This window comes from Rhinoderma darwinii, chromosome 2 (assembly GCF_050947455.1).
Source record: "Rhinoderma darwinii isolate aRhiDar2 chromosome 2, aRhiDar2.hap1, whole genome shotgun sequence".
NCBI lineage: Eukaryota > Metazoa > Chordata > Amphibia > Anura > Rhinodermatidae > Rhinoderma > Rhinoderma darwinii.
This window is the reverse complement of record NC_134688.1, coordinates 353,098,254-353,203,891: the sequence shown is the minus strand read 5'-3', so window position 1 is coordinate 353,203,891 and position 105,638 is coordinate 353,098,254. Positions and strand designations below refer to the sequence as shown.

The 105,638-nt window shown below is 42.0% G+C and overlaps 2 protein-coding genes across 3 annotated transcripts; one reads left to right on the top strand and one right to left on the bottom strand.

The window, feature by feature from the left end:
- Positions 1-21,991: 21,991 nt before the first annotated feature.
- Positions 21,992-22,958, top strand: TMEM81 (transmembrane protein 81). Its single transcript, XM_075850705.1, has one exon. The coding sequence runs from the start codon at positions 22,059-22,061 to the stop codon at positions 22,833-22,835; it is 777 nt and encodes a 258-aa protein (XP_075706820.1). The 5' UTR covers positions 21,992-22,058; the 3' UTR covers positions 22,836-22,958.
- A 10,987-nt stretch (positions 22,959-33,945) lies between these two features.
- CNTN2 (contactin 2) lies at positions 33,946-101,720 on the bottom strand. 2 transcript variants are annotated; one of them, XM_075853776.1, is made up of 23 exons: positions 101,533-101,720; positions 75,600-75,688; positions 74,203-74,344; positions 73,870-74,045; positions 73,654-73,749; positions 68,729-68,938; positions 67,149-67,251; positions 66,294-66,469; positions 65,667-65,803; positions 59,311-59,440; positions 57,504-57,654; positions 57,257-57,384; positions 56,741-56,916; positions 52,612-52,732; positions 49,533-49,691; positions 48,534-48,683; positions 43,984-44,054; positions 40,730-40,964; positions 40,381-40,490; positions 39,970-40,156; positions 39,774-39,886; positions 39,489-39,657; positions 33,946-34,369 (listed from the first exon to the last, which is right to left on the bottom strand). In XM_075853776.1, exons 2-23 carry the CDS (start codon positions 75,652-75,654, stop codon positions 34,278-34,280), a joined length of 3,087 nt encoding a protein of 1,028 aa, XP_075709891.1. In that variant the 5' UTR covers positions 75,655-75,688; positions 101,533-101,720; the 3' UTR covers positions 33,946-34,277. The 2 variants fall into 2 exon arrangements, with proteins under 2 accessions (XP_075709891.1, XP_075709892.1); XM_075853777.1 differs by having other exon boundaries at positions 75,600-75,661.
- Between the last annotated feature and the right edge of the window lie 3,918 nt (positions 101,721-105,638).

The following is a 105,638-nucleotide window of genomic DNA, read 5'->3' as shown; positions in this document are numbered from 1 at the left end:
CTGCTGCAATAGCAGATAGGGGTTGCAAAATCTGGTGACAGAGCCTCTTTAAGTGCGTTCGTTCTGGCAGTACATCATGAACTTTGGTTCCAGTTTTAAATGTATTTAGGCACCATTTTTTTCCCCCTCATATGGAGTCCATTTTCTGCTGCTGACACCAAGATCCATGATGAGTAGTAATGAGATGGTCGTCCGTGCAGTCTTGCTGATCCTACACAAACCTCAATCCTGGTAATATCTCAGGATCGCCACTTCCCCCTTTCTAAAAAATATATATATATATATATTACACTGCACACAAGAAAATGGCAACAGCACTCTGCGAACACTAATGTCACTAAATATAAATATGCATTACTGCTAAATCTACTTACAATAGGGAGGTTCTTAGCAGAGATTTTGATCAAATTGTGTGAGCCCACCTGCCTCGACATGGCGACCTCTATGTTGGGGGAACGTATGCTGCACATAACTGGGACTAAATCTACATATACTTGGAAATGGTAGGAACCAGCATTAAACTAATTAAAATCACCCAGGGCAGAATGGGAGGAGTGAGAGAACAAAAATGGAGGCAGTCACTAACCCCACATATATGAATCACATAAACAACACAAAAATTTAAACCACAGCTTCCCACAAAATGAAACAAAACGTGTATACAGGTGCAAGAACGTCTGTGACTGCAAATTTATACAGCACACAAGAAAATGGTGACAGTGAACACTAATGCCACCTGTATACACATTTTGGAATGGGCTGTTCAAATGTGTGTGTGTGTGTGTGTGTGTGTGTGTGTGTGTGTGTGTGTGTGTGTGTATATATATATATATGTGTGTACTCTAGTCCTCAATTAATTAGAATATCATCAAAAGGTTAATTTATTTCAGTAATTCAATACAAAAAAATGAAACTCATATATTCTATAGATTCATTACACACAGAGTGATCTATTTCCAGCATTTTTTTCTTTTAATGTTGATGATTATGGCGAACAGTTAATGAAAACTCAAAATTTAGTGTCTCAGAAAATTAGAATATTATATAAGCCCAATTTCAAAAAAGATTTTTTATACCGAGATTTTGGCCTACTGAAAAGTATGTACAGTATATGCACTCCATACTTGGTCGGGGGCTCATTTTGCGTGAATTACTGCATAAATGCTGCGTGGCATGGAGGCGACCAGCCTGTGCCACTGCTGAGGTGTTCTGGAAGCCCAGGTTGCTTTGATAGCGGCCTTCAGCTTGTCTGCATTATTGGGTCTGGTGTCTCTCATGTTCCTCTTGACAATACCCTATAGATTCTCTATGGGGTTAGGTCAGGTGAGTTTGCTGGCCAATCAAGCACAGTGATACTGTGGTTATTAAACCAGGTATTGGTACTTTTGGCAGTGTGGGCAGGTGCCAAGTCCTGCTGGAAAATGTAATCAGCATCTCCATAAAAGCAGCATTGTAAGAAACTAGACATGGACCGCACAATCCACAATATCTAAGTTTTATCTGAGCCGCTAGGCATAATTTAAAAGCATGAACATGAGGTTCTTTGTTAACATTTTGATCAAAGTGTATAAGCCCACTTGTCACTTCACGGCGACCTCTTTAAAGTGAGTCCCTACTCTATCGGTTGCACCACCGCATGGCGGCCACTGCCACCGCAGCACCGCTCTTGCAGAGGGCGCAACCCAGGGGTCCAAAAGCACCCATGCTATCAGACTGTGCCAAGCCTCCTTGGCTCTGGGCCACGTCCCCCCACAAGTGCAGCTCTACAGCAACAGACGCAACCCCACAGCACCACAACATGTGAACAGATGGAATGAGCTCACCTTACCATGCGCTGCCAGTGGCCAACTGAGAGCACAATCAAGAGCAGAAACATCGTGAGGTCTGCCGATGAGCTAGAAACCCCTGAATGCGGTGATTGCAATTGATCACCGCAATCAAGGGGTTATTTGCCAAAATCAGCGCAAAAAAGCCGCTGGTCGGCATACAGTGGAGTGGGTTCCCGGTGCACACGGTCGCCGACAGTGTGCACCGGGAACCACGCAGTAACTATACGTACCTGTGCCTTAAGACACTGGCCACATGGACGTACAGTTGCGTCCTGGTGCGCCTAGGGGTTAATAACCAGCCAGATACAACAACACAGCAGCAGCAGCCCGGCACCCTGGTGGGAAGGGCCACTGGTTTTGTCCATTCCTAGGCTAATAACACCAACCTGCGGCCGCCCCAGTGAAGCACCATCACTGGATTGTACCAGGCTCTTCCCGATAACCGTAGTGGAGGTTGATACTGGGGTAATGGCTGTTTACTGCTAGCCTAATGGACGTTGTCAAACAAACTGTCATTATGCATGCGCTAATAAAGTATAAAAAAACATAAGATATTCCCCAAAAAATGTATTTAAATAAATAATCCACCACAGAATCCTCGTTAACCATTTTATTTAAACATACATCGTAGATCATCGCAGTAGTCCACCGAATATACTACTTAGTACAATAGGTCCAGCGTAACCTGATTTAAAATATATAAATTAGGCCTGAAGCATTCTTTTGTGAAATGATTCCTTGTGCTGTCCCTTTTTCTTACTTTTTTTTTTCAGAATACAGCAAAACTTTAAAACTATTTGTATCAAATCTCAGTTTTTTTAAAAATAATTATTTTTGAATACTACACTTTCCCTTTAGAAAAAAAAATAGCCTTACTAAAGTAGTCCTCTAATCCAGCTTAGTCAAGCAACCAAAATGTTCTAAAAACACAAACACACACACACACACACAAATAGAAAATGTATAACACATGGGGTAGGCTTACATACAGGGTACATGGGTGACACTGTCTGTTATATCAAGTATCTAAGCCAACAAAAAGTCAGGCTTAGATACAGGTGCACAGCAGACACAAATCTTATACTATATAAGATTACTGTCTGCTGTCCCCCATTACATAAGGCTACTATGGGGTATGTATGCCCCCCATACAATATAATGTCCAACATAGCTGCCCCATTTTTTTACAGGTTCGGTTGTTGGACTACGTTGGATTCGAGGACTACTTAGATGACGGCACTTTCTTCTTGTGTTGGGGGTGCTTTATTTCAATAAAATTTTGTATCTATATCTGTGTATTTTCCTTGAGTTTTATTCCTACCACTTTAGTAATTGACAACGTCCATTACTAAGGCGGTACTTAGTGTTAGCTGGTGCAGAGGCTAAGACTAACCACCATTATTATCCCGGTACCCACCGCCAACAGTGTTGTTGGGAAGAGATGAGTACGATCCAGTACCCAACCATCTGTAGCGATGGTCGGGAACTGGGACGGCCGCAGGCTGGTATCCTTAGACTGGGAAAAGAAAAAAACAGTGGCACTTCCCACCCTTGTAATGCTAGGTTGCTGCTGCTGTGTTGTATGTGGCTGGTTATGATAAATTGGGTGGAACCCCACGTCTTTTTAAAAAAATATTTCCAAAAAATGTAATAAATAATTTAAAAAAAATGACGTGGGGCCCCCCCATTTTTCATAACCAGCCAGATACCACACAGCAGCAGCCTAGCATTACAATGGTGGGAAGGGCCACTGTTTTTGGCCCTTTCCAGCCTCATAATACCAGCCTGTGGCTGCCCCAGTGCCCGACCATCACAACAGATGGTCGGGTACTGGATCGTACCTGGCTTATCCCGGCACCCCTGGTGGTGGTGGGTACCGGGGTAATAATGGGGGTTAGTGTTAGCCTCTGCACCGGCTAACACTAAGCCCCGCCTTAGTAATGGACGTTGCCAAGCAGACAGCGGCCATTACTAAAGCGGTAGTAATAAAAGTTTAAAAGAAAAGATATAGATAAAATATTTGATTGAAATAAAGCACCCCTAACACAGCCCTCATTAACCATTTTATCGTAGAAAAAAAAAGCCGTCATCAAAGTAGTCCTCGAAACCGACGTAGTTCAACGACCAAACAAAAACAAAAAAAAGTGAATAAAACATGTCGTAGGCTTAGGGTATGTTCACACGGCCTATTTTCAGACGTAATTCGGGCGTTTTACGCCTCGAATTACGCCTGAAAAGACGGCTCCATTACACCTGCAAACATCTGCCCTTTGCTTGCATCACGCAGCCACACACCATTCACTGATGACACAGACGTGTCAGGATTCTGAATACACATCCCGTCCTGGCTGGAGGTAATGTATGTTCATTATCAGGACACTGCAGTAACATTAGTCTTTGTGTATGTAGCTGCACATAACGATATAACTATATCGCTAGTGCAGTGTAAATTAATGGAGAGAAGTGTATGATGGTGATTGGTCAGCGTCATACACTCCTCTGTACAACGCCCACTTGGTCTAAAGTAAAAACACGCCCACTTGGGCATTAACAAACTAATTAGCATAAAGCTAAAAATCGCTCAGAAAGTGGTAAAAATATATATTTTTTCTAAATAAAAACCACTGCTGTCACCTACATTATAGCGCCAATCTCTTTATGTAGGAGATAGGGCACTTATAATGTGGTGACAGAGCCTCTTTAACTCTTACGATTTCTTACTCTTATGTTCAGAAATCTGCTTTAAGCCGAGAAATCATGTCTTGGACTTATGACTTCTCGTATCCCAGCTGTCAAATGTGCTCAGCCCCATTTCGGAGTTCTGCAAGCTTTTCTTCTGTGAAGTTGGGAAAAACAAGTAGGAGTCCTTAAACAACAGAAGGACAATTCTTCTTTTAGTAAAGAAATCCCTCTTTTGGAAGAGAGAACTCTTCTCAGAGGGGTTCTATGGTCAACCACATCGCCGGTAGTTATTACCATAGAAGCTAGCCTTTACGACTCGCTCAGAGAGAAACATTGTTCAAGGCACTTGTTCAACTCCCAGAGTTTGACCTCATCAAACATCAGGGAGCTAAACACAGTAGGGGAAACTATCAGAGCTCTGGAGTCAGATATTCAAGGAAGAAAGTATCTCGGACCACAGTACCCAAGTGAATAAGGGGCACGAGAAGCAGGGAACCTCAGCGCAAAAGCTGCTCAGATCTAATGTTGGGCAGAGAAAAAAAATATGTTCTCATTTAGATGTTTACCTCAGGGGCATGGAGAATTACGGTAAGTGGCAGATTTCCTAAGCCGACTTACTCTTCTACCTAAATAATTGTGCCTAAACGACAAAATTTTCCTTCCGATTTTTGGCAACAAAAGCAACAGGAAATTTTTAATTATTTTCCTTCAAAGAAAATCCAGTGGGAGACGATGCTCTCTTCCACCTTTTGGAGGGGCATTCTACTTTATGTCTTGCCTCCATTCCTTTTTGATTACAAGGGTGCTGAAAAAGTTACGGGAAGAAGGATTCGGAGTGGTTATGATAACTACTTATTGGCCAAAGAGATCTTGGTTTCTTCTACTTCTCCAGATGACTGACAGCTCCTTGGCAACTTCCACAGATAAAATACATTTTGTTCCAAGGCCGAGTACTACACCCAAAAGTGAAAAAGCTGCGGCTAGCAACCTGGATGCTGAAAGGAAGATGCTGAAGAGAAAAGGACTCTGACAAGTTTATTGATTCCTTACTAAAAAGCTGAAAATAAATAACTTTTAAAATATACCACAAAGTCTGGGATGCCTGTCTTACCTTCCTAAGCTCAAAAGGTTTCTTCTGGCTTATCTTAGTGTTCTCCAATAAATCCATAGCCACTATCCTTATGGGCTGGTCTCGATCAAGGATTTAATACTGTATTTGAAGATTCTCTAAAGCAGGGGTCTCAAGAACGCGGGCCGCATGCGGCCCCTGGGGCTGTCATATGCGGCCCGCCGGACACAGAGCCGCTAGTATCGGCTCTGCTCCGAGACTCTGGAATTCCCTGACATCGCTGTCCACATATGAACAGCGATGTCTGGGGCTTCCCCAGAGCCGGAGTCCCGTGCAGAGCGCTAGCATAGACTCTACTACGGGACTCTGTGGAATTCCCTGACATTTCTGTCCATATATGGACAGTGTGTCAGGGTCTTCCCCAGAGCGGAGTCCCGGGCAGAGCGCTAGTATAGGCTCTGCTCCGGAACTCTGTGGAATTCCCTGACATCACTGTCCATATGTGGACAGTGTGTCAGGGTCTACCCCAGAGCGGAGACCCGGACAGCGCTAGTATCGGCTCTGCTCCAGGACCCTGTTGAATCCATGTTTGGACACACGATGTCTGGGGCTTCCCCAGAGCCGGAGTCCCGGGCAGAGCGCTGGTATAGGCTCTGCTCTGGGACTCTGGGGAAGCCTCTGACATCGCTGTCCATACATCGACAATGATGTCAGGGGCTTCCCCAGAGCAGGAGTCCCAGTGATGTCAGGAGCACACCTGGAGTCCCAGGAAGAGCCTACTAGCGCTCTGCCCAGGACTCCAGCTCTGGGGTTGCCCCTGACATCTCTGTCCATATATGGACAGTGATGTCAGGAGCAGAGCTGGAATCCCAGGCAGAGTGCTAGTAGCGGCTCTGCTCCGGGACTCCATCTCTGGGCAAGCCCCTGACATCACTGTGGCAGCATCTGCGTAGGGCACTGTGGCAGCATCTACGGAGGGCACTGTGGCAGCATCTACAGAGGGCACTGTGGCAGCATCTACGGAGGGCACTGTGGCAGCATCCACGGAGAGCACGGTGGCAGCATCCACAGAGGGCACTGTGGCAGCATCTACGGAGGGCACTGTGGCATTATCTAGGGGTGTGTTGCATTATCTACAGAGGGCACTGTGGCATTATCTACAGAGGGCACTGTGGCATTATCTAGGGGTGTGTTGCATTATCTACAGAGGGCACTGTGGCATTATCTACAGAGGGCACTGTGGCATTATCTACAGAGGGCACTGTGGCATTATCTACAGAGGGCACTGGCAGCATCTACAGAGGACTCTGTGGCAGCATCTACAGAGGGCACTGTGGCAGCATCTACAGAGGGCACTGTGGCAGCATCCACAGAGGGCACGGTGGCAGCATCCGCGGAGGGCACGGTGGCAGCATCCGCGGAGGGCACGGTGGCAGCATCCGCGGAGGGAACTGTGGCAGCATCTACGGAGGGCACTGTGGCAGCATCCGCGGAGGGCACTGTTGCAGCATCCACGGAGGGCACTGTGGCAGCATCCACAGAGGACACGGTGGCAGCATGTACAAAGGACACTGTGGCATTATCTAGGGGTGTGTTGCATTATCTACAGAGGGCACTGTGGCATTATCTAGGGGTGTGTTGCATTATCTACAGAGGGCACTGTGGCATTATCTACAGAGGGCACTGTGGCATTATCTACAGAGGGCACTGCGGCAGCATCTACAGAGGACTCTGTGGCAGCATCTACAGACGGCACTGTGGCAGCATCTACAGAGGGCACTGTGGCAGCATCCACAGAGGGCACTGCGGCAGCATCCACAGAGGGCACTGCGGCAGCATCCACTGAGGGCACTGTGGCACTATCTAAAAAGGGGCTGCCCATCTTGACGTGTGTCTGCCAAACGCTGCCAACTGAGCCGCGGGACTGCATTTAGCGACACTTAAACTGGAAAACTGGATTGTTGAAATAAGCATGTGGAGAAATATCTCAAATTTTAAACCTAGCGGTATTCTTATAGTAATGTAGTATTATTATTATAGTAATATAGTGTTATAGTAGTTCAAATAACTAATTGATTAACAATAATTTTGTATTGTATCAAATTTGAAAGTAATGCGGCCCGACCACTTCACATTTTTTTTATATGCGGCCAACTTACCCGGCCGAGTTTGAGACCCCTGCCCTAGAGCATATGCTCGCTTGTCAGCTCTGGTCCATTCAAGAGTGCCTCCTCGGAACCTAAATTTAGTGCTCAAAGGTCTTATTATACATATGACAGACACCCAAATGTTTGACGCTGGATGCATCTGCTATTTACCCCTGCATCCTCAGCATATTGAGAGTGCCGTGATTGTCCTATACTACCAAAGGTGTTATTAAGTATCCTTTTGAGTCACTGGACGAAGCTTTCCAAAGTTAACTTTAACCCCTTCCCGACATACGCCGTATATATACGGCGCTGTCGGGAGGTGGTTCCCGCAAAGCGCCGTATATATACGGCGCAGTGATTGTGCGGGCTCAGAAGCAGAGCCGGCACTATCACTGCGGGGGGACAGCTGTATTATACAGCTGGCACCCTCCTGTAACTGCCAGGACCGGAGCTACTCTCCGATCCAGCAGATTAACCCCTCAGATGCTGCGCTCAATAGAGCGCAGCATCTGATAGGTTTTCACCCGATCGGCAACCCAGTGATGCAATCGCTGGGTTGCTGTGGCAATCGGCGCCGGAAAATGGCGTCCGAGTCTGCCTTGTACGGGAGCCGATGAGGACCCGCCTGCGGCGAGTCCTCATAGGCTTGCTGTCAGTGAATAACTGACAGCGCTAATACACTGCACTTCGTATGTAGTGCAGTGTATTAGAGTAGCGATCGGGGCATCAGGCCCTCATGTCCCCTAGTGGGACAAGTAAAAAAAGTAAAAAAAAGTAAATAAAAATGTGGTAAAACAATAAAAACACACACATTTCAAATAAAAATAAAGCTAAACTGACTTTTTTCCCATAGTAAGTATTTTATTATGGGAAAAACCGTAAAAATAAAAAAAACTATACATAATTGGTATCGCCGCGTCCGTAACGACCCAAACTACAAAACTATTATGTAATTTATCCCGCACGGTGAACGCGGTAAAAAAAAACCATGAAAAACAGCGCCAGAATCTTTGTTTTTAGGTCACATCTCCTTCCAAAAAATGCTATAAAAAGTGATCAAAAAGTCACATTTACTCCAAAATAGCACTAATAAAAAACGCCAATCCGTGCCGCAAAAAATAATCCCTGACACCGCTTTGTGCACGCAAAAATAATAAAGTTATGGGTCTTAGAATATGTCGACAGAGAAAACAAATGATTTTATAAAAAAAGTGATTTTATTGTGCAAAAGCCGCAATACATAAAAAAAACTATATAAATTTGGTATCGCCGTAATCGTATCGACCCGCAGAATAAAGCTAACATGTAATTTAGGGCGCACTGTGGATGCAGAGAAAAAAAAACAATAAAAAACTATTCCAGAATTGCTTGTTTTTGGTAATTTCCTTTACCAAAAAATGAAATAAAAAGTGATCAAAAAGTCGTATGTGTTCTAAAATGGTACCAATAAAATCTACAGCCCGTCTCGCAAAAAACAAGCCCGCACACCGCTCAATCAACTGAAAAATAAAAAAGTTACGGCACTAGTAATGCGGTGATGAAAAAACATCTCAATGCGCAGGCCGGAGGGGAACATTCCTTCAGTTTCAGGGCCCTAGTATTTAGGAACTAGGAAAGGGCAGGGACATAGCACATCCGCTGGAAGCGAGGGTGCCCGTATTATATCAGCGCAAAACTTTCCCAGTAATATTTCCCAAACTACGAAGGAGAAAAAGTCCCCAAAAGGTGCAGAGCGTTACAAAGGAGGGATAAGAAAGAAAACCGTTTATCAGTGTGACGCCGGCCTGCGCATAACGGATCGCTTCACAGCGTAACACACATCTATGGATAATTGTATTATTTACCCCATGATTATACCCTTCTATTATGCCCTGATATACTCCGCACAGATTACATATGCCACCACATTATAAGCTGAAATACCAGCAAAACCCCAAACAGAACTATTACCAAGCAAAATCCATGCTCAAAATGGCGGTCTTTCCCTTCTTAGCCCTACAGTGTGCCCAAACAGCAATTTATGGCCACAAGTAAGGCATTACCATGCCCGGGAGAACCCGCTTAACAATTTATGGGGTAAGATTCTCTAGGGGCACAACATCTTGTGCGGTGAATGGGCAGATCAGTGGAGAAATTGCAATTTTCACTTTGCACCATCCACTGCGTATTCATTTCTGAAAAACACCTGTGGAGTCTAAATTGTCACTACATCCCTTGATAAATGCCTTTAGGGGTGTAGTTTCTAAAACGGGGTCACTTTTGTTTGGTACATCAGGGGTTTTGCAAATGCAACATGGCATCCGCAACCCATTCCAGCAAAATCTACGCTCCAAAAGATAAATACCGCTCCTTTACTTCTGAATGCTCCCATATATGTAAACAGTCGATTATAACCACATATGGGGTGTTACCGTACTCGGGAGAAATTACTTTACAAATGTTGGGGTGCTTTTTCTTCTCTATTCCTTGTAAAAATGAAAAATGTGTATCTAAAACTACATCTTGTTGGAAAAAAAAAATATTTTTCATTTTCATGGCTTAATTCTAATTAATTCAGCAAAAAACCTTTGGGATCAAAATTTTCACTATACCCCTAGATGATTCCTCAGGGGGTGCAGTTTACCAAATGGTGTCACTTTTGGGGTGTTTCCACTGTACTAGTACTACAGGGGCTCAGCAAATATGACATGACACCCAGAAACCATTCCAAAATCCAAATGGTGCTCCTTCCATTCTGAGCCCTACAGTGTGTCCAAACAGATGTTTGTGACCACATGTGGGGTATTATTTTACTCGGGAGAAGTTGCTTTACAAATGTTGTGGTGCTTTTTCTCCTTCAGTCCTTGTGGAAATGAAAAAAAAATACCTAAACCTACATTTTCTTTGAAAAAATGTAGATTTTCATTTTTACGGCCTAGTTACAATAAGTTCTGTAAAAAACCTGTGGGGTAAAACTGCTCACTCTACCCCTAGATAATTCCCTCATGGGGTGTAGTTTCCAAAATGGGGTCACTTGTTGGGGGTTTCCACTGTTTTGTCCCCTCAGGAGCTTTGCAAATGTGACATGGCCTCCGCAAACCATTCCTGCTAAATTTGAGTTCCAAAAGCCAAATGGCGCACTTTCCCTTCTCAGCCTCGCCGTGTGTCCAAACAGCCGTTTATTACCACATGTGGGGTATTGTTTTACTCGGGAGAAATTTCTTTACAAATTTTATGGTGCTTTTTCTCCTTTAGTCCTTGTGGAAATGAAAAAAAATTAGCTAAACCTACATTTTATTTGAAAAAATGTAGATTTTCATTTTCACAGCCTACTTGCAAAAATTTCTGCAAAAAACCTGTGGGGTCAAAATGCTCACTATACCCTAGATAATTTCCTCAAAGGGTATAGTTTCCAAAATGGGGTCACTTGTTGGGGGTTTCCACTGTTTTTTCACCTCTGGGGCTTTGCAAATGCGACATGGCCTCCGCAAACCATTCCTGCTAAATTTGAGCTCCAAGAGCCAAATGGCGCTCTTTCCCTTCTAAGCCCTGCCGTGTGTCCAAACAACTGTTTATTACCACATGTGGGGTATTGTTTTACTCGGGAGAAATTGCTCTAGAAATGTTGTGGTGCTTTTTCTACTTTAGTTCTCTTGGAAATGAAAAAAAATTAGCTAAACCTACATTTTATTTGAAAAAATGTAGATTATCATTTTCATGACCTAATTCCAAAAATTTTTGCAAAAAAACTGGCCGGTCAAAATTCTTGCTACACCCCTAGATAAATTCCTCGAGGGGTATAGTTTCCAAAATGGGGTCACTTGTTGGGGGTTTCCACTGTTTTGTCACCTCAGGGGCTTTGCAAATGTGACATGGCCTCCGCAAACCATTTCTGCTAAATTTGAGCTCCAAGAGCCAAATGGCGCACTTTCCATTCTAAGCCCTGCCGTGTGTCCAAACAACCGTTTATTACCATATGTGGGGTACTGTTTTACTCGGGAGAAATTGCTCTACAAATGCTGTGGTGCTTTTTCTACTTTAGTTCTTTTGGAAATGAAAAAAAATTGGCTAAACCTACAATTTATTTGAAAAAATGTAGATTTTCATTTTCATGGCCTAGTTCCAAAAATTTTTGCAAAAAAACTGGCCGGTCAAAATGCTTGCTACACCCCTAGATAAATTCTTCGAGCGGTGTAGTTTCCCAAATGGGGTCACTTTTGGGGGGTTTCCACTGTTTTAGTTCCACTAGACCTGTTCAAAGCTGACATGGTGCCTAAAATATATTCTAATAAAAAGGAGGCCCAAAATCCACTAGGTGCTCCTTTGCTTCTGAGGCCGGTGCTTCAGTCCAGTAGCACGCTACGGCCACATGTGGGATATTTCCTAAAACTGCAGAACCTGGGCAATAAATATTGAGTTGCATTTCTTGGGTAAAACCTTCTGTGGTACAAAAAAAATGGATTCAAAATGAATTTCTGGAAAAAAATAATGAACTTTGTAAATTTCACCTCTACTTTGCCTTAATTCCTGCGCAATGTCTAAAGGGTTAAGAAACTTTCTAAATGCTGTTTTGAATACTTTGAGGGGTGCAGTTTTTAAAATGGGGTGACTTATTGGCGGTTTCTAATATCTAAGGACCTCAAAGCCACTTCACAACTGAACTGGCCCCTGTAAAAATAGCATTTTGAAATTTTATTGAAAATGTGAGAAATTGCTGCTAAAGTTGTAAGCCTTGTAACGTCCTAGAAAAATAAAATGATGATCAAAAAACGATGCCAATCTAAAGTAGACATATGGGGGATGTTAGTTAGCAACATTTTTGTGTGGTATAACTGCCTGTCTTACAAGCAGATGCATTTAAATTGAGAAAAATGTTAATTTTTGCAATTTTTCGCTAAATTTTGGTGTTTTTCACAATAAATACTGAATGTATCGGGCAAATTTTGCCAGTAACATAAAGTCCAATGTGTCACGAGAAAACAATCTCAGAATCGCTTGGATAGGTAAAAGCATTCCGGAGTTATTACCACATAAATTGAAACATGTCAGATTTGAAAAATGAGGCTCTGTCAGGAAGGTCAAAAGTGGCCAAAGAGGGAAGGGGTTAAAAACGACTTTTCTTTTGGCCCTTACTTTGGCTCGGAGGATAGGGGAGATACAATCCTTTTAATCTAATCCTTTATACTTGAACATTCTGGAGGACAAAATCATCCTTAGACCCCATCCTTCTTTCCTCCCTAAAGTGGTAACTACGTTTCAAGCTGTGGTCCAACCCTGAAAATGAATCTGTTAATACTCCTGGCGGTGCTGTTATGGAGTTTATTACACAAATGATGATTATTTACAGGGGCGTAGATAAAGGCTCATGGGCCCTGATGCAAAAGTTCTTATTGCCCCCCCCCCCCGCAAACTTCTCATGGCCGACAGCCCGCAACTTTCAGTTGCATCACTGGGTCTCCTAAGTGACCCAACAATGTAGCACTAGCAGCCAGGGGCGTCACTAAGGTCTTAAAATGTCAGGGGAAATAGCCCTAATACATATGTCCCCCGTCCCCCCCCCAAGAAAATGTGTGTGTGTGTATAGGAGACAGCATATCTAGAGCACTACGACCCTATAAACTATGGATAGGATTAGATACAGTGGTTCAGCAGACAGTACCACACATGATTGGATTAGATATAGGGCCCAGCTCGCTGACAGTGCGGCACCAGCGCTGGACCCAGGAAAGGTAAGTATAAGAATTGTTTTGCTTCTTTATGTGTTACAAATTATTTTTGTGTGTTTGTGTTATTTTACAGGTTCGGTCATTGGACTACGTCAGATTCGAGGACTACTTCAATGACAGCGTTTTTTTTTATTCTCAATAAAATGGTTAATGTGGGTTGTGTGTTTTTTTTTTTATTTCAATAAAATATTTTTTCTATGTCCTTGTATTTTTTGAAACTTTATTATTACCACCTTAGTAATAGCTGCTGATTGATTGACAGCGTCCATTACTAAGGCGGGGCTTAATGTTATGCTGGTGCAGAGGCTAACACTAACCCCCATTATTACCCCAGTACCCACCGCCACCAGGGGTACTGGGAAGAGCGGGTACGAACCAGTACCCGACCATCTGTAGTGATGGTCGGGCACTGGGGCGGCCTTAGGCTGGGGAAGGCCAAAAACAGTGGCCCTTCCCACCTTGGTAATTCTAGGCTGCTGCTGTTGTTGTGTTATATCTGGCTGGTTATGAAAATTGGGGGGGGGGGGCCCACATCGTTCTTTCCAATTATTATTATTTTGTTAAATGACGTGGGTTTTTCATAACCAGCCAGATACAATAAAGCAACAGCAGGCTAGCATTACCAGGAGGGGGGGACGCTGTTTTTGGCCTCTCCCAGTCTGATAATTTCAGCATGCGGCCGGCACAGTATCAGACCATCGCTACAGATTGTCAAGTACTGGATCGTACCTGGCTCTTCCCAGCACCCCTGGCTGTGGTTACCAGGATAATAATGTGGGTTAGTGTTAGGGTATGTTCACACAGCCTATTTTCAGACGTAATACGGGCGTTTTACGCCTCAAATTATGCCTGAAAAGACGGCTCCATTACGTCTGCAAACATCTGCCCATTGCTTGCAATGGGTTTTACGATGTTCTGTTTAGACGAGGTGTCATTTTAAACGTTGCTGTTAAAAGACGGCGCGTAAAAATACGCCCTCATCAAAGAAGTGCATGTCACTTCTTGGGACATTTTTGGAGCCGTTTTTCATTGACTCCATTGACAAACAGCTCCAATAACGTCTGTAAAAGACGCAGCGGAAAACAGCGAGTACTTGCAAAAACGTCTGAAATTCAGGAGGTGTTTTCGCCTGAACACAGTTCTTTAATTTCAGACGTATTTTGCTACTGCGTGTGAACATACCCTTACCCTCTGCAGCGGCTAACACTAAGCCCCGCCATAGTGGATTGTGTAAATCAGCCGGCGGCCATTACTAAGGCGGTAGTAATAAAGCTTAAAAAAAATAGACATAGAAAAAATATTTTATTGAAATAAAAAAAAACACACAACCCTCAACCATTTTATTGATAATAAAAAAAATCTGTCATCGAAGTAGTACTCGAATCCGACGTAGTCCAACGAACAAACCTGTAAAACAACACCAAAAAAAACAGATTAGTAACACATGTGGTAGGCTTAGATACAGGGCCCATGTGTGATACTGTCTGTTGGACCCTGTATCTAAGCCTACCACAAGGTAGGCTTAGATACAGGGTCCAGCAGACAGTAATCTTATACAGTATAAGATTACTCTCTGCTGTAGCCTTGTATCTAAGCCTACCATGTGGTAGGCTTAGATACAGGGTCCAACAGACAGTAATCTTATACAGTATAAGATTACTCTCTGCTGCAGCCTTGTCAACAGACAGTATCACATATGGGCCCTGTATCTAAGCTTACCATATGGTTATGTAAGATGCTTAGATACAGGGCCCCAGCAGACAGTAATCTTATACAGTATAAGGTTACTGTCTGCTTGGGCCCTGTATATAAGCCTACCGTGTGGTAGGCTTATATACAGGGTCCATCAGACAGGATCACACATGGGCCCTGTATCTAAGCCTACCATGTGATTGGCTTAGGTACAGGGCCCAGCAGACCGCATTACACAATCTGTGATTCTGTCTCATGGGCCCTCTAAGCTTGCTACATCGTAGGCTTAAAGGGGTTGTCCAGTCCCTAAACATTGATGGCCTATCCTCAGGATAGGCCATCAATAGCTGATGGGTCGGGGTCCGACTCCTGGGACCCCTGCCAATCAGCTGTTTTGAAGGGTCCGCAGTACTTGTACGAGAGCTGCTTCCCCTTTATTTCCCTTACTTGCTCACACTGTGAGTTGCCGACACGGATTCATAGTATGAGCAAGTGACCGGAATGAAGGGGAAGCAGCTCTCATATGAACGCTGCGGCCCCTTCAAAACAGCTGATTGGCGGGGTCCCGGGAGTCGGACCCCTGACCTATCAGATTCAGCAGACAGGGATATTAATCTTACCCTCCTCTTCAGCCGCAGCGAAGCTCCTGACTCTATCCAGGGTCCCGATGTGTGCGGTGCATAGTGTTGTGACGTCAGGCTCTCCGCTGCGCTCCAGAACCAGGCAGGTAAGTACTGTGCGATACTATAGTGATGTGGGGCCCGGTCGCTATTGCGACCGCTGCGACCGCTGCGACCCCTATAGCTACGCCACTGATTACTTACCGCTAATTCGATTTTTATGTAGCCTTCATGACAGCACAGGTTTTCTTTTCTCCTTCCTTGTATGTAGTTCTTTACTTTAATAAATGTTTGTTTGACACGCATATTTATTTTCTTGTCTATGTTACCAACTGGTGAAGTTAACTGCTTTCCCTTTGTTTTTTTGTACCTTGAAAGGCGGGGAAATCCTCCTAGTGGTGCTGTCATAGAAGCTACTTTGAAAATCTGATTACCGATAAGTAATTCTTTTTATTTTTTTCTGATAGGTCCACTTTAGAGGCTATGTATAATCAGAAAATTACATATTTAAATCAGGTTTTTGATTCTAAACAAATTTTTAAACCTTTTTGGTGGTGTTTTTTTTATGTGATCATCCATAAAACAAAGTTACTGAAATATTCCAGTTTTCACATTAGCTACTAGAGCAGACGTGATGGGAAGACATGTTTTATGCAGCTCACTTTTCAACTTTTCTATGTTAGCTGGGACAGAGTGAACAGTCATCTCATTATCATAAGGGTATGTTCACACGGCAGCGTCCGTAACGGCCGAAATTACGGGGCTGTTTCCAGGAGAAAACAGCCCCGTCATTTCAGCCGTAACGGCATGTGCAGGCGCTTGAACGTCGCGTCCATTACGGACGTAATTGGAGCTGGTTTTCCATGGAGTCCATGGAAAACGTCTCCATTTACATCTGAAGAAGTGACATGACACTTCTTTGGCGCGAGCGTCTATTTACGCGCCGTCTTTTGACAGCGGCGCGTAAATATACGCCTCGTGTGAACAGACAAACGTCAGCCCATTGCTTTCAATGGGCAGATATTTGCCAACGCTATCGAGGCGCATTTTCGGACGTAATTCGAGGCGTAAAACGCCCGAATTACATCCGTAAATAAGCCGTGTGAACATACCCTAACAGGGCGGGAGATTTATAGGAGTTGTACAAAATTTTTAAAATACATGGTTGCTTTCTACAAAAGACAATGCTACACTTGTCCACAGGTTGTGTGTGGTATTGCAGCTCAGTACCATTCACTTCAATGGAGCCAAACTGACATACCAGACAAAATGTCATGTTTTTCTAATTATGTACAACCACTTTAATAACAGATTACAGAGCTCTATATTACTGCAGGAGTTCATGTAAGGCAAGACAGCAATGCCATACACGGTTAGAGGGGTTGGATAGTGTTTATATAGCTCATACATGGGCAACTGGGGTAAAGCATGATGAGATTTACAGATTTATGTGCCATAACAGTACAGTTTAGGGCCTTTTAGGAAATATATTTAGGTCTCTGTATGCATCTCCACTTACTTGTCTGGGGGAAGGGGCTGTACTCTTTCTGGGACTGCAAGGACCCATTGTCCACCTTACCTGCCCAGGACCTTATACCATCCTTCATTAAATAACACACCAACACCTTCTTTATGGAAATGTGGAAGTGGCCACAGCTTTATTATATTTACACCATCGTCATGAAGACATATATATATATTTCTTTCTCTCCTTCTCCTGAAATGCCGATGCTCCATGTCTCCATCAGGCATGTAGGGTGCTAACTCTGTCTTCTTCTGCCGTACTTTCCTCCAGCTGTGACATCTACGAAAAAAACAGAAAAACGCCAGAACAAGAATATAACCGTAGAAACATTTTTCAAAAAACAAAACCAACACCACCAGGGGAGGGAGGGCGGGTGTTTCTTTCACTGCAGCTTGAAGGTAAGAGGGCTTTCTGCCCCAAACCCCTGCCTTATATCTTCTTAACCACGCCCCTCTCACCCCTTGTTCACCAATCCTGGTCCTGGGCATTATTGAAACGTTCCATCCTTCTTAACCCCTTGCAGTCCCTGACACTCTCCCTAGGCGCTTCAGTGTCTGCAAAGATTGTATTAGTCTATTGACACTTTTCTGACCATCAATGGGGTTGTCCAGTTTCAGCAAATTAATGTTGTTGTTTTTTGTATAATTAAAAGTTATACCGTTTTCCAAAATACTTTCTGTATTCTTCACGGTTTTCAAGATCTCTACTTGTTGTCATTCAATATCAACATTTATTGTTTACTTCAAGTGGATAAAATTCTGGCCCATGTGATGGACACACAGGTGCTGTGATCGTTAGAAGACACATACTATAACGAGCTGTTAACCTGTGTGTCCATCACATGACCATGGACAGAATTTTATCCACTGGAAGTAAATAATAAATGTTCCTACTGAATGAAAACAAATAGAGATCTTGAAAACCGTGAGGAATTCATACAGATAGTGTATCGGAAAATTGCATAACTTTTAATTAAATAACATTAATTTGTTGAAAGTAGACAACCCCTTTAACTGCTATTCATAAAACACACCACAGTCTATGCACTGTCAATACAGGAAGGAAGTATGTGTCTTCAATATGGCCTCTACCAGGTAAGATTTTGATAAAAAAAATAAAATGCAGCAACAATGTTAATAAAGCACATTTCTCTTCAACATACTTATATTTATTATATTTAATAAATGAAACTATGATTAAACACATAATACATACCCTTCCATCTTATATTGTATTTCCCAATGGAATCCTTTACTTGAGCACTTTGCCTTATGTACAGAAATAGAAAGATTTATCCTTGGTATTTTTATACACTAGTACTAACCAAGCTAAACAATAAAATAGGCAGTTTTGCTTTTAAAGGAATTTATGAGATTAAATCAGAAACAGCACCACTTGTGTCCATGGGCTTTGTGCAGTACTGCAGTACTGCAGCACAGCCCCATTCACTAGAACGGTGCTAATCTGTAAAGTTGATGAAAACGTTTTGGTGCCATTTATTTTTATTTGTATGTATTTTGTGAAAATAAGTACTTCTCTGATATACTTTCATTAAAACGTTTCCTTTTGTTTCTGTTCTGCAGCTTCTATATATAGTGGATACATAGAAGCTGCAGAACAGAAACAAATGAAACGCAGCGATTCGGTATGCAGCGGCATTCTGCTGCTTCTATATACAGTGGGTACATAGAATCTGCAGAATGCCGCTTCATGCCGAATCAGTCACTGAGCTGGACTGCCGCCTCTGCTGACAGTGGTTTCTGTATGCCTCTGACACCTATTCTAACTCTAAGGCTGGGTTCACACGAGCACATTAACGTCCGTAATGGACGGACGTATTTCGGCCGGAAGTCCCGGACCGAACTCAGTGCAGGGAGCCGGGCTCCTAGCATCATAGTTATGTACGATGCTAGGAGTCCCTGCCTCTCTGCAGGACAACTGTCCCGTACTGTAATCATGTTTTCAGTACGGGACAGTAGTTCCACGGAGAGGCAGGGACTCCTAGCATCGTACATAACTATGATGCTAGGAGCCCGGCTCCCTGCACTGTGTTCGGTCCGGGACTTGCGGCCGAAATACGTCCGTCAATTACGGACGTAATGCCCTCGTGTGAACATACCCTAAGGGTATGTTCACACGCAGTGGTTTCAGACGTAATTCGAGTGTTTTACGCCTCGAATTACGCCTGAAAAACTTCCCTAATACGCCTACAAACATCTGCCCATTGCTTTCAATGGGAATTACGATGTTCTGTTCCCACGAGCCTTTATTTTACGCGTCGCTGTCAAAATACGGCGCGTAAAATTACGGCTCGTCAAAAGAAGTGCAGGACACTTCTTGGGACGTTTATGGAGGCGTTTTTCATTGACTTCATTGAAAAACAGCTCCAAAAACGGCCGTAAAAAACACGAGTAGTTAAAAAAACGTCTGAAAATCAGGAGCTGTTTTCGCCTGAAAACAGCTCCGTATTTTCAGACGTTTTTGCTCACTGCGTGTGAACATACCCTAATACTCAAAAAAATCTAAGTTGATTAACTCACTGTCGGACTGTCCTGCCCACTGACGGATTAGCCTGGCTGCGGCAAATCCGTATTATATAAAAATGCTTATTTTGAATTTAGAAAAATAAATAATAGACAATCCCTTCGATACGCTAGTGGGAGAAGATTCACATAGGAAGTCTCTATCGGAATTGTACCGGGCAATGAAAGTTATGTATGTACGACTAGAAAATAAAAATCAATTCCCATATTGGAGACGTATTCTCAAAACACCAGATATAAATGAGCAACTACTGGAGGGATGGCAGAAAGTGAGAAAGCATGTGATTAATGAAGTGTGGAGGGAGACACAATTTAGACTGATGCATGCGGCCATTTATGCTTTTAACATACCGCCCACAGATGGGAATCCAAATAGGATACATGCCTGCCCAAAGTGTGCTCAGCCGCACACAGACTTATATCATGGTATCTGGTTGTGTTCGGCCACTCAGGGATACTGGACGGAAGTATTGGCATATATCAGGAAGCTATGGGGTAAAACTATTCCATTGAACCCGACGCTGCTATTATTCCACTCAATAGCGTTACTAGATACTGAAGAAGAGGGAATATTGCAACACATACCGCCGTTAGCACACATAATAATACTCATAGCCAAAAGGTGCATTCTGAAAAATTGGCTGGAAACTAACACCCCGAATTTGGAACAATTAGTCCAGCAACTACATAAGTATCTACATTCGGATAGAACTGAGGCATTGAGGCACAAGGAACGGGGGACGGCGACATTTTTAAAAAAATGGAAGCCATTCTTAGTACAAATGCCAGATTTGGATATAGCAAAAACGATGGAGGGCTTCAGGCAAACTAAATGGTATCTCATCGAGGATATCAAAGGGACATTAGGGAAATTAAAAGTGACAAAATCAAACGATCAGAGAGGAACACATTGAGAGCAAGACATAAATGGAAACAGGAGAAGAGACAAATGAGAAAATATTAGAAAATATATATTAGTTAGGCTACCATAGTTACCGTGTTAATTGTTTCTAGGTTTTTCAGTATAACCTGTCATCAAAGCTGCAATAGATCTACAATCTAAAAAAGTTTGGACTTATCAATGAAGAAAAGAATATGTATCATAGATATACCTGTTTCAGGGTATGAACATTGCAATGTATTGTCTATTTTTTATTGTTTTTCTTTTTTCTGTTGATATGTTCTATATGTATGTTAAATTTATATGGAAAATTTAATAAAAAAGTTTAACAAAAAAAAAAAAAAAAATGCTTATTTTCACAAATGCATACATTAGATAAAAAAAAGCTGAGTGGTATCCATAAACTCTAGTTTCTATAGATAAATGTCTCACAGGAGAGAGTAAGTGGTTAGGTACGACCAACACATTAGTTCAAAGCACCCCCAAAATATCAAAAGATAGCGGACTATATCATAGCATGAAATTGAGAGGAAAGTTATATATGGATCACTCCAAAATTACATATAACCACAGGGATGATATGAATATTACACCATAGCAAAAGGACATGTATATAATAGACAAGGGGTGTTAATCTCTTCACGTGGATCACGGGCTCACCTTTATTTCCATGGGTAAGTTTTTGTTCACTGGCTCCCTCTGGTAATTTCCAGATTGGTAGCATTTTACACCATAGGATGTCTATCTAGACCGGTAGTTTTTTACACCATAGGATGTCTTTACGGTATATTCCTTGGATGCACGATACCGTGTTTTTGAGTATTTTTCTCTAGAGTATCATGTGATACTTATTGGATATGTGTGATACTTATAGGATATGTATAGATACGATAATGTGACATTTCAACATGATAGATAGTAGATTCTTCTGATAACGTATTACTGCAACTTACTCGTTGATTTAATACTTTTTGTATATCATCCTTGTCTATTATATACATGTCCTTTTGCTATGGTGTAATATTCATATCATCCCTGTGGTTATATGTAATTTTGGAGTGATCCATATATAACTTTCCTTTTTAGAAACCTCGCTATGTTTTTATCATTATGTTATATGTTTATATATTATATGTAATAAAATTTATCTCTTTTACATGATGGCCTTGTGACTCTTGGTTCTCAATTTCATGCTAAACTCTAGTTTCTGTATCTTTGCATTTTATTGATTATGATGTCAGAATATAGAATTGTGTAACAGCTGTTGAGAGACTTGACAGTCCATGTCCCTATAGTAGTTAACCTAGCAGTCACCAAACTGGAATATTTCCGAAAACAAGACATGCTTCCGCTGTGCTCCTTGTTTCTAATCCTCTTTGAGATCACCGGTTCCTTTACCCAAGATATGGAAGAGTTTATTGCCGTCACAATACCACGTCAGATGGAAAGTGTTTCTATCGGGGCAATCGTAGAAGCCACAGAATGTAGTGTGACATGTGGAATAGGCAGCAAGATAGAAAAACGTTGCCTTGTGGACAGATCTGGCATTCAAAAGGACTGTGAGGTTGTAATGGTGGAATGTCTCAGTAACTGGCTGTGTGGTACACAAGTCAACACTGTGAAGGTTGGTGATCATTTAGTTATGGACTGTCAGATTCCACCCACTGGAACTGCTGGTGGCCGCAAACTTTACTACTGGAAAATAGCTCATGGGATTGTGAGCAATAATGATCTCTATTTCCGACCACTGAAAGTCAGGAATTCCACCATTGTATTTGTATCCATAGAGGAAAAAGATGCTGGAACTTACCGCTGCGACGTGCAAAGAGAAGATGACTTGAAATTAGTCAAGCGCAGTTACTTTGGAGTTAGGATTATTACCCCAGGAATTATCGATATCAACTATGATAAGTACCTTATCAGCAAACAGAAGTTGGCTGCTTCGGCAGAAGGACTTCTTGCACAGACCGTGGAGCAAAAAGTTGAATCAAAAGGAGGAATATACTACGTTGGAATTGGTAGCGGTGTAGGAATACTGACAGGCATGGTTGTTTTATTGTTGATCCGATGTACAATTAGATCCAAAAAGGAGGACTTTGACATTAGTAGTAAATTGTAACATCTTCATCAAACATGCATGATGTGCGCGGTGAATATCTGTAACCTATCCCATTCACTAATTTACGCCAATTCAAGAACAGTAGAAAATCATTCTAGATACTAGAGGTACAACTTTTTCATGGACAGAAAAATACATCAATAAAGATGCAGCTGTAAAAATGAGTAGCCTCGTAACTAATCAGTTTGTGTTGCATAATATGATGTGGCCTAGAAGCCCATTATTACACTCCCTGGTGTATTTAGTGTTGATATCAATCATCTGTATGCTTTTGGTAATGATCTTTGGATCTTGTAAATTTTATTATCCAGAAATTTTCAGTTTGGAATTAGTACTATAGACCATGGATAATCCTCAAATTATACATTTATTCATTGATCTCATATTTCACTTTTTATGTCAGTGTGGGCACATTAAATTAAACTTGTGTGTAAATGTGTGCAATGGTGTACAATCTCAAATCACTATGTTGATGGAAGCCCATGTCTGGACTACGAGAAGCTGAGCATTTCTAAGGGTGACTTTACGCAATTTGATAATTCATATAAAAGAAACATTTAGACTAATTCCGATGGACAATTATGATAGTTTCAATGCATAGACTAAAATCATGATCGCAAACATTCAGGAGTGCTAATAATTTCGATGGCCTTGCAAGAGTCTATTAGCATTCAAAATCATATTAGACTTCATCACAATATCGAATGGTCTCCACGTGTAAAAATACATTGTATACTTCACGTCATGATAGCGATGCACGATGCATCGAAACTTCAATACTGTTTCGATACTCTGCATCCCCAAACGGTTTGATACAGTTATTTCATGTATTTCGATACTAAGCTGTGCGGCTGCACAGCTTAACATTGTAACACATGAATGTATGAGAGCAGGGCTGCGGCTGTGTAATACAGCCATTGCCCCGCTCCTGTGTCCTGACAATTGCGCACCGTCAGGATGATGCGATGCGGCCAGCGCTGCACTAATGACCGGCGGCACTGAAGACAGAACATGGCGGGCGCACTGCAATACACCCCCATGTTCTGTGTTCAGTGCCTGAAGCGCCGCTCATTAGTGCAGCGCCGGCCGCATCACCTCATTCTGACCGAGCGCACACTTGTCAGGAGCAGGGCAATGACTGTATTACACAGCCGCAGCCCCGCTCTATAAGGGTATGTTCACACGGCCTATTTACGGACGTAATTCGGGCGTTTTTGCCCCGAATTACGTCTGAAAAAAGTGCCTCAATAGCGTTGACAAACATCTGCCCATTGAAAGCAATGGGCAGACGTTTGTCTGTTCACACGAGGCGTAATTTACGCACCGCTGTCAAATGACGGCGCGTAAATAGACGCCCGCGTCAAAGAAGTGACCTGTCACTTCTTTGGCCGTAATTGGAGCCGTTATTCATTGACTCCAATGAATAGCAGCGCCAATTACGTCCGTAATGGACGCGGCGTTCAAGCGCCTGCACATGCCGTTACGGCTGAAATTACGGGGATGTTTTCAGGCTGAAACATCCCCGTAATTTCATCCGTTACAGACGCCCTCGTGTGAACATACCCTAATGGCGGAGATCAGAGAAACCTCTCCTCTCCGCCGCTATTCTCCTGAATGCTGCAGTCAAAGCTGAATGCAGCATTCAAGAGGAAAATGAGAAGGGGGGTGTCCCTTGGATCGCGTCACAGGAATCCCTGTGATGCGATTGAGGGACATACCATATATGGGCAGATAGCCCAGGGTCCATTGAAGGACCCCAGGGCTGTCTTACCATATTTCCTGTTAGGGCATACTAAGGTATGTCCTAACAACTGCCTGTGTACTATCCATACACAGGCTTATGTACTGGCATATAGATATATGCCAGTACATTAAAGTTTAAAAATAAAGTAATATTAAATTTTAAAAAAATGCACATACACCTTTTTTACAATAAACATTAAAATAAGTCTCAATACATAAAACACACATATTCGATATTGGCGCGGCCGTAATAACCTGCACAACAAATATTTTTGTGTAATTATCATGTGTACGCTGTAAAAAAATAAAATAACTGCTTTCTTTCACTAATTGTGAGGCACGAGGTGTTATGAATTTAACCTCCATGTGCCTCACATTAATAGTAATTAACCTTCATCATGTACCTTACACATTAACCCATTATGACTGAGAAACATGATGGGGTTAATTACTATTAATGTGAGGCACATGGAGGTTAAATTCATCACACCATGTACCTCACATCAGAAAATGGAAGAACTTTTTTTTTTATTACTGTTGGCAAAGTATCATTTTGGTATCGAGATCGCAATACTACACAAAGTATCGGTATCGAAGTCCAAATTCTGGTATTGTGACAACCCTACGTCATGATTAGGTGTTATAGTCAAGCATGTGGTTGAAATTTTGAATTGTTCCTGTTACCGACGCGTGTAAAGCACCCTAAGGTCGGATTCAGACAAGTTATTTGTTGCAGATTTTACTTCCCAAATATAATGGTGGTTTCTCTTGGCTCAAATACCCACAAAATCTCTCTCAGACCGGAGCAGGCAAAACTAAATTGGGTATGATCCAACAAATACCCTAAATAGCATATATAAAGTACAGTGAAGTTTACCGCTCAGACGGCACTGGTAACAGTCCAATATCATTCAGTATAGACACTCTCTCCCAGAAAAATGCAGTGGACAGTCCGCAATCCAATGAGGGTGTGGATGGTAATTCTTATCCTTGTAGTTCCACCAAGCTCCTTATCGTCTCCCTCCACATTCAAAGAACTCCTGGTAGGAAAAGGATCTTATGTCTCTAATAGATGGAAAAAGGAAGACACATAGTGCAACACCCTCTGAAAAAGATTGCTCCACGCCAAGTTTAATCCATACTCACAGAAGTAACAAGAAATAAAAGCATCAAGGTAAGTAAAAATCTTTAAAATTTCTAGGCGGCACGCCAAACACTCTCGCCCGACCCTGGGTTTCGCCCTTCCGGCTTCCTCTGGGATGCCCCAGAGGAAGCCGGAAGGGCGAAACCCAGGGTCGGGCGAGAGTGTTTGGCGTGCCGCCTAGAAATTTTAAAGATTTTTACTTACCTTGATGCTTTTATTTCTTGTTACTTCTGTGAGTATGGATTAAACTTGGCGTGGAGCAATCTTTTTCAGAGGGTGTTGCACTATGTGTCTTCCTTTTTCCATCTATTAGAGACATAAGATCCTTTTCCTACCAGGAGTTCTTTGAATGTGGAGGGAGACGATAAGGAGCTTGGTGGAACTACAAGGATAAGAATTACCATCCACACCCTCATTGGATTGCGGACTGTCCACTGCATTTTTCTGGGAGAGAGTGTCTATACTGAATGATATTGGACTGTTACCAGTGCCGTCTGAGCGGTAAACTTCACTGTACTTTAGATTTTACTTCCCTACTGAATTCGTGGGCGAAAACTTGTAACAAAAAACTGCGATTACACAAATACAATTGACATGCTGCCGATTAAAAAAATGCACCGCAGGTAAATTTCTGAGAGTTTTTTCTGCTCATCATTTACGCAGCACGTGGATGATATTTGTTCAAATCTCATCCCCTCTGCTGCTACTGTATTACGCTGCGGATTTAGTTATCTATGATGCTAGGAGTCCCTGCCTCGCTGCGGGAAAAACTGTCCCGTACTGCAATCATGTTTTCAGTACGGGACAGTTTACCGCAGCGAGGCAGGGACTCCTAGCATCATAGATAACTATGACGATAGGAGCCCGGCTCCTGCAGTGTGTTCAGTCCAGGAAATACTGCCGGCATACGGTCTGTATATCCCGGACCGAACACGCTCGTGTAAAACCGTCCTAAGGGTAAGTTCACACGTAGTGTAAATACTGCGGATTTTCGGCTACAGATTTAGTTGCGGATAATCTGCAGCGTAATACAGTAGCAGCAGAGGGGATGAGATTTGAACAAATCTCATCCATGCACTGCGTAAATGATGAGCAAAAAAAAAAGCTCAGAAATTGACCTGCGGTGCGTTTTTTTAATTGGCAGCATGTCAATTGTATTTGTGTAATCACAGTTTTTTTGTTACGCGTTTTCCCCCATTGAATTCAATGGGAAGTAAAACCCGCAACAAATATCAAATGTTGCCATTTTTGCAGCAGAAAACCTGTGATTCTGCCGCAAAAATCGCAACTGAGAAAAAGCTTATACTTACCCAGAATTCTGTTCTTCGCTCAGGCCAGCCTCCTGGGATGCCGTTTCATCCCATGTGACTGCTGCAGCCAATCACAGGCTTCAGCGGTCACATGGCATGAAACATCATCCCAGAAGGCCAGCCTGCAGGACGTCAGATTGACACGTCACCATGGCTACTTAAGTTGGTGCGGTTTTTCAGCTGGAATGCCCTGCGGCGCCCAGTGCGGATACGCTGTGTGCTTTTACGCAGGGTATCCGCTCTGTGTGAACATATCCTAAGAAATTAGGTATTCTCGGGCACGCTATTCTCAGTCATAGTTTACAATTGTGGCCTGTGCAAGACTTCATTTATCTGCTTGGTTTATGGTGCCTGTATTCTTTGAATGGATATCTGCAGTGATATATTGATAGAATTACCATCCTTATTCTGTTGATGGTGCCAGGGCAGGCAGAGAATTTCACCATTGAAACACGTATTGAACTGTTACGTTAAATCTGCGGTCAGGAGGAGCTGAAGAGTTTTGTGGGAAAAGGTTCAGGATAGCCTGTAATTTATTGATTTAAATTGCTGCTCACTGTGGGCTAAATCAGGGGCGTAGCTGGGGGGGGGGCAGACGGGGCATGTGCCCCGGGCGCAACTTAGAGGGGGGGGCGCCAGCACCGCACCGTCCATGATGCAGCAGTCTGCCTGGAGAGAGGGAGCAGACACACCGGAGCAGAGCACTGCAGAGGACAAGAAAACCCAGGACAGTGGTGAGTACACAGTGTAAACAATTTACTGCCTGGGAACACTAGCGTTTCTAAAATCATAAAATAAATGACATTATTTTATGATTTTAGAAACTCTTGTGTCTCCAGGCACATTCTTTTTGTGGCTCCCGCCTCACCCCACCTCACGGGACTGCTGTGACTTTTAGTAATAGTAATAGGGGTAATAAAAAAACACATTTCACCATTAAACATATCTATCTATCTATCTATCTATCTATCTATCTATCTATCTCATATCTATCTATCTATCTATCTATCTATCTATCTATCTATCTATCTATCTATCTATCTATCTATCTATCTATCTATCTATCTATCTATCTATCTATCTATCTATCTCATATCTATCTCATACCTCCCAACCGTCCTGGATTCAGCCGGACAGTCCCAGATTCCGGACGGTGTCCCGCTGTCCCGGGCAGTCGAGGGTATGTCCCGCTGATTGACAGGGAAAGTCATTCTGCCCTGCCAATCAGCGTCTTTCATAGAGGCAAGCAGCGCGATCACGTCATCGCGCTTCTTGCGTCGTTCAACCCCAGGAGACCTGCGCAGAAAAGAGCAGGTCTCCATTACTGTCGGATGGCGCTGGAACGGGATTAAGGAGAGTTTGTTTAGTTTGTTTTTTTAACCCTTTAAAAAAGTGTGTGGCATTATCTATGAGGGGGGGGGGATTTATGTACAGGGGTGGCTTTATCTACAGGGGGGCCTTATCTACAAGGGGGGGCTTTATCTATGGGGGGTGGCTTTATCTACAGGGGGGCTTTAGCTACGGGGGGGGGGGCTCTATCTACAGGGGGGCTCTATACAGGGGTGGGCTACATGTGGAGCACTATATACAGGGGTGGGCTACATGTGGAGCACTATATACAGGGGTGGGTTATATCTACAGGGGGGCTATATACAGGGGTGGGCTATCTGTGGAGCACTATATACAGGGGTGGGATATATGTGGAGCACTATATACAGGGGTGGGCTATATCTACAGGGGGGCTATATACAGGGGTGGGCTATTTGTGGAGCACTATAGTGGGAGCTATATGTGGGACACTATATACAGGGGTGGGCTATATGGGGGCACTATCTATAGGGGGCTCTATGGGGGGCAATATCTACAGAGGGCTTTATGGCAGGCACTATCTACAGGGGGCATGGTGTGTGTGGGACACAGTGTATGGTGCTATTATAATTAGAGGTGCAGTGTATGGCACTATTATATTTAGGGGCGTAGTGTGAGGTATAATGAGAACTTTATTTTTGTTTATAGGTGTAGAAATGTTGGAAAAGTGAGATGCTGAAGACATCTGAGCGGCAAACTGCAGAAATGGCCTGTGGCTGCGAGAAGTCATCATAGAGGTCTGGACCGGATGGAGAAAAATAACTAGAATCTGAGATGTCACTGGTGAGTCACTTAAGTTAAACTTCAATTTCACTTAAATTTTTATTCTGCCTCTAATCAATACTGTAGTCACTGTATAATCTGCAGCGAGATGATGGGTGGTGTGATTATGATATGATTTTTTTTTTTTTTTGAAACAGCAACTTCCAGCATATCCTTACCATTGTTTGGGCCATGCTGGGAGCTGGAAACAATTTAGTGCAAACTTATACGGCAGGGGTTGCACTAAATTGAGCTGTATCATACCTCCCAACTTTTGAATTCAGAAAAGAGGGGCATTTTTAAGCCACGCCCCCTAACCACGCCCAATATGCCGCATAAACACATCAAATCACAGCCAGATCCTTCTGCAAATAACGCGCGCGCATTCTCACTGCGGATCTCTAGACTATCTGGATATCACAGATATTATATTTCAGGTTATGTCGTCTTTATGTTACTTTTCCTAACTTGGGTATAACATTTGCTCATCACGGCAGCAGCTGCAGGACAAACCAAAAGGCTGAGAACAATGAAAGTCAAGAGGGAGACCCTGTGGTGGATGACTATTCAATTGACAGGTAGCAGAGTTACATGATAGGGATTTTTTTTCCAGTTGTGCAACTCTGCTACCGGTCAATGGAAAAATCATCCATCAGAGCCCCCCTGTAGATTGCTCCACACACAGCCCCCCTGTACATAGTGCCAGACACAGCCCCCCTGTAGATAGCTCCACACACAGCCCCCCTGTAGATAGCTCCACACACAGCTCCCCTGTACATAGCGCCACACACAGCCCCCTGTAGATAGCTCCACACACAGCCCCCTTGTAGATAGTGCCACAGCCCCCCTGTAGATAGCTCCAGATACCAGATACAGCCCCCTGTAGCTAGCTCCAGATACAGCCCCCCTGTAGATAGCTCCACACACAGTCCCCTGTAGATAGCTCCAGATACAGCCCCCTGTAGATAGCGCCACACACAGCCCCCCCTGTACATAGCTACACACAGCCCCCCTGTACATAGCTCCACACACAGCCCCCCTGTACATAGCAGCAGATACAGCCCCCTGTAGGTGGTGCCACACACAGCCCCCCCTGTAGATAGCTCCACACACAGCCCCCCTGTAGATAGTGCCAGACACAGGCCCCCTGTAGATGGCGCCAGATACAGTCCCCCTGTACATAGCGCTAGATACAGCCCCCCTGTAGATAGTGCCACACACAGCCCCCTGTAGATAGCGCCACACACAGCACCCCTGTAGATAGCGCCACACACAGCCCCCCAGTAGATAGCTCCACACACAGTCCCCCTGTAGGTGCCACATTGCCGCCAGAGCGGAGAGCGGTAGAGGTAGGCTTTATCCACACGACAGGGTCCGAGTGTCGGCCGATAAAAACTGCCATTTTGGGCCGTTTTTCCCGGCCATTTTGCATCCGTTCCGATTCTGTTCCGGGCCGTGTTGCCGTTTTTAACGGCCGATTTTCACCCGTTTTGCATCCGTTTTTTTCCCTGTCCGTTTTAAAATCGGATGAATTTCATTTAAATTTGTTGCCACACACAGCCCTCTGTAGATAATGCCACAGCCCCCCTGGTAGGTAATGCCACCCAGCCCCTTGTAGGTAATGCCACCTAGCCCCCTGTAGGTAATGCCACCTAGCCCCCTGCAGGTAATGCCACACAGCCCCCTGTAGGTAATGCCACACAGCCCGTTGTAGGTTGCACCCATCCCCCCCTTCCAGGAGAAGTCACTGACTTCAATGTCCATATATGAACTCTGCACTGTGAGGAGGAGGAGGAGAGAGAGTGCAAGTGACAGAAACACAGCCGTCACTCGGGACACATCTGGTGATGGCCGTGTATTACCCGGCCCCATAGACTTCTATGGGAGCCGGGCGGCCGGCTAAACGGCTGAAAAAAGGGCATGTCCGATTTTTTGACGGCCAGGTTTCCCGGGCCGTCAAAAAATCGGTCCTGTGAATAGCACCATCACTCACCATCAGAAGAAGGCAGGAGTCTTGCAGCGGCGTTCTCACTGGTGTCGATGCCGGCCCGGGATTGTACCAGTCCAGTCACCTGACCGGTGAGGTCAGATGACAGGTGAGGTGACAGGTCAGGTGACTGGACTGGTCAACTCATGGGCCGGCATCGATCCCAGTGAGAACACCGCCGCAAGACTCCTGCCTTCTTCTGATCGCTGCTGCAGTCAGCAGCGATCAGCTGTTCTGATGCAGCGCCCAGCGGGACATTTACAGACTGCCCGGGATGGCGGGACAGCCGTGAGAAACTGGGACTGTCCCTCCGGATCCGGGACGATTGGGAGGTATGCTGTATTTGTGCTGGTGTTGTATATATGTAATGAGCTGTGTTCTGGTGCTGTATATATGTACTGAGCTTCGTTCTCGGGCTGTATATATGCACTGAGCTTGGTTCTGGAGCTGTATTTATGTACTGAGCTATGTTCTGGTGCTGTATATATGTAATGATCTTGCTTCTGGAGCTGTATTTATGTACTGAGCTTTGTTCTGTTACTGTATATATGTAATGAGCTTTGTTCTGGTGCTGTGTATATGTACTGAGTTTGGTTCTGGGGATGTATATATGTATTGAGCTTTGTTCTGATGCTGTATTTATGTACTGAGCTTTGTTCTGGTGCTGTATATATGTAATGAGCTTTGTTCTGGTGCTGTATATATGTAATGAGCTGGGTTCTGGTGCTGTATATATGTAATGAGCTTTGTTCTGGTACTGTATATATGTAATGAGCTTTGTTCTGGTGCTGTATATATGTACTGAGTTTGGTTCTGGGGATGTATATATGTATTGAGCTTGGTTCTGATGCTGTATTTATGTACTGAGCTTTGTTCTGGTGCTGTATATATGTAATGAGCTTAGCTCTGGTGCTGTATATATGTAATTAGCTTTGTTCTGGTACTGTATATATGTAATGAGCTGTGTTCTGGTGCTGTATATATGTAATGATCTTTGCTCTGGTGCTGTATATATGTAATGAGCTTGGTTCTGGTGTTGTGTATAGAACTATATTGCGTGTAATATGTACAAATGTTTTTATGCTTGAGTTACATAAAAAATGTGGAAAAGAAATGGCACGTCATTGATTGGTAGGGAAAACAAACTTGGCGAGGGAGAAGGAGATGTCGGGAAAGAGGTTGGGGGGGGGGCGCCAAAATGAATATTTGCCCCGGGTGCTGGAGAACCTACCTACGCCTCTGGGCTAAATAGTCCAGTGGGCAGAGCTACTCAGTGATTGGCAGCTATTTCTATATGCACACTATCGCAGGGAAGGCTGTTACTCAATGGTTGAGACTGCCCACTAGACTCAGTGAGCCCACAGTGAGCTTGGATTTGAATTAATAAATTGCAGGTTATCCTGAATATTTTCCCACAAAACAATATTTCAATCTGCTTAGCTTCTTCCGCTCTATAATATAATTCCTGCAGACCGGATAGCATGCTCGACAGGTTCCCTTTAAAAGAATTATCCACCTTGATTGATTCTAATAATCAATTTATCTTAGCAGTGAATTTTTTTCTAAGGCCTGATTGACATCCCCCTGGCCGGTGTACATCATTACCAGCATCCGCCAACTCTCACAAATGTACCGTTGCCTTGTGTGACGCTGAACCATGCATGTCGGCGCAGTACACCTTGTTGCACTGCGCTCGCCCTAGGAGTACATGGCAACGACGAATGAACGAGCGTTGAAGGAAGCCATTTAGTGACGTAGAACTTTGTGACAGATAGCGAATGCTGCAGAGTAAAACCCCATTTAGCCACATTGTACTGGGTTTTTCTTTTGCAGAATCCATAATGGTTTATAAGCCGTAATACATTATACAGCACCATATTTGGTGTCTGCCTTATTTCTATGATATTACATTGAAAGGACCACTAACTGAAACATAAATTTTCATTACTGAATCTTCATATTATAATGCCAGTTGCACACGACCGATGTGCCACTCGGGCTGTTTTTAACGACATCTGAGTGGCACTGTATAGTCTTCACGGACCCATTCACTTTAGAGGGTGAATCAGGTACATGAAAACTGACTCGATTCGCTGATCTGAGGAAAGATAGGATGTGTCCTATCTTTCCACGGATTACTGACGGGGCTCGGCCGGCGCACACGGTGGTGTGCATGAGGCATTAGTTTTCATCCCTGTACACAAGTTTGATACAATACACATTGTATTCATAAACCTGACAGCAAACTGATGTTCCACATTATTTGCTGTCTAAAACCATGAAATCAGGGCTATTCAAAGAGATTATGGAACTGAAGATCTGGTCGAAATATCTCTACAGAAGTGACGGCCGAAAAATCGGAAGCAGAACGCCTCCAAACATCTGTCCATTGATTTCAATGAGAAAAACTGCATTCTGTTGATTCTTTTGAAAAACGGGCGCGTAAAAAAACGCCCACGAAAAATAAGTCACTTCCTGAGCCATTTTTGGAGCAGTTTTTCATTGACACTATAGAAAAATGCGAGTTGCTAAAAAAACGGCTGAAAATCAGGAGTGGTTTTCCTTTGAAAACAGATCCGTATTTTTGGAAGTTTTTTAGTAAGCGTGTAAACATACCCTCAGAGATGATTTTGTAAAAATTTTACTTGGAGCCATTTGATATCGTTTTTATCATTTAGTGCTTTCTAACAATACCAGAGGATCTTGTATCACAAACCAAATATAGCTTATCCTGGAGCCTATTGGCCTTTCCATATTTACAGCAAGACAGAAATAAAACAAAACAGTCAATTGTAGAAAAAAAATGCTATTTATAAAGCATGTACACATGGCTTCATAAGACAAAATCCCCAAATGTGTCCCATCAAAAAAGTGCTTGCACCCACCCTCCCTACCTTCTAAAAGTAAATCCCACCTCATTTTTAGGAAAACGCATCGGCACTAAGCCCTTTTGCTTCTAGAGGGAATTTACACTCTGCCAGCAAAAAGTGTTTTGTTTTTTCCCCTTAAATTGTTCTCTACAGAAAGATGCTGTGTTTTGCTGTTAGGATGGTTGTCTTTCATCTTCTGGGAGGTGAGGCGGTGTTAACGGCTAAATCTTCCATTTTCAGGGTAATAGTTGTGGTGCTTCAAACTGCAAGATACCTCATCAGGACCAAGGCCGCAACTGTCTTAGTCATGCAAGTTTGAGAAGCAGAGTTTTCTACCATCATGCTGGTTCCTGTGGAAAAAATGAATATAATAATGCACCAAAAATAAAAAGTAATAAGCATATTACATTGGATTCTATATGAAGTGATGTCACAAAATACTGTTATGAAAAAAATGTGAAGTTATACTAAAAGGGAACCTGTCACCAGCATTTCACCTATTAAACCAGCAATACCTGGTGAAAGTGGGTGAAAAATAATTTTTATGTAACCCATAATTATCTTCTAAGTAGCTTTGTACCTTTTAGTATTACATTTTTTCGTGTTCCTGCACTCTATGCTAATGAGCATAAAAGAGTCATATCTTAGTTCCAAAAGGCATATCTCCACTCCTCAAGACTTTCCGAGTTAACCCCGCCTCCTTACTTTTGAGTGACAGCTTACTTTTGATTGACAGCATTCAGGGGGGGCCAGTCTTCGACGGTGGGCGGACATAAGGCGAATGAATGAGGCTGCCGGATTATTACCATAAAAGGCGCAAAATATTTGCAGACAGTTATTTTTCGGTCAGAGGAGGCGTTTAGGAGAGGGGATGACGCCAATGAACTTTTGACAGCAGCGGCCGGCGAGAGGTGGGTAGAGTTCAATAGGTGAAATGCTGGTGACAGGTTCCCTTTAATAATAACACGCTTTAGTACTTTCATTAACACAATTTGTATAGGAAAGTTTAACATGTTCCTTTGCTGAAGTCCATGATTCATGTTGCACTAGAAAAGTGACAGTATCCTCAGTGCCGTTGTCAGCACCCACCCATTAGCAAAGAAGGGGGGTTCTCCAAGTCGAGAAGAATCTTTCACACTATGAGATCTGTGATTGCTAGAAACCAGGAGGGTCTTGAAGGTCAGGACCATGAGAAATAGGCAAGTTTATTTTTCATTAATAATTTCCTTTAAGGTTTTATTTACACCTGAATGCCTATAGAGTGGAGGTTTTCTTTAAGACCTGGATACCATGTTCTTTTAGGGCGGGTTCACACATGGCGGAATTTCACTTAAATTCCGCTGCGGACACTCCGCAGCGTTAATCCGCAGCGGAGCCGTTTCTCCATTGACTTTCACTTTAATTTAGCAGTGTTCGTTTACACGATGCGTACAATTCCGCTGCGGAGCATAGGCTGCGGAGCGGAATTTGGTGTCCGCAGCATGCTCTGTCTGTTGCGGAGCAGTGGCGGACTGGTTGCGGACTCATGGCGGAATTTCTCCATTGACTTCAATGGAGAGTCAAAATTCCGCAATGAAGTCCGCAGATCTTATGTGTGGAGCGTATTGTTTTTACTACCATGACATTTCTTCATTCTGGCTGGACCTATGTATTTCTAGGTCTACAGCCAGACTGAGGAAGTCAATGGGGCTCCCGTAATGACGGGAGCGTTGCTAGGAGACGTCTGTAAATAGTCACTGTCCAGGGTGCTGAAAGAGTTACGCGATCGGCAGTAACTGTTTCTGCACCCGGGACAGTGACTACCGATCTCAATATACATGTATCTGTAAAAAAAAATATAAGTTCATACTTACCGAGAACTCCCTGCGTCTGTCTCCAGTCCGGCCTCCCAGGATGACGTTTCAGTGTAAGTGACGGCTGCAGCCAATCACAGGCCAAGCACAGGCTGCAGCGGTCACATGGACTGGAGCGTCATCCAGGGAGGTCGGGCCGGATGCCGAAAGAGGGACGCGTCACCAAGACAACGGGCGGTAAGTATGAATTTCTTTGACTTTCACTAGGGAAAGTGCTGTCCCTTCTCTCTATCCTGCACTGAATAGGGAGAAGAGAAGCACTTTTCCTGCAGTCCGCAGCGGCCAGTCCGCATCAATTTTCTGCACATTTTGTGCAGATCCGCTGCAGAATCTGCAACGCAGATTCTGTGCGGCATTGATGCGGACAGTTGCGGAGGAATTCCGCCATGTGTGGTCATGCCCTTAATTCACTTAAAGGGAATGTGTCGCAAATGAAACCTTTTTTTTTTTAAGTGTCGTTACTTATTTCTATTATATTTTTTAAGTTTTTTGCTGTATTTTATTTTTTTTTCCATATGGTGGAAAGTATAAAAAATTAAATAATAATTTGACATGTTTTCCAATGTTGGCCACCAGGGGGAGCACTTCCCAGAATTACAGCAAGGTGAATAAGGCAAAGCAACCTGACTCACAGCTGCTGTAAATGTGGGAGGGAACCTCACCCCCCCTCTCACAAGCCAGGTAAAGGTGTCTTCAAATTGCTAAGCAGTGTCTGGCAGCCATATTCGGTGTGATTCTGCAGCTGGAAGAAGTTCTAGGACACACCAAAAGGCTAAGTGTATGTTCACACGCTTACTAAACAAAGGGAAAACCGATCCTGATTTTCAGCCATTTTTTAATCAAACTCGCGTTTTTTAACGGCCGTTTTTGGAGCTGTTTTTCTATAAAGTCAATGAAAAACGGCTCCAAAAACGTCCCAAGAAGTGATGTGCACTTCATTTTGGTCGGGCGTCTTTTTACGTGCCGTTTTTGGAAAACTACCACGTAAAAAACGCCCTGTCGGAACAGAACGCCGTATTTCCCATTGAAACCAATGGGCAGATTCTTGTAGGCGTTCTGCTTCCGATTTTTCAGCTGAAAACATTGTGTGTGAACATACCCCAAGGGTATGTGCACACGCTAACTGCATTTACGTCTGAAATGACGGAGCTGTTTTCAGGAGAAAACTGCTCCGTCATTTCAGATGTAATTGCTCGTACTCGCGTTTTGCGAGGCGTCAATTACGGCCGTAATTTGGAGCTGTTCTTCATTGAATTCAATGAAAAACGGCTCAAATTACGTCCCAAGAAGTGACCTGCACTTCTTTGCCGAGGCTGTTATTTTACGTGCCGTCTTTTGACAGCGACGCGTAAAATTACAGGTCGTCGGCAAACCCATTCAAATGAATGGGCAGATGTTTGCCGACGTATTGGAGCCGTCTTTTCAGGCGTAAATCGAGGCGTAAAACGCCTCGTTTACGCCTGAAAATAGGTCGTGTGAACCCAGCCTTAGAATGATGAAAGTGAAGTGAATGACTTTTCAGTTGACCGGTTCACACGGCGTGTATTTGACATGTTTTTTTTTTTTGCACATTTTAGGTGCAAAAAAAAAAACACATAAAAAACGCTTGATTACACTTGATTTTGTGTGTTTGGGGGATATGTGTGTGTGTGTGTGTGTGTGTGTGTTCTCGCCGCTGATTCTTCAAAACAGCTGATAAGCGGCTATGAAGTATCAGCGGCGCCCGTGCACACTCCACTCTGACACACACACGGGAAAAGTCTTAAAGGGGTCGTCCAGGAAAACATGGCGCCGCACCTGTCCTCAGGTCGTGTGTGGTATTACAGCTCTGTCCTATTCACTTCAATGGAGGTGAACTGCAATACCAGACACAACCTGAGGACAGGTGCGGCGCTGTGTCTCCAATCCGGACACCCCTTCTGTCCTGAGATGACGCGACGGGGGAGGCGGGTGTCAGAGCCACCCACCGCCATCACCGCAGACAGAACCACACAACTATGGCATGAGGACAACTATGGCATCCCTTCTTCATCTTATTCACCACTTTTCAAACCTTAAAACATAAGTTTCAGGGGGGGGCATCGGGGGGGGGGGCCGTCGGGGGAGGGGGGGGGTCTGTGAGGTAGAGAGTGGGACATGCAGAGACACACATCTTACCTGCAGTGCAGCTGGTCTTCAAGATGGCGCCTGCTCTCTCCCTGCAAACAGCTGCTCTGCTCTGTCTGACTCTGACCTGCGTCTGCGCAGGACAGAGCCATAGTGCAAAGTCAATGGGACGGGTCCCGTTCATTGACTCCTATGGACTGGAGCTGCCGTATTCCATGTCTGTATGTGTCGTTAATCGACACATACAGAAATGGAAAAAAAAAAATGGCAGCCCCCATAGGGAAGAAAAAGTGTAAAAATAAAAAAAAGTAACACACAAACACACAAATTAATACAAAGTTTTTAATAAAACACTAACATCAAACTGATATTAAAATTTTTTTTTTGGTGACACTGTTCCTTTAAGTGTCTGGCCCACCTAAGATTTTTGCGACATCAGCATTTAGAAAATTAACCTTAACACTGCATTTATCAATGCATTCATATTTTTATGAGGCTATGTTGGGTTTAGAATGTCAGATCCATCGATAATTCAGCCAATATGACCCAAATTTGTGTTATGTGGAAATCTCTATTTTTCAAAAAATTACCAGGTTTGGATGACTTTTCTCATCACATGTCTATGGTCTGCCTTATTATATTCATCCATCTTTTTATTTATGACCCTACTATAAATAAGACTACGGAGAACATGTATAAGCCTGTAATTGCTGGTATGGTACATTGAATTTAGCTTTATAAGGATGAATAGCATAAAATAAAAAAAATAGATCATTTATATATTAGTACATACATTCATATATGGGTAAATTATTTATAACCTGCAATACTATTTCTCATTATATAAGTATGTAGCTCTTTTTTTAATGCTGTCATAGTATCTGCCATTACTACCTCTTGGGGTAGGACATTCCATTACTTGAGTGCTCCTCTAACTGTAAAAAACCCTTTCCTATATTGATGTATATTTCCTCTACATGTAATGAATTGTCCCTGGTCCTTTGTTGTACAGTTTAATTGCTTTTGCTTTATTCAAGTGGGGACCACTCAAATATCACCCTTCTTTGTCCACACACAATCTCTGAAGTAACTATGACCTTCTCCCTACCACTGTTATCACTTTCCCATACTCTCGAATCCAGGACTGCCTTGTCTGTCCTCTACTATGGAAATCCCTTCTTCATCTTATCCACCACTTTTCAAACCTTAAAACATAAGCCTAAAAACTCTTTAGACAAGTTTATAACCTGGCCTGAGGTTTCTACCACAACTGCTGTACCAATAGAATACAGTTTCTATTTGGCAGTACTGTAATCTGGTTCTATTTTTGTTGTCAAAACTACAAACACCAATGGGGTGCATTGGGTACTGGTGGTATCCGTTGTGCGACGGATCCAGAACAGCGTTGTGGCTTTCGTTATAAGTGGAGGCCACAAGGCAAAAATAAACAAAGCCTTACAATAGGGCTGCACTCCAAGTCACAAACACAACAATGTATAAATAACAGTACCTGAATTTGTGGGAATATGCACCTCTGCTGGCTCCCCATCGCCTCCCAAGCCAGTGGCACGTAGCTGGATGGTCACATGATTGGCACCCTCAGGGAGTGGAAGCTCTGCTTGTGTCTTACTTGTTACATATAGGGTAGGAGTTGAATGGGAATCCACCCTATAAAGTATCTACACAAATAGTGGAATTAGTTATAACTAAGGGAAGAAAACAAGGAGAACCTTTAACCACCCTTTTTCACGTGTACTTTTAAGAAATATGAGCGCACACACTTTTTAATAATTACCTTGTATTCAGTTACAGAGGATTCATTTTTCATAGATATCACTGGGTCCCACTTGATTCTGACACTGGAACGGGAAAGTGTCCAGGAAATATTACTCGGCGGTCTATTTGGAGCTGAAGAGTGACAACAATCATGACATTAGCAACACTAATATGATTATTTGGATGACTTTTTTTTGTGTATGTGTTATACATACGTGATTTGGTAGTAGTAAGATTGGCGATAGGGCTAGGTGGCCCAGTGCCGGCTCTGTTGTAAGCAAGAACTGTCACGTGGTATAAAGTATTTGGCTTTAGACCGCTCACTCTGGCAACTGTGTCCAGGCTCTCCGATCTCACCCTATCAGCAGCGCCCTCTTTATCACCTGCTTTCCAGTATCTGATCTGTATGAGGTTAAAAGGAGGTCTTGATCAAGGACCCTCTCTATCAGCCACAAATACACTTTTAGAGCATTTAAAAAAAGGCATAGACTCTGCCCCCTTAAATACTGACATTGAAATGCCCAATCTGCCCTTATACCTTATACCAATCCCAACGAACTATTTAAACAAAAAAAAAAAAAGGGTACACAATAGCAGTTGGGTGCTGATTACTGTGGCTACCTTACCTCATAGCCCAATAAAACTCCCTTGATAGTTGCCACAGACTTCCATTCCACCTTAATCTCAGAAGATGATAGAGTTGTTGCCTTCACTTCAGATGGTGAGACGCTTGGCTCTAGGGTCCAGAGAATGACATAATTTGAAATCATGGGAAAAGCTCATAGGAATAAAAATATAATATAAAATATATAATGATATATTGCATATATGTATGTTTTAAAATTCATCAACAATACTTTTTACGCAAAAACTTCACTTTTGGAGATCTAACAGACAAACGTACATAAAGAAATGCAAGCATACATAGATGGTACCCAGAAAACGATACTGTTCCAGTACAAAATATCATCATACCCTCCTCTGCAGAGTATACAATGGTTTCCAGGCTGTAAGGACCTTCTCCTTTCTGATTAAATGCCTTGATCATAACATTGAAGGGGGTATACGCTGCTATGCTCTCATTTCTGTAGACAAAGTGTTGAGACTGCACCCCTAATACTTTAATAGTCTGCCAGGACTTCTCAGTCGTTCTCTTGAAAGCAATGATATATCCAAAAGCGTCTCCATGTTGGTACTTCCTCTCCAAGGGCTGTTATACCAAGAACAAGAAAACAATAATCATTCATGTATTAGTAACTTATAGCCATACTTTCTTTAAAGTAATGCAAGGCTTTCATTTTTCCAGAGCAGTTGAAGAAACTAAAGCAGAGCTCTGATTGGTTGTTGTGGGCAACCAGACCATTTTTTTCTATTAAACAGTTTTGATGAATGAGGCCCTATGGGGGGAATTTATCTAATGATGTTAACCATTTTTCTGGCGTAGAAAAATCTCATTTTGCGCAAAAAAAATTGCTAATAGCTGGTAATGAATTCACTTTGTGGTGCAAGGAGAGCACAAGATGCAAAAAATTGTTTAGAGGCACGTGCCTCTTAATAAATCTTATTTTGCGTGCTTCAGACTAAAACTGGCGTATAAAATGCGAGTCATAAATCTGCCATGATATGTTTTTTCAACTTCTGGAAAAAGGAAGACAAATAGACTTTATGGACAAATGTACTGGGACACACCTCTTAATCACTAAATTCAGGTGTTTAGGAACCACAACAAATCAGCCATGAAGTGGCAGACTACGGAAAGTTACATCACCAATCGCAATGCCAAGTGTCGGATGGAGTGGTGCAAATGATGCCACCATTGGACTCTGGAGCAATGGAAACGTTTTCTGTGGAGTGACAAATTACGCTTCTATATCAGGCATAACACCTACTAAGATAGTTGGGCTAATACATGCATATAGCAACTCAAATGAACCGTGTGATATACGAATATGAACACATATAAGAAATCACACATGGACCATTATTAGCGAAAAATAGACAATATTTTATTGAAAGACAAAATCATTGAAAATAAGTACATTGGCAGTAACATTACCCATAGAAAAAGGATCCCCACATAGGTCGGGTCCCACAGCCTCTATAGTAAAGTGCAAATAGTGCATGCAAAGACTGGTACATAAGTAATACGATGAATATGGATAGGAACCATCCAAAGCAAAGTAATATAAAAAAACAGACAGCAGAAAGGTACAATTAAGGAGGCATACAGACCAGAACTATGAGGGGATCAACCCCCCGGAAGAAGCTACATGCGAAATATGTGTTGGGGTTGATCGCCCCATAGTTCTCGTCCGTATGCCTCCTTAACTGGTTCCCGACCGCTGGCTGTGTTTTTACGCTCAGCGGTCAGGGTCCTTAAAACCAAAGCCATAGACTTTTTACGGCTCGGGTTTTAACTTGTCAGTGACTGCCAGGGACCCTGAGGAGAGGATAGAAGCAGCTTTCGCTTGCTTCTGTCTTCTCAGATCTCTTTTACACAGCGCTCAATGAACGCTGTGTATAGGAATAGAGGCAGCGGCCGCGCCGCTGTCTCTATTGCTCCCGGTGTTCATGTGACTGGTCACAAGATCGCCGGGTGCCGTTACTGACAGACTGCTGCTGGGTCTTACTAGACCTAGCACAGCCCTATTAGTGACAATTGTCACTATGAGAGGGCTGATTTCCCCTGTAACTGGGGCTGCTGTGCAGCTCCAGTTACAGTGGAAAAACATGGTGTAAAAGAAAGAAAAAAAATATATATAGTTCCCCAAAGGTCTTTTTTGACCTTTGGGGGACAGACCATAGTAATAAAAAAATAAAAGTAAGGTAAAGTGCAAAAAAATTTTATAATAAATACACATAAAATACCCACCCCAAAAAAAAACGTTCCCCCCCGCCAATCATTTTTGTAACGCTAGCGCTGACCCAATTACCCTAATATAGACATATAATATATTAACATTTACGGTAGACAATGACGATCACAAATAAAAGGTCTATTTTAGGGTAAAACTATGTTATTACCCAAAAAAATAGCTGAAACGTAAAAAAGCTTCTTTTTTTACTATTATTTTCAAACTTTAAGAATAAAAATTCTAAAATAGCAAAAAGGATGTGTATAAAAACGATAAAAAAAGAAACATGCATTGTCTACGGAAAAAACATCGCAAAAATCACGTCGTTAGCCCAACAAATAAAAAAGTTATAGCCATTTAACTAACACGTGCTAAAAAGGGCTAAATGGTGTCTGGTCCTGAAGGCGCAAAATAGCCCGGTCCTGAACTAGTTAATTGTACCTTTCTGCTGTCTGGTTTTTTATATTACTTTGCTTTGGATGGTTCCTATCCATATTCATCGTATTACTTATGTACCAGTCTTTGCATGCACTATTTACACTTTACTACAGAGGCTGTGGGAACCGACCTATGTGGGGATCCTTTTTCTATGGGTAATGTTACTGCCAATGTACTTATTTTTAATGATTTTGTCTTTCAATAAAATATGGTCTATTTTTCGCTAATTAATGGTTCATGTGTGATTTCTTATATAGGTGTTCTATATCTGCCAGTCTGATGGACTAGTCTGGGTTTGGTGAATACCAGGAGAACGTTACCTGCCTGATTACATTGTGCCAACTGTAAAGTTTGCTGGAGGAGGGATAATGCTATATGGTTGTTTTTCATGGGTCGGCCTAGGCCCTTAGTTTCATTGAAGGGAAAGCTTAATGTCTCAGCCTACCAAGTTATTTTAGACAATTGTAGGATTCCAACTTTGTGGGAACAGTTTGTGGAAGGCCTTTCTCTATTCCAGTATGACTGTGCCCCAGTGTACAAAGCAAGGTCCATAAAGTCATGGTTGGGTGAGTTTTGTGTGGAAGAGCATGACTGGCCCGCACAGAGCCCTGACCCCAAACCCCATCCAACACCTTTAGGGTGAACTAGAACAAAGATTGCGAGCCAGGCCCTCTCATCCAACATCAGTGTCTGACCTCACAAATGCTCTTCTGGATGAATGGGCAAAAATGACCATGGACACACTCTAAAATCTTGTAGAAAGCCTTCCCAGAAAAGTGGAAGCTGTTTTAGCTGCTATGGGGGGACCGACTCCATATTAATGCTTATGGATTTAGAATGGGATGTCATAAAAGCTCCTGTAGGTCTTAAGTGTAGTTGTGCCAATACTTTTGTCCATATAGTGTATGTCATGTGTATCATAAAACATTTACTTACATTCCAATTAATTGTAAGCTCATTTGGTGCCCCTCCTCCACCATTAAGTGCTGATGGGGCCACAATTGGTGCTGCAGGGGAATATTAAAGAGATGTTAAGTACTACAATTCTCACAAATTTTATTTACTAGAATTATTATTTTAGATAAAATACAAATCTTTATTTGTTTGTTTTGGAACAAAGGGAGTGCAGAAGGTACTGTGTTTTTGGCTTGCTTCTTGATTATATTCATGGGCATAACTATAGGGGGTTAATAGGTTGCTGTTGCACCTTGGCCCTAGGGCCTCAGGGGCCCAAAGGCCTCTTTGCCACATAAGGGAACAGCAGTGTTTATTTTCGTACCGAGACATAACCAAAGTATTATCTTTGCGCTTTATCACCATGTTTATTACCCCTGTGCTGTGACATCACCACATCAATTATTCCTGTACTTTGTCATCACTGTATATTCCCATTATAACCGTTTTCTATAACTTCACAGTGTGTATTATCCATGTACTGTGACATCACTGTGTTTTGTCATGCCACAAAACACGAGTAACAATGTGCAATATTCCTGTCTGGTTAGACGGCCCTGTAATAGATTTGGTATCAGGGCCTAGTAATTTCAAGTTATGCTTATAATTACATTTATTGCTGCACCTTACATTCAATAAAGAAACATGGATCTTTGAATTCATGTTTCTATCAATGACATTATCACTTAAAGTGCAACTAAACTTTCCTAAAAATTTTGACAAGTCAAAGTGACATGTCAGAAATTTTGATCAGCAGGGGTCCGAGCGCTGAGACCCCCCGCCCACTCATCGGTTCTGCTTGGCTTTCCTTGAAAAGCCGAGCGAGCATTGTATGGACTCTGTATTGAGCCTGTACACCATTTTCTCGGCTTTCCGATTAGAGCCAAGCAAAGCCAATCGGAACCGAAGCGGCACAGCGCTCACCTGAGAGCTTTTGCTGCTTCGTTTTATCAGTCGGGGCCTCAGTGCTCTGACCCCCAATGATCAAAACTTCTGACATATCAATATGACATGTCAAAAGTTTTATGAAAGTTTAGTTACACTTTAAATGTGTCTAGAAAACATATAAATACTAGTTATTTCTAAATAGACTATGGAGGAGATTTATTAATACCTTTGCACCATACTAATGGTGTGGTGATCCCTCACCCAGTGCAGCGTGCAACAAATTCATCATTTATCAACACGTGCACGTCCTGTTGATAAATCTGCTGATGTCTTCTGCCACTGTTTTCTGACACTTTTCTAGTTAGAAAAGGATTAGAAATGTTTCATAGACGATATGAAAAAGTGGCGTAGTTGCTTCATAACTCAGTATTTGCCTGAACACTGGTTAATTCTACAGTGTGTTCAATATTTAAACACACATTTGAGGAGGTTCACTGTATTTTCAGGCTAGAATTGCAGAAATGTCATGTTCTGCTGCTGTTTTTTGTTCAAATATATATAACTGACCAGTTTTTAAAAAATGGTATATTATATAATGAGAAATCACAACAAAAAAAGTAGCCTTGAACTTCACTAAATTGACATCTAGGTGTAGTAGAAATCCTATCCAATAGTAAAAGGATATTTTCGCATGGGTCGAATTTACTGTGGACGATTCCGCAACAAATCTGACCCATAAACTGCAGGGAAATCCGCCAGAATATCAGAAAACCAAATAGTGCTTATCTTGGTGCAATTTTCTGTCAGATTTACCACTGCAGCAGTCAGCCGACAGAAAAACGAAAAAAGACTACTCACTTCCCCATGCGTTCCCATAGCAATGTACCCCTGCTCCCCCTGGCCTGTTATTGGCTGCAGCGGTCACATGATGAAACGTCATCATAGGAGGCCGCCTGTACACACACCAGCCGGGGGAGTAGGGACACATTGACTATTGGAACAGAAAAGGTCAGGAAAGTCTAAACTTTTAGGGTAAGTTCAGGGGGGTAGCTAAAGGCTCATGGGCCCCCCCTTTCTTCTCATGGCCAACGGTCCGCAGCTTTCAGCTACATCGCTGGGTCTCCTAAGTGACCCAACGATGCAACACCAGCAGCCAGGGGTGTCACTAAGGTCTTAAAGCGTCTGGGGAAATAGCCCCAATATATATATATATATACCCCCGCCCCCCAAGAAAATGTGTGTGCTTGTATGTACATGTGTATATAGGAGACAGAATATCTATAGCAGACAGTAATCACACATGATAAGATTAGATACAGTGGCTCAGCAGGCAGTATCACACATGAAAGGATTAGATACAGTGGGTCTGCAGACAGTATCACACATGATAGGATTAGATACAGTTGCTCAGCAGACAGTATCACACATGATAAGATTAGATACAGTGGCTCAGCAGGCAGTATCACACATGAAAGGATTAGATACAGTGGCTCTGCAGACAGTATCACAAATGATAGGATTAGCTATAGGGCCCAGCTCGCTGACATTGCGGCTCCAGCGCTGGACCCAGGAAAGGTAAGAATAAGAATTTTTTGCTTTTTTGTGTCACAAACTTTTTTGTGTTTTTTTACAGGTTCGGTTTTTGGACTTTCAGATTCGAGGACTACTTTGATTACGGCTTTTTTTTTTTCTCAATAAAATAGTTAATGAGGGATGTGTGGTGGATTTTTATTTCATTAAAATATTTTTTTTATGTCCTTGTATTTTTTTAAACTTTATTACTAACGCCTTAAAGTAAGGCCACACGGTGCAGTCACTGTGTGTTTATGTTGCGTTTTTAAACTGCAGCAAGTAATTTTTCAATAGAAGTCAATGGTGAAATTTGTGTTATGGACAGACTGCTGCTATTATATTACAATGTGTTTTTTGTGCAGTTAACTGCATCTTTATAATGACCGACTGCATGCAGTTAATGACCAAGCTGCCAAAGTTGTTGCTGAACTGCTTGCGTTTTTGCTAACAGTTCTGCAATGCCTTGTAATGAACTATATACAGGAAGCACCTAACAAACTTCAACACCAATGAAAACTATGTCCATCAATTGTTTCCTTTAAAAATGCAACAGAACTGCAGCATTACAGAGACAAAAAACGCATGCAGTTGACCGCATGCGGTTTTCAAACACAACAAAACAGCGTCGACGACGCACCGTGTGGCCTGACCCCCTAGTAATAGCTGCTGGCTGATTGACAGCGTCTATTACTAAGGCGAGGCTTAATGTTAGCAGGTCCAGAGGTTAACACTAACTTAGCAGTCGCTTTACCGCCCGGGCGCTTCTTCACTTAGTGGCATTGCTACCGCTGTAGCAGCCATAGCGGCTGCTAGCGGCAACACCGGGCATGAGGGCGCCCGTTGGGACGAGCCCCCCCATGTCCGGCGCACCGCTAACAGCTGCTGCAGCTGCTACAGCGGTAGCGACGCCACTATAGCAGAGCAGGGAGGTATCTCCTTGTTCTGCTATCTACTAGTGCCACTGTAGCTCCCTGAAGGAGCGGAATCCCTGTGTGGCCGGGGATTCCGCTCCTGGATGGAACGTGTGATGTTTCTGTCCATGTATAAGATTTGTGGAAGCTTGCCCACTTTACTTCTACTGTATAATACTGTGCCTAATTTCCGCAAAGAAAATCCAGTCTAAAATTCTGCAGTGTTTACGCTAAATGTAAAGTTACCCTAAAACTTTTTTTATTTTTTATTACAGATTATGCTGCGGATAAGCAGCTTATCTGCAGAAAAATCCGCAACAAATGGCATTTGTTACAGGTTTTGAACTTCACAACAAATCCTGCAGTGATTCCGCAACATAAATTCACATGCTGCAGATTTTAAATTTGCGTCACTGGTTAATTAAAATTTTTCTGCTACTGTAAACGTGGACCATTTTCTGCATGGAAAATCTGCAGCGTATACACCACATGTGGACCCGGACCAAAGGCCAGTTCACACGTTGCGTAAATACTGCAGATTTTCCGCAATGGAATTAGTTGCCGAAAATCCGCAGCAAATACAGTAGCATCAAAGTGGATGAGATTGAACAAATCTCATCCACACGTTGTGTAAATACCGCTCAGAAATTGACCTGTCATGCGTAAATTCATTCTGCAGCATGTAATTATCTTTAATTAAACGCTGCTTATATTATGCGGGATTTCCCCATTGAATTCAATGGGGATGTAAATCCCGTATCAAATAGTAGTTGTTCCGTTTTTTTGCGGCGGATTCGCCGCGATCTCACTGCAAAAAAAGGAACTCTGAAAAATAAAAAATAATTAAACTTACCTAGGAGTCTGTGTTTCATGCTCCTGGCATGACGCTTCATCTCAAGTGACCGCCGCGGCAGCCAATCACAGGCTGTAGCGGTGGTCACATGGATGAAACGTCATTCCAGGAGGCCGGCCGGCTTTAGTGCTGCAGTTTTTTGCAGCGTACAATCCAGGCGGAAAACTGCACCACAGTTTGGTGCGCATTTTAGCCTGAAATTCCATGCGGCAGACAGGGCAGATGCGCCGCGTGCTATTACGCAGTGTGTCCACCACGTGTGAACTCATCCTGACACTGCAGAGAAGAAATTATTACACTTTACTTACCAGCTTCTTTTGTTCTTATTACAGTTGATGGAACACTAGGTTCTCCAGCTCCTAAGATATTGCTAGCCACAACTCGAAATAGATAGTCAGTCCATGGCGTCAGGCCTACCACCAAAGCAGATTCTGCGTTTCCCTCCACTGTGGTAGGATCTGTAGAGAAAAAAAGAGACATCCGAGTTCACATAAAAAATAAACACACTGCGAAAAGGTGGAGGATTACACTCTTCTTTAGGTGTACTGTCTATTGTTTTTTTCTAAAATTTTCAAACTTGAACAACCAAAACTAGGAATTGGGAAGCATAATAAGGCAAGATCACAGTGCGTAATGTACCATAGACCGAAAAAAATGTGTCATCATCATGTCCCATAAATTATAATATCCAGTTTTTAAGGAATAAAAAAAAAGATCATGGAGATGATTAAACGGAAGGCTGAGAAAGGAGGGAGCGATGAAGTAAGCGCGAAAGAGAGAAGGATCACAGAGAGAATGTCTCCTAGCAATCATGTGAAATCCCCAATTTAGACCAGTGGAGATAGATTGGGACGCACAGAAGTCTATTACCACAAGTTAGTTGGATATTTTCATGGAAGTTTCTGAACCCTCACCATTTCCCACCAGGTGATGGTACGGATAATAGCTGCCTCAGGTGTAAAAGATAGAAATTCCTCCATGCATTGGATGACGGAAACTTTATCAAACCATTCTTCCTAGTGCTCTGTGTCTAGGAAAAACATTCCTGGCTGCTTGGAGACAATACTGAGCTAACGGTTTTGTCATTCCCACAAGCCAAAGACTACATGCTAGATATTCAGGCAACTGTGCCAATGCATACTGTTGTCTGACCTCTGCAGCTGTCTGCACTAAAACTGCTACAAGTCAATGTTTCTTCAGATAAATTTTTAAATTCATCTGACATCTCCCACCACTGCTGGACTGCATGCAGCAGAAATTGTTGTGTAGTTCTAGCTTTCCACTTATAATAATCAAGTACCACTGACCTGTTCGTGCCTTTTTCCACTCTTCTTTCTCTGGTTCTTTCACCTCCACTGTATAACGACTGATCGGGTTATGGTTATCAAAACCTCGACTCCAGCTCAGTTGAATGCTTGATTCCTTTGCATTTCTTGCTACCACACCTCCTGGTGGTCCAGGGGGACCTGTATAAAGAAAGCCACATGAAAGAAAACATTCAACACAAGCACATACAGTTGCAAGAAAAAGTAAGTGAAGCTTTTGGAATTACCTGCATTTCTGAATTGACTACTAATAACATGTGGTCCGATTGTCACCAATAAAGACTAACGTGATCTAACTAAACTTATAACACACAAACAGTTGTACCGTTCATGCCTTTTATTGAGCACATTAAGTAAACATCCAAAATTTAGGGAGAAAAAGTAACTGAACCTTTGTGTTAATGACTGCTCCAAGAGCTAATTGGCTATAGGTGTTTCAATTGAGATGGGAATGGAGGTGTGGGTTTCACAGGTGCTTTGCTCGTTAAATAAAGGTACCCAAAGCCCGGTTACTGAGAAATATGTTTGTCTCAAGAAAGATTGGTTAGTGTAAACCATGCCCATGGGTAATATGAATATTTAGTGAAATATGTTGGGCATGTAATATCTTAATGCAGTGTTTCTGGTCCTCAAGCACCCACAACAGATCATGTTATGAGGATTTTCTTAGTATTTCACAGGTTAGTGTCGCTGCATCAGTATGTAGTCCCTTAATGGGAAATAGTTAAAACATAACGTGTTGGGGTACTTGTGGACTAGAGATGAAAAACATCATTAGGGTGTTTTAATGGCACACACTTAGGCCCCATGCACACGACCGTAAAAATCATCCGTAATTGCGGACCGCAATTCTGGTCCGCAATTACGGACTCATTCACTTCTATTTCCACGGACACCTTCCCGTTTATTTACGGGAAGGTGTCCGGGTCGTGGAGGTGTACCAAAAAAAAAAAGGACATGCCCTATCTTTAGCTTTTTATGCTCCGTGCTCCCATACTTTGTATGGGAGAACGGGCCAACAATGTGAGTGGCTCTCCGCGGCCGTCGGCCGAGCACGCAATAACGGCCTGTGTTTACGGGCACGGCCGTGTACATGAGGCCTTAATATTTAAAAGGGTATTATAGTTTCAGCAAAACAAGCTTATTTATTGTATAATTAAAAGGTTTCCAAGAACTCTGCTTACTGTCATTGAATAGGAACCTTCATTAGTTACTTCCAGTGGATAAAAATCACTCCTGGTCCATCCACATCTAGGTTCGTGGCTTGTTACAAGACACAGCTCTGATAACTGTACTGTAAATAATGAGCTGAGCCCATGTGTGTCCATCACATGACTAGAACAGATTTTTATTTACTGGAAGTAAAAGATGATGGTTAACACTTAACCCCTTAAGGATCGGGCTAATTTTGGCCTTGAGGACCAGAACAATTTTTTTATTTTTCCTCCTTGCTTCCCGGCGCTTATAACTTTTTTATTTTGGCTGGGTTCACACGACCTATTTTCAGACGTAAACGAGGCGTATTATGCCTCGTTTTACGTCTGAAAATAGGGCTACAATACGTCGGCAAACATCTGCCCATTCATTTGAATGGGTTTGCCGACGTACTGTGCAGACAACCTGTCATTTACGCGTCGTCGTTTGACAGCTGTCAAACGACGATGCGTAAAAATACAGCCTCGTCAAAAGAAGTGCAGGACACTTCTTTGGACGTTTTTGGAGCGGTTTTCTCATAGACTCCAATGAAAACCGCTCCAAAAACGGACGTAAAAAACGCTGCCAAAACGCCGCGAAAAATGTGAGTTGCTCAAAAAACGTCTGAAAATCAGGGGCTGTTTTCCCTTGAAAACAGCTCCGTATTTTCAGACGTTTTTGGTCACTACGTGTGCACATACCCTTTCTGTGCGGCACAGCTGTATGAGACTTTGTTTTTTGCGGGGTGATTTTTACTTTATGTAGGCGTCATATTTTGGTACATTTACATTATCGTTTAATTTATATAAATTTTTATTTTGGAAAAATGCAGAAAGCTCTGATGCAGCTTTTATTTTATTTTTTTCATACACCATGTTATAAATCTGTATAAAAAAATAATTGTATTTTTGTTAATTTTTGATTATTATTTTTTTAAATACAATTTTAATTTTACTGGCACATACAGTATCTATACGTCAGTAGATTAGCCTGTGTGCTGATAGTACAGAGGCAGCTGTTAGGGCATATCTAAGTAATCCCTAACAACAGGAAATATGGTCAGACAGCCCTGTGGTCTTTCAATAGACCCCAGTCTGTCTGCCCATAGAAGGTATGTTCCTCGAGCGCATCACCAGGATTCCCTGTGACGCGATCAAAGGGTGGACCACTCTTTACTCTTTCCCTTTGAATGCCGCCATTAGGGTTGATCACGGGATACAAGAGGTTAACGGCGGAGATCAGAGGTCACTCTGATCTTCGCGGTTAGAGCAGGGCTGCGGCTGTGTGTTACAGCAGTTGCTTTGCTCCTTATCGTATTACATGGATACACTTGATATGCCCACACGATCAGCAGGCAAGTATGCTCATTCTGATGCGACAATGTCCTGCCATTCAGGAGCACACTCATCATAGGTCAGCAACCATTACTGCAAGCAGAAATCTTAAAATCCTTGAGGAATTGAAACAGAAATTATGAAAAACTCTACAACTTTTCATTAGTCTATGAATAACCTTTATTTGTTGAAACCGTAATACCCCTTTAATCTTTGGGAGGCTCATAGAGTGGCAGGGGAATATATTTCTGCTGAACTTTAAGTACTTATCAGGTTATTTGGGATGCCAATAATACATTTTTTTATTTGAGTGTTTTGTTGACTTCTGTAATCTTGTCAAAAAGGCTGTGCCATTAAGGATTTAGAAATTCATCATCAGAGCTTCTGTTATAACTTAACCTTCTAATATTATATTACAAAAATGTAAAATCTTCAACAAGACGCATTGATTATCAATGTCAATCTTTATCATTACACGTAGTGAAGTGTGAAGTTTGCTAAAGATATCACAAAGACGCAAACCCCACTGTTACCTCGCACAAGCAGAGAAGCTGAAGCGGAGGCTCGATCCACCACAGTCTGGGCTGTGCATGTGTATTTCCCAGCATGCCGCAACTTTGTATTAATAATATGAAGATCCCCAACAGATTCATCCTGAAAAAAATGCATTGATCAGACACACTGTTACTATGAATGTATTACATGTAAAGCTATCCACACACAAGAGTCTACGTCTAATCGATGGTGGTATCACTGCGGCCTCACGTGGGTATACAAACTGCATGAAATCTATCTTTTCTACTTCTTGTGAGGGTATGTGCACACACAAACTCAAAAACGTCTGAAAATACGGAGCTGTTTTGAAGGGAAAACAGCTCCTGATGTTCAGACGTTTTTTTATTCAAAGCCGCGTTTTTAGCGGCCGTTTTTGGAGCTGTTTTTGTATAGAGTCTATGAAAAACAGCTCCAAAAACGTCCCAAGAAGTGACATGCACTTCTTTTTCGTGGCCGTTTTTTTACGCGGCCATGTTTGTAGGCGTTCTGCTTCCGATTTCTCAGCTGTTTTTTCGTCCGTTTACGGCCCGAAAAACGGCCGAAAATAAGCCGTGTGAACATACCCTTACACTGGAGACTTTTTCGAGATAAAGTACAAATTATATATAAATTATCATATGAATTCTGCAATGAATAATGAATTTACTAGATACAACAATCCCTAAACATAGATTTTACATCAGCTGTGATATCATATAGCGTTGGTAGTCTGATATGATGCATGAAAAGTTTAGGTTTTTTTCAAATGGTTAAACATGGCATGATTATGAAATGTTTAGTACTAGGAGGAAAGCCCTTCAACTCAGAAAACAAAAACAATGACCACATTAGGCAAAGCTGTAGCTCGACTTCACTACACCCAGGGCAAATATTCCGTTTGGTACCCCCCCCCCCCCACACACACACGTACACCTAGAACTTAACCCGATTTATCCCTCCTCACCTATAAAATGTAAATCAACTACAGTAAAACCTCTTTGAGATGACCACTCAAAATTGAATTGGAAAGTGGTCTTCTAGGGTGGTGGTCTTCTCGAAGATGGCCAGTATGAATTATACATAGTGGAACAGAAAGTCTGTCACAAAAAATCTGGACTAGATAAGCGTTTGTTTCACTGAATATATACAGTGAAGGAAATAAGTATTTGATCCCTTGCTGATTTTGTAAGTTTGCCCACTGTCAAAGACATGAACAGTCTAGAATTTTTAGGCTAGGTTAATTTTACCAGTGAGAGATAGATTATATTAAAAAAAACAAAAAAACAGAAAATCACATTGTCAAAATTATATATATTTATTTGCATTGTGCACAGAGAAATAAGTACTTGATCCCTTTGGCAAACAAGACTTAATACTTGGTGGCAAAACCCTTGTTGGCAAGCACAGCAGTCAGACGTTTTTTGTAGTTGATGATGAGGTTTGCACACATGTTAGATGGAATTTTGGCCCACTCCTCTTTGCAGATCATCAATCATTAAGATTTCGAGGCTGTCGATTGGCAACTTGGATCTTCAGCTCCCTCCATAAGTTTTCGATGGGATTAAGGTCTGGAGACTGGCTAGGCCACTCCATGACCTTAATGTGCTTCTTTTTGAGCCACTCCTTTGTTGCCTTGGCTGTATGTTTCGTGTCATTGTCGTGCTGGAAGTCCCAGCCACGAGCCATTTTTAATGTCCTGGTGGAGGGAAGGAAATTGTCACTCAGGATTTGACGGTACATGGCTCCATCCATTCTCCCATTGATGCGGTGAAGTAGTCATGTGCCCTTAGCAGAGAAACACCCCCAAAACATAATGTTTCCACCTCCATGCTTGACAGTGGGGATGGTGTTCTTTGGGTCATAGGCAGCATTTCTCTTCCTCCAAACACGGCGAGTTGAGTTAATGCCAAAGAGCTCAATTTTAGTCTCATCTGACCACAGCACCTTCTCCCAATCACTCTCAGAATCATCCAGATGTTCATTTGCAAACTTCAGACGGGCCTTTACATGTGCCTTCTTGAGCAGGGGGACCTTGCGGGCACTGCAGGATTTTAATCCATTACGGCGTAATGTGTTACCAATGGTTTTCTTGGTGACTGTGGTCCCAGCTGCCTTGAGATCATTAACAAGTTCCCCCGTGTAGTTTTTGGCTGAGCTCTCACCTTCCTCAGGATGAAGGATACCCCACGAGGTGAGATTTTGCATGGAGCCCCAGATCGATGTCGATTGACAGTCATTTTGTATGTCTTCCATTTTCTTACTATTGCACCAACAGTTGTCTCCTTCTCACCCCGCGTCTTACTTATGGTTTTGTAGCCCATTCCAGCCTTGTGCAGGTCTATGATCTTGTCCCTGACATCCTTAGAAAGCTCTTTGGTCTTGCCCATGTTGTAGAGGTTAGAGTCAGACTGATTAATTGAGTCTGTGGACAGGAGTCTTTTATACAGGTGACCATTTAAGACAGCTGTCTAATGCAGGCACGAAGTTGATTTGGAGCGTGTAACTGGTCTGGAGGAGGCTGAACTTTTAAAGAGGCTCTGTCACCAGATTCTCAAACTCCTATCTCCTATTGCATGTGATCGGCACTGCAATGTAGATAACAGCAACGTTTTGTTTTTTTAAAAACGTTCATTTTTGGCCAAGTTATGAGCTATTTTATATTTATGCAAATGAGCTTTGACATGGACAACTGTGCATTTTTTTTTTCGTTATGTCCAACTGGGCATGGATTGTGTTTTTAACTGGGCGTGTTTATGTGTATGACGCTGACCAATCAGTGACCAGTCAGCGTCATACACTCCTCAACATCTGCACGCTCCTCTCCTGAAATATTCTGTGCTGCTGTGAACTCTGCTCTTACCATTACGTAGCTCTCAGTCTGTTACCTCTCCTCCACTCCTGTCCTCAATAACACCTTCACATGATTGGCAAGTACCACCCCGCACAAGATCCTACTGCACGGCTGACAGCCGTCAGCTGTATAGCTAACGGCACGGTTGTGTTGGAAGCGCGCCCTGCTGTGTCTCACTTAGCAGCTGGGTGTGTTCCCTTCATCTAGCTGCTACGTTCTATCCTGACCGCCGGTGAATTCTCTGTGCGGTCTTCGTAGTGCTGCTACCCCGTTTACCTACGGGAGCAGAACACGGCTCCTGAAATACTCTGTGCTGCCTTAAACTCTGTGGACAGGTCAGGATCCTGTTTTTTTTAAATGCTGCTGGGGAACCCGCTCGATCCACTATATAAGGCTGCGCCTCCATCCTCTTCTGCCCCAGTCACTTATTCCCAAGCACTGTAAACTTTCAGATTGGTTGCGCTGTGAATATATTCGGAGAACGTGATTGGTTTATGTGCAGGGTAATGAACATACAGACAAGCAATAGAAGACTGACTACTGCTTGTCTGTATGTTCATTACCCTGCATATAGGGATCCATTCAATAATACACTGGAACTGGACTCCACCACTAGGGGAGAGCGGATGGTAACGTGTATCTTTGTTTTTAGTCTGCCCTGTAGACACAAAATAAGAATATTTTATACCTGACAAAATGTAGTTTACCTATATACTTAAAGAGGCTCTGTCACTAGTTTATTAATTCTCTATCTCCTAACTAATCTAATAGGCGGTATGATGCGGATAACTACAGTTATTTGCAAAGTTATGAGCATTTTTCTAAATATGCTAATTTGGCTATACTTGCCAAATGGGAGGTGACTCTTTCTTTTCACTCTGGGCGGTGTAATGTTTTCTGTATGACTCTGTCCAATCAGCTTACAGCTTCTCCCCCTTCCCTGCCCAGCAACACAGCGTGATCATATAGTATACAGCTTCCATTCCCGACAGTGTTTTCAACTGGTGATATCTGCGGTTGTTTCACAGATAGAACTGCGATCCTGGTGTCATATGAAAGATTAGAATCTCCTCTTTCATATTCCACCAGAACATTAAAAAAAAAGCTCATAACTTCTAAAATAATAAACTTTTTTGGACACAATTTAACTAGCATTATCAGTGTGACAGCGCTTATTAGATTAGCTAGGGGATAGAGTATTACTAAACTAGTGACAGATCTGCTTTAAATCAGAACATGAATGCAGTATATGAAAACAAGCGTTAGGTGTCACTCACCCCTGAAACTTTTTGATAATGTTCTTCCTCCTTCTCAATATTTATGGACATTCCATCCAGTTCCCATGTAAATGTGAGGTCCATGGTAGGATCATGGGAAGCATGGCATTGTAATGTAACACCGTCCCCCTCGTTGATGTCTGATCCTGAAGGAGCCAAAGTAATTCTTGTAGCTTCTGGAAAAAAAAGGTGGGAATTCTCAGTCAACAGAAAAACTGTATGTGACATTGCCATATAGATGCTGTGTCTTTAGCCGTGCCAGTACGCAGCTTGTAGAATTTTTTCCCTAAGATGAGGATTATTATCTTCTGCCTGGTGGAGATTGTTTTACCTTCCTCTATAAACTCTGCAGTAGAGTAAGTTGCACTAGATGGACTTCTGTCATTGACCAACCCTACTATGTTACTTTGTATATTTTCTAGTTTTCATATATAAATATTTTACTCAAATCTTTTGCTTAACATCCTCAGACAGACAATACTGTACTGCTTGTACTTTTATACAAAGGTATCTTACCCCTCACACTAAGGATGCCAGTACTGTTGGACTTTCCCATGAGATTCTCTGCAAAACAGGTATAGTTCCCTTCATCTGCACGAGAGATATTCTTCAAGATTAGTGTTCCATTAGCAGTGATGGCGATCCTGTTAACAAGAGATGTTAGATTAATTGTTAGAATTGTATTCACGAATATGAACCTGCTACAGTACGTACAACGCAAGACTCAATAAGAGAAGCTTTGTTTTTGAACCATGCCCCCTACCTGCTACTGTTCCGTAAAAGTTCAGTCCCTTTACTCCATACGATTACTGGGGTTGGGGCAGCCCGTGGGTTACAGCGTATCGTGATTTCCCCACCACGAGCTGCAGGAATCAGAGGTTTCACTGGTGACAGACGAAAGTCAGGCGCCATAGCTTCGGGGCAAAGATAAGGAAAAAAAGGAAAAGAGTAAGTTTCTTATTGAGTAGAATTGTAGACAAGATCATACTGCAAGACATAAAAAGCAGGAATGAAGCTCTAGATGTTTAGAGAAAATAGATGACATTGGACATACCATAAGGCTAAGACTTGAGGGTATGTTCACACGCACTGTTTTCAGATGTAATTCGAGTGTTTTACGCCTTGAATTATGCCTGAAAAAACACCCATAATATGCCTACAAACATCTGCCCATTGCTTTCACTGGGTTTTACGATGTTCTGTTCCCACGAGCCTTTATTTTACGCGTCGCTGTCAAAATACAGCGCTTAAAATGACGGCTCGTCAAAAGAAGTGCAGGACACTTCTTGGGACGTTTTTGGAGGCGTTTTTCATTGACTCTATTGAAAAACAGCTCCAAAAACGGCCGTAAAAAACGCAGTGAAAAACGCGAATTTCTACAAAAACGTCTCAAAATCAGGAGCTGTTTTCGCCTGAAAACAGCTCTGTATTTTCAGACGTTTTTGGTCACTGCGTGTGAACATACCCTTAGACTCTGCATTTGTCAATTCCATTGTTCTGCTCTGTCAAAGGTGCAGAAGAACGAAATAGCCTGAGTGCCAGATCTGTTGCACGATGAACACCAATGGCGCCTGACAGAGCCCTTTGAGATATAATAGGGTCCGTGGTAGTGGTCGTCATTGTAACAAACAAAATAGTGCTGCATTTGGGCAGCTTTGGAGTAGAATAAATTGTGCACCATAGCAAGTTTTGGGGTACAAAGGGTTACGGAGTGATGTTACGGCTGGCAGTTTTTCCTCTGTTATGACAGGCTAGGGCCCCATGCACACGACCGTATTTTTTCCCTCCCATAAATACTGGCCGTAAATACGGGTCCGTTGTCACACATTTTTAACCCATATTTACGGACCCGTATTCCACCCGTATTTACGGACCTGTAAAAAAAGGGGGCTGGAAATGATGTCACATGATGGCTCAGACGCCATTTTCTCTGCTTCTCTTTATTCAAAAGTTGAAATCCCCTGACGTCGCCGAGCAACGCTCTCGTAATTACGGGTGTACACACGTAGCCACCAGTAATTGCGGGAGCCCCATAGACTTCTATGGGCCTGCCTGTGCCGTAATTATGGCCTGAAATAGGACGTCCTATATTTTTTAACGGCCCGGGCACCTTCCCGTACGCAAACGGGAAGGTACCCTTGGCCAATAGAAGTCTATGGACCCGTAATTACGGGCGTTTTTACGGTCGTGTGCATGGGGCCTCAGGGAGTGAGATATGAAAAGAAGGCCAGGATTAGGAGGGACACTTCACTGCCACAAGTAGGAGAATGGACAGTGATTTATTGCAGTGCCATCTTGTGGCCAAAATTAAAATGACATGATCAATAAACCTTTATTGCAGAAGAATAAATGTTATTAGAGCAATACTATAATGTACATTTTCTTGTGGTCCCTTGAACGCTTGTATTGACCGTAGACTTATATAATGATATTTCCTATATTTACTATATGGTCCCTGGGGAGATGACAATGTTAGAAAGAAACTGATGTTATGGAGGGTTTTAGTTTTCAATATGGTATTGTGAGAAAGTGTCTAGTAAGTGTTCTGTTATTTTACTTCTATATCTTACCTTGGACATTGAGTTCTGCACTTGTATAAATGGTGCCATGCTTGTTTCCTGCTACACACTGGTACATGCCTGAATCATTTAGATTTAAATTGGCGATTTTCAGTATCCCATTGCTCACTTCTATTCGTGCCTATTTCAAAGTTGAAAAATATTTCCTATTAGAGGCCACATTGTTATTACTGCAATTGTACTGTGCATGAACTGCATCAATGTTAAAGAAGTTACACAAAGGATTTTACCACAGGAAACAGATGTTACAATAGTGTGAACAGGACATTTAAGTGCCCTTTTTGTTCCCATCATTATGCTTTTCTTGCATTTTTGTAAATATTACTTTCTATTGACTTCAAAGAAAAAAAATACAACTGAAGTCATTATATTTCTAGAATAACGTCTTTAAAAAAAAAAATATCATAAATAAATAAATATTTCCACCAAATAATTACAGAAAATGCCAATATTAACTAGAGTTTTGTATTAGCAAGAGGTTCCAATATATTAATCAGAAAAAAAAAAGGACTTCTTTATGTTTTTATTGTCAACATGAGTAAATAAAAGATTGGTGGTTTATGGCAAAGCTATCTGTAATGACGGGGGTGGGGAGACAGACAAGTGAGCCCTAATCTACCCACCACTCAGTCCCTGCCTACTTGCAACGACCCGCCCTAGGCGACGGGGTACGACTGGGCGACGGTCCCTACGCTCAATAAGTGCACGACAGACAAACAGACAAGGGTACACAGAGCTAGGGGGAGAAAGGGGCAGTTGCCCACGGCAAAACCGTGAGCAACAAGAGAAGTGTACAAGCCGAGTCAAACCAGAAGAGTACGAGGTGCCAAACGCAGAGCAGAAGAGTAGTAAACAAGCCGAGTCAAACCAGGAGTGTACGAGGTACCAAACGCAGAGCAGGAGAGTAGTCAGCAAGCCGGGGTCAATATGAAGCAAGGACAATGGTACAAGAAGCTGCAGCAGGGCCAGGAAACCAAACGAGAAGAATCACAAGCAAAGGAGGAACAGGAAAGGCAGGTATAAATAGACAGAGGGCGGGAGCTAGCTCCGTCTGGCCAGGCTGTGATAGGTTCTCCCACTCCTAAGCCTGCCACCCTGAGTGGTGGAAGATGGAGTCAGTCTCACAGACATAGAAGCAGGTGCAGACTGATTATCTATGGACGTTAACCCCGAAGCTGTGCCTGGCAGATCCTTTACAGTACCCCCCCTTTTATGAGCGGCCACCGGACCCTTTCTAAGTGGACCTGGTTTACTGGGGAAACGAAGGTGAAACCTCCTGACCAATATCCCAGCGTGAACATCCCGAGCGGGTACCCAAGTCCTCTCCTCAGGCCCGTATCCTCTCCAATGGACCAGGTACTGGAGGGAGCCTTGGACCATCCTACTGTCCACAATCTTGGCCACCTCGAATTCTGCCCCCTCAGGGGTGAGAACAGGGACCGGAGGTTTCCTCGAGGGAGCCAAGGACGGCGAGCAGCGTTTAAGGAGGGAGGCATGGAACACGTCGTGTACTCGAAAAGATGGGGGCAACTCCAATCGGAAGGAGACAGGATTGAGGACTTCAATGACCTTGTACGGCCCTATAAACCGGGGAGCAAACTTCTTGGACGGGACCTTAAGGCGCAAATTTTTAGACGATAGCCACACCAGATCCCCGACCATAAACAAAGGGTTAGCAGAACGTTTTCTATCTGCCTGAGTTTTTTGTATGCTCTGGGACGCCTCTAGGTTCTTCTGAACCTGAGCCCAGACTGTGCACAGTTCTCGATGAACGACCTCTACCTCGGGATTGTTGGAACTACCAGGAGTAACGGAAGAGAACCGTGGATTAAACCCAAAATTACAGAAAAAGGGGGAGACCCCTGACGAGTTACTGACCCGGTTATTAAGGGAAAATTCGGCGAGGGGAATGAATGAGACCCAATCATATTGACAGTCAGAGATAAAACACCTTAAATATTGTTCTAGAGACTGATTAGTCCTCTCAGTTTGGCAATTAGTTTCAGGATGGAAGGCAGAGGAGAAGGACAGATCAATCTCCAACTTTTTACAGAAGGCTCTCCAAAACAATGAAACAAATTGTACCCCTCTATCAGAAACAATATTGACAGGGACCCCATGGAGACGCAGGATGTGTTTGACAAACAAGGTAGCTAACGTCTTAGTATTGGGTAGTTTCTTGAGGGGCACAAAATGGCACATCTTACTGAAGCGGTCTACTACAACCCACACCACCGACTTGCCTTGAGATGGAGGCAAATCGGTGATAAAATCCATGGAGATATGGGTCCAAGGTCTCTGGGGAATGGGCAAAGAACATTGTAAGCCCGCTGGTCGGGACCTGGGAGTCTTGGACCTTGCACAAACTTCACAAGCGGCGACGTAGGCCTTAACGTCTTTAGGCAACCCAGGCCACCAATAGTTTCTGGCAATGAGGTGCTTGGTACCCAGGATGCCTGGATGGCCAGATAGTGCAGAGTCATGATTTTCCCTAGTACCCTTAGCCGGAATTGCAGGGGAACAAACAGCTTGTTCTCAGGAAGGCTCCCGTGAGCTAAACCTTGATCAGCCACAATTTCAGAGACTAAATCAGAATCAATAGCGGAAATGATTATACCTGGAGGCAAAATACAAGCAGGATCTTCCTCCGAAGGAGGGCTGGCCATGAAGCTACGTGACAGTGCATCAGCCTTAACATTTTTAGACCCAGCCCTATAGGTAACTACAAAGTTGAATCTGGTAAAAAATAACGCCCAACGAGCTTGTCTCGGGTTTAGCCTCCGGGCAGATTCTAGGAAAACCAGATTCTTGTGGTCGGTAAGGACCGTTACCTGGTGCCTAGCCCCCTCCAGGAAGTGGTGCAACTCTTCAAATGCCCATTTAATGGCTAAGAGTTCGCGGTTGCCAATATCATAGTTACTCTCAGTGGGTGAAAACTTCCTGGAGAAGTAGGCACAGGGACGGAGATGGGTGAGGGACCTGGTACCCTGGGACAAGACAGCCCCCACTCCCACCTCGGACGCGTCAACCTCCACGATAAATGGCTCCATTTGGTTGGGCTTAACCAACACCGGGGCCGAGATAAAGCACTTCTTAAGGGCCTCAAAAGCCTGGACAGCCTCAGGAGGCCAGTGGAGGAGATCAGCACCTTTGTGAGTGAGATCCGTAAGAGGCTTAGCGATGACCGAGAAGTTAGCAATAAACCTCCTGTAATAATTAGCGAACCCCAGGAAGCACTGTAACGCCTTCAGGGAGGCAGGTTGGACCCATTCCCCCACAGCCTGGACCTTGGCGGGGTCCATGCGGAATTCATGAGGAGTGAGGATTTGGCCCAAAAATGGTATCTCCTGCACCCCAAACACACATTTTTCGGTCTTAGCAAACAGTTTGTTTTCTCGAAGGACCTGGAGCACCTTCATGACATGCTCAATGTGGGAGGACCAGTCCTTGGAAAACACAAGTATGTCATCAAGGTACACTACAAGAAATAACCCCAGGTAGTCTCTTAGAATCTCATTTATGAAATACTGGAAGACCGCGGGAGCATTACACAACCCAAAGGGCATGACGAGGTATTCGAAATGACCTTCGGGCGTGTTAAACGCAGTCTTCCACTCATCCCCCTCTTTGATGCGGATAAGGTTATACGCCCCCCGTAGTTCAAACTTAGAGAACCATTGGGCCCCCTGAACCTGATTAAAGAGATCAGGAATCAGAGGAAGGGGATACTGGTTCCTTAGAGTGACCTTATTCAAGTTTCGGTAGTCAATGCATGGCCTAAGACCACCATCCTTCTTCCCTACGAAGAAGAAGCCAGCACCTACCGGAGAAGTAGAGGGGCGAATGTAACCCTTGGCCAGGCATTCCTGGATATACTCTCTCATGGCTTCATGTTCGGGACAAGAGAGATTAAATATCCTACCCTTAGGGAGCTTAGCTCCTGGTACCAAATTGATTGCGCAATCATATTCTCTATGAGGAGATAACACTGCGGAGGCCTCCTTAGAGAAAACATCGGCGAAGTCCTGAACAAACTCAGGTAGCGTGTTCACCACCTCAGGGGGAGAAATAGAATTAACAGAAAAACATGACGTCAAGCATTCATTACCCCACTTGGTAAGGTCCCCAGAATTCCAGTCAAACATGGGATTATGCAACTGCAACCAGGGAAGGCCTAAAACCAAATCGGACGATAATCCCTGCATTAACAGTACAGAGCACTGCTCCAAATGCATGGAGCCAACAAGGAGTTCAAAAACAGGGGTATGCTTTGTAAAATAACCATTAGCAAGAGGAGTGGAGTCGATACCCACTACCGGGACAGGTTTAGGCAAATCAATCAAAGGCATAGCTAGAGACATAGCAAATTCCACAGACATGATATTAGCAGAAGACCCTGAATCCACGAAGGCACTGCCGGTAGCAGACCTACCACCAAAAGAGACCTGAAAGGGAAGCAAGATTTTATTACGTTTCATATTTACGGGAAATACCTGTGCGCCCAAGTGACCTCCCCGATGATCACTTAGGCGCGGAAGTTCTCCGGCTGCATTCTTACGCTTAGGACAGTTGTTCACTTAATGCTTGTCATCCCCACAGTAGAAGCAGAGACCATTCTTCCTGCGGAAATCTCTACGTTGTTGGGGGGACACGGAGGCCCCGAGTTGCATAGGTACCTCTGACTCTTCCGGGGAGGAACGAAGCAACGGAACCTCGGGAGGCATCATGGGGGAGTCAGAGGAGAAAACATCAAGACGTTCAAGTCGTCATTCCCTGAGACGTCGGTCAAGTCGTACCGCTAAAGCCATAACCTGGTCTAGGGAGTCAGAAGAGGGATAACTAACTAGCAGGTCTTTTAGGGCGTTCGACAGACCCAACCTAAACTGGCACCTTAAGGCAGGGTCATTCCACCGAGAAGCTACGCACCACTTCCTAAAGTCAGAGCAATACTCCTCAACAGGTCTCTTACCCTGACGTAAGGTCACCAGCTGACTATCGGCAAAAGCAGTCTTGTCAGTCTCGTCATAGATGAGTCCGAGAGCAGAAAAGAAAAGGTCAACGGAGGAAAGTTCAGGGGCGTCAGGAGCCAAGGAGAAGGCCCATTCTTGGGGCCCTTCCTGGAGCCGGGACATAATTATACCCACCCGCTGGCTCTCAGAACCCGAGGAGTGGGACTTTAAACGAAAATAGAGCCTACAACTCTCCCGAAAGGAGAGAAAAGGCTTCCGGTCCCCTGAGAACCGGTCGGCAACTTGAGGTGGGGTTCAAGAGGTGAGGTGAGGGGGACTACCATGGTAGCATTCAGGCTCTTTGACCCTCTGAGCCAGGGCCTGGACCTGTAGGGAGAGACCCTGCATTTGCTGAGCCAGGGTCTCAAGGGGGTCCATAGTGGTGTCAGGGACCAGGGTAGACTAGGTATTGGCTTGTGATTATGTAATGACGGGGGTGGGGAGACAGACAAGTGAGCCCTAATCTACCCACCACTCAGTCCCTGCCTACTTGCAACGACCCGCCCTAGGCGACGGGGTACAACTGGGCGACGGTCCCTACGCTCAATAAGTGCACGACAGACAAACAGGCAAGGGTACACAGAGCTAGGGGGAGAAAGGGGCAGTTGCCCACGGCAAAACCGTGAGCAACAAGAGAAGTGAACAAGCCGAGTCAAACCAGGAGAGTACGAGCTGCCAAACGCAGAGCAGAAGAGTAGTAAACAAGCCGAGTCAAACCAGGAGTGTACGAGGTACCAAACGCAGAGCAGGAGAGTAGTCAGCAAGCCGGGGTCAATATGAAGCAAGGACAATGGTACAAGAAGCTGCAGAAGAATCACAAGCAAGGGAGGAACAGGAAAGGCAGGTATAAATAGACAGAGGGCGGGAGCTAGCTCCGTCTGGCCAGGCTGTGATAGGTTCTCCCACTCCTAAGCCTGCCACCCTGAGTGGTGGAAGATGGAGTCAGTCTCACAGACATAGAAGCAGGTGCAGACTGATTATCTATGGGCGTTAACCCCGAAGCTGTGCCTGGCAGATCCTTTACACTATCTATCAATTTCCATCAGAAGAACTAATAGGGATTGTCCAGAGAAGACCATCCCTTTAGGCTGGAACATGGTCCTGAAGTTTTGTCCCCAAAAAAGCACTTAGTTCCACAATTTTGGGGCATGCCCCAGAGTAAGGAGACTCGGTGTGTATTGTCTTAGCTACTAGCAGCTTCGTGTCTCTCGTGCATTGTACAGGCTACAGCAGAATTTCACCCTCCACATAACTATATTTATCTATAATACTATAATACAGTCAGTTGCCTGGTGACAAAATTCTAAACACATACATTTTCGGTCAAGTTTTCCTCACCTGTGATGTTATTGATTTTCCATTTCTCAACCAGCGGATCGTAGGACGGGGTTTTCCAGATGCTGCACAGTTCCATATAAGATCAGAATCAATTTTTGCCTCAGCGTCAGAGATAATATTGAGCCATTCTGGCTGTGCTGTCATGTAACGAGAAAATGATACTGGTAACAACTTAAATGGGACTAGATCCATACAGAACATGCTGAAAAAGGAAAAGTGTCACCTCCCAAGCGCGAATTTGTTTTATTATGGAGTTCCAGCTCCTTCAAGTGGCAGAATTTTATCTTTAAACTCTATATCTATGGAGAGGATTAGCAGTTTTTCATCAGAAAATGGAGCTCTGACACTAATAAAAATATATATCAGAAATTGATCAGCATTTACATTAAAAATTTTTACAACAAAATGGTGTTCAAGGGTGGATACAATGTTTTATTGACAGACAGATCCCGTTGTATTCTTATTGTATAACAGTTCCCAATTGTAACCTTAAATAACATTTTAGTTTTCTTCCTTGCAATTGATCTGACAAACTTAACTCTAAATTTATAAAATGGAGAGTGCTCATGTATGGTTATAAGTGTACAAAGGAAAACCAGAGACAGGTTGTGTACATTGATTCCTCACCTTGCACTATCACACGTCCTTGGTAGGTATCCCTGCCTTTAGAGTTTTCAGCTTCACACTCATAGGTTCCATCATCCTCAAAGCTGACACTTTCAATATGCAGAACAGGGTCTGAAGCGAACCACTGAGGGGGCTGTGATGTATCTACCTTCCTCCATCGAATACGAGGTATCGGGCTATAAATGATATTCCATTGTGTTAATGAGGGAGAATACTATATAAGACCTATACAGGTTGGGAGAAGTTTGACTGTGTATCCCTGCCACAATGCATCATTGTCTATTTTTGTATAGAAATGTATTATGTGGAGACGCTCTATGTATGAGGCTTCGTTCACATCTGCGTCAGGGCTCTGTTCCGATGTTCCGTCTGAGCTTTCCATCGGAACGGAGCCCTGACTGACACAAACTGAAACTGTAGGTTTCCGTTTCCATCACCATTGATTTCAATGGTGACGGATCCGGTGCCAATGGTTTCAATTTGTCTCCGTTGTGCAAGGGTTCCGTAGTTTTGACGGGATGAATACCGTAGTGATGGAAACGGAAACCTACGGTTTCAGTAGGTGCCAGTCAGGGTTCCGTTCCGATGGAAAGCTCAGACGGAACGTCGGAACAGAGCCCTTATACAGATGTGAACATAGCCTTATGTGGAGATGCTCTATGTAAATATTTATGGGAGACTCGTGTAGAATAGTACAGAGGCAAGATAACAGTGTGGAGTGGAGAGCAGGTTCCGCATGAGTGATCATTGAACTAGACTAGCCTTTTACAGTTTATCGTGTCATACATCCCTGATATCAATATCTAAGAACAGACATGTCTGTATCTGAACACATAAAAGATTGAAGATACTTACTTTCCAAAGGCAAAGCATTCGAATGTAACTGACTGCCTGGAAAGAGTATAGGTCTCAGCTGGGAAACGCACTTTAATACTGGGGGCGAATAACCTTGGCTCCGCTGCAAGATAAAATAGCTATAATTCATTATATTATTTAATGAACTAATTCATAATATTAATGTAAGATATTTTGTGAAGCTTATGTTTGATATAACTTTCTATCAAAATTTCAATATTAGGCCCCTATATAATACATACATACTGTCCAATAACTTTATATACCCTATGTACTCTTAATTTTCAGACAAAAAAATGGAGGTGTCAGTTGAAGTCATTCAGTCAACACTGTATAGATTATTTGGTGGTAGACAAACCGAAAAAAGGGCAAAAGTGATCACGGACAAATCCAAATATAAACTGGGTTTGGGTATCAAATACAGAGTTACCATATGGAGTACATTTAGACAACAGTGAAGTACAGTGGAGATTATGTACAGGAGGTATATTTTCAAAGTACCGAGAGATCCTGTCAGAATACAAGGAGCAGAGGACAAGAAGAGCTACCAATGTCTTGCAATTCTTTCTAGGCTTCTTCTAATAGGCAAGAACTGTGTCCCGCATCAGGATAATCAACATATGCAAGAACTTGTTCAACACTTTTTTGGCTTTCGTGCTTAGAGAGGCTCTGTCACCAGATTATAAGTGCCCTATCTCCTACATAATCTGATCGGCACTGTAATGTAGATAACAGCAGTGGTTTTTATTTTGAAAAACTATCATTTTTGAGCAAGTTATAAACAATTTTAGATTTATGCTAATTAGTTTCTTAATAGACAACTGGGCGTGTTTTTACTTTTTACCAACTGGGCGTTGTACAGAGGAGTGTATGAGGCTGACCAATCAGTGACCAATCAGCGTCATACACTTCTCATTGTTCCATCCCAGCTTCTTTCACTGCACAATCACACTGTAACAATGGGCTGGAACAATGAGAAGTGTATGATGCTGATTGGTCAGCCTCATACACTTCTTTACAACACCCACTTGGTCAAAAGTAAAAACACGCCCAGTTTGTCTTTAAGAAACGAAATCTAAAATTGCTCATAACTTGCTCAAAAATGATCGTTTTTCAAAATAAAAACCACTGCTGTTATCTACATTCCAGCGCCGATCAGATTATGTAGGAGATAGGGCACTTATAATCTGGTGACAGAGCCTCTTTAAGACAGAAAGGATGTATTAACTCCATACAATGCACAAACTACCCAAACAACAGCCTTGTCCATATCCATAACATCTATATCTCTGAAATACAGTAATAATGCCAAACCACAGATATAATCAATGTTAAAAGCAAATCCATCTAATAAGACCAGCTAGCTGTTGTGAACCCGGTGTCATTTGGATGAATTCCGTATACTATGTAGAGGGGTGTCTATGTGATATGTGGCCAGCTGATTTACATATAAAGTGCCAAAAGTGCTGACACCTCGGTGACATATCACAAATAGGTAATTTTTTTTAATTAAAAGAAGTCTATTATTTCTTAATTCATCTTAATGGTTGACCTTTCTGATAGATTGATCTAAAACTAACCTTCTGTAGTGATACTAAGCCGAGTAAAGCTACTGTAAACACTTTTGGTTGTAAAAGCAATGTGACTTGTGGTAAGACAGGAATATCCCCCTTCATCTTGAGCATCTGTGCGCGCAATGTACAAGTTTCCTGTCACCTGGGACACAAATCTTCTGCTATCAGTGGGTAGAAACACTGGAAACTCATTCAGTAGCCATCTGTATGACAAACCTATAAGACATTGCAACATAGATTAGAGATAACCAAGCAGAAAAGATAACAGAGTGCATAAATCATCAATGGGAATTTTTCTTTGGTGAACTGGATGTATTGGTTGGGCATACTGTACAGCCCTCGATATTGTCATGAAATACGTCCTAATCTGAGAGTTGTTAATATATCCAGTACAATTCTAAAATATGAGCAGCATGATAATAAAAGATAATAGAGATTTTGGTAGATGCAAAAAAATTGAACATCAACAGTGAAAGAGGATTTCCACCAAAAAATGTAAAATTAGTCATATTGTAATGATGGGGGTAAGGAAACAGACAAGTGAGCCCTAATCTACCCGCCACTCAGTCCCTGCCTACTTGCAACGACCCGCCCTAAGCGACGGGGTACAACTGGGCGACGGTCCCTACGCTCAATAAGTGCCCGACAGACATACAGACAAGGGTACACAGAAGCAAGGGAAAAGGGGCAGTTGCCCACGGCAACACCGCGAGAAACAAGAGTGGTGAACGAGCCGAGTCAAACCAGGAGTGTACGAGGTACCAAACGCAGAGCAGGAGAGTAGTGAACAAGCCGAGTCAAACCAGGAGTGTACGAGGTACCAAACACAGAGCAGGAGAGTAGTCAGTAAGCCAGGGTCAATATGAAGCAGGGTCAAATGGTTAAAGAAGCTGCAGCAGGGCCAGGAAACAAAACAAGAATCACAAGCAAGGAGGAACAGGAAAGGCAGGTATAAATAGACAGAGGGCGGGAGCTAGCTCCGTCTGGCCAGGCTGTGATAGGCTCTCCCACTCCTAAGCCTGCCATCCTGAGTGGTGGAAGATGGAGTCAGTCTCACAGACATAGAAGCAGGTGCAGGCTGATTACCTATGGGCGTGGATACAGACGCTGTGCCTGGCAGATCCTTAACACACATTAGTAAATCTGAAATTTATGGCCAAAGTTTAGTAATTATGTCTTGTTTTCTACATTTTTCTATTGCAACATGAAGTGCAGCTATACTTTTGAATTAGCCAACAACGGGCTGTCATTTAGTCAAAATGTATAGAAAAATCTCGGTATCTCTAGAAGAAAATAAAACCTAATTACCAAATGTTCTGATTTACTAATATGTTGTCAAGTTTAAGTTTGGGTAAGAATCATCTTAAAACTGGTGACATTTCTGCTATTTAAAGCACAACACACTGAACATAGAGCAGAGGAGGCTACTTAGCAAATATCACAGCCCACCAAACAAAGACAGCAACACCGAATGTGTGCTGCCCCTCACCCATCCACCCCTCAAAGAATGGATATGCTGTAGGTGATAAAGAAGTGCAATTAGATAACTAGGGGGGGGGGGGGAGACGGGGAGACGAGCTCTCTTGGTGTCCAGGGGTTTTAAAATGATGCACCCCCCAATTCCAAAAGTTCAGCATCATACATGTCAGGTATAATCTCTAGTGTTCTTTTTCATGAAACATACTCCCTATTTCCCGTCATCTTTATCCCCTCCCAGTGTATTATTTTCAATGAAGGGCTGTTGGCCACTTTACCACATATCTATGTAGGGTCCAGAAGATTTAAACGTTTCTTTCATGGCTCCATCCCTCACATGCTGCTCAACACTGGCTCTCTAAAATTAGCAATTATTCTCTACTGCCCACTAAGCGCCATGTGGTTACAGTGGGCACCTGGCACACAAATCTATTGACTAAGTCTTCAATGCTCTAAAGAGAAGCACTCGTCATTCCCCAACTCCTACAGCTTTTTAAGCAACTCGGATACAGCCAATTGGTTGCACAAAGAAACTTAAAAGGCAGAGCATTGTTTGTGCTTTATATTTGTCTTTTTTATCTACCCTTCGCCCTTACCCTGTATGTAACCGTACGTGAAGGAGCTATCTGATGACAGTAGTGAATATTTATTTTATAGCTAATATAGATCCTTTATCACAACATTACGTTATCAGCAGTTAGACTCATCCAAACATAGCTTTTGCACTAGGGCTCAGAACCTATAAAAAAATGGACCCTTAGGGCTTGTCCACGCATAACGGAATTGCTGCAGAAAATATTTGCCGCAATTCCATTAAAGGTAGCAGACTTTCTGCACGCGGAAAAAACGCACCATTTCCTGCATTTTTTACAGCAGAAAATGGTGTGGATTTTGCTGCGTTTTTCTCAATGTTGTGAGATGGTGACATCTCCTCCGAAAAACGCAGCAATTCAGTCTACATTCTGTAGCAGGAATTGACATGCTGCGGTCCGAAAAATACACACCGCAGGTAAATTTCTGGTCGGAAATTTTACACGGCGTGTGGATGAGATTTGTTAAATCTCATCCACTATGCTGATACTGTATTCTGCTGCAGATTTTCTGTCCCCAATTCCGGACATAAAATACGCAGCAATTCCGCTACGTGTGGATAAGCCCTTACACCTCTCCTGACATGTCTGTTTAAGTAAATATTTGCATTCCCCATAAAATAACAATTCTGAAGCATCTTTTCTTGGAACTCTGCATGAGGCCTCATTTACACGAGCGCATTATACGCGCGTGCGACGCGCGTGCTTTTCACGCGTGTCGTACGCACCTATAATAGTCTATGGGGCTGTTTAGACGATGCGTGAATTTTGCGCTGCGTGAGTGCGTTGCGTAAAACTCACGACATGTTCTATATTCTTGCGTTTTTCACGCAACACGCACCCATTGACTTCAATGGGTGCTTGAAAACAACGCATGCCACACGGACGGTCCTGCGTTGCATGCGCGAAAATCACGCAAGAGCTGTCAAAAGGATGAATGTAAACAGAAAAGCACCACGTGCTTTTCTGGTTACAAACATCCAAACGGAGTGTCAAATTAGAGATGAGCGCACCGAACTTCACCGGGTTCGGCCGAACTCGTTTTGACCGAACCCGGCAAAAAATGTTCGGGTACGCGACGTCAGGAGACAGTCACTGCCCACGGTGCTCAAAGACTTAAACTGTTTCAGCACCATGGACAGTGACTTTCGATCACAATATACATATACGTGTAAAAAAAAACAGAAGTTCGGACTTACCGATAAGTCCCGGCTCCTTCCTCCAGTCCGACCTCCCGGGATGACAATTCAGGCCAAGTGACAGCTGCAGCCAATCACAGGCCAAGCACAGGCTGCAGCCAATCACAGGCTGCAGCGGTCTCATGGCCTGCCGCGTCATCCTGGGAGGTGGGGCCGGATGACAAGAGAGGGACGCGTCACCAAGGCAACGGCCGGGATACCGGACTGGAGGAAGCAGGCAGTTCATGGTAAGTTTGAACGTCTTTTTTTATTCACAGGTTGGTGTATATTGTGATCGGCATTCACTGTCGAGGGTGCTGAAAGAGTTACTGCCGATCAGTTAGCTCTTTCAGCACCTTGGACAGTGACGGGCGTCGACTACCTCATCGCTATGATGGCGGCTGCGTGAAAATCACGCAGCCGCGCATCATACACGGATGACACACGGAGCTGTCAAATGCCTTTTGCGCGCGCAAAAGCAGCGTTTTTTGCGCGCGCAAAACGCACACGCTCGTGTAAATCAGGCCTTACTCTACAATTTGTCTGTTGCTCCTCCTAGAAATGTATAAATACATTGACAACTGGGTGTTACCAGTCTCCTTGTCAATGACACATGTCTCTTCACACACTCACACTATTCAATCAATACTGACAGTATCACATTGTGTAGAGACACCCGATTGACAATGGGAATGGTTATGCCTACATGTCAATTAACTATAGTTTTCCAAGAGGAATAACAGAGGAGAAAATATGCTTCAGAGCTGCCACGTACTCTTTAAGCTACATCTCTGCTCGTGTTTTTTTTCCCCACAGTATCTTGAGCTGCAAATGTACTAGACATATGTTATACATTATATCTTATTATATCTGTATATTACACCATTCAGTACAAGATAATGACTGGCAGAATGAACAGATACCTCGTACTACCTTAAAATGGTGCACTATTCTTCCAGTAAAGTCACCTAACTATTCCCCTTCCAAACAAGCTACACCCTTGCCTTTATTGTATATTAAACATGGCATTAATGGTATTTTTTTTAGACTACATGGGCGCCACAGAGATTGTTAGGTTTTATTTGTAAGATAAAGCATAAAAATGTAAAGCAATTTAAAGTATATTTTTCCATTTTAATAATTGTTTTGTTTACTTTTAGAGTGCAGAACAGAAACCCCTTGTAAAAGCAGTGAATTGATTTACCCATTGGCATATTTGAGATTTTCAGTGGTAGGACTCTAGGGTCAGCAGATGTTCAGGGATGTACCTCACAGCATGAGATATGACGCCCGCTATGTGGCTGCAAGGATTAGCAGGTGACTAGGGCTTTCTCTTTGTCTAGCATTTTATTTGTTTCCCTAAGCTCCTGCCATCTTCATTTGTTTTTATATCATTTTGAAGGGCATAGCAAGAGAGCTCCAGACGCCTTTAGATTGTTTATACACAAGGGCAAGGGTTTTTTGTACTTTGTGCCACTCCTAATCATTTCCAAGCTGTGTTTCTCAACCATATCACATATGCCCTAATGTAAATACTCACCAAATATCCCCTATACTATTGCTGATAAAGCTAAGCATTCACTGAATTTGTATCCAAAATAAATGTATCACAGTTTAAGAAACAGGACATGATGAGTTGGCGGCAATACAGATGAATGGACAAACAGACAGGAGATCCATGGATTACCAGGGTAGTGCTGCGGAGGATTACATGCCAACATTACTCCCCATCCTTCTGTTGTTTTAACTGTATCTCTCTCCTCCGATGGGAACTCATGCAAATCTGAGGTATAATACAAAGAACAAAAGACCATTGATTGAGTAATAATTCTCTACATGCAAACACAGAGTTAATAAAGTGTGCATTCATAATACAAGAAGTTTGTTTTTTTAGCACACTCACATCCAAAGCGCAGTGAAGCTTCATTACTAAGCACTGTACCACTTGGGTTAGAGGCGACACATTGATAGGTTCCGGTGTGCTTAGACGGAGTCGGGTTAGAGATGGCCAGGTTCCCTCCTACTAGTTGGTAACTTGAGTTTGCCATAAGGTTGAGCTCTGTGCCATTTAATTTCCACCTGCAAGTATGCCAGAGAAGAACATATTTAGTTGCCGTAGCATCAGACTAGTGACTACTAGTCAGTTGAAGTCACGGACAATGGTCATGTTTACACTATGCTCATTTTCTTTACATAAAAATGGCTAAATCTATGACATTTGATTTCTTGTCCATACCTATAAGTTGCAGAAGGGATGGCTCGGGCATGGCAAGCCAGGGTGAGTTGCTCTTCGGACCCGTCTGGAAACAATATGTTCTGTGGTTGCTCCTCAAACACTGGTCCATACCCTCCACTTGATTCTTTGATTGGGTTAAAGGCTAATTGAAACAAATAAGTTCTATTTTAAGGAACAATTATGTTGCAAGAAGATTTGCTATGATTATAGATCTGCACATAAAACTATTAAAGTGAAGATAATAAAATCTAGTCAGAAACAATTGTGTTAAAAGTTTCTTTGTAGCTCCATATCGCTTCTTCCTGTTCGAGAATTTACAATTACTTTGTTAATCTTCATCATTATGTTCTGTCCATACTGAGACACAAAACGTAAAGAGCTTTAATGTACAGGGTCCCCAATGGCGTATATTAATAGAGGTTTCAGTTTGGAGTACTCTATACTGATGGGTTTCTACCTTTAGTTCAGAGTAGCCATCACAATGAGGTTTGCCGTCATGGTAGAGTACTAACTACAACACATCAGATAGAACACAAGTGCTTCATCTTCTTCTTCCATTAGAATCCATCAGTGCTGGAAACATATGCCACTTAACTATGAATGTAGTTACAGCTATAGAGAATTTTGGATCCTATGTTTCCTGAGTAGGACCGCACAGAGGAAAGATTATCATAGTGCCGTTAACCTCACAGGAAGTGAATATACATTGCAGAATATCCTCATTATTCAATGTAAAGAATATGAAGAATATAGCGAACATTAGACTATATTTTGTATTGCTTTACATGGTCTTAGATTTTAACAATTCAGACAATCTGACCTATAGCAAACAGAATTTTAATTGGCGGCTCTGGTGACTGAACAGTTTGTTACAATGGATTTCCACCCAAAAGATAAATCTAGATATATGCAGAGAAATTGGCATTTTCTTTTTTTTGGTTGCAGCCATATTGTTTACATATTTGTCACCTTTGAATTAGTTTCTCAGTAACTGATGGTAAAACATCGTTATTGATTGAGAATGTTGTTAAAATGGCAGTTTAACCATCCATTTCTGCAAAACTAATTAAGAAGTAACACCTAATTTGGCTGTACGTCTTATTGTCACTTTAACAAAAATGGTCACCACAATAAAAAAGAAAATGCCAATATCTCTGTAAGTAGTAACCTCCAAGTTATATGGAGCCATTATAGGGCAACTATAGGCTTTTGGGATACTATGGAGCCACAGAGGCTTCGTGTACACCCTCCTATATTGTGTGTAAAATTTTCATATAATTATATTATATTATATAAAGTACAGATAGGGCAATATGAATCTTATAACGAAAAAGGAAAGACTCAAAGTAAAGCAAGAAAGAGAAGGATGAAAATAAAGCTAAATGTCCTGAACTTACCTGAACAGCAGAGAAGAACAGAAGACAGGAAGAAGGCAGAGGAAGGAGGCAGCATGGTGCTTCTACACAGGGAGAAAATAGACGTGTAACTGCAATAAGGAAAGACTTAGGCGGTATTAGTAGGAATACGCTGCATCCTATACTTAGTACAGTCAAACCTCTCCAAAACACCACCTTTCTGATAAGACCACCTACACTAGACCAGATTTTTCTGTGACCTTATTTTTCTGTGACCTTATACTGTGTCTTTTGCATATTGGCACTCTTCTCATAGAAGACCACCCCACCATTTTCTCTGCAAGTGTTGGTGGTTGTCTCAAGGAATCTTCACGGTCTTATCATAACATGCTCTGGAATAGCTTGAAGACTCAAAACAAGCCAATTTAAAGTTCTAAGTAGAGGTGAGTGAATCGAGTCTACACAAATTTGTTACAAATTTCCAAAAAGTTCTGGATTTCTTCGCAGCTCCAAAACTTTTGGGATTCGTCCAGCACGAGTAGTTAAAAATGGCGGCCGCCATTTTACAAATCAGAAAACAAGAAGATAGAGAAGAAGGAGCATATGACCTCAGGTGGCAGCCCCATAATGCCAGCAAACAGCCCTTCCTCTAGCACAGCCAATCATGAGGAGTATAGGTGTGAGTCACTGATGAGCCAAAGCCACTATAAACAGCCCAACCAGATAATGCTGCTGAATATAGATAGTGGATTAGAGTGTTTTATAGCGAGAAGAGAATAGATAGATTTACAATAATTTAACAGATACATTTTAGAGAGAGATAGTAGTCAGTCAGTGTCATTGTGTTAGTTAGGCAGGCACAGGCCTCCACTGCTTTGAGTGAGTGCCAAAATTGGTTTATTATTTTGCATCAAGTGACATTTTTTTTTAATCATTAGAGTAAAAAGTCATTGCTTCTTCACTTTCCAGGATGATCAGGCACGGTGGATGAATATATATATATATATATATATATATATATATATATATATATAGATAGATAGTATTTTTTCCTTCTTTAAAATAACACCAAACATGTTGCCACTCTCCAAAAAGGAATAATTTTAGAATCATTTGTTAAAAAGCCATTCCGAAACCACCTTGTGTGTATAAACACCTGCAGGCAAATTGATAATTTTTTGGACCATTTTTCTATTTTAAAAAGCATAAAAAGTCCGACAGTGCACTGTATTTTTCAAACAGGCTGTTTGTTACCACCAGCTACTATCCATTTAACCATAGCCATATTTGTTTCTAATGCTGTCTTGGATTTAAAGAGCTTAAAAGGGCTTGGATACAGTCCTAGAAGACCTGAGTATCATACTTAGGCCTTATTCACACGAACGTGATATATGTCCGTGCTACGCACGTGATTTTCAGTCGCACGGACCTATGTTAATGAATGGGGCCATTCAGACTGTCAGTGAATTTCACGCAGCATATGTGCGCTGCGTAAAACTCACGACATGTACTATATTTGCCCGTGTTTCGCGCAGCACGCACCCATTGAAGTCAATGGGTGCGTGCAAATCGCGCACGGCACACGGAAGCACTTCCAGGTGCCACGCGTGATTCGCGCAACAGTAGTAAAAAGAATGAATGAAACAGAAAAGCACCATGTGCTTTTCTGTTTGTAAACATTCATACAGAGTGTCATAATGATGCCGGCTGCGCGAAAATTACGCAGCCACGCACCATATGCTGATGCCACACGAAGCTTTTGCGCGTGCCCCACGCCTTTTTTTTTGCGCGCGCAAAACAGACATGTCCGTGTGAATAAGGCCTTAGTGTAATTTTTAAGGACAATCGGGATACTTTCAATTCGCGACAATTCTATACAGACCAAATAGAATCTGACAGCTGTTTCAACTAATTTCCGGAAATTCGCTCATCTCTAGTTCTAAGTTTTGGGAGAGAAGGTAATAAACATTTTTATCTCTTCGATCTTCTGTAACTAAATTATTGCGGTTTTTGATGGCCTTGCAAGTTTGTTCTGCTAAAAAAAATTGTTTTTTTTCTTAGATATTGACAATTGTGACATTCTTTTTATTCTCACCTAATGCTAAATATAAAGTTAAATCCTTTCCTATTTTGGACTTTCTTTTGTCCTCTACATCTCTCTCACCTTTTTTTTAAATTTAAGTCTAAGAGGCACTGGGAACATGACTCAGGTATTTTTTCAGATAAGAAATGGTATAAGATTTTAAATTCTAATCAGTGCCAGGCAGCTGCTGCTAAGACAAATCATAGGAAGTTTCAAAATGGGCATAGATGCTCATGAAAAGAATAAAGTTTTGCCTCTATTCAAATCACAATTGAGACCACACACGGAATATTGTGTACAATTTTGGGCCCCTGTGTATAAGAAGGACATAGCTGAACTAGAGCGGATGCAAAGGAGGACGACCAAGGTAATTAAGGGTATAGGCGGATTGCAGTACCAAGAAAGGTTAACAAACTGGGGCTATTAAGTTTATAAAAAAAGACCAGGGGGTGATCTAAGTACAATCTACAAATATGTAATTTTTTTTCAACTTTATTAACTATGTAACTATGTAACAGTGTTTACCTACTGTAGCTATTATCATGAAATGACACAATTTATGCTAATAGCCAGATAACACTACCCCCCTTCTTTTTTTTTTATATAAGATTGGGACTCCTTCTTCTTCTAAATGTCCTAAATGTGATATCCCTGCTGCACATGTCTTCAGAGCCTGGTATACCGGACTGTTGTTCTGTCTATTATTGAGTCTAGGCTCTATTCCATTTATATGTGTTTTGGAATTTGGAATTTTTATCTTTCTACCATCGCAGCATATGAATCCTTTGGTGAGATTATTATTAATGATAAGACCTCTTATTTTTAGGTAGTGGATTGCACTTCAACCTCCGACTTGTTTACACGACCGTGGCAGGTGTAGAGTTTGACTAGGGCTATACATCTGTCAAACCATTATGCAGATGTCCCAAGGCGAGTCTTGGAGGACACAAACCTCCCATGGAGCAGAAGGTGTTTAGAATGGCTTAATTTAGCTAGTGCAATTGTAATGCTGGTTTTTAGTAATTAGTTCTAACTTTTTAGCATTGGTCAAAATTATTAACAAAAGTTTGAATTTTTTCAAAATCTCTTTCAAGGGCGGGGGAGGGCGATGGGTGGATAGGCGATAGATAGATAGATAGATAGATAGATAGATAGATAGATAGATAGATAGATAGATAGATAGATAGACACCAAGAGCATGGTCATGGCATTTTAGCTACAGTTCATGAGTAAGTGATAAATCATGCTGCAGTTAAACCATCTTCACACAATTTTTAAAGATAAGAAAACTCCTTTAAAGAGGCTCTGTCACCAGATTTTGCAGCCCCTATCTGCTATTGCAGCAGATAGGCGCTGCAATGTAGATTACAGTAACGTTTTTATTTTTAAAAAACGAGCATTTTTGGCCAAGTTATGACCATTTTCGTATTTATGCAAATGAGGCTTGCAAAAGTACAACTGGGCGTGTTGAAAAGTAAAAGTACAAGTGGGCGTGTATTATGTGCATACATCGGGTCGTGTTTACTACTATTACTAGCTGGGCGTTGTGTATAGAAGTATCATCCACTTCTCTTCACAACGCCCAGCTTCTGGCAGTGCAGCACTGTGACGTCACTCACAGGTCCTGCATCGTGTCGGCACCAGAGGCTACACTTGATTCTGCAGCAGCATCAGCATTTGCAGGTAAGTAGCTACATCGACTTACCTGCAAACGCCGATGCTGCTGCAGAATCATCTGTAGCCTCTGGTGCCGACACGATGCAGGACCTGTGAGTGACGTCACAGTGCTGCACTGCCAGAAGCTGGGCGTTGTGAAGAGAAGTGGATGACACTTCTATACACAACGCCCAGCTAGTAAAAGTAGTAAACACGCCCCGATGTACGCACATAATACACGCCCAGTTGTACTTTTACTTTTCAACACGCCCAGTTGTACTTTTGCAAGCCTCATTTGCATAAATACGAAAATGGTCATAACTTGGCCAAAAATGCTCGTTTTTTAAAAATAAAAACGTTACTGTAATCTACATTGCAGCGCCTATCTGCTGCAATAGCAGATAGGGGCTGCAAAATCTGGTGACAGAGCCTCTTTAAGTTCATACATGATTTTCAAAAAGTGAAAACATATGAAGACCATAATCACATAACCAGAAATGCAGTGCAGACAAATCTGTGACTCGCTCCCCCCTTGATCATTTCTTGTTGAAATCTTCATGTCCCAACTTTCCATCTGCGGTGAGTGTTAAATGTATGACGACATATAAATATCCATTATGAATATTGCAGATGGATGCAACCTCAAGGGATGCCCATGAGTAATCTGTACTATGTGATATTACTTCTGATCTTGTATTGACCTTGACCTTGGACTATACAATACAATCGAATGAATGTGTCTTCACAGCATATCACACAAGGTGTAGACACAGATATAGAGGTGATACTGCATCTTATCATTTCCTTGATAATATTTTACAGCCTGTTCTGATAAGTCAAAAGTGATTACCTTGAAACCAATGTGTTTTATGCAACTTCCTAAATACATTTTATTAAAAATAATCTATACTTTTTGAAATACAGCTGCTTTGTATACTCTATACAGAGCAGCTGTATCGTACACTGGACCGGCTGACACTGAACTCGTTACAGTCCCGCGGACCTGATGGAATCAGGTGTTAGCGCACAATACAGCTGCTCTGTATACAGGATACAAAGCAGCTGTATCTCAAAAAGAAAACATTATTTTTAATAAAAAGTATTTAGAAAGTGGCACAAAACACACTGATAGACATATATATATATATATATATATATATATATATATATATATATATATATATAACATTTATTTCAAAGGCCTTTAAAGTTGCTTCCGTCATGCAAAAAAAGTAATACGGAAATCATAATAACCATGAGACTGCAAAGCATGGGATTTTGGTACATAACATCTCTGTCCACTTGCTTAAACATTCTTCCATGGATCTCACTAGATACATAACCAAGAGCATACATACCATAGAGGCAAACCATGCAGCTGCTATGGGCCCTTGATGAAAGGGAGCCCTGCCCTGGTTGGTCACATCGCCTATGCTACTTGGTTGCGTGAACCTGTGCACGAATCCGATCTCCAGAGGAGTGGTATTGTTAGCAAACAAGGTGGTGAGGAGATGGCCCAGTGGTCATGAAATGGCATAGAGGAGGAAACAAATGCAAGCCCTTCTGTTCTGGGTGGCAAAATTCAGCAGCATAATGCGGGGCTCTTTTTTGATTGTTATGAGGCCCCTCTCTCTTTGTACATCACTGTATACAGCAAAGTTTAGTCGGCCTTGTTGGTGCATAACGCATGCAGAAGAAAAAAATGCTGTTACAGATAAAACTATCACCAGGATTTATATAGTCCCTATTGGTGACAGCATGAAGAAGTAGGGGAAAGTATGAGGGGTTGTCTTGTTTGGAAACTTCTTTATGTTACTGAAACTGATTGATAGGGAAAGAGGCAGGTGAGTCAATTAAATATTACCTGGAACCTGTTGGAATTAGTGGGCTGTCCTTGATAAGTCCCTAGTCTACCATAGTGAGAGCTGCTTATTGTGGTGGTTGTCTGCTCTGGCTGACACAAGGGGTACTCTCCATTGACTTGATTTTCAGAAAAAGACAAAACACTTTGACCACAACTTTATAGGGTATTCCAAAAGGGGTTGTCATATCCAGACAGCACTGTTAATCTTTTGAAGTTTGAAAATATTTACTGTGAATGCTGCAGAATTTCCACCTGGAATTTTCAAGTGAAAATTCTGCAGCGTCTTACGGTAGCAACAAAGTGGATGAAATCTCATCCACATTCTGCAAAAAAATAATTTTTTGTAGCAAACACATGCAGAAATTGGCGTAAACTCTGCGGAATTTCTGCACAGAAACTCTGCAGCATTTCTATTCTGTGTGCAGGAGGTCTAAGGCTGGGATCACACGACCTATTTTCAGACATAAACGAGGCGTATTATGCCTCGTTTTACGTCTGAAAATACGGCTACAATACGTCGGCAAACATCTGCCCATTCATTTGAATGGGTTTGCCGACGTACTGTGCAGACGACCTGTTATTTACGCGTCGTCGTTTGACAGCTGTCAAACGACGACGCGTAAAAATACAGCCTCGTCAAAAGAAGTGCAGGACACTTCTTTGGACGTTTTTGGAGCTGTTTTCTCATAGACTCCAATGAAAACAGCTCCAAAAACGGATGTAAAAAACGGCGCGAAAACGGCGCGAAAAACGCCACGAAAAATGCGAGTTGGTCAAAAAACGTCTGAAAAGCAGGGTCTGTTTTCCCTTGAAAACAGCTCTGGATTTTCAGACGTTTTTGGTCACTACGTGTGCACATACCCTTAGGGTATGTTCACACGTAGTCAACAAAAACGTCTGAAAATCCAGAGCTGTTTTCAAGGGAAAACAGACCCTGCTTTTCAGACATTTTTTTACCAACTCGCATTTTTCGCTGCGTTTTCACGCCGTTTTCGTGGCGTTTTTTACGTCCGTTTTTGGAGCTGTTTTCATTGGAGTCTATGAGAAAACAGCTCCAAAAACGTCCAAAGAAGTGTCCTGCACTTCTTTTGACGAGGCTGTATTTTTACGCGTCGTCGTTTGACAGCTGTCAAACGACGACTCGTAAATAACAGGTCGTCTGCACAGTACGTCGGCAAACCCATTCAAATGAATGGGCAGATGTTTGCCGACGTATTTGAGACGTATTTCCAGATGTAAAACGAGGCAAAATACGCCTCGTATACGTCTGAAATTTGGCCGTGTGAACATACCCTTACTGTGATATCAGACTCTCCATAAGTAAATACAAATTTTAATCCTATTTTATAAAATATGAAGTAAATCGCAACATAAACTTATTTACATTTGGCACTTTCTAAAAAGCATGTCAAATTTTGATTATTTTTTTAACATGTATTTTTATCTGCTGACAACCACAACTAATATTTTAAATGTGCCACACAGAAAATAATCGTACATGTCTGGCATAAAATGTCCCATTATATGTCACAAATACAAATGACAAAAACCTTAAAAAATTTCTGATATATTTTGTAACAATTTAAAAGATTTTAACAGGTTATATCCAATAAATTACCAAGCCTATTATTAGATTGGATGAGAAATGTTCAATTATGGCTGCTCTAAGAAGCACACAATATGCAGCTCAATGCGTTCCTATGGAAAGAGAAGTCCCAATTAAGGTATGTTCACACGTCTTATTTTCAGCTGTTTTTCGGGGGGAAAACACCACGAAAAATGGCTGAAAATACGGAAGCTGAACGTCTCTAAACATCTGCTCATTGATTTCAATGGGAAAAACTGCATTTCGTTCCGATGGGGTGTTTTTTTACGTGGCCGTTTGAAAAAACTGTGCGTAAAAAAACTCCCCGTAAAAAGAAGTGCATGTCACTTCTTGAGCCGTTTTTCATTGGGTCAATAGAAAAACAGCTCCAAAAACGGCCGCAAAAACTGCCTCAAAAAACTTTTGTGGTTTTAAAAACGGCTGAAAATCAGAGGCGGTTTTTCCTTGAAAACAGTTCCGTATTTTACAGCCTTTTTTTGTTTTGCGTGTGAACATACCCTTACAAGGTAAAAGTCAAGGCCTAGTGGTTTGTTTAAAACATGCATTCACAATAAGTCATTTAATTTTCAATATAAATGTGCTTGGCAGATTTTACACCAGCATTTAAAATACAGCAAGTACATTGATGTCCAACACGCTGTTCAGTAATTACAGGTCGCGATCTTTGCCATGGCATTTTTACAATTTCTAGGCAGTTTGCCTAATGATATGGAGTCCTTGAAAAGTAAAAAGGAAAGTCAAACAAGAGAGCCTTACTTTGCTATCTTGTGTTGTAAGAATAACTTTAAAAAACTTATTAAACTAATTTAATAAAGTGGTTCCGCAGTTCTGCTCACTTTTTGGTTTAGGCCTACCTGCGTTTCTTCAATATTGTTTACTTTTTTGCTGGATTACAGCAGAGCTATGGGCAGCTGCTGTTTTTTAGCTGCATTGTCTGAAGGCCCTTTTACATAGGCCAGTGATATGTTGAACGATCGCTCTTACGGTCCTTACCCTATGTGAACAAAGCTAAGGTCAGCCGATAAATAAGCAAACGTTTGGTCATCGGCCGATCGCATCTTTTATTCAAACCATAAAATGGTCGCTAGTCGGCAGCGCATCTCCCCTTATAAACATGTGCTGCTGACATGATGCAAATGTACGGGGATGAACGATAGGAGTAACGATCGCTCGTCCCAATACATTACCAACGATTGCTCTTTGTGAGCAAATGGGCACCAATCAATGTGCTGTATGGGGCCGTTTTCACAGCCATTATCAGGCCACCTAAAAGAACCTTAAATGGGGTCTTGATCTATAATCCACCTACCATCTCATTAGAAGCTCAGGCGTATGTCATACACCCATTCTGTATGCTGCAGCTGAAATTGACTGCTGTATAAACACAAGCCTACCGGGATGTCAGTGCATGGAGATATGATTACCATTGAACACGGATAGGTTGATCGTAAACTATAAGGAACACTCATCAAGACACACCATCTCAATACAGGGAAGACATTCTTGCCTTATTCCACAAGGGATGGGATCAATAATATACTACATTATATAGGAAATATATTCCAGCCTTATACAGCATGGAAAAATATTGATAATATTTACCGTGGCGTCTAGAAGAACCTCGGGTCCACAATTACAAGATTTAAAAACATTGAACAGGGAATATGTAACACGAATGGCACTGCTGGTTCTCTCCCAAACTGACCCTCCTCTTTGCCAATTACAAATGAGGCTGGTTGTGTGTGGATATACCAGTTCCAATGTGTTTCCACAAGCTTTTGTTAGGCATGCTTAGACATAAAGATAGTTGGGGAAAGATGTGCCTAATTTAATAAGAGGCGCATGCAACTTAATAAATTAGGTGCATCTCATGCACCTAAAACGGAAATCTATGACAGCTACAAGATGGCCTAGATTTCTACTATAGTTTCTGCCAGCTTATAGCGTAAATTATAGTAAATTTATCGCTCCTTTCACTAAGCCCCACCCACTTTTGGGAAAAGCGTCAAAAGTCACTTTTTTTTCGACAAGTTGCTACTTTAAATACATTTGCAATTTTTCTACATCAGAAAACTGGCAAAGAAAAGAAAATACATCCCCCAAAGACTACCGAGAGTAGGGTCAGTTCATCATATACATTGTCCTATTAAACTTTTTTAAATCTTCTGATCTGGACCAGAGGTTCGTGTTAGATTCTAATGAGGGAAGATGGAAGCAATGCTACAGTAAGTACTATAGACAGGAACATCTTTGTGTTGAGAACAATTCGTTTTGATGAATTATGGCACTGGCTTATTCCGATCTTTTGATAGCAAAGAGTTAAAATTTTAATTATACAGAATAACAGTAAAGTCTTCATTTAAGTCCCTCTCTAACTCTATTTTCTATTGTAATATATAAAATCTTGTGTCATATTTTCTAATCAATTTTAAAGGTCCAGTATTGGATAACCTCTGCAAAAATATATTTTTTAAAACATATGTTCAGCTAATAAGGGGATTACCCTTATGACTCCCCTTCCATTAGAAAAATGTGATAGTCACTTAGGAACATATAGTTGGATATATACCCTTGTAGCAAGGAGCTTTGTATAAGCTATGTAATGTGGATCCTTTGATATGACAAGCCCTATATGTGGAAATTAATGTGGCTAAATACAGTCGTTAAAAAAGATTTTTATTTAAGGGTTTTTTCAAAGACAGATTTTTATGCTTTCTCAATCTGATATTCCATAGAAGTAAGATCAGTTGGAGTGTGGTCACTGGCACCCCCACCAGTCTTGAGAATGAGAGGGGCATGTTCATGTTTAATGCAGTGATGGTCATACACATGAGCTCACTCTCTACTGGAGTGAATATGAGTTTCTCCTATTTATTCAATAGAGGTCGTGATAAAAAGGTCAGATCGGTGGGATCTGGGACCATCATAACTCTTGAGAATAAACAAATTCTGTTCCACTTTCGGGTCATGTATATGTGGTCACTCTCAAATGAAACTTCAGACACCCTTCTTCCAGTGGTCAGACCCACCCCCCCCCCCCCTCCAAAGTGACTTATGTTCGATTAAAATTCTATAATACAAATTGCTTTAAGTTCATTCACTGATCTGGGCATTCTACCAAGGGAATACTTTGAAAAATTTAGCAAATTTAAGTAAAAAAGACCTCGCAGTTAAATGATTTTTAGCAGAACATACAGGAATCCCTTAAAGTTGTCTTCCTTTGTGAAAATTTACTTACCTATGGAGGTTTTAGTCTACTAGATGCGGTGTAGGGGGAAACAAAGCCCAAAAATGCGGATTTTTGAAACTTTGACTCTTTGCACCTTGATTGAGAAAACAATGAAGATAATCCAAAAATCCCATGCTGGTAATAGTTACGTCCACACAAAAAAAGTCTCTTACCAGACCGGCATTAGATGTCCACCTTACATGAACCCTTGAAAATCATTCTTCAATGTAATGTGTCTTCCTGTCCTCTGGGTGTTATGTTGTATGTGAATTATAATACCTAATAAATATATGTATATATATATATATATATATATATATATATATATATGTATATTTATATATATATATGTCTATATATATATATATATATATATATATATACATATCAAAATATAACCTTATGTACTTTATAGATCACATTCATTTGTATGCTTATGTCTCTAAATCAATATAGGAGCTTTACAAACTTTATTTTGTTCCATTTCAGCCCTTATAATATACCAACCAGTCTTTCTACAGGACATGCACAAGCTGCCAGACTAAAAGGACTCGGCTAATAAATTTGTTTCTAATGACCATCTCCCTGGAGTGATATGATGGGGGTATTGATATTGAGACGTCCACTCCCTCCTCCTTTGTTGTTAATCCCTTATCATTGGTCTCTTGAGAGGTCACTGAATCCATTACAGTAGGTTACACAGTGTTCCTTCTTAAAACAGTAAAATCTAGACCCCCAGTCTTCCACTTCACTCACTGTCTGTCTTCTTTACCCCCCTTATACTAAAAGGACACACTCATTTTTCTAAAGGCTCCTTATGGGATAGCAGGAAGAGGCGAGCTCATTTACAAGCTCTTAGACGATGAGGACATAATGTATCCACAATGTCATCATTTATTTATAGGACAGCAACACACTTCATAATAAAGTAGAAAATTAGAGGAAAACCATATTCCTTGTAGTATATGAAACAACATTACTGAGAACTCCCAGTTTTTTCTGTTTCAGTACCAAGAAATACAGTTCTGGAAAACAGTGGGGGAGATTTATCAAGCAAACTGGCTCTGAATTCTGGCACAAATTGAACCAAAAAAGTGGCGTTCATTGCATGCGCCAAATTTTTTATGTGCTTTAGCCATTTTTTGTTCCTTCAGCTATAGTTTTGAAAAGTGTCTAGAAAATGGGACATGGCTAAGAGGAGTCATGAAATGCACCAAATTTATCAAAGGAGTGTGCCATTTTTGTGGCACAAAATACTTGTGTAAACAACGCCAGCCAAGAATTGGCTTAAGACACAAAAAAGTGTCTAACAAATCTAGAGAGTTGCACCAAATTTATCATACAGCATGAAAATCTGTGATCAATTTGGTGCAATTTCTGTCTGCTTGGTCTAGGTTTATCCTGCATTTCTTCATATACCAATGCACAGAAAAAGCAAGAAATTTGTGTCCAATCCTCCTTTATTTAAAGCACTATGGGGTAGATTTACTATCCATACTGAGCCCAAATTCTGGTGCAAATGCAGTGCGCCACTTTATTTAACTCTTTTAGACACTTTTTGTGCCGCTCTCAACAAGGGATCGTTGATTATCGAAAAAGGGACTAGTGGAAAGGGGCATGAATTACAAATGAGGGACCCATTATGGTGATTACCAGCAGGCAGCACACGATTCACGGCTGGCCTCGCTGCCCTATGGTTTTTCTGTGATTGCATTTGCTCTGCTTGCATCTCCGTTATATGCTGGTGAGGTAAGTGCTTTACACTATAAAGTAAAAAAACTCTAAGGCTATGTTCACACGGAGTATTTTGGGGGAGGAATATCTGCCTCAAAATTCCGTGTGGAACGTTGAGGCAGATATTCCTCTCCCTGCACGCCGATTTTCGCGGCAATTATCGCGCCGTTTTTCGCCCGGGCCATTGAGCGCCGCGGGCATAAAACAGCGCGAAATACGCTTTTTCTGCCTCCCATTGAAGTCAATGGGAGGTCAGAGGCGGAAGCGCCCGAAGATAGGGCATGTCGCTTCTTTTTCCCGCGAGGCAGTTTTACTGCTCGCGGGAAAAAGACGCCGACGCCTCCCATTGAAATCAATGGGAGGCGTTCTCGGGCCGTTTTTGCCGAGTTATGCGACGCGGTTTCCGCGTCAAAAAACTCGGCAAAATACCCCGTGTGAACATAGCCTTAAAGTGCAGCTCATAAGAATGTAAATAATTGAAACGGTTCTCAAAGTTCCTGGGATTCGAAGCATGTGACGTAAACTCGTGATCATGGGGGTAGATTTTTTTTCCGTGCTTCCTGTCACTAATTCCATTCAAGAACGCTGTCATCCCCTCCCCAGTCTGATTGGCTGATAACAGAGAATAATATATTGTGCTTAACTGTACAGCACATGGAGGAAGGTATTCAGATTAGAGGCTCAATCTGTAATTGCTTGAAAACTTTGTTACCTATGACTAAATTGATTCTTTTAGGTAGCTGTATTTGAGTCTGATCTATCGACAGCTATTTATACACACATTTTAATCGCCGGCAATTACACATACAAGAGATAGTTTTCCAGTAATTGCCCTCTACATATAGTATAAGCTGCCAGGAAGAGTAAGGCTGGGTTCACACACCCTATTTACGGATGTAATTCGGGCGTTTTAACCTCGAATTACGTCCGAAAATACGGCTCCAAAGCGCCAGCAAACATCTGCATATTCATTTGAATGGGTTTTAAGATGTACTGTGACGACGGTCATTTTTTTTACGCGCCGCTGCCAAAAGACGGCGCGTAAAAAAGACGCACGTGTCAAAGAAGTGCCTGTCACTTCTTTGGACGTAATTGGAGCCGTTTTCCATTGACTCCATAGAAAAACAGCTCCAATTACGTCCGTAATGGACGCTGCGAAAAACGCCTGCACATGCCATTACGTCTGAAATTCCGGAGCTGTTTTCTCCTGAAAACAGCTCCGTAATTTCAGGCGTATTGGACGTGTACGTGTGAACCCAGCCTAAAAAAAAGACTGCAGAAAAGGAATATTAGAAACTACTATCACATGAGTAACTTATTCCTAAAACCTTTGTGCATATTGCAGGAATTAGACACATTGAGGAACTAACAGCGTCAGAGGAAGCAGACGCGTATTTCTTTTATTGTAGTATAATGACATGTGCAGATCACACTGTAGCTCTATGGTGCAGAACTAGATATATTCCTGTCAAGGAGTTGTAAGACTCTATGAGGCTATGTTCACACAGGGTGGATAAGCTGCATAAAAGCACACAGCATATCCGCCCTGGGCGCCGCAGGGAATTCCAGGCAAAAAACTGCACCAAATTGTGGTACAGTTTTTCAGCCGGAATGTCCGTTGCGGAAAACTGCACGTATAAAAAAAAAACAACACATACTTACCCTCGGACGTCCTACAAATCGGCTTCCTGGGTTTACTCTTTATCCCATGTGACCGCCACAGCCTGTGATTGGCTGCAGCGGTCACATGGGATGAAACATTATCCTAGGAGGCCGGACTGAATGAAGAAGTCCTTTTTTATGAGTTGCGTTTTTTGTGGCGGAATCGCAGCTTTGACGCCGCAAAAAAGCACAACATCTGCTATTTGTTGCAGGTTTTACCTCCCCATTGAATTAAATTAGGGAAAACCCGCAACAAAAAAGCAGCGATTACGCAAATACAATTGACATGCTGGGGATTAAAAAACAACATCGCATGTAAATTTCTGAGCGTTTTTATTCCGTTTAGCATTTACAAAGTGATTGAGATTTATTCAAATCTCATTCACTTTGCTTGCTTCTGTATTATGCTGCGGATTTTCCACAATTAAATCTGTTGCAGAAAATCCACAGTATTTACGCTGCGTGTGAACTTACCCTGAATGTGCAATACAGGATGTGATCTTCATACATGTACACCGCGTTCCAAATTATTATGCAAATGTTATTTTTCGCTTATTTTCCTAAATAGTCGATGCAAATGACAGTCAGTATAATCTTCAAGCCATCAACCGTTGGAGTATAATGCGAATTTTATTGAACAAATCTCCTAATGATAACAGATTTTCTTTAGAAGTAAAAAACTCAAAATGCACTGTTTCAAATTATTATGCACAACAGAGATCAAAACATTTTAAAGGTTGTAAAGAGAACTAAAATGGTAATTTGTTGAATTTGCAGCATCAGGAGGTCATATTTACAGAAATCAAAAGCTCTTTCAATCAAAAAAAACTTAACAGGCCAAGTTACATGTTAACATAGGACCCCTTCTTTGATATCACCTTCACAATTCTTGCATCCATTGAATTTGTGAGTATCTGGACAGTTTCTGCTTGAATATCTTTGCAGGATGTCAGAATAGCCTCCCAGAGCTTCTGTTTTGATGTGAACTGCCTCCTACCCTCATAGATATTTTGCTTGAGGATGCTCCAAAGGTTCTCAATAGGGTTGAGGTCAGGGGAACATGGGGGCCACACCATGAGTTTCTCTCCTTTTATGCCCATAGCAGCCAATGACACAGAGGTATTCTTTGCAGCATGAGATGGTGCATTGTCATGCATAAAGATAATTTTGCTACGGAAGGCACGGTTCTTCCTTTTGTACCACGGAAGAAAGTGGTCAGTCATAGACTCTACGTACTTTGCAGAGGTCATTTTCATACCGTCAGGGACCCTAAAGGGGCCTACCTGTTCTCTCCCCATGATTCCAGCCCAAAACATGACTCCGCCACCTCCTTGCTGACGTCGCAGCCTTGTTGGGGCATGGTGGCCATTCACCCACCATCCACTACTCCATCCATCTGGACCATCCAGGGTTGCACGGCACTCATCAGTAAACAACACGGTTTGAAAATTAGTTTTCATGTATTTCTGAGCCCACTGCAACCGTTTCTGCTTTTGAGCTCTGGGAGGTTATTCTGACATTCTGCAAAGATATTCAAGCAGAAACTGTCCAAATACTCACAAATTCAATGGATGCAAGAATTGTGAAGGTGATATCAGAGAAGGGGTCCTATGTTAACATGTAACTTGGCCTGTTAAGTTTTTTTTGATTGAAAGAGCTTTTGATTTCTGTAAATATGACCTCCTGATGCTGCAAATTCAACAAATTACCATTTTAGTTCTCTTTACAACCTTTAAAATGTTTTGATCTCTGTTGTGCATAATAATTTGAAACAGTGCATTTTGAGTTTTTTACTTCAAAAAAAAAAATCTGTTATCATTTGATTTGTTCAATAAAACTTGCATTATACTCCAACGGTCGATGGCTTGAAGATTATACTGACTGTCATTTGCATCGACTATTTAGGAAAATCAGCGAAAAAAAACATTTGCATAATAATTTGGAACAGGGTGTACATAGTAAGTGTTTAAAGTAAGTATATTGGGAAGGCTACTGGTATGTAAACTAGCAAACGTTGCCTATTTTTGCCGCATACATGCTGGTTGTGCAAATGTAATTTTTCTTTTTTAAAAGTCTTAAAATGAGAACATGGAGTCAGGGTTGTCGTTAGGTGGATCTACGGGCGACAGCCAGATTCAACTTCATTTATGTCGGGACCGGACTCCTGGGCAAGTGGCACAATGCAGTGACGTCATTGCTTTGGTTTGCGCAAGAATCCCGTCCCAATGTCTCATTGGTTGCAGACCTGAAGAGACTGAGCAGCTACATTCAGCACTGGAACAGGGCTAGGTGAGTAATGAATTTATTTTTTTAATGGCTATTCCTGTTTTGGAAAAACAAAGAGGGGGGACCAGTACTGAGTGGAGGGAAACATTACTGAGTGGGGGCACTATGGGTCAGCTATAGTGAATGAGGGCACTATAGGGCAGCATTACTAAGAGGCAAGCATGATCGCAGCATTAATGAGTGGGGGCACTATGGGGTCAGTATTAATGAGTGGGGACACTTTGAGGGCACCATTACTGAGTAAGGCTTTAAGGGGGCACCTTTACTGAGTGGGTGCATTAAAGAGCACCAATACTGAGTTGGTGTACCATTACTGAGTGAGGATTTAAGGGGACATAATTACTGACTATGGCATTGGATGGCACCAATACTAAGTGGGAAACTAAGGGGTACCAATACTGAGTGGGGCACTATGGGGGCATAATTGCTGAGTGAGGTAAAATTATTGTGTGGAGGGCACTAAGTTGGCACCAAAGCTGAAGTGGGCAATTTTACTGTGTCTGAGGGCATTACTGTGTGTGGGGCACCATTACTGTGTGGGGCACACATGATAGAGACTATTATTTGGGGGCAGGGCTAATGTATCTATGGGTACAGGTTTCCTTAGAAAGTAATTACAATGGACAGCGTACTGATGAGCTGGTGTATCTAAGCCTCTTATGTTCTAAAAGTGGTTTTATAGCTATGCTGTCTTCAATATATTTTCTGTGGTGGGGAGCAAAAGATATGTCTTGGGGTTCGTGCCCCTGATCTTCTTAGATCCTAACACTGCCCCTGCATGGAGTTTTGGAAATAATAGTCATCACAATTTCTGGCAGCAGTACCGACTGAGATCAACAAAGAAATTCAGTGGAGAAGATATAGATCTGGTCAGTTGGCAGAACCTCTGAAAGCCTTTTTAGCAGCAGTACTCACCGGGCAGACCATGGACTGAATCCAAACCGGGGCATCAGCTGTCCAGACCATACAGATCTCCCATCATAGATGCATTGGATGAGGGCAGTGTCTCCATTCATTCATCTTTGACATCAAGACTCCCATTAGGAGATTCTCTACCACATTGTGTGCGCACAGCGCATACAACGTTCTGGCAATGGCCAGCACCAGGACGTTGTGTGCGGTGGCTGGAAATTAAGAGGACCCAGTAGTGGTAAGTATGTATTTTATTTTTATTTTTTTGTATGGGTTCTGAATTAGTTTAGGGTTTTGGTATGGGGTCTGTTTTCATTTTAGGTACCTGGTCTGGGGTCTAATTCATTTTAGGGGTTTAGTCTGAGGTCTGAATTAAATGTGGAGATCTGGTCTAAGGTGTGAATTAATTTTAGTGGACTCATCTGGGGTCTGAATTTATTTAGGAGTCTGGGCTGAGGTCTGAATTCATTTTAGGGATCTGGTCCGGGGTCTGAATTAATTATAGGAGTCTGATCTGGGGTCCGATATATTTTAGGGTTCTGACGTGGGGGTCGTAATTAATTTTAAGTGCTGGTCTATGGTCTAAATTAAAATTAACTTTAGGGGCCTGGTTTTGGGTTCTGAATGAGTTAAGGGATCTGAAGTCTTAATTAGTTTTAGGGGTCTGGTCTAAATTAATATAGGGGTCTGGTCTGGCTTTCCCCACTAAAAAACAATAATATGTTTAGCTTCATCTGACCACAAACCCAGGTAAGTGAACTTTTACTAAAACTAGTTGAGTATCCCTGCTCTATAGTATATTGTTTAACAACTACACATTGAACATAGTGACAGACTAATGACAGGCTAAATAATGATTTTTTTTTCTACTCAGCAGTGTCTAACGGCTTAAAGCAAATAACCTCTATTAACTATATGAAGGTATTAACAGATGTATTGTATCCAAACTGCAGGGAGAACTTACTCCAAATATAAGGACATACAGTATGTTCTCTTTTGTTAATAGAACACAGTAAGGCCATCTTAAAATAAAGTATGAATGTGCTCAATTCTAGCACATAACCACACAACAAAGAAATTAAATCACATTTTGGGATAGTGAAAGAAGACATGCAAATTTTCCTTTGTTGGCATATCTCCGCCCACTAGGCCAGATTAAAGACAAACTAAAAAGACGTTTGGCTCCTTTTAGCGTATCTCACTCTAACATTGCTCATTAATGGCGTACAATTTTCCCATTGATAGGAGCCGTTTAGAGATTATTTTTTTAGACATGTCTATCAGAAAAGTAGCAAAACATGTGTTCTCTCCCAACTATGAAACAAATTGGAGACAAACTTGATGCCAATGATCAGTCCAGTCCATCAATGCCAAGGGAGTACTACAACTCAGACGTTTCCGTAACTCCATTTCCTTTAGGTGGATAATGTCTAAACAATTGTGATGGGGACCAAAAGTAGTCTACTTTCAGAAACAGTGAAAAGTCCCAGAAGTTGGGACCTCACTGATCAGACATTCCTCTCTAGAACATATAAGTTCTGTGTAATTGTATGCGTTTCCTCTGTGCTTTATGTTTTCCGGTTTTCTCTTTCACAGTCCAAAAACATACTTATAGGTTAAATGGCATTCTATGAAAATCGCCCTAGGGTGTGTGTGTGGGAATTTAGATTGTGAGCTTCATTGGGTACAGAGACTGATGTGAGTGTTGACAAGAGGCGGATTAAGGAGGTCATTTGCCATCTCCACTAAACAGCAGCGCAGTTTTTTGTTGTCTTTTTTTTTATCGGCTGTTATTTCTTGGAGAAATTAAGGAGTCTGGTCTGGGGTCTAATTGAATTTTGGGGTCTGGTCTGTAGTCTGAATTGATTTAGGGGGCTGAATTTGTGTTGCTATAAAGGGTTGGCATGGGCCATAGAAGCTAGGGATCTTGGCAGCAAACTCTGCAGACGTCAGGAGATGTCATCTTAGTGGTCTGAGCCGGAAGGTGAAAGGAAAGGAAAATGAACATCTCCAATAAGAGAAGATTATTCAGCCTGTGATCAGTACTGTATTCTCTTGTATGTTCTACGGCGAGGTGATACTCTGCAGACTGCCTGTGTAGAACCGGTGTCGACCACTTGTCCCTATATGAAAGATTGAGTATATGTCTATCCCTGACTGTGTTATTAGGTGTTTCTATGTTTCACTTTTGTTTTCCATCTCGTGCTGACAGTGTGGCTTACATATTTAAGGAAGTAGAGACGGGAATGACCAAACAAAGTAAAATTTGTCACTGCTCTCAATGCAAGCTCCACTTTTTTACGCCCCTCCGAGATTTCAATCATTGATCCATCCCTTATAATGACAATCTCTGAACAGCGCTGTGGAGTGTGTGGTTTTGTTCAGACAGCACCAGTTTCTTCAGGTGCTCGAAATAGGGTCCCAACCCAGTTATAGGTCAAAAGAATTGTATTCGGCACACATTTGTAGTATTCAACATAGATTTATTTCTTTTGGTATATGCCAGTGGCTACAAGTGCAACGTTTCGGTCGTGAGACCTTCGTCGGGCACTGAGCTGTACTGGGGACTGATTCAGCGATTCTTTTAGCACTGCTATAATAGAATATGGCGGCTCACCGCTTCCTAAGGCGCTGTGGAGTGTGTTGGTGCTATATAAGCTATAGCAAGTAAATATCATAAAAATTATTTCTCAGACAACCCCTTTACAAAGTAATGATAAGCTCTTTTGAATTCTCATAAATTCAGAAGAGTACATTCTGTTTTATGAAGGATATTCTGACCGCTTTATATATTGTGCTAATTTAATTGATCAAATGATCATTTTAAGTTGTCTCTTATAATGACAGCAAGATTTACCGAACTTAAACTATTACTCCTTCTATATTATTGCATGTCTGCATAGACTTCCATAATTTGTATTAGCATAAAAGATTTTTATCTGCCAATCTAATTGCTCTTTATAAAAGTGGTAAAGAAGATTAAAATCTTTGCCGTCATCTGCTGGAGAATCAATCTATTCTTTGCCAAATTAGGCTTCAAAAAAATTGACCTGCAGTAAAATGTATATTTCTAAATTGACATGAAATATTCTCTAAGTGATTAAAAATATTAAATGGATTTGCAGTAATGAACAGTATAAAATATATCAGCTGCGGGTTAGTTGGACCTATAACTTAGCCACCATACATCATCTCATTAAGGCACATCCCTAATTAATCTCTATGATCTCATCTGAGATTACGAGATGTTACTTAGTGTGTAATGAGAAAGCTGAACAGGTCTGACTTATGGTTTTCCATTAGTGTTTGTTCAAGTTATAGATGACATTCGACCCTGTATCTTCTCTATCAAACCCAACAGAAAGTACCTCCTCCCACTATAGTCAATCTCCGGATAGGACACATTACAAAGTAGTGTATCCTTTTAAAATGATTAAGAAAAGGCAAAGTGAGTGCCTTCATTCCGCACTTAGGGTTTGTGGCCAATCACTGATATTTATTAAACATACAGTAGTATATGTAATACAGTAATGCTAACTTATTGGATTACGTTCAGGAAAGAGCTTTAGTGATGGATTTGTGGGTGATATTACTTGATAAATATTAATATGCTGTATGTCCATTCTACCAGTCTTTTATGGAGACATTTGGAAACACATGAGATGTGTTCTGGATCTTTGCGTAGATGATATAATGCAGGGGATGATATAGAAGGTACCTTTTTTTTTTCTTGAAAACATTTCAGTATATAAGAAGCTGCACATGTGATACTTCTAAGAATCATTTTCAGGAAAATCAATGGGATTTTTTTAATAGTAAATTCTGATAATACAGCATCTCTTAGAGATTCTGAGCCTTGGACTGTACATATAAATATATATACAACAAAGAAAATCAAGAGCAGCACTATGCAGAAATGAACAATAAAAGTGGGTGCCAGCCTCAGGATAAAGGCTATATCCTTCGTAATAGTCTACAAAAAAATAGGCAGCGCTCCTGGATCTCCAAGTGAAAAAATCAAGTGATGAACTTTATTCCATAAGCGATGTTTATATATATATATATATATATATATATATATATATATACAGGGTGGGCCATTTATATGGATACACCTAAATAAAATGGGAATGGTTGGTGATATTAACTTCCTGTTCATGGCACATTAGTATGTGGGAGGGGGGAAACTTTTCAAGCTGGGTGTTGACCATGGCGGCCATTTTGAAGTTGGCCATTTTGTATCCAACTTTAGTTTTTTCAATAGGAAGAGGGTCATGTGACACATCAAACTTATCGAGAATTTCACAAGAAAAACAATGGTGTGCTTGGTTTTAATGTTACTTTATTCTTTCATGAGTTATTTACAAGCTTCTGTTTGTTTACAGCCATTGACAAGTCGCATTCCTGGATGAACAGTTTCCTGGAAAGTGGATTGGTCGTCGTGGGCCAGTTGAATGGCCTCCTAGGTCTCCCGATCTGACCCCCTTAGACTTTTATCTTTGGGGTCATCTGAAGGCAATTGTCTATGCTGTGAAGATACGAGATGTGCAGCAACTGAAACTACGGATACTGGAAGCCTGTGCTAGCATTTCTTCTGCGGTGTTGCTATCAGTGTGTGAAGAGTGGGAGAAGAGGGTTGCATTGACAATCCAACACAATGGGCAGCACTTTGAACACATTTTATAAGTGGTCAGAAACTTGTAAATAACTCATGAAAGAATAAAGTAACGTTAAAACCAAGCACATCATTGTTTTTCTTGTGAAATTCTCGATAAGTTTGATGTGTCACATGACCCTCTTCCCATTGAAAAAACTAAAGTTGGATACAAAATGGCCGACTTCAAAATGGCCGCCATGGTCAACACCCAGCTTGAAAAGTTTCCCCCCTTCCATATACTAATGTGCCACAAACAGGAAGTAAATATCACCAACCATTCCCATTTTATTTAGGTGTATCCATATAAATGGCCCACCCTGTATCTATCTATCTATCTATCTATCTATCTATCTATCTATCTATCTATCTATCTATCTATCTATCTATATATCTATATATATCTATATAGATATATATTTACCTGCTCCTCCTAAAAGTCTAATCACTATAGTCCCTCACTCCGGCACCAGCGACGAGGACATGCGTGGGCGTGTTCTGGTAGTATCATTGTGATCTTCAGGAACCACCATGGAGCCACTGCAGACCCAGTGTAGACTGCCATAGGTCCACTGTAGACCCAACAAGTGCCAGGCTGTCAAGCCATTATATGAAAAGTCCCATAGAGGACTGAGTATATTAATGTTTTATAAAAGTCAATTTGACTAGGTTCTATTTATTATTTTACATTTGTTTAGAATTAATTATTCATGTTATCATTAAAATAGTTACTATCATTATGATCTATCATTTACAAGTCTTGGGATTATTGAGTCTTTGATCTATATTTTTCCCATAAGGGAGGACAGGAGGGGATGTTTTGTATCATGGACTCTACTACTCTTATTGCCCTGCATTTTTCATTCACTGTTTCAACGATGATTGGTGAAATATTGATTTTTGGATATACTTGCAGAGAACATGCTGATCAATATATATATATACACAGAACAAGCAAATCATTGTTTTTGGACTTGAATCTGTCTTTTCTTCAGTACCGACTCAATCAATGTGACAAACCAGATAGTAACTTAGTGCTCTGATCCTACTTCTCAAATTCTTTCTTTAACTCATGATTTACCATAGCACAGACCAGTTACTTAGCTCCGAATATATATATATCTTTCAAACAAATTCCCAATTGAAAAAATTAATCAGAACCTTTCAAGATGTTTGGAATAAAGCATAAAATATTATTGTCAGGACATTAACTGTCCTACTGCAAGTCCTGTGGTCTACCAACAGTAAACATCTGAGAGCAATCGGGCGGCCACTATAGACATAGGATTGTCTGTGGGTCCTCCAACAAATCGACTAACTTTAGTTGTTTCTGTTACTAGTTGGCAACATTTTTAAGAACATCATGTAAGGCTTTAGCAGGTAGAAAGATTTTAACCTGTCTAATCCTTTCTTCCTCTTGGAGTGACACCAGATGGGGCAGGACAGCTACTGGTGGAACAAGCATTGGACCTACGGTTATCTCAAGTCGATGGCCAGCATAAGACTATAATTCTGGGTATACGGTCTGAGATTTCTGGATTCTGAGTTTATGAAGAATCTAATCTAAATGTCTGATGTATCTAAGTTGTAATTTCCTAATAGAAGCAAGCCATCAGGTTCTAATGCAATAGCTAACTGGCCTTCTGAACCCCCAACTGAGGTGCCTCAAGAGAGAACGAGCTATATGTATTGGTCCCATTGTCATATTGTATATAATATCACATAAAGTACAGCCATCATTAATTGTATGGCATTAAATCATATGTAACCTGCCCAGCTGCACATTTGCTGCTACATGACCCATGAGGGTCGTAGGGCATATACTAGAAAATGTATATTCTCATAGTCACATGCATGTTGCCATTAAAATATAATGACTTCAAATTTAGTTTGCTTCTTTTATTAAATTGGATATTTGAAACTGCTTATTTGCCGTCTTTATATTTCTTCTTGCTCATGAGAATAAGTTTACATTTTTAGAATTTCAAATACATTTTTATTTGTGACTCAACACTGAAAATTACAAACTTGAAATTGCAAAACATGGTTCATTACTTTTAAACATCCTGCTGCTGATGCTTCTACCGTGTATTAGAGTTTTATCAGTTTTATGTTCCCTATTCAATATATGCCATGTTTGGAGCTTTCTAGTCAATATAAGTACATTTAAAAGTCCTGTGGGTCACCATGTCCTATAACAAACACTTCTGCATCTCAATGATCCCAGTTCCAGCAATGATCAAAATCCCATACCTGATATTCTCCGTTCATAAATTTAGTCCATATGGTTAATATATGATATTACAACACTGTTTGGGAATAGTATAGAATTATAATTACTTGTATTTGACTTTTAGAGATGTATAATATATACAAATAACATAGAAAACATGTTGTACATACAGATGTGTGTGGTCTAGTGCAGGACCTGTTCAGTTGCCAGATACACTGAGTAGTTGTCCATTTCTTAAGCTGCTTTTAATATGCGTCTATAACCCCAGGCTACTCATACTCGGGGTATGCAGCAACAGATGGGTCAAAAACCATCAAGGGCCAAAAGAACAAATGAATTGAATGAATGTGTTGCGCTCAGATGAAATGTGAATCTCAAAAGCATTTAATTCTTTGAAAATTTCTTTCAAATAATAATAAAACAGGATGAAAACTTGGGGTCACATCTCAATCATTATACCATAAAATTGTGAGCAAAGCATATGAAATATTGCGACAGATGTTTCACCGTACACAAAAATAATATTGCTGTTGCTTTCCTTCAATTCCAAGTTCAACAAGTTTATATAAATATGTGGCAGAATATATATTATGATGTGTAGCGTGCGTGTCCCATTAAAAAGATGGAGGACTCTGGATTCCACAGTTAGTAGTTGGTGCACCTGAATGAAGTTTGTAAAGGAAAGTATTATCTTTACTTCTGGAGATTTTATTCTTACAGGAAGATGCCACAAAAATCAAAAAAGCTCCAAAAAACGGAAGAGTAAATAAATTGGTCTAATTGGGATTATGCTTCCTAATCCCCCCTTTTTTAATGAAAATAAATACTTATGTTCTATCGGCAAATCCTGCCACCACTGACAATAGACTTTCTCAACTTTTTGAATCTAAAAAGTGTGTTGGAGATTTTGGCCCTCATAGAACAGATACCAACATTAAACTAAAGCTTTAGATCTTCACTTTAGAAATGAATTGTACAAGAGTATTTAAGAACCACTGAATGGATGTCAACTACGGTTGTGTGCATGGGGCCTTAGAGCTCCGTAGTAGGCATTTTCATTCACAGCACAGAATAAGTACAATGTATACATATAGGTTTATCTGGCTATAAAACCATCCTCACCATTGCAACCTAAATCAATCCAGGAGGAACATTTTTTAGACACGTTTATGAGGTCAAGTCAGGCCGTGACTCCTATTCTGTCCTTATTGCGTCTTTCTATATCTTCTAACTTTGTCTTCAACTTGCTCTTATGCTTATTTATCTTTTCATCAACACCCAAGGCCTATTCAATACATATTTATATGGAAGCTTTTAGACGGGGGTTACAAGAATATATTTTATATTGACCTATGAATCCACACACTACTTTATTTCACATTCTTAATCTGGAGACGTCCTGTCTCCTACTTATCCCAGAAACCCGCAGTCCACAATTGCTACTCGATCACAGATTAATAATAACTTCTTTACACAGCATCTTTGCACTTTTACCATTGGGAACGGCTGCTGGACTAGGTGTATATTAATAAATCTCTAGACTTGGGTCTATGGTCCTACATGTCATTTCTGGCAAATTTTCTGGACCTGACTGAGCTCACAGCCTTGTTACACCGCTGTCATATTATTAGTCACCCAAATACTAATTGTGGATTTAGACTTCCATGCAGCACAACCACCGACATATCGAAACGGTCCTGTTTTGCAGATGCTTCTTCTAAGGCCATGCTGAAGATCCTAAGTCTATTGCTAACATATCCACTAAGGCTAAGCTATAGACTCAGCAGTCTGTGTCTCCTTGCCTCCAGATATATGTTGCCAAGATCTGCATTCCTGTACACAAAGTCATTTAGCCTTTGAATTAATAAAACATTTCCATTTTAATGTGTATCCCCTGAAAGATACAATTTCAAGACAAAATTTACTAACAAACTAGGTGCCCACACTGATATGAGCACGTCACCAATAATTCTAGTAATAAAAGCTTAATCAACTATAAAAAAATAAAAAAAAGCTTTAATGCTTGCGTTATATAATGGTTTACCATAAACCCTACCTGAATTCTAAAGACAGGTGTCAATGCCACAGCAGCGGGTACTTCTGTCGCTCTCTTCACATCACATACAGAAAACTGCAGCAAGGAGGGTGGGTGCAGGTTCAGTGCTGTGGATATATATGTGTGTGTCAGGATGCTGCAAGCTGACTGCATCAGTATATGCTCCTCCTCTCTCTCTCTCCTGCTCGCTCTCTCTCTCTCTCTCCTGCTCGCTCTCTCTCTCTCTCCTGCTCGCTCTCTCTCTCTCCTGCTCGCTCTCCCTCTCTTATTCTCTCCCTCCCTTTTTCCTCAGTCTCCCTCTAAACCCGCTCCCTTTCCCTCCAGAGTCCTCCCTGAGAGGGCAGGAGCACAGGCACATTGGCAGAGGCACAGACTGTGCCAGGTTTCCTTGCACTGGTACATTATACCGTAGATAAACGTAGATGCTCTCTTGCTGTGTCACCTCATAACAGGACTTAACATATGCTCCATAACATGTGCATTACCACTGCTGAGAATCTCCGCGTAGATACAACACAACGTTGTCATTGTCAATGTGCAGTAATATAGAACAGTCTCATTTACTAGGATGGTGTGTATGTGTGTTTATAGCTAGAAATGAAATTTTCCAAAAAGATTTTTCTTTCATGAGTGCACAACAAGTGTAATCTGCAGTTTACAACATTATCTTTTAGCATTACTGTATTTCTAAGGAGTTTCCGGTTTTATGTAAATAATGTTTAGTCTTAGTATAAAGACAAATTATGCAACTTTGGAACATACATTGGGGAGATTTATTAAAGAGTAAATGTCATTTAGTAAAACTTATGATATATCGTAGTGACAACTAGTGAAGTTTTGATCGGCGGGGTCTGGGTGCTGACACCCCACCAATCTCTGAAATGAAGGGCTCTTAACTGAGCGCTGTGTCCCTTCATCTGTAATGGGATAACTTCGGCTCTTCTCAGACATCTAAGTGCCCATCTTCAGCTAACCCCCACCTCTACGAGAAGAGCCGAGTCAAGCCCAAGCTTTCACATTACAGGGTCTCAGCACCTGGACCACTACCGATCAAAACTTCTGATATGTCACTTTGACATGTCAAAGGTTTTACTAAATTACACTTATTCGCTCAGGACCAGACTATTTTGAACCTTCAGTACCAGACACCATTTAGCCATTTTTAGCACGTGTTAGTTAAACTGCTATAACTTTTTTATTTCTAGGGCCAGCGACGTGATTATGACAATGTTTTTTCATAGACAATGTTGGTTTATTTTTTCATTATTTTTATACACATCCTTTTTGCTGTTTTAGAATTTAGGTACTGACACCGAGCAGCGACAGGGCCTTAGTGCTGAGTGTTGCATTACATACAACGTCCTGTGTCGTATGTGACGCATCACTTAGCACTAAAGCCCACATGCTACACAGGGCCGGCGTTAGGGGGGACAAACTGGGCAATTGCCAAGGGCCCACATCCTCTTAGGGCCCCCTGCCCGCAGCTTCTACGAGGCCCACACTGCCCGACTCATAACATTTATGGGTCGGCGGCACAGGCCCCCTCATACCCGGTGGCGACACTTTCACCAGAGGGGGCTCCGGTGCTAGCGACTGCCACATTCACTTGTATCTGCATCCTCAGGACGCAGATACAAATGAATATTATAGGCTGCAGGCCACGTTAGGCCTGCAGCCTATAAGGTGCTGTGATGATGTCACTGCATCACGCTGGTCTGCGCATGCGTCCTGCCCAGAGGCTGTGCATTGCTCTGTCCGTCGCGGAAACGGTGAAGGTAAATACAATTTTTTATTACATTTTTGGTGGCTGTCTGGCAATATACGGAGGGGGGGGGTGCTGTGTAGCACTATAAACAAGGGGGAGCACTGTATAGCACTACATACAAGCGGGGAGCGCTGTGTAGCACTATATACAAGGGGGAGCGCTGTGTAGCACTATATACAAGGGGGGTGCTGTGTAGCACTATATACACGGGGGACCCCGTAGCGCTATATACAAGGGGGAGCGCTGTGTAGCACTATATAAAAGGGGGTGCTGTCTTGTACTATATACAAGGGGGTGCTGTGTAGCACTATATACAAGGGGGCGCTGTGTAGCACTTTATACAGGGGGGCTCTGTGTAGCACTATATACAAGGGGGGCACTGTGGGGCACTATATACAAGGGGGCGCTGTGTGGCACTATATACAAGGGGGGGTTCTGTGTTACACTACATCCAAGGGGAGGGATTGTGGCATTGTATACAAGGTAGGGGGCTGTGTGCCACACAGCCCCCCTCCCATGTATATAGTGCCACACAGCTCTCCTTCCTTGTATATATAGTGCCACACAGCCCCCCTTGTATATAGTGCCACACAGTCCCCCCTTGTATATGGTGCCACAAAGCCCCCGTCCCTTGTATATAGTGCCACACAGCACCCCCTTGTATATAGTGCCACACCCCGTCCCTTGTATATAGTGCTACACAACAATTCCCCCGTATATTGCCACACAGCCCCACCTTGTCTATAGTGCCACAATGCCCTCCCCTTGTATATAGTGCCACACAGCCCCCACTCCCTTGTATATAGGGCCACACAGCCCCCCTCCCTTGTATATGTGTGTATAGGGTGTGTATAGTGTGTATATAGTGCATAGTGTGTGTAGTGTATATAGTGTGTGTATAGTGCATATAGTGTGTACATGTGTATAGTGTATATAGTGTGGTGTGTGTGAATATATGTATATATAGTGTGTGTGAATATATATATATATAGTGTGTGTATATATGTATATATATATATAGTGCGTATATAGTGTAAGTCTATATAGTATGTGTGTATATATAGTGTAAGTCTATAGTGTGTGTGGTATGTGTATATAGTCTGTCTATATAGTGTGTGGTGTGTATAGTCTATATAGTGTGTGGTATGTGTATAGTGAGTATAGTGTATGTCTATATAGTGTGTGGTGTGTGTGTGTATAGTGTATATAGTGTTAGTCTATATAGGGTGTGTATAGTGTGAGGCTGGATTCACACGACCATGTTACGTCCGTAATGGACGGAACGTATTTCGGCCGGAAGACCCGGACCGAACACTACAGGAAGCCGGGCTCCTAGCATCATACTTATGTACGATGCCAGGAGTCCCTGCCTCGCTGCAGGACAACTGTCCCGCACTGAAAACATGATTACAGTACGGGACAGTTGTCCTGCAGCGAGGCAGGGACTCCTAGCATCGTACATAACTATGATGCTAGGAGCCCGGCTCCCTGCACTGAGTTCGGTCCGGGACTTCCGGCCGAAATACGTCCGTCCATTACGGACCTTAATGTGGTCGTGTGAACCCAGCCTAAGTCTATATAGTGTGTATAGTGTATATCTGACATATCACAATGACACGACATACAGTGAAGGAAATAAGTATTTGATCCCTTGCTTATTTTGTAAGTTTGTCCACTGTCAAAGACATGAACAGTCTAGAATTTTTAGGCTAGGTTAATTTTACCTGTGAGAGATAGATTATATATTTTAAAAAAAAAACAGAAAATCACATAGTCAAAATTATATATATTTATTTGCATTGTGCACAGAGAAATAAGTATTTGATCCCCTACCAACCACTAAGAGTTCAGCCTCCTCCAGACCAGTTACACACTCTAAATCAACTTGGTGCCTGCATTAAAGACAGCTGTCTTACATGGTCACCTGTATAAAAGACTCCTGTCCACAGACTCAATTAATCAGTCTGACTCTAACCTCTACAACATGGGTAAGACCAAAGAGCTTTCTAAGGATGTCAGGGACAAGATCATAGACCTGCACAAGGCTGGAATGGGCTACAAAACCATAAGTAAGAAGCTGGGTGAGAAGGAGACAACTGTTGGTGCAATAGTAAGAAAATGGAAGACATACAAAATGACTGTCAATCAACATCGATCTGGGGCTCCATGCAAAATCTCACCTCGTGGGGTATCCTTGATCCTGAGGAAGGTGAGAGCTCAGCCGAAAACTACACGGGGGGGGGGGGGGTGGGAACTTGTTAATGATCTCAAGGCAGCTGGGACCACAGTCACCAAGAAAACCATTGGTAACACATTACGCCGTAATGGATTAAAATCCTGC

Bases quoted from the DNA above. Each gene is read 5' to 3' on its own strand.
- TMEM81 (XM_075850705.1), top strand. From the start codon at position 22,059: ATGCTTCCGCTGTGCTCCTTGTTTCTAATCCTCTTTGAGATCACCGGT.
- CNTN2 (XM_075853776.1), bottom strand. From the start codon at position 75,654: ATGCTGCCTCCTTCCTCTGCCTTCTTCCTGTCTTCTGTTCTTCTCTGC. The intron at 56,917-57,256 runs GTAAGATACCTT...TTTTTTTTCCAG, and splicing joins TGGCATCCTTAGTGTGAGGG to AAGCTACAAGAATTACTTTG. The intron at 49,692-52,611 runs GTAACAGTGGGG...TTCTTTATACAG, and splicing joins AGCTTCTCTGCTTGTGCGAG to GTCCCCCTGGACCACCAGGA.